Source organism: Diprion similis, chromosome 10 (assembly GCF_021155765.1).
Source record: "Diprion similis isolate iyDipSimi1 chromosome 10, iyDipSimi1.1, whole genome shotgun sequence".
NCBI lineage: Eukaryota > Metazoa > Arthropoda > Insecta > Hymenoptera > Diprionidae > Diprion > Diprion similis.
In genome coordinates, this window is record NC_060114.1 from 5737680 (window position 1) to 5867926 (window position 130247).

The window sequence follows — 130247 nt, forward strand, 5'->3', positions numbered from 1 at the left end:
TAAGGGGTCTACAGAACAGACGAGCAAGAAAAAGGTTTTTTTTTAGGATTTTTAAAATAAGTTTTAACTGTAAATATTGATATAGGCTTTGTTAGGATGAATAAATACACACTCGAAGTACGTCAAAAAATATTTTTTTATTCATTTTATCAATTTTTATACACGAAAATTGTAGTTGAAAATCAGTCTGAAAAAAATCTAGGTCTGCCGTGTTGATGATTTCTCGGAGATCATTACTTGAAACCAAAAAATCAAACGAATTTATATTCAGCGCGTTAATGATCTTGGAATGAATCATACGATTTTTGATATTTGCAAAATTAACTAAATAGCGGTCCTTTTTCGAAAAAGATAAAAAGACCGCTTTTTTACAGTTTCTTGCATAAAAAAAAAAAATACAGTTAATTCGAAATTTCAATAAACGTATGATTCGTTCCAAGGCCATTAAACACGCTGAATTTAAAACCGTTCGATTTTTTGGTTACAAGTTAACCGTCTCCGAGAAATCCTCAACACCGCAGACCCACCTTTTTCAGACTACGATTTTCGTGTAAAAAAAGTGATTAAAATCAATAAAAAGATATTTTATTATGTAATTCGAGAGTGAATTTATTAAGCCCAACAAAACCTATATCAATATTTCCAGTTAAAAATTATCAAAAAAATTCTTGAAATAACCCTTTTTTCTTTCCCCTTAATTGTAATACTTTTGAAGTTTCTTCACATCGAGTCGTCTGTGGCTCGAACAGCGAATCGTTATTCTAAGCAATTACTTACTCTGATCCTTCGGGAAGCGGAGTCCCGGGAAGCATTCGGCAGCGCTGCATGAACTCCTGGTAATATTGCCCGGAATTTTCGGGATGGTGGAAAATTTTGGTGCTACGCCACCCGGCGAAATCACCTCCGTCCGTTATCGAGCCCCCTGATTAGTCGGGTGGCGATGTCTGGGTTTAGTCTCCCTGGGGATGCGACCCACGCGTGGGTAAAATCTGAAGAGCGTGAAATTCAACATGGCGTTTTGGATCCGTCGAGCTTTGAATATTTTTTGGCAATTTTCCGTGCCACGATACGGCCGAGAAAACTTGCCACCAATTTTTTTCTTTTCTTCTTTTTATTAATAGAACGGGAAAAAAACTATGATAAAAAAAAAATTCGTCGTCCATCGTAATTTTCTTTTGTGTGTAATTTTAATTGTGAATTTATTTATAATGCCAGGCACAAAAAATGTCAAATTTGAATTTTTCAGTACGTTTGGGTTATGCGATTTTTTCTGTGGATTTGGTTGAATTTTGGAAGAAATCCGAAGATCTTGACGAGTTGTAATTCTGATACTTTTAAAAACACTGCGTGAAATTTGTGTAATTTTTTTTTTTTTGCATAGAGCGAAAAAAAAATAAAATGACTAGGAAAAGCTCATTGGAAAACCCGTTTTAAACAACGTTGTAAAATCAGTTATTATTACACCAATAAAATGCAACAACTCTTGAATCGTTATGAAAATTATGTCGAAAAAGAGACTCGGCATATTTTTCTTTAGCAAGATTCTCAAAAAATAAGAATTTTCTCGGAAACGCAGTGATATGGTTGAATAGGAAGAAGGATTCTACAGGCGGAAGAATGTCTTATGACATCTCATATTCCACTGCGCGTAGAAATGACAGTAAGTTGTGTATACGTAATACACATATATTACATATAGTATATATGTATATGTATGTGTATATATGTGTGTATATCATGAATTGCGACGAGATTGTACGAAATTAATTTCAAAGCTAAATGAAATTTCTGGAAAAATATCTCCACGTTCACCATCAATCATAACCATGCTTAAGAACTTCGACGTGAGTAAGAATTTTTATTTACGCTTCTTTAGAGATTTTTTTTTTTTTTTTCTAACAAAATTCCGAAATGACAGAACAAAACAACACTTTTCTTCACCAAAGGCAAATGTCAAGTAATTCTAACGGTAGAATTAGAATAACAGTTGGAAATTCCGAGATAATTAAGTCTATAGTTGACACATCGAAAATAAAATCGATAGTAAATTTGTGAAATATTGAATAATAATTTCACATCATTCTGACAAAATATGATCACTTTAAAACAGAATTTAGTACAAAATGTCAAAGGTTAAGACTGACAATAAAGGTTCTGCGATATAATGAGAAGTTCTGACGAAAAGAGTAGTGAAAAAATTTGATACTGTTTAACAAATTAATCACGTGCATCGAGAAAATTTCTACGAGATGGAAAAAATATCTGCACCCAGATTACTTACCGGTTTTTTTTTTTTTTTTTTTTTTTTTTTTTTTTTTTTTTTTTTTCATTGACCATAGAAAAAAATTCGGCGCAAAAAAGGGCACAAAGATTCATAATCTCTTCAGTGATCTGATCTGAGAAGATGAATTATCCTCGAAAAACTAAAAATTGAAGAAAAAACGGTATTTCCAAATTCCAAATTTGAGAAAAGCGTTACCACTCAATCCGCAGTGACACAGCCATTCAGAGGTACTTCGTGTAAACAAGGCAAGGCTCCTAAAGTTCGATCTGAAGAGAGTCTAAAATAGAAAAGAGAGGACTAACTAAAAAGTTAAGTGATTGGGGTTCTTTTCTCGGCGCAATCGAATTCCACGTCATTGGTTTCCAGTCAGAGTGGACCAGGTTCAATTGAAGTGCCGACGAAGTAATGCATGCGCGTGGAGTCTGCGGACCACTTTATACTCACGTTTTCAGAGTGGGTATCGGATCCTCTGAGAATCGGAATGATGAAGCGTATGGAGGAATATAGAACGTGAGGTGATGATTAGAGTAGAAATTCGCCAGAGGGCTCTGGAAAACTCTGATAGGTTGGAGGATTTCGTAATATTGAGTGGGTATGTACACATAGGGAGATGGATTCTGACCGATTCAAGGCCACCAGTTTCGTCTGCTACCATCGATTCAACCTGCGTAGCAGACGACAACAGTGGCCTTGAATCGGTCAGAATCAACCTCGGAAGGTGTACGTGTAGACCACTGGAAGACTGCGTCAATATTGGGAATTAATATCTCGACAAGCAATTATTCAATTCAGTGTTTCTTTTTTTTTACTTCATGTTGAAACATGAACTATGTTATGTAGGAATCCATGTTGTTGTTTGTTTGATATAAAGTTAGCCAGTAAAGTTAGACTTGGGATGTAGTTTGGATAATCTCTGCTCGAGTATATCCGGCCGAGTACTAGAATCCATTCCTTTTTCAGTTTTCTTTCGTTGTACACACGCTTTTTTCTGTTCTTATAATAGAAGTGATTAGCATCCACAATCGTACGACATTTTCATCGAAATTACCTCCAAGCGACTTAATTTTAACACTTCTCATCATCTTTGGTGATATCGGAAAAGTATTGGCTTCTGTCACTTGTTGTTTTTGAAAATCACTTTTTCTGGTTTGATCAAATTTTTACGTTTCGAATATCTAGGATCCGGAAAATAGGTTTTTAGAGAAACGTTAGTCTGTCCGACAAACTCTCGCGATGATCTCGGAAACGACTCAATGAAAAACTCTGAAATTCACAAGAATTTATATCCAAATAATGGGCATTAAAAAATTCCATGTCCCGTTCAATTTGAACTTCCGGTTCTCTCGGAAATTAATCGATTTTTAATATTTTACCGACCTACCGATACTTTTTCCCCTTTATTACTTTTTCTAAATAAGCGATTATGTGTTTCACAGTTTATATATTTGTCTTGCAAAAATTTTCTTAATTTTTTTTTCTTCTTTTAATACTTTTTCATTTTGCTTCCAAGTCCTTTCAGGTTCAGATTTTTCATTTGAACGTTTTCGAGATCATCGCGGAAGTTTGTCGGACAGACCGGCAGATTGTTTCCTTTTCATGGTGATGAAAAGTGTCGCGAAAAACTGTTTTTCCGGCTTATTTTAATGAGTATGAGGGAGGATCCAGCTTCATTTGAGTTTGTTTTATTGGCAATAACGTTAACCATATCGCCTGGTTACATGTTTTGCGGTGCTCACGATATCTCTAGAACTGCTTATCCGATTCTCTTCAAATTTGGAGAAAATATTTTTGAACAGCTTATCCCTTTTATCATGACCCAAATTTTTCCTTTATTCGTCATATTTATTTGATATTTGATTAGAAAAGTTATAAATTTTTGGCGAAACATCGACTGTCAACCTCAGATAATCGCCATTTTGTGAAAAAATTGAAAGAATAAAATTTCGGATCGCGGAAGAGAGAATCAAACATCCAAGAATACCGTCTTCAAATTTGAAGTGAATCATTTGAGCCGTTTCAGAGATATCGTAACCACCAAAAAACACATCATCGAGTGAAATGATTCATGTTGTAGACAATAATAATGCTTCCTATTAGTTTTCTACAATAAAAAAAAATATCAAATGGAAATTTCTGAAACGAAGACGAAGCTCAACGAAATGTTTGATGAGAAGCAGACAAATATTTCGAGGACATTGCAATTGCCAGTTTTCTAACCATATTTTTCACACATCTCGGAGTGAAGGTTCGAATTTCATACCCAACGATAAAACAATATATGCAAAGAACGAAGTTCTCAGAAAAACGCACAGCGTTCCATAATTGCTGTTCAAATCACGTTCGAAACATCTTCAAGATTACTCAGAACTGTCGAAGTCTGTTTGCTATGAAATTTCATGACGTGGCTTCTCGGAATAATTACGTAGATTCACAAACCTGGAGATCGACTTGATGAGAAATATATTACGAGCATGTCATGGTACAAAACTATAGTCTAACAATGAGTAATCAGGACAATTCTCCTTGAGAATGGAAAGAATGCCATTGTTGATTTGTGATTATTGTTTCTCTTACACTTTGGTTCTTTTTGTTCAACTTTGAATATGAGTGTTGCTTTCACCAATTTTGAATACCAGGTTAGGTAAGTTCTATGTTCCGTTATTTCTTTGTATTTCGGACTAAACAATCATTCAAAGAATATGTGAAGAAATTCCTACTGGAATCCTCAAATTCAGCGAACGTCACCTCGTGACAGTATGGTACTTTGTGCTACTAGTGCAAGAAAGCGGACTTTTGATGAAGGTTACAAAGCCAAGTGCTGCCAACTTCACAACTTTCGTCAAGAGTCCGCTTCTTGGCACGAGTGTCACATACTATTTTTTGTAAAGAGTGTCGAAAAAGTCTCTCTCGTGGTGTCTGTGAAGCGTACAAAAAAGTAACTAGTGGGTATAAAAGAGACTACAGTCGATCTACGCATGCGCAGTTCATACCCTTGTGAAAACGCTTTACTAATACCGAAAGAGGGACTTTTGATGCACCTGTCACAATAGTTATTTTCGTGGCAAGTGCGCATACAACAGGAATTTCTTGACATGCGTAAAGTGTGAACCTCACACGAGTCAAGAAGTGTCTATATACGCCCATGCTACAAATTCTATTTTCGGTGCTACCTTTTGTCAAAAACTACAAAGTAGTCGAGTTGTTGACGGAGGTAACGCGGAAAAAATATATTTTACTAACACTTCCGACGCCATACTGCCACAACCACGCCCACATCAAGGATCTCAATTATCTTTTCCAAACCATCGACATTACGCACGCATTATCGATCGCATTTCATCAGAAATTTGCACTGAAAATTCTTTTCGAAGTAAATCTTAGTGCATGTAGACATGGAGGAAGCCTGGGATACCCTTCGTGTGAGTAGAAAACGGCATAGACAGGGAAGTAGTAAGACTAGTTCCTTCCTTTGTCCAACACACTCGTAGAAAAATAGTAAAAAGAGAGGGCATCTAGTCTTACTACGTCCCTCTCTCTCGCCGGATGGAAGACTTCTTCGGCATGGATGCTTCCTCCATGTTTATATGATCTAAGAAGTAGACAATATACAAGTTAGGTTAGGTTACGTCAGAGCTCCTTTTTGCGGGAAAGCAATAAAACGTCACCAGCTACTCCGGTGACTATCGATGTGCCCGACGCCACGGGCTATCAATAATTATGTACATATTTTGCTCATCAGTTATATTTAATTGCGGATATAAGCGTATACGATTCATGTATATTTATGGGTGACGAGCACACATTGAAATTCCGATTCCAAGAATCGTAATCGTAGCTGTGAGAGATCGCGCCTTGATCGCTGCCTTTCTCCCTTACCCCTCTCTTTCTTTTTCTCTTTTTCACCATGCTACGCCTCTCGTCGAAAGCCGGTTGGCCGAAGCTTGAGGCCCATAGCCGACTAGAATGACGTAGCGAGGTCGCACAAGGCGAGCAACCTGGCCAACTCACACTATCCGGCATTAATTACTGAGCGAGAGAGGTATAGGCGTGCGTAACACGAGTCCAGGCATATCCTACTGCCTGCAACGCGTATTTATTTAGTTACAAAACCGGTATGAGATGGCGCTCGAGGCACTGCTGCGCCCGATTCACGCCCCGCAAACGGTTACGGATTTTCACATTATTATTCATCAGCTTCGAGTTGTTCTCGCGTGATCCACGTGGTGGCGTCTCTGGGAAACACCTTACGTACACATATCGCCGTACCTGCAAGGACTCTAGCGGAAGAGGACAAAGGGCGGGGTGAGGGGGAGGGGAGGGGGGAGGGGCTACGGCTATGCGTGACCGGTATTAATCCCGGCTCTGCGAGAATTGGAATCGAGAAAAGCTGACTCTCCGTAGGCCTGCATGAGACGGAGTTTAGAAAGGTGTTTAGGCGGCTGCTCCCAGACTCTCGGAACCAGCTGCTCGTTAATCGTAATCAACACCGACGTGGAACTGTGAATATGCTGTGTATGCCGAAAACCCCTAACCACCTAATTTAGCCAAACTTCAGAGGCAACTTCGATCAACTTCGAGTTCTATGTGGATAATAAGCTGGGATCCCGGATTCGAGACTTACTAATCTTGAGGGATTTAGTTGTTCAGAGGAAATTCGGACGAATTTCGAGTTGAATTTTTTGAGTGCCTTGAAAGAAACATTTACGGCTTTGAGATCCCAAATTCAATTAATACTTGTTTCACGTCATTATAACAGACAAGAATTGACACCTGCACTTAAGAACCTTGAATGTTATTCCGCAATGCAAGGTGTCCGGTGTACATACTACCGCACATATACATACATGGAAGCCAATCAGTGGAGAAAGCAGAAATATTGATTGTGGTACTTACAGCTTGGAGAACACTCACAGCTTTTCAATATAGAAACGGGAGAAATTTCGGGCTGGTTACACTGATGTGAGAGGACTTTTATCCTCTTGAGTAATTCCACACCGCCAAGATTCCTGGAATCAAAAAGTGTCAACGTTTTATATATATTCCGTTTGCAAACCATTGCAACCGTCTACGTAGCAAAATATTGTGCCCCAATCTGAATATATAAGGTATATGTAATAGTCTTGAACGAGGTGAATGAATGCAACTTTCTATATGCATGCATGTGAAGAGATAAAGCGTAGAGAAATATAAGAGTTGACGTCTGATTGTGATTTATGCGACATCGACCACCTGTAGGGCAGACTGCACAATGAGAACGGCACGCGAGGAATTGGATTAGATTATTTCTATGCATTACTTATCCCCTGTGTGTATTGCACATGCAATATTGTGTTAGCAGCTAAACAACTCTGTATATGATTATGCAAAACTATGCCATTTATTAGTGGAAAAATCTTTCTACATGGTTTTTTAAATGATTGGGAGAATTCGAATTCCAGAAAGACTTAAGATTAATTTTTTTACACGTGTACAGATAGAATTTTCTTATATTTTTTATGACTTTACGAAACTGTGCCAAAGTCCTGTAATATAATTCGCTAAAATTTTTACGACCAACAGTAAGGCTGCCAAAACTTTTCAATTGACGGGTTTTCCAAAAACGTTTCTGAAATGTTCTGAAAACCTTTCTGTGATTCTGTGAAAATTTCTTCGAAGGGTTTCGAAAGAGATCAGATTTAATGAGTTTTCCAATTTGATAAGAGATTTGCAGGGAATTTCAGAAGAGTGTCTATTACGAACCCAAATGCAATCTCTTATATCATAAATGTCGAGAATCAGGCGAATTATATGTTACATAAATTTGTATTAATGGATCAAGGAGTAATTTAAACGATGTATCATGTTATGATACCTTGATGCTTAGCGTTCCATTATGGTGTTATGGACGTTGGCACTTCCCAAAGTGAATAAATCGACTAATAACATTGTCAACAGTGACTGAGCACCGCTGCCTTGCGCGCATGCGGGCAGAAACGAGTTGCTCGTGCGCAAGCGCCGAACATTAATAAGCATCTCAGCAAGCAATTCTGCGCACTCGTGTCAGATCGAGTAGACAAAAGCCTGCAGCTATGTCTAGAGCCGTGCGATAGTTCATGGAATTGTCTACAGCGAACTTACGTGACAAACAGCACGCTGTATGTGTCGGAAGAAATTCAATACCAAGCATATTGACAAACAATGGGAAATTTGTTTTCTTTATTTCGCTTTACCCTTTGTCCTAGCTTCTCGCTCACGTTGAAACAGTTTCAGCTGAATTTTTTTTACCCTTCACTGGCAGGACTTTCAACTCTCGCGTACATTATCCTGTGACGTGTAAAGATCGGTTAAAAATATCATAATTGAATTTAAAAAAAACGTACTGAATGTCTTTTGTAATTGTATTGTATTGCTTCGACGAAGATATTCGGCAGGAGGAATTCCCAGCATGTTGTCGACCTCCTCAATAAGATCGCTCTCGATAAGAGCGCTTTCCCCAATTCGTGACCGAGCACTGCCCCCACTACCGTAATAGTTTCGAATGCGACTGGATTCATTTCCAACTCTCTCAATGAGAGGTTACGTTGAAATTGAAGCGCTCTTATTCAAAGAGCTGCGTTATTTGCCAGCGCGCAAGCGTTTCGGTAGAGAGTGGGGGTAGTTGGCTTCTCGAAAATTCCTTCCCCAGCAGCCCCGAAGCGCTCTTATTGAGAAGATCGACTGTACTTGTTCTTGGTGTCTATAAAAGAATTTGGAGCAAATTTTAACGTCTCAATTTCTGGAAAATTCAGTCACAATAATTTTTGCGGCAATAGCGTGAGTGTTGAAATACTCGTTTCGAGTAGAGGTTATAAACTAGAAGTATGATTGAAATGCAACATATAGGTAAAACTGAACAACATGATCCCACGGATCGGAATGAGCTGATTATCGTTTGAAATAAAGTGTACAAATATCAAGGCGTACGAAAATTCACGCAAGCTACAAAGCAATTTATTTGTTATCTTGAGTTGATGCAGAATGATAAATACGATTAGAAATTCTCTGTCTAATTAAACACGAGACTTCCGGAACGAAGTATTGCTTTTTCTGCCAACAGCTGATATATTTGTCTACAAAATTTGTTCAAAGATCCATTTTCAGTGGGATATAAAATTAATAATATTCAAAAATGTGAATGCTTATTGCTTTCACATTATCATCGATAACTTAACATTTTTTACAACTCAAAATTACATGTAGCATACAAGTGTGCAACTTTTAACCACTGGTTCGCAATAATCATGAAGTATGAAAAAAAACAAAAAAAAAAAAAAACACAGTTTGTTCATTCTTACGAAATCGTTTACGCACGAGGTTATCGCTAGGGTCAAGACATTCTATTCGAGGCGACACTATAGGCGCCAGGTTTCGCTCGCATTGGCAAACTACTTAACAGAGACGCAAAAATACACGTTACATCGAATACACACATGTAGATCAGTGTGTGTAGATTTAACGTTTTATTTTTCGGCGAATAGGAAACTCCTCGGGCAAAATACCGAGGCGATGACTGGGCGCGAACTCGAATCCCGACCGCGTTCCACCACGCACCACTTAATAACATACAAATATATACATATAACTATAGATACGAGTTGAATACATGCGAGTAATCGGAAAGAGAGAGATAGCTGGACGAGGAAAGGCGAGGAGGGGGAAGGAAAATGGCGGTGGGCGAAGAGACGGGGGTGGGGGGGGTCTAAGATAGAGAGGCGTTACTTGGAATGCCACTCTGTAGGACGCGGCTGAAATAGACCGTCAACCCACTCATTCCTACAGGTATGGATATGTATATATATATATATATGCACATACCAATGTATAATATTTATGTATGTACGAGGCAGTGAGGCGAGGCGATGCGAATCTAATGCCTTTTTGTGTATTGTTGATGCGTGTATGTAGAGGTTTGCATCGTGGATGATGAACGGATAGTTAAGTTAACTATAACTGTGCGGTCATTATTTATAGTGTTTACGTGCTTAAAGCTCTACTGTACTCGATGACTTCGATGACAATACGGTTTTAAGTTCATTAGTTAATGTAATTCCGTTGCGGTGGTGAAATGAACAGGAGAGGAGAAAGAGGGAAAACAGTACATAGCAATTGCAGAGCGGAAATAGTTATTGGGGAATTCAACAGTTACTATTTTTACTTGGGTTTTGTACTGGTTATAACTGTATTAAAAAGAGTATTTATAGTTAACGGTTTTTCTGAAAGTGTTTTTTGAAAAAACTACAATTACAACTATTTCCAACATAGAGAGGAGACTGTGTCGTGCTTAATACCGCAGAAGAAGAAAGTAAAAGCCACTTTTTTTTTTAGAGAGAAATTTGCAAAGCGCAGGTCAAACTTGATTTTTTTATTACTACTTTCGGAAATTTCCAAAAAGTTTCCGTGAATTTCACTGTTTTTTATATCTTGATAGCAAACTGCCGGTGATATTCTTAAATCAGTAAATTTATTGGCGCGAATGGATATTTATTTTCCTCGACAAACAGTAAAATAATTCTGAATATTTGGGGTAATATCTAACCGGTCTCGTATTGCTTTATCTAGTATTGTGGTAGAAAATTATATAGAGTAGGCTTTATAGAAATAACCAATACCTTATGAGTATAGTTGTAACTATTTCCGCTGTAACGGGAAAGAACTCTAGTACTCGTGTATTTAATACGGTGAAAGGGAATTAGCTGAGGCTTTTTTTAAAAAACAACTAAAGTCTGAACTTTCTGTCTCAAGATAGTTGCAATTATATTTACAAATAACTCAACTATTCAGTGTACAGTATATCATAAAAAATATTCGCAAGATTCGACTATTTTTCTCTTTGAGCAATAGTTATCCAATAGTACCAGGATTGTTCTGAATGTAAGCACGTAGAAAATTGATTCAAGCTTGTAATTGCAAAGAAGAACTTTTTCGAAATACAGAAATCAACCTCCGAAAGATCATGAAGTAGTTATTCGGATCGTTCTCAGTTAATTTTATATTCGTGTGTTTCTGAAAATGTCTTTGGGGTAAAAAAAAAAGTCATTCTAAATCTTGACCTTCATTTTTGATTTACAGAATTAGTATATTCGTATCGGAATCGTGCTCTGATTTATAAATCATCCACCTGTTGCCGGCTAAAACGGTTTCATAAAATTTTTTATATTGTAAACAGCAAATAGATCGGTATCTGTACATACAATATGAGTATGTCTTGAGCGGGGTTTTAAACATATATACGTAATACTCGATTTCAAAATATGTAGAGATTACAGACTGCGCGTTTTATGTCCGATCTACGTGACTCACTGTATAATTGGTCGTCGGAGTCTGCACCGTGTATAGTGACTCATAATTAATACATACGATACGGCACGCGAAAGTCTCGATCGACCAATAATTGTTATCGTCCATAACTACATAAAATCGGCAAGATACGAGGCCGCGATGGAAAGATAAGTTAAGAAAGTTCCGATTTTATTGGCCACAGGTACTTATGTATATGCATATATGGAACGACTCGCGATGTAGAGTGAAAATAAGGAAAAAACATTTTGGTACATCGAAAAAGTAGGTAGAATTTTTCAGTCGAATAACTGATTTACAAAAATGATTAAATTACTGAATAAGTTTCCACTAAATAAGAACATTTTTCGGCTACATAACTATTTTCCAATCCGAGAATTTTTTAAGAAATCATTTGTCTTCATTACCAGCACAAAAAATGATGCAAAGTTTAAAAGTCTAAAGAGCAGCAGAGAAAAAAGTAAACATCAAAATCTAACGAACACAACTAAAATCTCGCACTATTTTATTATTGGTTCAAGTTAGTCGAGGGAAAAATTATTCAGAAACTAAATATCATAACGTGATTTGATTTTTTCTTACATTTAGGACAACTTGAAGATAATAAAAAAAAAAAAAAACAGTTCAAGAGTACAGCAACGTTCACTAAACATTTAGTCAGTTTTTCTAATAAATTTTTCCAATTGAAGTAAGTGTTATTGTTTTCGGTTGCTAGTTACCGATTGTTTGGTTGATTTTATCAAGCACTGAGTAGCTGATTGTTTTTCAGATACCGATCAACGTTGCCTCAGACTTCGAAGAATAGCCTTACGTAATACATACGTAGAGGACTCTTGAATCCTGTATCGAGAAGGTTCGTGTCGTTTCCCAAGATCATTTTGCTCTTTAACCTAAACGATATTGACAGGCATGTATAGGATAGTTCGTAACTAGGGTCCCCTTCCAAGAACCAAGGATTGAGAGTCCCTTGTTCTGTGTAGACTCACTTGAACCACGAAAGAATTATTCATATTGCAGGTCCCTCGACCCTCGAGGTCCTCGAGGTGGTGTTAAATCATAAAACAAACGAACCTCGGGAACTTGATCGACTGTCCTGGTCTCGAGGATACCTTATACTTTTACCGACCAAACCTGCTGGCCAACTTAAACCGAGATAATCTGACCCAACTTAAATCCAAAAGTGCTGCTCTTTCAGGGAGCAAAAATCTGTTGCTCGAATTTCAAATACCCCGCCTTTTCGTGTAAATTGAAAGCACTTCGTGTACACAAAACTATTTTCCATAGTCAACAGAAATTGAAATCTATAGTATTTTTTAATCTAATTAAAGTGAAAGTGAAATGATGTTTAAAAAATTATTTTTGTAATTTCAACTAATGGTATCGTTCGTTCTACCTAACGTGTAGATTTCCACAATTATCCAACTAATCCTTGCCAAATAGTAAAATGCTGAATAATCAATAACCCGTCATTAAAAAACTCAATACCGATAAAACAAATCAATTAGTGGGCTCATTTATTGAAATTTGTTAGTATGTATTCCTCTAGAACAATCGATCAGTCGTTTATACTGAAAGTAATGAATTGTGAACTAGACCGAAAACTCACTCTAATTCAAATAATACTTTAGTGTCTTGGAACAACTAAATAATTATTAACTGGTAACTAAGCCCACGAGTAAAAGTCATGGAAATAAGTGGACATTTTTTGTTTATATTTGAAATTTGTTTCGAAGTTATTTTTATTTATTACAGTTATCTTGAATGATTACAGTCTTGGTTGAATGTGCTTCAGCTAGTTACGTCAACTAAAAACTTTGTCTTCTTTATTTATCATCTGTTCCCTAAAAGGCTCATTCATTCGTCAATACATCTACTGATTTATTTCTTTTCTCTAGTATTTTCTAGTTCTCTTGTATGCCTGTTTTCCTCTTTTACTATCCGGCACCCAATTTTTTCGTATCACAGATATGTAATACGTGGACGTGTGTTATAGGTGTTATTGATATGCTGTCGTTGACATGACTAATTACATCACGTTTACAACTGTTTAAATCGTAACAGATGTGGCTGTCTATAATATCTTATACGTATACGTATAAATATTGAATATGTATATACCAGACGCAAATGCCTATCGCCGATCAAAGATATTGTGTATCTCGTGAGATTTCACACGCATGTATTCTACTTATAAATTCACATACAAGCTTAAATACGCGAGTGGCACTTGACCGTCTGTATTTCAAAGCGACTGCAGGTATTCTGAAAAACCGTCCTACTATTCCCAAAAATTGGGGATTCCTATGGGCGACATAAATATATAAAGCAACCCGACTTGTGCGCCCTGAAGCGCAGAAGATTTCGGTTGCCCAAACTCGAGGCTGTGATATACCTGAAAAGAAAAGGTAATTTTACCTGCGGGCGTCGAACGGAGAGACGTCCCTGGGTGCTGAATTATCCCGGGTATCCCCGTAGGATTTTACTGAGGTCGCTAAATCGTCTCGTAAATAATGTACGATATTGTACAAGGTTATTCAGGCATGCTGGAATTATTCCAGGCGGACACATTTTTCCGCGAAATATATAAGAACGAGATATTCTTGTACAAAAAAAGTGAATTTTCGGGATCAAGAATTTGATAACTTGACTATTAGTGACACCAAAACGATATTCTATATGTTGATAATCATTAAATTCGCCCAAAATGATCAGCTGATTATCCTTTTCGACGCCATATTGCCTGAATCGCATCGCATAGCCAATTAGCTCGACCTAACCTACAACATGCTTCAAACTGTCTGAATCGCTCTGTATATTCATACGCAGGTGTATAAGCGCTGTGTTTTTCCGGGTCTTTGGTTTGGGGGCTGCCACGGTGAATCCTGATCACCAAACCAGACGCACCGTGTTTACGAACTGTTCTAGGAAGGTTAGGGGCTCCAGGGTATATGTATAGTATTAACGTCTACTACGATGACTCAGGGGTGCGTCCATTTAAGTTGAAGTGTACAGGCATGCCTCTAAGTGTGCAGTTAATAGACTGGTGATTCTTTTAAAGTCGGCCGACATCTTCCTGGACTCCTCACTGTTATTGTGTTTTTCTCAGTTAGTATAATTTCTAATTTCTTTCATATGATGGATTTTTTAAATTTGTAAGTAATTTGAATAGATTCTCATATGACATACTCAAGTCATTAAAAAACGACTTATACTGACATTCAGGAAAGTATAATAAAACCGTTGACTTTTTAAAAAACTGTCTTTTAAGGCAATTTTGAAGTAGACATTTCTAGGATCGTGTTCGGCGACGTATTTTACCTCAAGTACAATACCGTTATACTAATGTGATCGGTGGTAGAACAGAAAACAAGAAATGGGACTGAGAATACTAATATGTATTAAGATAAATAATAGCATCCAGTATTAATGGTAGTGAAGTGAATAAGGAATAATATGAACGGTAGTAATGAATACGCTGAAGCGATAGTAACGCCTCACACTTTTACTGGATCTGCGTTCCCATAAGTTTGACTCTTTCCGACCCAGGTAGACATGGTCCTGGGAATGATGAGTCGAGAATCCCAATCCCTGAGGATCGGCTATTTAAACTTCCCACAAATGGGATGGTCACTATTCTTCGGTAGCCACTCCTCGACTCCTTTGCCATCCCCATACGCATTGATTAAAGTAAAGTAAGTAAAAAAAAAGTATAAGGCGATGCTGAAGAAGAAGCGTGCAATAAGAAAAATGAAAAATAAAATCCTACCACTGAATGCTTCATTTCAGTATTTGAAACTATTAAAATCTATTCAGGTATAAATAATCTTCCAATATTTACCAATTTCATTCTGACGTAATTGATAATTTTTCTAATTAAGAAGAAACGGAAAGCTGAAATAGTAATAAAGGGGAAATACGGATGAAAAACAGAAACCATATCTACTATTATATCTACTATACACAATAATTGCTTCATGTATGTAGGTATGTACATACATTACTGCTGTTATCTTATATATAGAGAGACATTATACGTATGAATAGGCGATGAAAAATTTGCGCAGTTCTCTCATACATAATAATCTCAACGCGTTATCACAATTTGCGAGGTCGAGGTAGTATTAGTATTTATAATGATTGGTCGAAAATCAACCACTTATCGCTGACGAAGGTCGAGAAGCATTACAAAAGTATCATTGCTTATCCGAAGTAAAATTTGCAAACAAGTGTTTGGGTCAATATGAAGAGCTTGACATCAAACTGAACAATGAGTCAAATGTTTGATGGACGTAAAATAATTTTGTGTTCACATTCACAGTGAGTTCGGAAAACGAGTGATGTAAATAATAAAGATTCAGGTCTAATAATACATCACTTTTCGAGCATTCTGTTTTCAGCAACTTACATACCGATTATGAGATGCAGAGTAGAGACGTGGCTAAATCAACGTTCCGTCGTAACTCGATAACAGCCAACCGTTTTAGCTAAATTGCACAAATTCAAAGAGACAGAAAACTTCGTGCAACTGATTCCTCTGTAGTGTAGTTACGCTGAGTTAATGAGACGTACGTTGAAAAACAACTCTAATAATCAGATACGACGAGATTTGCGTAGTGTATTTCCTACCACCAGATGGCGTCCTTCTATATTTGGATCAGAATGAACAGCCCCGAAATGAGATTCGACAAAAAAAAAGAGCTAATCATACGTTTCTTCCATTTTTGGTGGAGATCAAAACTTGGAAGGGTTAATATCGCGAATGGCTGATACATCGAAATTTCAAACATGTGAAAATAAAATAACGAAAGTCGGATTATTCGAAATCTTGAGTTACTGGTTAGTAGTCATTCTAATCAGCGGCATTTTTAAAAATCAAAATTCATCTTTCGTTACGTTATTTTTACATATTTGAAATTTCGATGTATCAACCATTCGCAATATTGACCCTCCCAAGTCTTAACCCTCACACCCGATTTTCGATAATTTTGCAACATTCTCCGAGCTTAAAGTGTCGCGAGCTTTTCCTAAACTACCAACTATAAGGCTATAGGCAGAAGGGAACAAGTCAAGGCATAAAACAGTGTTATGAGAATGCCGAGCGGTGGCTGAGCAGGGTGTTTGTGCCGCAGGCGTAAGAAGAGGTGCGGGGGGGGGGGGGAGGAGCCGGCCGTGAGGTTATCGTTATTTTACTGCATATTGAGGCTGTAACTCGCGTTACGATGCCCTTTTAGTGTGTATACAGAATACACGAGCAGAGTTCGCGAGCTCTACGCCCGATAGCCGCGAAGGGAGCCGTAACGAGCCGAAGCGCCATAGAAAAAGAGAGAAGTAAGATGGGGGATCGGGAAGAAGAAGATGAGAAGCTGCGCCGCGCGCCCCTCGCGTCCCGCTTGCGAACTAGACTCTGGAGATATTTTAACGCGAGGGTCGCCGAGCGTCCGCAACCGTGCAGTTTAATTAGCCACCAGTAATACCGGTAATACTAAACTTTATGCCGTAGCATCTCCCGCCTTGCTGATTTTCAACTCTCTTAGTTACATAACCTACAACGATATTACCGTGTACCTTTGCGTATCGTACTTATGTATGTATGTACGTGCGGGAGAGTCGAATACTCGGAAGCAGCTAGAATGTTCAGGCATTACTCTGCGTGGCACGTACTGCATTCTTGCTGTTTTACCATTATTTTTTAGGAAAAGATTGTCAAACGGTAGGAAAATTTATTTTCGCTTTGAAATTTTTTCTTCATAATCATGCTAACTCAGGTACATCCATGATTTAGCTATTTTACGATCATGCGATGATGAAATGTTTGAAAATTATTTTTATACTCAATAATTATGTGAAAATTTACAATCTGCTATTTTTTTTTTTTTCAAAACAATTATCCAAAGCAATTACACGGAAAGTTTTTATAGCGTACAAAAAATATAACTTTTACGATTTATTTTAATTCAAAATTACACGCTTTACCCTAAACTGCATTTCTGAATGCAATTTAATGGAATACTAGAAACATTACAAAATAAATCCCCCTAAAATACACATCCCAGTGATCATTTTGACCAAATACTTCATTCATTATTCGTTATAAAGTATTCCTTAATTTTTTCCTTCTCTTTAAATTCCGATTAAGGAATTATTATGGTCGCACGGTCTAACCGCATGGAAGGAAATATGATTCATTCAATTGAATTCCAGTGAAAATTTTATTCGTTTCCTAATGCTCTTTATGTCCGCTCACTCACATCTATTATACAAATTGCGCACGTGTAGTCAGTTATTTCATCAAGACTTGACAATCATCTATGACGCATTATACATTTTGCTGCGATGCGTTTACTACGTGCAGGTAAAAGAATATCTCAATTTCTGCATTTTTACAACTACACAGAGGAAGTAAATTAATTCCGAACATAAACTTTTTGATAAACTGTGCTCATTTCAGAACGCAGACTGAAATCGACAGATCAAAATGCAAAATTCGGAGTATGATTACAATATTTGCATTTTGCAAGAACCAGACCAGTTTTTCGAATTTTCATCATTTCGTTCTCGCTAGAGGAAAAAAAAAAAAAAAAAATACGATAGAACAAGTACAATTTTTACTAAAAATATCTTATCTTTTTTAAATATAGTTTTATAAGTATAAGGCATGAAAATGTTCCATCAAAAGGAAATTCTTTTATAAAGTAAATCAAAAAAAAAAAAATGCTGCACAATTTACAATGTTATGTTCATATTTTCGTGGGGTAAGGACGGACAAAATTTGAAGTCATTACAGGGTTGTAGTTGTTTTTTTTTTCTTGTTTTGTTTTCCTACTTCAGTCAGATATAACTTTTCCGCTTTGAATTGCGAGATCCATTGATAAGGCAACATTGAATGGCGAAGCCATAGAATGAAAATTTATTCACTGTCAGTTTCATCGGTTGTTCGGAATACTAGCGTTTTCATCGTTTATATATTAGTAGAATTCCATCCGTCGTACGATCATCGTCGCCGTATATTCTGGGGTCAAATAAGAGAGCTTGGAGCCAAGGAACTTCACGCGGTTCTTCTTAATACATACATACAACTCACCGTGCGAGGAAATAAATCGATGAATAAGACTTTGAATGAATGAATAAATGAATGAATGGAATGGGAACGAACTAGTGAACTGGCGAGCATTAGCTGTACGTTTCCGTCTTGAATTGGTCGAGGTTGTGCAGCAGTAAACGTTCTCCGCTTTCATTCATGCGGAACCCCTCGTTTATTTCTCTTATTTCATAAACGACCGCTGAACTGAGGCTAAAAGAACCTCAGAAGTACCGGAAGTTGCGTAAAGTTATATTCGCATGTAATGTTATAGGTAGGAAAACAAAAGATAAATTTGCGGTAGTGAATCGGATGTAAAATAAACGTTCGAAAATATCAGATATTTTGAAGTAAATGTTTTTAGTTAACGTTGAATACTGATCACTTTTAAGTGTATTGAACAATTCATTTTATTCCACTTTAGTCTCTTACTCGTTGCAGTTTATTCGATCATTACGTGGAGATAAAAAAATTATTGATTTTCAAAAGCACAAGTCAACTTTCAACGTCTACAATGAATATTGCTTATCTTTCTTTCTGCTATTTTTATTCATAAATCGGATACCCACACGCATGTTGCAAGTAAAAGAGAGAAACAGACAAAAAGAAATGGACAAGGATCGTAGTGAAAGCGATTCTAAGTATGTATTAAATGCCACACATTCAGTGTCAGGACTTAATATCGTTGAATTTTCAGTATCGATAAAACGTTTAGGAAAAACGGTCAACTTAATTGCAATGCGATTGATTTTACCTACAGAGATATATGTTTTCAATTATTGTTACTATTTCCTCGAAATTTCGATGATTCACTCATCTAATGTTAAGTTACGTCGCAATGGCTGCGTTAAAGTCAATAATTTATTTTGTTCGCTCATCGTTTATTTCAGTTTATTTAGGATTTTTTTTTTCAATTATACTGGAAAATCAAGTCATTCCTCAGATTTGGGTTCGGTAAAGTTGAATACGTTAACCATTATTTATTATTATTGCTGTGCAGATCTGGCCGGGGACCAGAAAAAGGGCAAACCGAGGAATTTCCGGCACTAGCTTATATGTATAGGTATAGAAGCTCCGGATTTACATTCGCACACGTATAAGAATACGTTAGGCGTGAAACAGCCGAAGAGAATGTCAGAGGACTGCGGCTTATTCTGGAGTTTTGCCAAATTTCATGTCGAAATACACTTATTTCACGGTAAGAATCGACCGCGTGACATTCCGTCGTCGCATTTCCGACTTTTTCTTTTTTTTTTCTCTCTCCGTCTCACGTAATTAAATTCGATTGTAAATTTGGAGTGACTAAATAATGATAATTATAGTTTGAATCGTCTACAAAATAACCGAATTAAAATGTTTAGAATGATTTTCACTGTCCTTTCTTCATTGTTTAAAGATTATTTTCCATTTCTTATCTAATTGTGAATTATTCTTATACCTGGAATAGTTTGATTTTTTTTTTGTTCAAAATACTGTTCAAGTTTTCAAAAGTTGAAAATATTGCACCGACAGAAATGTGGAATAGTTGGCGTTGCTATGAGTATCAACTATTTTTGTATCACTGCTGCTGACAAAAAACTGATTTCTGTTCCGATTCCAGATTAAATAAATGATTGACCGAATGAAAAAATGATCATTGTCACATTTATCGAATAAATACAATATTTCTCACGCGATTGCGTAACAGTCCAAATTTTTTCGATTAATCCGAAAAAAAATATTTCCATTCGAATACGCATATTTAAATATTAATGCTGAATGATAGTCTCAAGAATATAATTTATTACCGGAATATCAGTATAAGTGAATTATTGTTTGGTGAATAGTTGATGACCATCCGGACGCATTATTAGTAAAGCATTACGTCGCCAACATGTGATCATCATCGGCAGAAAATCAATGCAAAAAATTTTTATTGTTTAGTTTTATTGACATTTCGTCTACTTCGAATTGATTAAAATTTATACTACTGTGTCTATATGCTCAACGGAAACCGCCACTCTAAACCTGTCTGACCCAAAGCAAATACCCAACGACTGGGTCTTGGCTTTTTTTAAAAGGGTACTGAAATTGGAGTGCCAGGTTACGGCGCAAAAGATTCCAGGTATTCCATGTAGAATTCACGATAATGGAGTTACTCCAATAGTGACGTTCGACGTGCGGTAATTGAGTTGATAATTCCTCTTCTAGGATTGATTGTATTAATGATAAAATTTACTGGTGATCCGATAGTGCGAGTAAATAGTGTTTAGCCTTAATATCGTAGCCCAATATTTGTGTTTTGCTCTATTCTAATACATCAGAACTGTGGACTAGCAAGGCATAGTTCGTATGACTATTCATATAAATTAATCTAACCACTCATATAGTTGATTTTATAATTTTTATGCATGGTGCAGTTGCAAATACTGCGCATTTTGCATAAAAACAATGAAAATTACCATAGAATAGTTGATTCATCAACGTTGATTGAATAGACTTCACCAAATCGCACTATAGTGTTCAGTTAAAATTCAAGTATTTGCACGAAGAATATTTTTCCTAGCGTGTAATTATAGAACATGTCAACAGTCCTCTTTACAATTATCAAAGTCACTAATCTTGTTTGTTATAATCTAAACACTACTATTGAAGTTTAAAAAAGAATTCGTTGTTTTTCGCATGAACTTCTAAATTCACTGATTCTCCGACAAGTTAGGTAAGGTTAGTCTAGATTCCAATAGCGCTATAATCGATGGTTATCGACTTTACTATTAGTTCTCAGATAATACTACCGAATTCTATTAAAGTAAATCTGTACTATCTTTGGGTGGATTGTTTTTATCTATTACGATGTACCTCTACGAAAACAATAAACTAAAGAGAGGATAAAGTGACATTTGGAATCAATTGGAAACTATTGTAAAACTAATCAAATTTCCATAGTTCCAATGAGTTCCAAATATAGTATTTCCACCTGTTAATTCTTCTTTTTCTGTAAGAGTCGAACCACCATTTTAAAACCCGGCTAGAGAGGACAAAGTAACATTTGGGAACAGTTGGCAACTATTGTGAAACTAATCAAACTTCCATAGTTCCAATGAGTTCCAAATATAGTATTTCCACGTGTTGATTACTCTTTTTCTGTAAGAGTCGAACCACCATTTTAAAACCCGCCTAGAGAGGATGAAGTGACATTTGGGAACAGTTGGCAACTATTGTGAAACTAATCAAACTTCCATAGTTCTAAAGAGTTCCAAATATAGTATTTCCACGTGTTAATTCTTCTTTTTCTATAAGGATCGTACAACCACTTTAAAACCCGGCTATGATTCACGAATAAATACTAATCGATTACGTGCATACATGGTATAATAACATACATGTATAAAATACGTATAACACATATCAAGTGTGCCGCCCTCTCCGCAGTTCGATATCCTTGCATGCTTTCATCTGCTGACTTGTACAACTCCCGAGCAGCAACAATCTTTCACCATCATCCATGCATCCACCTCCGTTCATTTCTGCGTATAACGAACGTAAATATTTCCTGGAGAAGTGATATATACATACAGTATATATATATATACTAACTAACACGGAGAGGCATAGACGTAACCTGTTACACAGATGTACGTACATACATGCGCAGGATCTATAGATACACACCGATACAAACGTTAGATCGGAGGACAGAGAAGCTTATATACGTCAAGTACGTCCTGCACAGAGATACCAGGAACCCTGAGGCTTCCTGGAAGCTAAACTTTACCTCTGAATACCCTTTTCCTCCCTGCTCATCTCCCCGCGTCCTTTATCCCTCTGTGCACCACTCCTCGCCAACTCTTCCCTTCTCTCCGTTCAATCCCTCCCCCCCCCCTCCCCCTCTCGATCCCGCCGCGTCCTCCTCCTCCTCCTCCATCTTCCCCTTCTCCTGCAGGCACCCCGCGCGTTTCTCTCATCTAATTGCGAGAGGCTGCCTATGTTATGTGTGCAGGAGTGGAGTGGAGTGAGAGGAATGATCAATACGGGATCCCCCCCCCCCCCCCCCCCCCAATCCCCCTACCAACCTCTGACAACATTTCCCCTCGAGAAATGAACCTATATATGGGGTCACATAGTAGTTATGTTATGTACATCTGTACCTGACCGTGTATAATGTAGATTGTGGAGCTTAAGGTGTACCTAATACATTTATCCATTCTTTTTATGTATGTACGTCTTGAATGACGATGGATTTAGTTCGATTAGGCATGAACTGTATGAGATGGTGAATATTTTCTTATAATTAGTTATTCATTATTCACTCATCCTTTTTAAGTAGCATGCCAACAAATTTTTTTTACGGTTATGGTTATTGTGATTCACGGCTGTTTAACTGGAGGTATGACAGGAAGATATTTAATTAGTGGAACTAGTTTTTTTTTCATTAGTTGGTAATTGTTATGTTCCTGATTTGTAATAGTGAATAGATGAATCTGGTTATAATGGATATATTTTTCATGGTCGTCGGTGGATAGTTTAAGATTTTAATTGAAATCACTGTATGTTTAGTATTTATGCATGATTAGTTAGGTAGAATTAACAACTTTCAAGTAAATAGGAAAGATCGAAAATTAAACGTTTAATACTGCGATCTTGAAGAATTATTAAGTATGCAAAATATAGTTGAAGGAAGAAAAAGATTCTCAAATTATTTTACCATCAGTTTTGCTGTACTAATCGTTTTTCTTTCAACTAAACGTTATATCATTTCGGAAAATGACGTACAAAAATTGATCGCAATCACTAAATATTCACTTTATGCGTTAGCCGTAATTTATTGGTAATTAGTATTTATATATTAGTAGCTATTTACGTGGCAAATAGTATCGTTGCCTCTAAATTATAGTTAATTATTGTCAGTATATGGGATTTCTTTCTTTGATTTCGATTATTATTTTAGAAAAATAGACGAAATTTTTTGTTCGGGGATTATTTACATATTTTGACGTATTCGTTGTACTTTCTTTAAAAAAAAAAAAATCAAACTTCAGATGACTGGAGATGAAAAAAAAAATTTTAATCTTGGATTGAAACGTGAAAAAATATTTTTCCAAATAACCAAGCCTGCTGAAAACATCAAAATTATATTTTCTAAAATTCGTATCGAAGATAGGACGATTCTCATGTTTCTGAGAAACGCGAAGATTATATGTAATTACGCTGGACAGTGTCGCCTTTATTATTTTCTCGGGAACTCTGTAATACATTTCTGACTAATCCCTAGTTTCGTTAGCAGCCGTTAAGCGTCGTGTTCTTCTCAGAAATAAAAACATGTCATTCCGGGATATGGGTCGAGTCAGACAAATGGCAGCCAGTGATTCTGAGGTCTTTGGGCAGACAATGAGATTAGCTTTATATCTAGTTCGATATTCATCGAAGATTGCTCATAATACGTCGAAACGATTTCAGGCAATGGACAAAAATCGTGTTCACGAGTGTCAACTTTCACCGCGTTACAAGGAGGCTTCCAAGAAATCAACCGGAAGTTTATCAACCCGAAATCAATACCTAGAAATCCCAGCAATATTTTCTCTTGAAGAAATATCGGTGTAATTATCAGAAAACAATAGAACTAGCGTAATTATACATTTAAGAATCTACCACATCGTTTTCAAATCCATTTTCATAAACTTACTAACTATTGATTGATCGTCAATCAATCGATTAAATATACTGGAAAAAATTTCGTTGTATTGTCTCAAATTCATATATTACTTAGAAGACACCTGTTTTTCAAATAATCAAATTAAAAGTTTTTCAAAAGCAATGCTTCTGAACAATAACGTTTTTTTAAATATTGACTGCTAAATAAATGCATCTCCAGACGAAATAAAAAAAGGTTCTGAACGTTGTTATTGATTGATAAGACCGTTTTAATTTACTACTTATTATTCGTCACGAGAATTTTATTCATTGTTTTAAAATTTCATTTCGAAAACACATTCAGAAAAAAATATTTCAATCTGCATCAAAGACAGAGCATAAAATCGTGACTATGGCAAGAAATCACTTTTTGCAGTATGGAAAATTAATTCACGTCTATTCCATCATGCAACAAAATTAAATGTGTCTGCGTGAATGATATACGCGTACAAAACTAACGGAACAGGTTTTGTGGAACATTCATAAGCACGAGTTAATTTAATGGGCAACAATTGAACGATAGTAAGTAGGTAAGTGTATGCTTATGGGGATGAGGGGATATAAATCAATGACAATATTTCGACTTGTCCAATCAATGCGTCTATACGTACCTGCGTATAAACATAAATTTCAATCCTTCTACAGGGTGTCTCGTTTTAAACAAGCCGTTAGAATATATCGAGAACAAAAAAATAATTCTTCCTGCAAGTTAAATGGTTTTCATACCAGTAAAATGTAACGCTGTTGAATTTACTGTTTGAAGTGCGATTTTTTGATTATTCGAAATGTGGGGATTTTTTAAAAAGATCACCAATTTTTCAATTTATACAGTGTTTGAGTAACCTCAAGAGGAATCCAACGATTCCAAGCTTGCCGATTTCGGACGAACGAGTCGCGAGATATTTCATTTTGAAGTTCGGGATTAGCGCTGAGCTCGCTTCGCTTGCTGAAGTAGCGCGGTTAGTCGCGCGCGAATCTTGCTTTCAAATTCAATATCTTTCGAACGGACGGACCAAAATCGACGATCTTGGAGTCGTTGAATTCGTCTCGAGGCTAGCTACAAGAATAATATGCAGACGCACGCTTACTGTTTAAAAAAAATCACCGATATCGTAACTCGTGGAAAAAAAATCATCTTAAAACAAGGTAATTTCTCTCCTTTCGTAACCACAATTTTTTTAATTCAGATCTCTTCATCGCCGGAATATTCTCCGGTACGATTTTCCAAGGATTATTTATTTCGTACCGAACCTCTGCGCAGACTTGCGCCATGACACATACCGAATATTATACGTGCGTATAAACATCTGTAGGATAATACGCATAGCTGTATATATGGCGACATTCCTAGCCGTCATATGTCACTGATGAAGCGAGTCCGCATACATAATGTATCGCCTGTTCAAAGTTCTCTGTCAACGCGCGCTGCACGTGGCATCCGGATACTTGCCACTAATGCCAGGCACCTATAGTCTCGTCGGACGTTGATCGCAGTTTTTGCACTATATAGTAACAAATCATGATCGATATTTATAGACCGATCGGTGACCCGCGTTATTATTTCAATGCGCTTCTTACTCGACAGGTATTTCCTCGCACTCCTCGGTTCCAGTTTCCCAAAATTTTCTCTCTGCCTCTACTTGATCCAAAAAAATTGTACCTAAAACAAAAGACACGGCAAAATGAAGAGAATCAAAATAAGTCTTCATTTGTTGAGACAGTATTAATTACAGATTCACATTCTGTAGTTGCAGGTTATATTGAGAATGTACATATAATTTGTGTAAACAAAGTGTCCTGAGTGTCTATCATGTGACTACTACACACTAAATGTGTAGTCAATATTCTGATTGCATAATTGGCGGGAATTAAATCACCGTCAGTGAAATACTTGGAAACGGTAGAAATATTTTTCTTTGACATACATATATAATATCCATCATGAATATACTTTGTAGATGAAGAGAATGAATGCATAAAGCGGGGTTTGTATAATAATTGTTGACCACAGGGTTACAACAAATATACGGTGTACGGTAATCGTCATTTTTTGACGCGTTAAAAGTGCATTTTCTATTCCTAGAGCAGCGTAATCTCGCTTTCAGTATTTGCTTTTCAAGTTCTTCGTAAGTGTATTATGTACGTGTTGTGTCCAGGCTTGGACAACACATTACGAAACCAATTCAATCCACCTGACTTAGTCCTTGGCTCTTCGTATTTGCATTATGTATGCATGTATGTGTATATATACAGAAGAATATTACTCACGATTCAGAAAAACACTGAGCGCTGTGCATACCTAACTATATTGTATAGTTTAAACATACATGTATGTAGATTCTCTTTCGTCGAACAACGTTCCATTATACGCTTATCAGAACTCGAGAACAACAAACACGAAGGAAAATAATCACAGTGATGTTGAGTGAAAAAATTACGCACATGAGAAATTCTTAACAATTCATTTGCAAACGTTTGACATAGGGAAGAACTGCGAAAAAGTAGAATGAAAAATTTTGAAATTTTTAGGGTTCTTTGCTACGACATTTTTTGCTTTTATAGAGTATTTTATATCATTTCAACAGTCTCGCAATATGGACGTAGCGAAGCAATATGGAGTCGAACAAAGTAATCAGCTGATTTTTTGCGCAAATTACAGAAATATCAAAGCGCATGTAACCTTTGTAGCCTATCATATTTTCATTTGTAAAAAATAGTTGAACGAAATGACTTTTGACACGAATGAATAATTTTTTACTGAAACAGTTGTTAATAAAAATCACTTTACGTTACCAGAAATGAACTGAACTCTAACTTATTCTATGCACACAAATAATAATTGAATTATATTTCTAGTTTCATATTATCAGATTTGTTAAAGAATTGAATAAATAAAGAAAAGTAAGAAAATAACTGCGGGGTAGCAGGAGTATGAAAAATTGAGAAACTGGGTGCTTAAAGTAAACCGGACGAGCCGAGGGGGCAAAAAATATTGGTATTTTGAATTAGCCAATTTGATTAACGGTGCTAATTTTGTTTCGACGTGGTCGTGTGTGTGTATCACTGATTTTATGGGTCATTCAGCTTACTTCAGTGTGCCAGAGATCCTCATGCTCTTCGATGTGGTTGAAGCTTTTTTCACGTGATAATACTTGTACTGTTGAATTTTGATTTAAAGGAATTTTGTCAGATCTTCGTTACGAAGCTTTTGTAAAATAAATAGTTTCAAATTATGTTTTTTCCGAAAATAATGAGTGGAAATTTTGTAAAGGATTCAGTTTCCCAAAATTTTTCTTTTCCTTTTTAATAATAGTTGTTTAGTCTCGTGTCAGTCCAAGAATGTTTGAAAATTTACAATGCGTTTATCAAGAAAAATAAATATTTGTCAGTTTGTTGGTAGAAACTCCAGTTTCCAGATTCGGAATCGAGTCGTTGTCTATTTGACTATGAAATTCAATTTAGTGACAGCAAAAGTTAAAACAATTTATTTAAAAAAATGGGTGGACCTGAAGATCAGGATGTGGCTTAAAATGAACTCAGTGCCCCACATTCAATTGAACAGATACATGAATTTTCGCCAAAAGTAATGTACAGTATATTTTTACGTCTACGTGCGAATTATTTTTAATTTAATAGTTCCGGGTAGACCACGTGATCGTTCGCTGCAGCCTCCAATTCTTCACTACTGACGGAAATCGCGATGATGAAGCCATTTGTGACATCAGTCACTTGAGTCATTCTCGGTTCCCTGGTTCCAGGTTACGCTTTTTACTCTTCGTAATTCGTTCATTCACTCATGCGGTCAATCAGCCACTTACATAAGCACTATTTTTAGCTTCGTTATCGCGATTGTTCGGTTTCACCCTCGTTCTTGCATTTTCAGGACAAGAAAAGCGATGCGATTCGGATCTGTGAGACCTAGAATTTGTAATCATCAAATTAAAAGACAATCTTAGGCTCTAAATTCTCTCCGAAATCAGGAAATTTCCTACCCAAAAATCTAGAGCGAGTAAGATAGTCGAAACTGTCTTTCGGATATTCTTCTTTCCATTTAACTGTCTCACGTTCTTTAAATAACCAGGTGATCATAATTGCATCACACTTAATGATTATTTCCACGTTTCATATAATGCATCAATTTGACGCTTGATATAGTTTCGATTCCCTGAAAGAACTCGAAATTCCTCTGACAATTTGGATAGAGTTTAGGAAATCCAAATTTCTGAATCTACTAATAACCTAATAACATCCGGTGTTACACGTGTGTTCTTTTCCATTCGCTCGGTGAAATTCTGTACCACATTTTTCTATATCGAGATGGGTAACACCAATCTTAATACTCACTGATCGGATATCTGTCAGTCAACTTAACGAATCTAGGTTGCGAGATTCATGTATATTTATAGCAATATGCCAATGCTTCGTACCGTGTATAAAATAGAAGTGACAGTGATTTTAAGTATCTATGAATAAGCTATCGTGGTTTAAAATTACAAATATATTCTCTATATCTTTGAAAGTGAATATGAACCGTTGAAAATTCACTCAAAAACAAAGGAAAAGAGAGTAAAAAGCGTTTGCTGTTATCGATTCGTTTTCGTCTCGCAGTTGCGAAACACGGTTTTGCCATTTTTTTATTTCCAATTTTTTCTCTCGTCACAAACCGTCTGGAAACTTAATCGACTAACTTTTCGTCGTTCAATACCGCAATGCGGTTGATCAAAATCATTTGATCATGCTAAGAACTTGTAATTTTTCTGAAGTATCGAAAGGAAAGAGGCTGCAGTGCAAATCTTTGGCCGTGGTCATGTGGAGCACTGCAGCAGGTTCCTTCAGCGTCAGGCCTTTTAAGTCCTGGAACACAAAACGGCAAAACGTCATGTCGCCATGCGTGCAGGTATACACAGGGTGTCCATTTCCACCTCCATTTCTAACAGACCAGAAGAATACTCCGCAAACTAATAAAACGCGAGGTGCGGGTACATTCAATCATAAATAATGTCACTTTTAATCAATTGAATTCATGAGGATAGTTTTCCAACCGATTTTGCCCACTTTCGTAGTTTTTATCTAACTAAACATTTTCTAACCATTATCTACAATGGTAACGAATCTTATTGCGATCATGACTGTATTGGTTTAGAAATATAAACTGTGTTTTTTGATTGCTAACAATACCCTGAACCATCACGAGAACGAAGGAATTTAAAATTATAGAACTCTCTATACTCAATCAGGGCATTGATAATGTGGTGCTCGTGAATTGATATTTTACTACATATCAGTTCAGATGTAGGATCATCACAAAGTAATTCAGCCAGTTTATTTCACAGTTAAAGCTTTAGTTTATAATACGAAGAAGCGGGAACTATGGAATCATACTTTGATCATTGACGACAATCATACGTTCATGAGCAGGATTAAAAAGCTCGTTGATTTTTTTCTTCGGGGTTAATTTCGCATATTCATGTTTACCGGTTTTCAGGTATGAAATATGGATGTTGAGTTTAAAAAACTGCTTCATTTTACTGTTTACTATTTACATTTTACATTTTACATGACATTCGTAAGCTAGGTTAAGTTGCGGGAAAGTTGGAGTGGATTTATCGAAACGGAACACCCTGTAAGCAGAAACACACCCACACAGGAATGGATCGGGAATGAACGGACTGGAAGTGGACATCGCGTCGGATCCTCGGTCGACAGGTTACACGGCGTTGGAATATCAATCAACCTGCCATCAATCCAGCGATCCAGTGTCGCCTGGCGTATAAACGGCGTTGCAGCTCAATGCTTGTCTCGTCGTCCGTTCTGAGGATCGGAACTATAACGAGCCGATCTTGAATGGAAGCTCGGCGTCCAAAGTGTCTCACATTTTGCTCGTGCGTTTTATTTTAACTTTTTGTCTTCCATCATCTGCCGAGTAGTCGATTATCCTGTAAAATACCGAGAATCGAAAGAACGAAACAATCTTTTTACCGCAAGCAAATTGCGTCCAGATAGAGAGCTTCTCAGAGACTCGTGACATGGTTATTTTGAAGCATGGCTTTATTGCAACAGCTAGGCCCCTTCGGATTTTGGAAGATGTACTTTTACAACATATTCCTCAGGGAATTATATCATCGTCTTCCATTAGAAACTTTTAGAAGCGAGTTTTGTAGTTATATAATACTGAATATTCAATAATGAGAATGTATTTACTACAGATGAAAACATTTGGCGCGAAATAATGGTGCGACGATGATACAGCCTTTGGTGTATAAATTGAGAGAAAAGATTGTTGCCGCAAATTTTGACAGTCGCACTTAACCTTCGACGCAAAATAAATATGGTGGACGATCGTACACACTTGGAATTTAAGTTTGACTCTAGAATCGTTACCGACTCTCATTAGCGAAGGAGTGCCATTTCGGGCGAATCTGAATAACAGCAAGAAGAACTGAAGTATGATTTCACCTTCAAAGAGTCCTAAAGACTGAGAATTCCGTCCGTCAAATGCACCCGTTGAAATAGCCACGTGTTTACAACGTATGTGGTAAAAAAACATCGAATCGCCTGAGGCATGCTTTTGAAAGAATATTAAATCGTCCAAACGGACGTTAAGTCATTCCTCCCCTCTTAAGGACGAACCGGGCAGACCATTTAAATCAACAGGTAGGAGAAACAGAAGAAAATCGGGTAAAAAATATTAAACAGTCTTGTTTGTGTAATAGAAATAAATCTGAGCTACTTCAAACATAGTCAGTCTTTACTGACTAACTGAAATGTCTCTCATTTTGGCTATAAGTATAGTCTGCATCGTTGAGCTGAAAAAGTTGCGGATAGCGCGATTCTACATGCAATCGCGGAGCACAAGTATTCAAAAAATGTTCGTTCCTCAGCAAAATTAATACCAAGAAATGTATTTTCGTAATCGGATTAGCACTTGTTGTAGGAATACATTTTATAACGTTATTCTCCCATGACGAAAAAAAAAAAAACTTTGGACATTTTTTTTCATTTGTGCCATCCGTAACATTTTCACGTCAGTGACGCAAAAGCGCTGACAATGGTAAAAATAAGTAACATTTCACTGTTTTGGCGAAAATTGAGCACAATTTCACTTAACCGATTTACGAAAATCGGTTTTACTTTTTCTCAAAACTTGGCATTAATTTGGAATTTTTTATAAAGCGATAGTGCTATTGTCAGAAAGTGCGCTCTAGTCAACTAGAGATGAAGCAATATCTTACAAATTTTCAATCTATTTATATAGTCACGAGACGGGTATTAAGGTTATGTTTTCCAAACTACTCGATTATTAACTCATACGACAATTTATCGATCTTAGCTGACCAGCGTATACTTCCTAATATCCGAGCGATCATACGATAAAAAAATTCCAATGAAAGCGATGTCTTACGAAAAAATGGGATCGAATCTCGTGGAAACTTTTAAATCGGCCACGTGACCACGCACTCAAAACACCTAGTCATGTCCAACATAACCTATACATGAATCGCGATTCTCGAGTCCTACCTACCGTATTCCGCATGTTTCACAGCACGCAGTGCAGTGGCGGGAAGAACGAAAGGGGGGGGAGGAAATCGCTGCGATCCTTAACTGGTCCGGTGCAGCAGCTTACGGCTCATTGTCAGATAAGGCCGGGCGACGGCATCGAGTCCTGGAGGCAGCACAGCTCGGCAGCGGCTCTCTCCTAACGAGTAAAAAGCATGAATGGGACGCCAGAGCGGCGCCGCGCATTTATCCGCGTCCTTGTCTCGCGCTGTCATTATTCTCGGCCCCTGGCCCCCTGGAGGCGGCGTCCTTGTCGCCGCGGTTCTCGCGTCTCGCCGCTCGGAACTCCGGGCGAAATCGACGCCGCGGCGTCGCCGATCCTCCGACCCGCTGCAGGGACTTCATGCCGTCACAAACCTGTTGAGCCGAGCACCGAGCTCGCCGCACCGGTTTTCGTCGAAAACTCTCATATTCTCATGCCGAGACAGCTCGGGGAATGTCTGACGCGCCATCGCCGTCCAGAGCATATTACGACTCGTTGACTCGTACAACGGACTTGCGTCTAACTATCGTTCAGGGTGTTTTCAGCATTGGGTAACGTGATCGATTTAAGAGTATTTAAATATGAGGATCCATCCCATTATTTCGCGGTTCTCTAGTTGAACACTTTCCTCGGTCAAGAACGTTAATGGTTGCGTTAGCCTAAAAAGGAACCCCGTTGGGGTTGGACAAAGGAAACATAAACAACCGGGAATTGGAAGACTGATATTATCAGCACGAGTATACTGTCGACGTAATCGTAGCCGTAGAGAGGTTAGAAAGAAAATGTAAAAAACCGTCACAACAATTCATTCCACTAATAAGTGATTTTGGAAAATCGCGTCTAGAGTCTGTTTACCGATATGAAATTTCCGAGAAAAAACCCTCCAATTTTAATCCACCTACGGATTTCATACCTAATTCATTCTAAGTTTTTCAATCCAGAAAAAAAACCTGCAATCCAAACGAATGACAAAGTGTTTCGAAGTTATACAAATACTCCGGAACAGAACAATAACGTCAGACGTTAGATTCGTAATCAGTAATTTCAGTTGACGGTGGACCGGCCACGAACAGAATATTACGTCAGAAAAGTTCTAACTAAAAGCAGGAAAGAGAGGAGATGAAGGAGACCGAGGAGTCAGAAACAGGATACCGTAAATGGCACCATGACGAGTCAACGTCGATAAAAGGTAAAAACACCAATAGTAGATGATCACGGGTAAATAACGCGACTTGATCTCCTTTATCGCTGTATAATCTTCACGTAAGTAGATTTTTACGCAACTAAATGGTATTTCTGAAATTTGGAATACTTAAAATCGGATTACGCCACCTTGTCGTAGTAAATGTACGAGGCTAACTGACTCGTATTTAATTGTAAAAGTATATTTCCACACTACATTTTACTCTACATAATTGCTCTACTTAATTTTATAAAATGAAAATCCAACAGCTTACAGGATATTTTTTGTGCTCGATATTCGTTGAATTTACAGAAAACGATCAGCTGATTACCCATCACAACGCTATATTTCCCTGATCACGCCCACATTAAGGATCCTAAGTCGATCATTACACGGCAAGCAGGCTTCAATTTGACAATGAACCCAGACAGAAATAAAAATATCAAGTAAGACCATATCGTCATTAAGTAAATGATGAAAATTCCGTTATTTCGAATAATGTTGCAAAGAAAGGACCAGAGAGTGCAGAACAGAACCTTGTGGCGCCTAAATTCGAGAGAGAAAGAAACCTGCGGTGCTGTTTTCGAGCAGCTGCTCGATTGATTTACGATTAGTTAAGCTTCGGGTCCAGGTATGGTACACAAACTTATGCTCCACAATATATTGCCACACGGTGAAGAGCCGCATAGAATCCAGTCCACAATTAACAGTCATAAGCTCAGGAAGTCGGCCTCCACTTCTAAAGAATTCCAGCATCCCTCGCCTGCAGCATATGTCCGAAAAAGTGTATCCTGTTTTATTTTTGCACCCTGAATTTAAAGGGTCCATCAGTTTCTTTCTTTTTGGATTTTTCATTTCATGTAGATGGAAAAGTATAAGGTACAGACTTATAATTAGATTTAGTCGTTGTAATTCCGTATGTTGTACAGTAGATACGGATACAGATAATATCGGCGAAAAAATATTGTAAGAAAGATATGATAAATTAGCGGGTAGATCTATAACAGTATGTATTATTCGTTTTTATAGATAAATTTTGTATATTGCCTCTACGGACGCGTTTTCAAACCATTGAAATTTGCTGTATTAGTATGTGCCGCGAAAAATGAGGACAAAAGAAGAAAAAGTACGAAATGTAGTCTCGTGCAGGAAACAAAAAGATAGGTAACATTATGGTCGATAAAATAATCAAAGTAAGATAAAATACGAACTCTACCTAAAGAACCGAAACAAATACGTTCAGATACCTAATATGGATGTGGTTAGGACAATATGGCAGCAAAAGTGGGTATCAGCTGATCGTTGTAGATTAATTTCATAAACATCAACGCACAGAACAGGTCGTGCAATCTATTGGATTCTCATTTTGTAACATCGAGGCAACTGACAGTGAAATAGGCGATAAAAATCACTATTAAAGTGAAATACGAGACAGTTAAGGTTAGAAATTTGTTACCACAAGATGGTGTTTCCTGAATTTGAGAATCCGGAACAACATATATGGCAAATCGGAAAAATCTACGTGAAGCCTACATGCCACCTAACCAAACCTATAAATCTAACTTAACGATGTCAATAAATTCGTGAAAATGGTAGAGAAATGGGTATCGATGATGTATGGAAAGAAAAGGCAACGCTGAGGATAACAGACAAGGAGCCGAGTTCCTCGAGTCGAAAGATACAAGACGAAGAGCAGCGGAAGGCCAGGGGCACTGCGACATTACATGATCAAAGTGGTGTGAAGCAGGAATAATACAAGCCCTGCGCTCATCTTAGTTTTCCTTCTTCCCGATCTTTCGCATCAGATCTAGGTATAAGCCTCTGAGATGCTATACAGCGAAAATGATTCAATCCATACATGCCATAAGATGCATTTCAAATCAAGTTCTCGACATCATTTGTCGCAAAAGCCAATTCAAGCAACGAGGCGATGAAAAAAAATCACCAAAAAAGATATTGATTAAATTTTTGTACAAAATGTTCAGGTTTCTTGTTTTGTTTCTTTTTTTTACAATTTTGGCATCATCTCCGGTTAACCTGTGCCACCTTTTCAAAAACCTTGCATACTGCACAAATATACACGTACGCACGGACGACGCAATCCAAAATCATCCAAAAACAAAGCAATAAAAAAAAATAAACAAAATAATGTCATAAAACACTAGCTGTACAGCTTGCGGCGGCAGACGGAACCCCGCCGCTGACGCCAGTGCCGATGGGTGACGCACGCGGTACCGCCAAGAGAGCGAGAGAGATGAAGAAACAGCGACCGGGCAGAGAGATGGATCCCCATTTGATTGTGAGACGGAGACGGAGACGGAGAGTGCGCACAAAATCGTTTCGTCGTGTGTTTCTCCGACGCACACCGAGAGGGGCACCCAAACCTGATACGATCCACAGCCGTTACGCGTTTGTGTGCGTGAAACGCGTCACCGTCGGGTCCCCGGCCCCCGTAGCCCGTAGATACGGTCTTGGTCCTCCTGGCTGCCGTGCATCCGCTTCTAGGAAATCCCTCGGCAGCTTCACCCCCCCACTCCTGACGCTCTGCTCAGCGACCCGAGGACGCCGGGAATCCGTCGAGCGCTGGGAGGGGCAGGGGGGGGGAGCAGGAGGGATCCTCCGACGGTCATGGAAACAGAAATAAACAGAGAGAGGCAGTCGGATTGAGCGAGACGGACGCAACGGAGAATCTCCTAATCTCCCGTACTCATGCCCGTACTCTATAGCAACGCGCGGTGGAGTTTATTCACGCGCCATACTGTCTTCTTTCTTCGCTTCTTGGTGCATTGTATCCTCTAAGTTCTCAGTTTCTTTTATCTAAACCTATAAATATTTACTATTCATGTCAGTATAAGGATGGGATATTATGTCGATTTAATATTGGATAGATCGATCTGATGGGCATAAAAAAATTGATCTTCTTTGTCAATTCTTTGCGAGTCGGTGGTAACAGGTTTTGAGCGATTTTTGGTTCTGTGGTTCTGATTATGTTTATGTGTTCACGTTATCAATGATCAGTTTTGATGCTGATGCTGAAAAATATCGCGTTTGATACGTATTGGTTGTGGTATTTACGTAATTCACCCAATACGTATAACAAAGAATCCGTATTACAAGATAAAATTATCGAAAAATCGGTAAAAAAGATTGTTTTTATAATGAAGTTCAATGGCATGGCAAATAATCTAATATTTTTAACACAATTCTGCCATATTTCCTACAAAAAAAAGATATCGATGCACAATATAATTGTTATACAATGAAGACTTCTTCATTCATTCTATTTATCCAAAAAAAAAAAAAATTATACGGATGAGGGTCAACACTTGGAAGGGTCAATATTTCGAGTAGTCGATATATCGAAATATTGACCCTTCCAAGTTTTAGAAACCAACTCTGTTTCAAAAATCGAATATCCCGGCAACGATTGTTGTGCAAAAAATGGAATGCGCTTGTTGCTTCCCTGCCTGCATGTACGTGGAATTGACGCCTCTCCGTCGGCCATTGGTAATAACACGCATTGCGTAAATCGGTAGGTATTTGTACTATTATATTCAGACGTGTGTGCACCGTGAAGATGAAGACGCTACGCAATGGTCCTTGAATTATTATCTCGAACCTATAGGCCTCTGGCTTGCGATGCTTGTATATCTGTAACGACGCTCGGGATCAAAAGGTTATTCTACCTTCGTGTGTGGCTATTTATGTATACGTACTGTATGCACACGACGTTCTAGCTGCTTTTTTATTTTACTATATTTTGGCGCTTGCAGTATGCGTCGCGACTCAAAACTCTCTAAATACATTCCGCGAAGAAATAAACATTTGCTGCGATTTATTATACTTGTATCTATCATGTTGCGCCTGATTCATGCGAAGTTCTAATTCCCCAATTTTTTCTAGAGCGAACTTTGCGTTCTTTCAGATGGGAATCAAGGATTCGAAATCACGGATTCCCATCATTCAGCAACTAAAAGAAAAAAGTAACAAAAAAAAAAAAAAAACAACAATTTTGAATGAGAGTTGAGAGAATTTTTCGGTACGAAACAAAATTCAGACCATGGTAAAATTAACTTTTACAAGCACCGAACTAAAAATTCCTTTGCTATTTATATCTGTCGGTTATATAAAGCACTCGGACTTTCTCAATTTTACTTATTACACACATATTTATTTCTGCGGAAATTTTATATCTCATTGGGTGCCTGTTTTTTCTTGTTTCTTTATACGGAAATTTCTTACGAAATTTTTAGACTTTTCCTGATGAAGATAAATCAACCTCAAGCATCGAGAGTTGGAAATTGAAGAATAACGATTGTTTGTAGAAAAGAAAAAACAAACTATAATTCAATTAACAAACACTGAAGAGAAGATATTTTTGTGAATTAAATTGATTATAACCCGGAACAGCCATCTTTAAAAAATGTTCAAATACAAAGAGTCGTGAAATTTTCACTTGTCAAGTTATTCAAAAAAGATGGTCGGTACCTTGTAATACGATAATCGTATAACACAATCCTACGTTTGAAATAACATAATACATTGCAGAATACGTGTGTACATGACGTGTGGACGTTAGGCAGGTTTGTGCGTATTTAATACGTGTGCTGCAGAGTTGAGATTAGCGAGTATATTACATGTTATCTCGATCTGTGGCGCCGTGACGCCTACGAATCCGAGATAAACGGGATTGGTGTTGGTAAGATTGATAAAAACCGCGAACGGTCGAATTATTATATATGTAGCAACGAATCATCGCACGTATCGCACATTCCTTTTTTAGCAGTGCGAAGTTAACAGATCAAGAAGCTATTTCGACTGGATTATCAATAAGGCTTGCTCGAAGTTTCTTTTTCGAAACGCCGTAGAAATGATTTTCAAAGTGTTGAATGACTAGATAATAATTTTTTACAGTGTATCTCATCGGAAATGAGATGGTTATTGTAGTAACTTTATTAAGAATCTTACATTAGATTGCCTGGTTTTTTCGTCCACATAAAGATGAAATGAGAAATTGTTGAGCAGAGAATCTTTCATCTTATCTTTATAATCGGCAAATAACACTGAATAATGTAAACATAAAAGGCGCAGTTAATTCGTTCAGATGAGGGTAATAAAGTATATAAACTTAACTGCGACACGATGACCCATGTAAAGTCAAATGTAGGGCTGTTCTATCTGAGATAATCATGCCTATAAGATACAGATAGTAACAGGGCTCGTGATTGATTTTCAGTGTTCGTTATATTGAAGGATAATTCAGCGTCAGTCGTTTTTGCGGGGTGGACACCAGCGAAGTTATTTCTGATTCACCGCTTTTAACCTGAAAACAAAGTCTTTTCATTCTGTGCGACTCACGGAGAAGCCTGCGTCGAGAGGAAGCCATGGCAACGAACCCAGTTGGTCCGTACTAATCTTGAATCAATCGATCGAGCGAGATATACGGTGGACTCGGAATTAAAATATTCCCTTGTACATCAAGGTAAGGAATGTTGAAGTCATTTCCTCCGTAACTTTCAACGTGCTACACATCATTTTCTTGATTTTCTTCTGTGTAACATTGCGGGATCCAAACGGTACTATTATAAGTGCGCAGCTTCCATGCGTGAATTATAATCATAATAATCCCCGCGTAGCGGTGATGCGAAATTAAGTATATATAACGCAATTAACGAGGCCAGAGGTCGGTGTGATAACTTTTCTTTGTGTGATGGATTTTGACTTCATAGTGTCATGAATCCACGAACCTATCTGCAGTCACTTTCACATGTACATGAGCTAACAAGCGTTCGCTTATCGAAATAATTTTCGCACGGATATCTAAGAAGAAAAGGTTCTTTACTTTTTTTTTCTCATTTATGTTGCTATCGAAGCTTCAGAGGGTGCCGTGATCAATTTTGACATCGACGTACCTATATATCTCCAAGCATCATAGTCCACGTATCTCAAATACGAAAAGGGGCATAACAAATCCTATTTTATATACAATTCTGAACAAAAACACGAGAGAATAAATTTTCATTTGATGCAAAAATAAAGAAATGGCATGAATTCTACGAATTTACTATTGCGATTTCGTAGAATCCGTGTCAGTTCTTCATTTCTTCGTCAAATGAAAATGTGTTGGAGTGTTTTTGTTCAGAATTGCATATAGAATGGGGATTTTAATAACCCCTTTGTCGGGGTTGAGATTCATGGACTTTGATGTTGGAAATACTCGTATATACATCAACGTTGAAACCGACCAGGGCACCACCTAAACGTTCCATATTTTCAACGAGCAATAATTGGTAACAGGAAAAAACTGTGTAAACTGTCAAAACATGAAAAAGTTCGTTCAATCTTTCGTGAACAGTTCGATGACAAAAAGATGAAACCCGTCATAAAACCAACCAAGTAAAATGAAAACAAAAGGAAATCGGTTAGAGTAGTAAAGTCAGTTTGGTAGTAATTAAGACCCATGTGGCATCCGGGGAGCTGGGACAGCGCAGCAATAGACGATGAGGATGAGAAGGCGGGGTGTGTAGGTTCGAACAGCGATTCTCACGGGTAATAATATCGGAGCCCAACAGGTACCCCGCGCCATGAGATACTTGCTTGGAGGGCAGAGGGTGGTGGCAAGCAGAAAAGAGAAGAAGGTGTATATATTCGTAGCCTACCGCGTGCGTGGCGTGCTGCAGACGCGACGGCGCGCCTCAGCGGCGTTCGGTAAAATTCGAGGTTGGCTGTGTGGATGCGGGACGCATGTAGCCACACGCCCGTGAATAGAATCGAGGCATGCCTACACGCACACGCTCACGCGCACGGCGCGCCGTTGGCCGTTGGCGCGGTGCACGCGTGGCGACTGACTGGTGCCAAAGCGGCCGAGAAGCCGCACGGAGATCTCGTTCGCGGGACAAGCTGGGACGGGAAAAAGCCTCGGTATGGCACTCGGCTGTTGATCGCCGGCTAGCGCGAGGAGACCCGAAGAGCCTCAGGCGGCAGCAGGACTTCGGGCAAGGCTAGTGGGAGTTCCTGGGTAGTCGAGAGCGGTGTTGTTCGCCCGACCCGACGGGACATTCCACGAAACCCCCCACCGCACGCGACGAACTCCCTTTGCCGCTCCGCTCCGTAGCCGTGCTCCACGCTCGTCGACAAACTCGTCGGGAACCCCGCAGCACGCTGAACCTGCACTCCCAGCGCACGCGCGCTCTGCCTGTGTTGCATACACACATCGTCGGTTCGGCTCTTTGTGTGCGGGCACCGCTGCGCTAGGTTAGGTTGTACGCAGGCCTCACACGCTCGCTCATTTGCCCGCTTACTACAGGGAGTTTGACCGTCTCGCAGGGACGACTAAACTTCACAACCGTACCACGGGTTTTTGTTTCGGTTTTTTTTTTCGTTTTTTTTACTGTCTATGTTTTGTAAACAGTTTCTTTACTCTTCTTATTCTTCTTCTTTGATACGCGATTAAGATGGCGAGTGATGAGTATCCCTTTGCTTACTATATATTTCATCTGTTTTCGCTGATCGGTATACGTGGCGTTTGACGTCGATGTGGTTGATTATACCTGTGCGTGTATTTATGTTTTGATGTACTCGATGTTACCGATGTTGGGTAAAAATCACAATGTTGATAAAAATTTTCTATATTGCCGAAAACCGTTCAAGTGTACAATCGTCTCTATAATAACAATGAAACATGTCCAACTGCAGTTTATTTCAACAATAAAATCGAGGTAACTTTGGGTAAAACTGAAGCTGAATGGTAAATCTCTAAGTCAGAGGTTTATATAAATATTTAATCGGAGAACTTCCCACATACTGGATTGTAAAAAAGGAAAAGTAGAATAAAACTTCAACGAACACTCATCGGTCGGATTAGCGCTTTGTTCCAATTTTAAATATGCACTAACACTCAATAACGACTCACGCTTCATTCCTCCCACACCAACCAACGTGACCTTGAGGCTTAAATTTGTTAACTGGAAATTCAAACGGAAGTTTAAAATTGGTGCGAGGAACACGTTTCCGTTCTGATATCTTTGGAATAGTTTTTTTTTCTTCGAGTTAAACGATGGCGCCTGCATTATAGCTCACACCTAAATTTAGGTCTATTATACACGTTCATCGGAGTTTTTTTTGTAAGATTTCCGCACAAAAAAAGGAAGCATGAAGACACAAAAGATTAATAAATAGATATAAATTTTGGTCAATTATTCTCACCGTAATTTACCTGATTGTTCTCTTCCGTTGCGAAGTCTCTGCTGCGAATGATAAAACATAAATACGATCAAGAGCATAAAACGTTACTAATATTGTCGACAGGTTGTTCTTTTAATTTATTCAAGTTTCGTTCAAACCCAAAAAAGATCGGGAAGAAGAAAATAAGGGCAGAGCATATCCGAGTCGTTGTCGTTCGTCGCAGGAAGGGTGAAATGGTGAAATAAAACCAGCAAAAGTATGGATTCAATTTGTTATATTTAATTTTTCTTTCTCTTTCACTTGGATACATCATGAACATGGAAAATAAATATTCAAAATCGGGTTAAAGGATAACTTATTATCAGATAACCTTGTAACATAGGTATTAAATCCTAAGCCTAGCCAACGGCATCTCGATCCCTCGTTCACGGGAAGGGGTGGCGCGGTCGCGCAGGGCGAAAGGTGCCCGCGCTTTTGCGCCCGTGCATATTACGCCCCTGCGGAGTCAACGCGGTGGTTACGAGGCGGCATCGGAGCCGCGGGGTAGGCTGGTAGTGTCGGTGCGGCGAGTCAGTGAGTCGAGCCTACACAGCGGCCGGAGTTCTCTGTTATCTCAGCCCCCGCCCGCGCGCTTCGGCAGCCACCAACGGGCGTAGCTCGATACACGGAATCGCCTCGTGGTTCTCGGAACGAAACAGACTGTCGCCAGCCAACCCAGACGGCGCATACTCGAGTCAGAGATCACCGGCGGCCGTGTCGTAGCCTTCCAGACCCCGCTAAGCCGCCGGAGTTGGAGGGGCGGCGGAACCGAGGAGAGCGTCGTCGTCGTCGTCGTCGTCGTCGTCGTCGCCGCCGCCACCGCTGCTGCGATCAGGATACCCGCGGAGGGACGGGGCTGCGAGGTCGAATCCGTAGCCAGCGAGCCGATGATCAGTTGCGTAATACCTACAGCCAGTAGGGGAAGAATAATAACACATAAGGCGGGGAGTGGAGAGGGAGAACCGCGTGGCGACGTCGAACGAGCACGAGAGGATCCGGGCACCCCCGCTGCGTGTTTTGAACCTGTGACAAAGCCAGAATAGGGAGACAATTTAACCGCGACGACCTGACACGTTACGCGCAGAGCATTTCCTCCGCGTATGACGTGCGTAAAAGGAGACCGTGGCACACGGTGCAGCGCCTTTAACCCGGTCCCCCCTCTGCCGCTTTCCGCGTTCTCATCAGCCGCCGTCAAGCGTCTAGTTTACCCTGTTGCCCCACCACAAACCACGCACGCACACAACGTAGAAGCGACACAATCAGCAACAGCAGCGGCCCGAAGGAACTCCTGGAGGCGTCGTAGTTTCTAATTCCCGTTTCGCCAGTGAAATGGGTCTATACCTTGTGAAATTGATGTTTGATCACACCGAGCCTTTGCTGCCGCGTGCGCGTAAATCGCGGACGATCGTTTGGTCATCCGGTTAGTTCTGTCTTCGAGGGTGAAACGCGATTCATCTTTTTCAAATCAACACAATCGGGAGAGGGCGAGAGAGAGAGATAGAGAGACAGAGTGAGGCTTCAGCTTGATGGAAGGGCGGCCTTTCCCCCTCCCATTGCTGGCTTAGTTCGTCTCTTCCCCCCCCCCCCCTTCTAACCCGTGGCACCGACCGGCGTACGAACGTAAACAGTGCGTGAATCGGGGAACCGTGATGTGCTGCCTGCCGCCCGAGTGACGTCAGAGTCGGGAGTTCCGAACTTCCCGAAAGTACAAACAGAGAGAGAAGAGAGAACCTCCGACTGCCCCGCCACCGCACCGCACCGCACCACGCCGCACCACCCGCATCACGCTTCTAAGCGACCAGTAACCAGTGACACGTACGATCGTGACGGAGGAGTAACCGTAGGAACTTAGCCTCTGCGACGCCGTCTTGCGAGGGGCTCGCATTCGCTAATAACAAGTGAATTAAACATCCTTTTATCTCTTCTTTTTAAACACCATTAATCAATAATAATGATAAAAAGACATCAAACAAGATGCGGTAACACAGGTGTAAACGAGATATACTTTTACGTTTAGTTTTATCCGGTTTCTTCTTATTGTTAGTTTAGTACTTTATTCAAGCGATTTAACACTGTTTTTGTTTACTCTAAATTCGCATACAGTTTCGTAACTCGTGGAAATGGTTGTATGTTTTAATCGCACGTGATGACAGATGTTGTTCGACGATGTTGTGGAAACGGTTGCGTTTTCGTTCATCACATGTTCTCGTTACTAAACGTCGTTGAGTAATCAATTTCGATAACAAGAAACACAAAAATTTAAAAAGCGAAGTTGTGAATATAACGATTAAATACATTGCTAGTAAATAAAAAAAGAAGGAAGATCACAATAATAATTCTGTCAAACACGCATAACCAAAAGTTGAAAAGGACAGGATTTATGTGCGCGTGTGTGTTTTGTAATACGTGTGTGCATACGTGTGCCTCGGTGGCGGCGTTTGAATAAGTGGTGTGCAATTAGGCGGGCGCAAATGACGTCAGTCAGTCGGTAGGCATTACTTTATACCTATACATACCTATATACTATTACTATTACTATTACTATTCCCACTAACACTACCTCTGTATACACCCACTTAAGTCTATCACCTATCTAATATCCATCCATCCATCTATATATCCGCGATTGGCAATATCGTATCCAAGAAGAAGAGGAAGAATTCACACAATATTGCGTATACCTGTGTGCGTGTGACTTGCGGATCTGGTGGGGGCGTAGAGGAAGAGAACTATCGGAGAAACCACTCGCGAGAGAGAGAGAGAGAGAGAGAGAGAGAGAGAGCTCGGCTGTTTTATTCATCGAGCACAGTAGCTACATGCGCAATAATAATCGTGTGCATGCAAGCAGCTGGGATTGTATCGCCTCGTTGTGCGGCGGGCAATGACTAATAACGCACAGCGGTGTTTCACGACGCCACCATCAGCAGCAGCAACAGCAACAGCATGGTAGCAGCATACCTCTTATGCGTTGTTGCGTCGTCGTCGGTGGGGAGGAGATAATATCGTGAATCGTCGTTGTGTCGCGACTCTGGCGGTGTTACTGCGGTCTCAACGTCACCGCCAACAGCAGCATCAGCATCAGCATCAGCAACAGCAGCAGCGGGAGGCATTACTTCGGACTCGTCCCGGATTTGCATAGCAAACAGATTGACGTCGGACGACGTTGGCAAGTGGATAACAAGAGAAGTTGGTCGGTCGTTTAGTCCGCCGGTTACTCCTGCGAGTGACTCGTCGAAGGGACGGGTGGGAGGGAGGGAGGGACACTCATCTGACCATGCTCTTCTGTCCTCAAATCGCAGCGCACCTACCTATTCTCTCCTCTGCTCTGCGTGCCAACCGAGTCTGAAGATTCAGTCCGGTGGCGACAAGAAAGAGGAAGAGAAGAAGAGCGAAGAGAAGAGAAGAGAAGAGTGGGTCGAGGAGGGGCGGCGGTGCAGGAGGCAAAGAAGTGTGTGTGTGTGTGTTTTCGTGTGAGTGGCGGCGGGTCGGCTCCGTCAACTCCTCCAAGACCGAAGAACGTCGTCGTTTCACAGTAGTCGAGTACGACGGCCGCGCGCGCGATATGCTCGGCTCTTTCGAATTGAAGAAAATCCACTGTAAAGGAACGTGACGTGACGCTCTTTTCGCTCCTCTGATATTTATTGGGAATAGAGACGTTGAAGAGGGTTGGAAGGAAGAAGAAAAACTCCGCGTCAAGTGCACCACCGTTTTTCGTCTCGACTACTGATGTTGTTAAAATTATTATGTACCTTCGACGAGATAGATGAGGGGATATTTGTCACCTCAAACCTTGATGTTGTGATTAATGATGTGGTGCGCCGGTCGTAATTATCATCCGTCAACTTCAACTAACGTGGAATAAATTATTCTTATGTGAAGGAAAACATCGAGTTGCACATGTATAGTCTGATTGATATAATAATAAGTTTTTGTAAATTGATGTTATATATCTATAAACCTATGGTGAATAACACGTGAATGCGAAAGTGATTGAAACGTATAATTTATACAACAACAAGAAGAATAATAATAATAATTATAATACCAGCGCCTAAACATTTGTCATATTATAACGAATGCGTGTTTTTCTGTGATCGTAATATTAACAAGTTATAATATTGTTGAATTTTATTTACAACAATTGTGAACGAAAGGAAATAAGAATCGAAGTGGAAGAAAGCTGGAGAGTGTAACACAAGTTTAACAACAAAAAAAAAAAAGAAAAACGGAATATCGAGTTCAGTGACGACACGACTAGCCTTTTTCACGGACGTCCGTGAAAGGATAATATTAATACACGGTGCAACAAGAATAAGGCGAACACGTTGCGGGAGAAGAAAGAAAGACGAAGGAAAAGAGAGAGTAAAAAAAAACAGTGTACACGCGCGCGCGCGTGCGTGTGTGTGTCTCTTAGTGTGTGTGCAATGAATTATTGCGATTCGTATTCTTACGGAGGCTGCGAGACGAGCCAGGACCGAGCTATGCCGATGGAGTAACAAGTGAGCGGCGGCGAGGCGGCGTTGCCATGACGACAGGTGAACTAATATTCCCTTTTCACTCTGCCCCGTTGGCGGACGAAATGGCTCTCTCTTTCTCTCCCTCTCTTTCTCTTTCCTGGAGTGTGTAAGTCCGTTGCAGGTTTGTGTGTGTGAAATGCGCGTGTGGGCTGCTGGCTTTGCTCATTGCTTGCCTCTTGCCTCCCACTCTGCGTATTTTCTCCTCTCTCTCTCTCTCCCTCCCTCCTTCTATCCTCCTATCTATCTCTCCTTCAACTACGTCGCTATCGGTGGTGATACACCGTTGTTTAGCACGCTTTAAACCGCGCGAGCCGGACGAAGCAGTGACTCCTCCGCCTTCTCGCTCTTTGAAACCCGCTCCTTTCCCTCCGCATCCGCCTCCGCCAAGCACGAGTAATATTCCAAGTACTCAAGGCAAATTTCACACTAGTAGCTCCGCTAAATGCGCAAGCAACGAGAAGCCTCCGTTGCTGAATCAGACGACGGAGTACCTCAAGCTTACTCCCCGCCACCCTGTCTCATCCCCCCCTTCCCCTCGCTATAAATAAGTCATAAGTGAATTCCAAGCATTGATTGAGGCGTTGGACTTGGTGAGTTAGCGTCGTATTTGCAACTCTCGATCAGACCTCTGAACGAAAGACCGACTAATCGGGTTTTATGGTTACTGGAATATTTGGAATTCGAACGCCCGATCATTGGTCACTACAAACTCTCATGTCAATGTGATAAGGATTCTAATTCACGTGGAGCGAAGTTATTCTTCGTAGTAAAAGAATCTCGCTTACACGAATGGTGGCAAACACGAGGCCATTGTATTTTATTATGGAACCCTCCCTCTCTCTCTCTCTCTCTTTCACACACTCTGTTCTCTCGACGGGCTGACATCTGGTTGGCAAAGCCGGGTCTGCTTGTGACGGTTGGCTGGCTGGCGGACCGAACGACCTCGTAGCATCATCTATAGGCGTTTTAGTGGGATCCAAAATTACTTTTACGGTCCCTCCACTTCTTCTACTACTTCTTCTCATCATCGAGGAGGGATTCCCGTTGTGATTTCATCACAGTGCTTTAACCCGATCACCTCTAATCACTGATCGTATGGACCGTATGCTTACGTGTGTACGTGTGTGTATTCATACATGCGTTTGGAAAGAACGTATTACCGATGTTTGGAATTTGTAACCGCGCATTGATATATTATTTATTATGTGTTTATGAACAGCAGAGCGACTCTGTGCACACTTGTTTCCCCAACTCTGCAGCAACGGAAAGCGTTGCTGGTTCGGAAAAGAAAGGCAAGAAAAAATCGTTATCGTCACATGACTGATAACTTGAGATATGTAATGCGGATATTATACTATACTATATACCAGTATAATGTTCGATCCGTTAACCGTAAGCCACCAATAATAATCGACCGCTGTTGTAATTAGTGTTTAAAAACAGTTCCCCGAAAAATGTGAATTTCTCATCAGCTATACTACTTTGTTTATTCTTTTTCCTTTCAATCATTTTATCACGTCCGCCGACGATGATTAACAGTCAATGGTAATAACGCTCTGACGAGGTAATTCAATTATCGCTTGAAAATTATCAGTTATTTCTTGGAACAATATAGCGTGTTTCGAAAAATTTACCTTCTAGAAGATCAATAAGTCGTTCAGGAAATTTTGTCTTTCCAAACAGTTTCCCGGTTGAAAATATATCTGAAAGGCGTATTATCTAAAAAAAAAATGGGTTTTAGAACACCTTGGGTTTGATACGCATTTTTTTTTAATCGGACTTGAAGACGTTTTCACCCATTTTGGAGACGAAATATGGATAATTTACGTAATAAATACATAAACAAGCACCTAATGCGCTCAATGACCTTCTTTCCGAATACGTCAATAGTATTGAAGTTGAGAGACGTTAGTTGTAACGATGAGTTCATAAAATGGAACTGGACTTTAAAGTGCTTCTGCGAGAGACGTCACAGAATAATATTCCTCGCTGATAAATTTAAACACGGAATGCATTAGAACAACGTAAGAGATCTGAGAAACGATGAGTTGAATACCAATTCAATACAGATTCGAAAGTCTTGAGTCTGGGGAGACAGAATGATGGGTTCAGCAATAATGGCACAGGGTTTTCACTACACATTCCTAAAAAAATGGAGTAAATCTTGAGGGTTTAATCGTGCAAAAAGGAGACACGTGACTCCTTGATTGCATGTGAAACGCGATATTAAGTCGTTACAAAATTTTTCGTACGGACTAAATGCGTCTCATGAACGTTCCGAATGCGATATGCATTCAGAAAACGTATAAAATGTGGTGAGCGTGTTAAGTATTTCTGAATTAACAAAGGTATTCGAAATACAGTCTCGAGAGATCTTGAAAGCAAGAGGAAGTACTGTCGAAATCTGAAAACCGAAAGCTGTCTTCAAAACACCATGGAACGTATCCTACCTAAAGAATCCAACAGTCATTTTGAATACTGAAAAGTGTATCCAAAAGATGTGTTTATAAAATTTGACACGCGTCTAAAATAAAGTTCGAAACAGCATTGACAGCTTTACTTGTTGCGTAAGACGTTTGCCAAACGCTTCCTGTAGTTATTCAGACGGTTATTTCCACACGTCAGAACGATCGATGACACTGAAATATTTTTTAGTTCTTGGCAAAAGAGCGAGGAGAGACTTCAACTCATCAATCACCCGGATTCCATCAAATTGCCACATGCGGTAGTGCGTAAAATTTTTTGAACTTTGCACTTTTATAGAGGAACAAAGTATAGTCTCCTATTTCCGTAGGTTGCGAAGCAATAAAATATAAAAAGAAACCTTCGCTCTTCGAATACAATTTTCTTTCGATGACATTTAGATCCCATAAAGTATTAAAAGTTATCATTGGATTTTTTGTAGCTCTTCACCTGTAATGACAATCCCGACTTGCGAATATTTTCTTGAACATGGTTCAACGGCACTAGGATATTATAAAATTCTGAGAATACACCTGCAAATTGGTGGTCACTTGCCGTAGAGCTACCTGCGTCGACGTCCCTTGCGCGAACATTTTATGCTGGGCTTTAAGAGGGATCATCCTAGTGTAACGGGTCGAAAGATAGCTGATTGTCGATGGTTTTTTTACGATTTTTAGAATAGGCTGATCAGTCTGATTTTTTTTTTTATGTCAAATCAAAGCACTCGTGATGAACAGAAAGCAAATTTCTAAACGCTTATTAGTTTTTTTCTTTGAATTTATTTTATGAGGTTGAAAATGACTTCATAAAAAAGGAAGATCCACTTCCTTTGAGAGTGTCCACCGTTTTGAAGAACCACGTTTCGAGAAAATCGTTAAAATAATGTAACAAAAATAAAATAAACTATTAAAAACTTGTTTTCTGTTCTTCATGAATGCTTTAATTTGACATAAAGAAGATCAGACAGTATTTTAACCATAAAAGAACTGTGTGCTGTCGAATTGCCAAACTTGCTGAAAAATGCTCAAGTTTTTTTTTGCCTTCCTTTTGATTTTCTTACCCGCAACTAAGTATTTCGATGAACCGTGCTTCGAACAGTGCGGTACATAACAATCGTATCTTTACAAATGGCGCGTGTTTGGTGCTACAATACATTCAGGATGGAAAATCACGTTCCATGCTCTTAGAATGTACGAATAAATTAGCGATGCATAACCTGAACGATTGGCTGATAAATATATCGGAAAAAATATTTATGGAGTGTGATTCTTGTCGAAGAAAATTCGTGAAGTGGAATCCAATAACTGAAAATAAAATCAAAGGAGGACCTGGTCCAGGTTCGTTGAAAATTTCAGTAACACTTACGATTATTTAATGACTTCCACGAAGTAAAACTGCTGCGCTATTATATATCTGAACTGCGCACTACTAAATGTTGGAATACCTACATCAATTTATGAAACACTGCAATGGAAATTCAACAAGTGTTTCCGAACGTAACCTTGATACAAATATTTCTTCCCTCGTGAAGAAACTTTTTAATCCGAATTACTGTCAATTCCATTCAAAGTAGCAACATTCATCGGATTTCCACGAATTATTCGACATTGAGTTCATGGGCTTACATATAATGAGAAGTAGCTGACCTACCTTTCAAGGAAAGAAACTAAACAAACCAACGAATGCGCGATAAAGAATATCAATGACCGATTTTTGTATAATCTGCCGAATTTAGCGACCAGCAAAACTTTTAGCAAGTTATTTCGTAGTAAATATGCACAGATTCTGATCCTAACCCAGCCATATTCCTAACGTGTCAACTGAGGTTACATCCACGAACGGTGCCGAGGTGTTTTGACCTAATTGTAATCAAACAATAATTTTCTAATAATAAAGTGTACCAAGTATTAAAAAAACTTGTCCAAAATCGAATTCCAGTCGTGAATTGATTAATCAAAGAGGTTACAAATCAAATCGATGGACACAGAATTTTTCCAAGGTCCCTACAATTCGTACAATGACCACAAATAACGAATCTACTGTATCTTCATCAGGGTTCGTCCAACTGCATCTGGTTGTTCTGTGTCTCGGCCTTTTGCGGTCGGTGTGAGTTACTTCGGCACGAAGAGAGTCTCACTCAGAGTCGGGAACCGCCGCTGAGTGTTCGTGACTCATTCGTCATAGTCCGGGATTCTCTAGCAGCGGATATAATACGTGTGTCTGTACACAATGTGCACAAACACCGAGTGCTGCTACACATCTGTGCCGACTGTGCAACGCACTCTCAACTTGCAACGCGATCCGTTCTTCTCCTCCTTCTCCTTCTCCTTCGCCCCGTCGTCATACGAGAACAGAACGTCGAGTCAATTCACTTCGTGATGTTTATTGTACATGTATATATCACATTCGTACGTTCTTTTCACGGTATAGATGAATGGACACAGAAATCATCAAATAGAGTTGAACGTAGGTGTAACTTTGAAATTACTGTACGTGAATAGTTTGCAAATTGCGATTCATCATGTATTGTAGGTCGGGTCAGAATGTGGAGCGCGTTAATTGATCCCTCATTGCATTCCATTTTTATCTCGCATCTCTCAATCCGAATATCGTACAATTCTTTTCTCTGTTCTCCCTATTTTATCAACGCAGAATATTCCGACATTTAATAATCTGCGTTTATCTGCTGCAATTTTTTCCTTTGTCATCAAACTAAGACCTTTGGTACGATTGTTTTGAACAGCTTTTTGAATCAGAATTTTTGTTCAAAACTCTTCTGTATTACGGAAGAGATTTTTCTCATAAATATTTTAAACTACCGATAGAAGAACAAATTGAAGTAAACGAGACGAGTAGAAACTATATAATAAGATGAAAAATTGAACCCGACCGATGGTGAACAATGACCATAAAAATAATGGAACGATTACGATGTAAAAAGCTATACATCGATATATTGAAAAAAAAAGATTAAAAAACAATCACAATGATGAAACAAATACAATTACTACTATAACAACGAAAACACTGCGTGCACTTTTTACGATAAAAAAACAAATTCTGCGATAAACGAAGGAGAAAAATATACGGGAAAAATCAGCATACAGTTCAAACACTACGATACACCGGTCAAGGCTCACACGTGTCGTTACGATTAAATGATTAGAATTATCATCGTTCGATGAAATCCCATACATTTTCATGCAAATAACAAACACACAAGAAGACAGCAGACATGATTGATCAGTGTGAACAGATGATGCGATCTGACATACATATAACAACTGTCATAATTGCATGCGTGATTCATATCATACGCACATAATCTGCATACACACAGTGAGCAGAATGGAAAAAGGAAAAAGGAAAAAAAAAAAAAAACAACACCAGACATCCTCATATCACGATTTCAGACCATTTGACAAAAAGAGGGTGTATGCATATCCGTTCGGTCTTTCGGTCGGGTGGTAATGCGCATGTGTGTCGTAGCTTTACGCACTATGTAAGCCCATAACGATCCCTCCTCCCCCCTCTCGTGAGCTTGCCACCGCCAGAACGGCGCGGCAGATTCAACGAATGCACTGAGAAATAGAGACGCGATATTATGGATTATGGACCTTTTATAGGTATATAACTTACGTATTTCTGCAGTATTTATATATATATACTTTCATAGATATTACGATGGATACAGATTCTTCTATTTCGGAGATTGGGAATATAGTATTATGGGATACTTTGGGAGTAGTTTGAAGACCGGAAACATGAGGTTTAATATTGTTACAGATATATAGTTGTTAATTAGGCACAAACTGGTTCCTGACAATCAATTTACGTTTTAAGAAGCAACGAAACGTTGTTACTAACTTAGAATTTGAAAAGGAACTGTAAGGAACTGACAAATATCACCATTTCTATCCTACAAAGAATCTTCTCTTTTTTTTTTAACATTTCGAATAAGCTTCGTACTGGATTTTGTTATATCTCACCGACCTTATTTCGAGAGCTGTTGACATCAAGTATTTTAGATCCCAATGTGCCGGTATTTGCACGTAAAGACATATTTAGAACGCTTGGGAAAACTTGAAGTGGTTTCGTAACTTGAAGTGAAAAATTCAAATGACACTTCGGGATTTCATCAAATTAATTCAAATGACTTCACTGTAAGACCTTCGGTAAATGTAAATGATTTTGACGACATGGCATGACGGGGAGAACGGACTGTATAACTGAGAGAAAAGAATTATGACGGTAATAGGGTACAAAGATAATAAAACTTGTGAATTCGGTATAAAAATTGTGTGCCTGTGTGTCTAACAAAATGACTTGCGGAGGAGGTGTGGAGGACAAGGAGGGAGAGAACAGATGCCTTAATGAACGGCGTATGTGATGCTGGATGACGCACAATTATAAATATAATAGGATTATTACACCCGCATGAATTCGAGGACCGCCTTCGTAATCTTTGTAACTCCCGTTATTGCGATATTATATATATATATATATATATATAGACTGACGTTGTTGTAAGATTCAGGAAAAGTGGGTGGATCGGAGGAGGGTGTCAGAGAAGAAGAAAAAGGAATAATGAAAAAGAGAAAGAAGGTATAATGTCAAAAGAAGATGGGAGAGTCTCTTTGTTATGCTCACGCCGTATAGGTGACAGCAGGGAAATTTATTATCGTGTCTTCTATAGTATCCGTATACCTACACCTACACTTCGTGAAGTTGGCGCCGTTTCATATTCCCAACCTTGACGAGCGACGAACTTTTTCTTGTTTGTCTGCAGAATGCAGTAACCAATAGTTTCACATGCTAGGATTTTTTGGCTAAAAATTAAATAAGAACATGGTTGAAAAAAAATTAAGCTTACAATACAGGATTCGCTTTATTAAAAGTTGATAACAGAATAAACAATGAATAGAAAAAAGACAGACTTGAAACAGGAATTATATTTATTTTTAAGTTAGTCAAAGATTTTTGTAAACCTGAATTTATCTCGTTTGAGAAAATAAATTATAGTAATTACTCCTTGCTTTGAATTGGGGTCTTATTTTGAAGAAACATGTCAAAAAAAACTTGCTGAGATAAAGTTGAGCATTATCATAATCATTCGACTAGTTTTCTGATTATAATTTCGAAAAGATATTCGTCGATTAGTTCTCGAACATACAAAAGTTTAATTTCGCGAATTCCACTCAGCTTTAGTTACTTAAAATAATGGGCGCTGATCCATGACCTTCTCAACCATCGACAAAATGGAAACAAAGACGTGCATATCTGCCGTATAGTTAGGCAATTTTTATTTTTCACTGTCATTATTTATAAAAGAATACACCTGCAATGCTATATATCATATAACACAAGTGTAAATACCCAATAGGTATTGTATAATAGGTAATACGTATGACTCGGTTTATATGCATATAAAGATATAAGGTACAGATAGATGGGATGAAGTATTTGCGTGTCGTCACTGAGCCTTTGCTGTTAAAGAGCACCGTATAATAATTTATGTTCATTGTTGCTCGCCTCCACCTCTATTTCCTCCTTCACCTCCACCTCCACCTCCTCCTACTCCTACTCCTACTCATGTTGCTGTAGTTTGTGTATATTCTGTGTCGATAAGGCGACGGCAATTACAACTGTAATGTCCCCTGCCCTTCTTCATCAACTTTAACATGCAAACGAGTTTATACGTACCAACTTAGTTGCTTACCGTGAAGTACAAAAGTGCACAAGTCGTTTGCATAACACCGATTCATATTGTGCATGTTCAGTTTCAAGGAAATTACCCCCTCTGCGTTCATGACGAAGCACATTAAACGATGCAAATTCAAAAATATCACTTTCAGCGTGGATTAGTAATGAATCCATTTCACTTTCTATCGTATTCGTTTGAACATTTCAATTCCTTGAAATCCTTCATCGATATTTGCTATACTCTATGGTTGTCAATAACAACAACAGAAGAATAAATACTGCATATTTGCTCGGAGTTGAACTTTGTAAACTTTGTAATGATACTTCAAAGTGGAATGTTGGAGTAACCGCGGTAGAAACGATTGGAAAATACAGGGAAAAACTCAACTATTTATAGCGAAGAGCACGTAAATCGGTGCTAACCAAGCAGTGTAAACTTACAGAGGAATACGAATTCTCGCGGTTCGGATCGACAAATTATACTAACAATGGGACTTTCTACGAATGTCCGCGACACCGAGACCCTGATGCACGTTTTCAACGGTGAGCCCCAACGATGATCAGATATGGATAGAGAAAAGTAAAAAAAAAAGGAGTAAACTAATAACAATCGTCATCCTCATGCGGTGCTACGCGTGTTGATTCAGAACATAAATAATTGACTGAATTCTGGTCCGCGTGCCGGGTGAGTAGAAACAAAGAAAACTGTATTAACGTTACGCTTATGTGTCTCTATTTTATCGCAGCGAAGAATGTTGCAAAACTCGAAACAGCATAGAGAGGGAAAATGGATCGGATCAAGTATAATCCTGTCCGTTGTAAAAGAATTCGAATTATTCAAAGTCGGAATAAATTAGTTTACTTGTCTTTTCTCGACGCCGGGATCGTAAACAGCCACGGTATATCATGACGTAGATATGCGACGTCGGCTCTCATTTCTCACTTCGTGGCTGCCCGTGCCTCCTCCTCCTCCTCCTCCTCCTCCTCCTCCTCCATCCGCTTCTTCTCCCCCTTCTTCTCGCCTCCTCCCAGGCATCCGCAGGTCGAGAAAACCGCGCGTCTTGCGATGAAAACGGCGACGAAGCGACGACGTTGGGCTTCTAGGCGCTAGGCTCACCCATGCCTTGGGCCCCTGGCGACTGTCGCCAGTCGCGGCGCCGCCAAAACGCTACTACCCGCTATTTTTAGGACTAGCTATTTATAAGAATTGGCAAAATTGCCCAACGAGACCGCGCACGCTGGTGAATCCTGCCTGCCTGCCTGCCTGCCTGTCTCCCCGCCTCCATCTTCTGGCTGAAGGCCTTTCGGATTCAAAATCCCGCGTCGTTACTACACGTTGAATAACTTCTCCAAAGACGAGTAGCAGGTACCATATAATAGACAAATTACTTCGTTGTATACTCAACATTTTATTTATAACGGACACAGTTTCAACCGGTTACCGTGAAACATTCGTAAGCGAAGGGAATATCTAGCGCAGAATATTTTACACTTCGTCTTTTAACGTTTTATCATTCTGTTTGATTGGTATCCTCTGTGATCGTCAATATTGGTTTTAGCACAGTCGGTAAAACGGGTCGCGTAATTATCCGTATTTTTCGCCTCAGAGGGTCCAGCGATAGGAAAATCTTCGGAGTTCTAAACTGTACAAATCACAGTTCTCGGTTCAAATCCCAGCCAATCAACGCTTACCTTTAGCCAAGTGAATAAAATTCTGCTGTTTTTCTTAAAAAAATAATTCGGAAAAAGAACCGTTGGTTATCGGTGATGATTGTCAGGCGTTATAATTTTTGAATACCTATATACCTGTGTTAATTTGTAAAAAAATCTCGGAGATGTTTCGGCACCGCTGAACGGGCTTGCATGGTGACCATCGGTAGCTTCGCATTCGTGTTTACCGAGCGTAGCGTGCGTCGGTAGAACAGATTTCTCTTCCGACAGGACACATGCCGTATTATCCTGTATATTGAGGTAATCGTGGAATTTTATTCGAAGGCTATCATTATTTTAGGAAGCGAATTTGTTATCGTTCGATATTTAAAAATAAACACCCACCGTTTACGTTTATAACTGTAATAAAACGCATATATACCAATCTCTGGGAAACGTATGTTATCTGATTTTATGCACGTATTTTATATATACCCTGTCATGACATACAAATCAGGTTTCGTTTGGATTACCACCGTTGCTTTTGGTTTCTCGTAGTTGCAATCAGAGTTGCAGTTTTCATTGAAATCCATTACCATGGATATCATGAATATACAACAATCGCTGTAACAAAAGCTTCATACAACGAATATACAATAATTTCCATTTTCTTCAAAACCATCATAAAAATATTGCAATTTCTCAGAATGCGATTGACATCAGACATTAGTGTGCTTGGATAGAACAGGAATCTACTTCCTGTACGATAAATCATTCCTACTATCATGAATTGTTAACTATTCTATCTTGCTTCCTCATAGCGAAGACAGAGTTTAATACTCTCTCTGATCTGTCACACATGCAAAATGAACACTACCATAAGTATCCTTCGTAGATGGTAACAGCTTCTTACCTAATAACTTGAAACCATTCCAAAGTTACGATCCTCAGTCCCCTTATCCTAGTAGTCTGTACTCTGCTATACCTACCGGGTTGTGTTAGTCATTTTGAGGTCACCGACGATATCATGCATATACTCAAGTCTTGTTTGAATTACATTTACTCTTTCTACACAATGTTTTCATGACTGAAAAAGAAAGTAAATAAACATTGTCGCCCGGTGAATTGTCGTTTTAGTCGACCATAACTGTTAGAAGTTCCCAGACCTCGCAAAACTACACCATGTCTTACTGTATTCCTTTCCTGCAGCGAGCCTTCCTTTCCTTAATGGTCCCAGTGATTTTCTTTTCAAGGTGTGAACGATGAATGCTTTTACGTAAGAAGAGAAAAATGATCGTAATGTCTGTCGCTAATCGTTGATATTTGTAATAGTATGTACTAACAGTCATTCTAATGGAGCTGTTTTTTCTATATTTTGTTGTTGCAGAGACCCATACTGTGGCAATGACAGACTCGCAGTTGAATAACAACAATAACAACAACAACAATAATAACAACAACAACGATGGCGAACCTAAATACTTGCACAAGAAATTCAAGAAGATGGCGACGACAGAGGCGGTGCCGATGGAATCCAAGCGAGAAACAGCCTCGGATAGCCGGATCCCTGGTAATCGTAAGGAGAAAGATGGTGGAGAGGATTCGGCGAAGGAACCAGCAGCGAAGACTGAGGCTGTCCCCGAGCCTGAGGGGGAAGCCAACGAGGGCAGGAAGAGTGGATACGTATGCCCGTACTGCAAATTGTCCTGTGCCAAACCCAGCGTACTACAGAAACACATCAGGGCTCATACTAATGAGAGACCCTATCCATGCGTTCCTTGCGGGTTCGCCTTTAAGACCAAATCGAACCTCTATAAACACTGCAGATCTCGAGCTCATGCTCTTAAAATGGAAGGAGGCGACTCTAGCAAGGTTAGTGTGGTCAAACTCAAATATCAAATTCATATATACTCTTATAGCAGGTATCTTCGTCGAGAGTTGTTGTCAAAACTTGATAAATTTAAGTGACCTTAAAAGACTTCGTCTCTCTTTAAGTAAATCGAAGTCATTTTTATTACAAGTCTACAATTCTTGGCTAAAAATTTTTGGAATATGATGTCTCGCTGTTGACGTGAAACTGACAGTTATGAGAAAAGTGAAATTCTGGTGAGGTTCTAACAATTCAGTTGAAGTAATTTCAAACCTTTTAACTTCCTACATGGTATGTTCAGTTATTTTTCGCCTGAGGCGATACGAAGTCATTAAAAATCTTAAAACCGTATAAAGACACAGAGTCGGTGAATCCATGTCAAGTCTTGTTGAATAATTTCTCTGAAGTCAGTTAAAACTGTTCTATATAATCGTTTCGAATTCTGTAAAATAACATCAGTGATCAGTAAGCCGTTCACAAAATTTCCTTACTGTTGATAACGGTGATACAATTAGCGAGAAACTTCCGTTGACTAGTTATTGAATGAGTCAATGTTCAATTTACATGATTTTTTTGCACGAGCAAACCTACATTTCGTGAGAGTTGAAATTTTTGGAGTCTGCGAATGGAAAAGTTTTCATATCGTATATGTCAGTAATTTTTAATGAGGTAGTCACTCACTATATCGTTTAAAGTTATATGAAATTACTTATGGTTGTTCGATATCACTTCAAATCACAATAACTCTTTGATTTATTGTGGAAATATTTATGTCTCTTGATTATTGTATACAGAAACATGACAGTCTAAAATATTGTTACCCATCACTTTGAACTTTGTGTAAAGGAAAATCGGTATTGTCGGCATTATGATACGACCTTTGTACTTATATTGTAGTATAATTTTGTGTTATAGTGTTTTTATATACATCAAATGTGCATATTGTACACAGTAAACGTCGCAGTTGACTATATTGTAAACAGAGTCAATTTCGAAGTGTTATCTCAACTATATCGTTATAGTATGTGTGATAACACATTATACATTACACTTTAATCACATTCATTATATCACGTTGACGGCGACGTTGGATTTGATTACACTCATTTTTCTTGTTGAGCGGAAACTATTACAAGAAACCACAGGAAAGTCCTTGAAACACATCACACAGTTTCTGGAATTCGACATCTGAACGGTTTTCAGTTGAAACTATATGTTAAAATTCGAATGAAGCTGTTGTCTTTCTGTGAAAAATGCAAGCAGACTTCCGGAAGCTAAATTTTTACTAGTGACGTGTGACTTGCGAATAAGATAGGGATCGCTTCAATCTGCGACGGTGATTTGCTAAACACTTATCCTTTACGGTCACTCGTCAACTACATGTGCTCGATTGGTGTGTATACCGATACTGGTATCAATCGCGCCTCTGTAAATGCTAGCAGAGTGTCTTGATCTCCCGAAGCCGCTGTGCCATGATTGAAGCTATCCGTGGGTACAACTACTGATGTGAGATTACAATCATAGTCCTGTCACGATAGTTAAAAATGGCCCTACGGCACGATAAAAGAGAAAAACAGTCTGTATGATGGTTCAACTTGGCCACACTCATTGCTAGAAAAATTTCCAGACTCCTGAAAGTAGCTGATCCCAAAAGCAAGCGTCTATTACGCTCTCCATTTCAACCATCATCATTTCCTGTGTACATTAATACTCAAATGTACAGTTTCCAATCTCTCCTGCGTAGAGATTTATAACTTCGATTAGGTTTCATGGAACAAAAATATCTGACAAGTAGTATCGGCGTTTACTGATATCCAATTGATAGTGTTGTATCCATCGATATAAACACTAATTGAGCACAGGTGTTTAGCGAGTGTTAGTCAAGATATAGAATCCTCTATTGAGCCTACAAAGTCTGAACTTCACTGATCACTGATACCCATTTCCATTCTGGGAATATACTCTATCTTTGCTATTTGAAAATGGATTATGCCAACGAAATTACTGAACGAATAACAACTTGTAGCAACATTGACTCATTCTCGGAAATGAGGTAGCGATAATGTACCTACAGATTAGAATCTAAAGAATGAATTATACGAGAAATTGCGGTTTCCACATAGGCTTCGCAATATTCAGCGAACACGTATGTGTTCTCTGAATTCCAGTCTATCATCACTCAAAACTAGAGTCATGAATCTTCAAGTAGAGTATTTATCCAAAAGAACTATAGTAGGGTAGACTATTCTGGTAGAAATGTCAAATTCTTTTGATCAAACAATTCCCATTTCACAGGTTTCAGAAGATTCTGACATAAGCTTGTCGGACAGCGCGAGTAACGGAACTGGAACACCACCTCCTCCACCGTCGTCGACTCCAAGTTCAGTGTTGAGCGTGAAGACAGTGAAAACAGGTAAAATTTACAAGCCGAAATTTCACACGGCCTTGAACAGTGTGAGCCACGATGCAGAAGCGTCATCGGTTTCGTCAAACTCCTCGACGAATTCGTCGTCGAACTCGAAGCCGAACGCTGAACAGCTGCAGGAGCACATAGACAAAATAATAACAGCCAATCAGGCAATCGTCGAGGCGGTTGACCCGCTACTTCACAAGCTGATGCAGAGGCAGCAGAGTTTGGTGGAACCAAAGTACACTGAGCAACCGTTGAACCTCTCATCGGCGGAAGAAAACTTGGCGAGGAAGCGGTGCTACAGCGAAAGTTTCGCTCACGAGAAGGATAGTAACCAGCCGCAGAATCATCATCATCACCACCACCACCATCAGCAGCAGCAGCAGCAAGAAGCGTCGATAATTAAAGAGCTTCTCTTGAAGTCTAAGGCGCATCAAAACTGCGATGGTATCGATGGCGAAAACTTTGTCTGCCCGTCGTGTAAGATCCCTTACACTAGCGCTGACAACCTTGACGCCCACAGGCGGTACTACTGCAAAGGATCGCCGAGTCCCAGGCGACCCGAGTTTCAGCTTGACCTCGACAGAAAGGACCAGGAGTTCGAGATGAAACCCGACTACTACAACACCCTCCAGCCGCTCCCATCGCCGGGTCCGCTACTTGGTAACACGAGACTGGTCGACTCCTACGTACCGCCAACGAAACAGAGATCTGAATCCGCGCCAACGACGCTGAGGTCGCTGGAGGAACTGTCCAAGTATCCGAGACCAAACTCGCTCCAGATGTTCGGCGGCGAAGTAAGGATACTCAACGACACCGGAGAGACCAAAACCATGAGGATAGAACCCCGTCAGACAAATTCCCCTGGGGAACAGCACTCGGTTAACAGCAAGTGCGCCACCTCGGAGACTTCCTCTATAGTGGTTAGGTCTGGACTTCACTCCGGCGGAACGATGGTCCACAAACCGCCTGGCACTCCGGCCAGCACACCGAGCGGTTCCATATCCCTGCCAAATACACCGAAGATATTGGCACCTATCATACCCAACATATCAACTCCTAACATAGCGCCGACGATATCCGGTTATAGTTATTTAGAGCAGAACCTCAACCCTCTGACAAACATCACTGCCTACAATCCGCTCACCTTGCCACAGGCTGGTATAGCCAGCATTTTACACGGCGGTAAGATCATACCTTACGTACCTGGTATGCCTGGTCCTCACACTTTGTCCGGAACACCGTCGGTCGACATATCCGTCAACGTACCCAGTGCTGAGGCCGAGTACAAGGTGATTCCCGGTATTCCCGGACTCCACGTCGTTACTCAGCCTCTGGATCTCGCTAGTCCCGTCAAAATTCATACACCCAACATTCCGGGTATACCTGGACCGCATTCCAACATGCAAATCCCGTCACCCGCCCAGCCTTTGGACCTCGTCAGTCCGGCCAAGGAGCTTAAACTCTGCTTCAAGGCTCCGAGTAGTGATAATTTGCGGCCTGGTTTGATGAGTCCGAAAGTTCCTAATCTCAAGGTTGAATCTACCACGGATAAGTTCAGGTCCAGAGTGCTCAGTGGCGATACGCATAGGTCGGAGCATGATCGTTATAACGCGAAATCTGGGATCAAGTACAATAAGAGTAGTATTGAGAGCCCAAGGGAGAGGAAGGAATTTTCGTTTGACAAAAGCCCGTGCAATACGGAAAGGACTTTCACATATCCAAACGGCGTTGATAGTATGCAAAAGCTTAGATACTCGCCGAAAAATTTTACCGAAAGTAGAAAGAGGCCGAGTAGCTGGGCCAGTGCGGAATTTGAACAGGGCCGATCGCCTTCCACCGAGTCTGTGAGACAGAGTCCCGTGCTTTTCAAGTACGAAACTATGCCCCATGAAAACGGCCGTACGAAATTAGCGGCGTTACAATTGCCGGGAAATGTTCAACAGGATGTTAAGACAAGGACGATGCAAATGGAAAATTGTGGAGCGATGAACGGAATAAAGTCAAAACACGAGTCTCAAATTGCTCCGGTTATAACTGTCAATCTAGATTCTTCCAATACAGAAGTGCCAAGTAAACCTTCACATAATGATTTATTAGATAATAGTCGTGAAAGTAAACCAGTGGACAGTCTTCACTCACCAAGTGTCAGCAACGAAGAGGCGGGCGGAATTGAGGAGGAGAGTAACACCAACAATAAATTCCTGAGGCCGACTTCGCTGCCGCTTAAGCCTGGTACCTTTACTCCAAAACGGCACCACGGTATAACGCCAACGGCTAACACGTTGCCTCTGATCAGCCCGGAAACACCGAGGCCGAGGAAATCCTACGGTCAATTGTATTTGAACGGACATGCATACACCTACCTTGGGCTGAAATGTTCCACTCGGGTATTTTACTGCACGTTAAACAGGCCTCAGCCGATGTACGTCACTCAACAACACACTCTGTCCATGTACTCAAACTGGAAAATATGCAAGGAAGCTCCGCCCGACCTCGACATGGCCCATTATGACTCGAGGCGCCGGCCCACGAGCTACACCACGGCCTCGAAGAAACACGAAGACATTTTAACGCATTCCTCGCAAAGGCCTACGACCCCTGCAAGCTCGGACAATAACTCCGAAAATGATACTCAGGAAAAAGCTAAACGCATCAAGATATTCGATGGCGGTTTCGAGAGTAACGAAGATTACATTTACGTCAGAGGAAGAGGTGAGTACAGTAGGCATATTCTCTTATCCATAGACGGTAGTTTTTCGTTATCAGTTCAGTGATTTGATGAAATTTGATGAAGTAACATTTCGTTTCTTTATCGGGAGTATGTTGTGTGCTTCTTATCTAAAAGTAGACATATGTACGTTTCGGCCTCATGGTCATTGGGAGTTTTCTATCTCCAGGATGCATAATTGTTACTTGAAATAGGAGTCCAGTCATTTTTTCAGATTTCTATTTTTTATTTTCCTGTAAGTTTATTATCCATTTTACACCGTCAACGTGAAAAATGGTACAACCAATTTTCGGAACTAGTTTAACATTCGTATAATTCACGAAGGTTTTGATTATTGTTAGGTTTGAGTGGCGATTATGCAAACATTTCGTGTTTCTGTAAAAAATTCTTTAACCCCTATAATTTTTTCTTGAATCTGGTTAAAGGTCGAGGAAGGTACGTCTGTGAAGAATGTGGCATCAGATGCAAGAAACCATCGATGCTGAAGAAACATATCAGAACGCATACAGATGTCAGACCATATACCTGCAAGCACTGCACTTTTAGGTAAATGAAACATCTCCTCATAGTCGATCATCATACTTGATTCTTGATCATAGTTTAGAGTGAGTTGTAGTCTTGTGAAAAAAAAAATTTTTACAAATTCATAAAATCCTGGGTTCAAGAAATTCACTCCAATAGTCAACGTCTCGTATGGAACAAATTCTAACAAAAAAATTAACTATTCGGTTTTTCAGTTTTAAAACAAAGGGAAACCTGACAAAGCACATGAAGTCTAAAGCGCACTACAAAAAGTGCGTTGAACTCGGTGTAGTTCCAGTTCCAACGTTGGTGTGCGATGAGAACATCGACAAGGAGGCGGTTGCCCGATTGGCGGCGGGTGGAGGAAACGGTGAAGAATCCTCGGAAGAGGAGGACGAGACTGACGGTGAGGAGAGCGAGGAATCCGGAAGTGAAGAGCATGACGCTGTTCAGGGATTGCTGAGCTTGTCTCAGCCCAGCACACACAGACTGCCGGGGCTGCTTCCAACAGGCAGGCCAACGACATATCCGTACACCCTGACCTTTTCCCAGAGTACAATTTGCACGGCGGTCGTAACGACGACGTGCAGTTCAGCACCACTGAGTAGCCAAGCCGCGGCTGTGATACAGAGTGATTTGTCCCACCGCTATTACTTCCCTTCGAGTCGTTCGGTACTCGAGAAATCAAGGACCAGTGTGATAATACAGTCTTCCAAAAAGTCCGGCAACGATACGGCGGAGGTAGAGGATGATTCATCGATTCACACTACCGATTCACAGACCAATTTTCACCAGCCCATGGACCTCACGACCAAACAAACACTCGGCCCGATCAGCTCTCCAATTTCTCAACGAGTCAAGCCTGCCGATATCCTGACTCCGGTCTCCGAGCAGCTTTTGATGCAGACGATATTCCAGACCATGGAAAGACTTCCGGTGCAAGGTAGGGAGTGGAAATCCGAGGCCAAAGGACACATGTTGCAGGCGTATCTTACCGAGAGACACGTGATGGACAGTAAAATGAAGCTGCAGTATCGAGTCGGCTGTTCAAAGCCGGAGAACAACGGCACGGAGAAGGATAATGTACAATACTTGAAACAGCAGGACACAATTAGATCGAAGAATTTAGATCTGAACGGGGTGTCCACTGTGACTTACACGAACCCCAGCAAGATGCAGCAGGCCATACTAGAGTCGAGAATTAAGAGTATCTATAAGCAGACGCAGCCGGAGGGTATGAAAATTCCTTACAATGACGAGCTCTACCAAAACAGCGTTTGCCTTGAGAGGCGGTCTTTCGACGCGGTCGATTCGGCCTATAAGGATAAGGAGAATGCGGGCCGGATGGCGGGCGAAACTGACGGTTTTGACCACCGAGTCGGAAGAGGCGGAAGCCCCATTCCGACCATTTACAAAGGCAGCTTGCCGGGGCGAAGCACACCAACCCTGGACCGTCAATCGCCTCGAAACTTGAACGCGGAGATGATGAACCGAAACTCGTCGTCAATTCACGGTCAGGTAAAGAGCGAGATAGACAGAAGCTCGATGTTCAACGCCATGAAAATGATGAGTGAGGTGGAGAGGCCTAGAGACAGCTTTACTCCTAGCCAGGACTCAATGCTCCCGAGTCGAGAATCCAGGGTTCAGAGTAGCCAGAGCCCAAGATCTCATCATCAGGAATTGCGGCCGCCGAGTCGAGAGCTTCGCGTCACTTCTTCGCCTAGTCAAGAGTTTAAGCTGCCAAATCAAGAGCTTAGACTACCTAGTCAAGAGTACAAGCCGGCTAATCACGAGCCGAGGATTTCCAACAGCCAGGAAATTTTCGTGGCGTCTAATGCGAACGCGGAGGTCAGACCACCGAGCAGAGAAATGAGGGTACCTCAGACCCAAGACCAACAGTCCAGGCCGAATTTCGAGGCGAAATCTTCTTCGGTGCACGATATTTCCAGGGCTAATTCGCAGGAGGTGCAAAACAAGTTGCAAACAGCTGTTGAGCCGAGGAATTCTGAGCGTACAGAGATTAAGCAGAACGTTGATATGGCCAAGCAGAATATGGCCGAAGGTATCAAGCACTCTGTAGCCCGGAAAATGGTCGTTGGTGGACCTGGATTTAGATCTCCGTCTCCGCCAGGTGGAAGTGGGAAACCTCAGGCTGAATTTTTGCAGCCATCAAATGGACCTGCCCCAAATTACGTGAGGTGAGTTCGTCGTTTGATTGAGTAGAATAGTTTTTTACTCTCTTCGTTTCGTTTATTCCGTCACCTCTCAGACTGTACCGGTGCTTGCTCGCAACCGATTTTAGAACTGAGTCTATGAAATTAGTTACAGCGTGACTGAAGATGGTAGAAGCGTGTGTGGAATCTGCAACAAAGTGTTCAGCAAACCGAGTCAGCTCAGGCTACATATCAATATTCACTATTTTGAGCGGCCCTTCAGATGCGAGAGCTGCGCTGTATCGTTCAGGACCAAAGGCCACCTCACAAAGCACGAACGCTCGGTTGCTCACCATAATAAAGTGAGTACCATCGCTGTTTTTATTCACAGTGTCACAGTGGAGGAGATTTTAAGAGTTGATGAAAATCCTGTTGTCGAATTGGTGGTTGAAAATATTTAATCTGTACTTTTTCGCAACCAGGTAAGCATGACGTCCACTTTTGGCGCTGCTACAACGAGCAATCCTCGACCCTTCAAGTGTACCGACTGCAAGATCGCTTTCAGGATACACGGACACCTTGCTAAGCATTTGCGAAGTAAAATGCACATCATGAAGTTAGAGTGCCTGGGAAAATTGCCGTTCGGTACTTACGCGGAAATGGAAAGATCCGGCATTAATCTAAACGATATTGATACTAGTGACTGTGATAATAGTTTAACTAGTCTGCAGGTAAATGATATGAGATTATACGATATTGAGATATTAAACAATCGTCAATACAATCAGTTACGATCTTTTGACAACTGTGAAACTTTGAAGACTTATAATTTTCGTTAAAATCATGTGATGTCATTTGAACTTACTTCAAATTATGTATATTCACTTAGTCTATTGAAAAATACGCAGCTTGCAACTTTTCTAAATTTTCTTTCCATTGCATGAAGATATTTGTGATGATTTATGGTTACGATTTTGTGCAAAATCTTCTTAAGTTTCTTGAAGTGTTTTAAAATAATTCAAAACCTTCGAAGTCATCTCTCGTAACTTAAAGTCACCTGATCCTACTTTTTGTTCATACGTGATCTTTTTCGTTTTTTATGAACTTGCACTAAATTTCGGCACTTTTAATTGATTTCAGAGCTTGGCGCAGAAGCTCTATGAGAAGGATCCGAGTAAAATGGGTCAGTGGGACGCGGATTTGATTCCAAACCAAGGTGCAAGTGGAGGAGACACCTCATCCGACGAGGGTGAACCGATCCCCATGCATTCGATGCACCAATATCCATCTCCAATAGGTATGTCGGAGAGCGAAGTATCGCGGGGATATCACATGCCGATACTAGTTAGTGAGGAGTTGAAGCCGGTTGGCGAAATTCGGCACGCAAATCCACAGTTCAATCAGCAGCGGCAGGCTGACTTCGGGATTAACGAGAGGCAGCATCGACCATCGCGAATTCCAGCTCCAGCTCCCGGCGACGACTCCAGGACCGAAGAATCTGGGCAAATGTATAAGTGCAACATTTGCTCGGTGTCAATTCGGTCCGTCGCCGAATTGCAGGTTCACTGCTTTAGCGAGCACAATATCGAACCGGAATCATCTGCTAGTGGTGATCGGAATGGCAGCGAGGGCAGGGATGTCAGTGATAATCGTAACAAAAGAGGAATCACCGGAGATGGGCTGATGGGTGTTATTAGGGACGATCATAAGAAACAGAAGATTGTTGATGATACATAGTGCCAAAATTATTATCCAATTGTGCTACTACACGTATAAGTTATATCATTCTTTTTATTTTCAATGGAGAAAAAATTTCTTACAACTTTCAAGGAACAATCATTGAAAGATAGAGGGAAAGAGGTGATACGAAAAAAAGAATTCTATTACAGAATCTAATTAATTACTGTTGTTCTCAAACGTGCGAGTTTTGCATTCAGATAAAATATAAAAGACGAGGTGACGCTCTGGTGAAAAAGGCAAGAAGACTTTAAATCATTCTTATCAGAATCCAAAACCCACTGTGTTATAAAACTCGCACAGAACTTCCTTGTGCTGGAGAGAATGGAGAAACCACGGAGAGAAATCGCAAGAAAAACATGGAGTACGTTTCTAGAAAAGTTATGAAAAATTTATTCGTTTTTTTTTCGCAACATTTTGAAAGGGACGAATTTTTCTTGGCTTGTACAAGCTAGGAATCAAAAAGACAAGAAGCTAGCGAAGAATACAGTATTTTTATGATATCTTGGAGGTAGAAACTTTTCTTCCTCAGGGTTGTATCGAAGGGAAAGAGAAAAAAATGAAATAATTAAACCTGATAACTGTACGAGCAAAATTTGTATTGCAGTTAAAATTTTACCGAATTTATGAAAGGATGAGTAACTTCACGGTGGATAAAATAACTTGAGATAAAGTAACCTTAGTCAAAAGTTGTGCGTGTGTTCACGAAAAGTATAAAATACACGTGTAGATACATATATACAAGCATACTATCATCACATTAAGAAAATTCGTGATTGATTATAACCTTATATCTTTTTAAACGTTTTTGGAAGAAAAAAAAAGAAAACGGAAAAAATATCAACACATACACACATGTAACATATTTTGACTCTATATTCTTTTAATATAAATACAACGTAATGTCGAGTAAGGAGAACATATACATATAAATATACATTGCAAGTATACATATAGGTTTGCTATACATGCGATACAGGTAAATCAACTTGTTACCCAGTAACGAAAATATGATATTTATATAACGTAATAAATACAACAACACAAGAAAATGTATAAATTGATAGTTTTTAAGGTGCAATGGACTGGAATGTGATCCTGTATTTAAAGTGCAAATGTTGTGTGCAACCTTAGAGTATTCTATTATTATTATTATTATTATTATTATTATTGAACGATTCACTAATCGACAGTTATTATTGTCTCCATGTTCTACATACATATATTATTGGCTGTACAGAATTTATTTTTACGATATTACAAATATTACATACGAGAGATTCGAGGTACGTTTTAATAACAGTTATATATGTCTACAGACACGTCATATAAAAATATCAATCATTGCGTTAAAAATATTATTGTTAATGTACGAAGGAAGGACTAAAAATTCGTTTGTAAGTATACATATATTTATATACATACGTACAATGCATTAAAATACGGAATCACTTATTATAGTGTTATGTGCTGGTAGATTTATAACAAGACGAAAAAAAAAAAAGAAACTCCAGATTAAAACAACCAATCGTTTATGAATGTTGGGATCAGTTATTCAATAAATCTACTCTCTTTGTGTTATATATTGTTTTGGATTAAACAGGGCGTCGCGAAAAAAGAAAAACTGCAAAAGAAAAAATGAAGAAAGAGTATGATAGCTTGGAAAAAAAAAACGACTTCAATATCGCAGGGAAAACCAAGTATCGTAAACTTTATTTTCATTTTTCGAACTTATTCCAACAATTTTTTGCATTAGTAAATGTTGGGAGAAAAAAACATCTCCAGTGGTGTGGCTTGTGGAAATTGCAGAGCGTAAAATTAACTTTGAGGACTCAAGATAATAACAATAACAATAACGAAATTTGCGAATTTCTCTCTGAGGGAAAAAGAGTGATAAAAAATGAAATAAATAAATGAATAACTGATCGCCAATCATATTCATGAATAACTTATAAATACAACAATGATGTTATATGAATAAAATTTCATAAACGACATGTTACAGAGCGTTTTTCACAGCAATGAACTACCGACTTTCCGATAAAGAATTATTTTCCAAATCGCGAGTCAGCCACTAATTACTAACATCTCTTAAATACAGCATAATCATACAATTTATATACAAATACATATACCTATACAATACAGATGTAATAACATACTATAATCGGTAATCGTCGACACAACTTGTACCTAATACAGAGACGTGCAGTGATTATTCAAAGAAAGATTATTGTTATAAGAATTAAGACAGATTATTATTACTATAATACTATATCGGATAAATTATATCCAACTGTCGAAGCACAATTCTATCATCACACATACATGTTAATATCATTATTAATACTATCATCATGCGTACAACGAGATAGATCGAATGCCTGACTTGCAGTTACTAGACGACATTTTATTATGTTATTTTATTTTTTTGTTAATTTTTTTTCATTCCTTACGCTGCCAGACTAACAATCAAGTCCGCAGTCTTGAAAAGTGAACCTGGAAATATCATAAATGAGTTGAATTTTTACCGATTGCACTTGGAAAAATATTTAACACACGGCAGCTTAATTTTTAGGACGTAGTTTAATTTTTTCAAAAAGTCAATTTAACGATATTCGCAAAATAATAAGGATCACTCTTAGAGTTGAGGTAACTTACTATAATACGAGCTTCCATAACTTTTATGTAGTTATTGCATTCGTACAAATATTGCCAAGCCCATTAATAACTCTTCTATTGATTCTTCCACTGCAGAAACGGACTGGATTCTATCATAATCTTCCTGTTTTGTAATGATTTTCAATTTTCTGAGAGAGATACGATAAAATTTGAAAGAACGAAATCGTCGAAAAACAAATCTATCCATCCACAATCATGAACTTACTTTCACAATTAAACTAACGTTTGGTTTCAGATGTTTATTGGTAAATTTTCAAAAAATATCGGCTAATTTTTTTTCTTTAGATTCACTATTCATTAAAAGTACACGTTTTCTTTCAATTTACAAGCAACACACATACTTAGTGATTCTTAGCGATTTCTGGACAATTTTTCACGTACTTTATCATCGTCGTAATTACGGTACTGAATACATAAGGAAAGATAAAATAGTTTAAATAGTAATAGGAGTTGGATAGTTTTTCCTTTCCCCCCTCTATTTTTATGGAACTATCTATTATTTAAAATTTTATACATCGCGCGCGCGCGGGAGAAACGGGGCTTGCGAATTGTTGGCGTGATAAATAAATATTATACATGATATATATATATATATATATCAATAGTATTTTATATGTTAATATAAATTAGATGGGTATGCAAAATTGAATATCGATAATGATTACTACTTTTACTATTAAACTGAGGTATAGAATTTTACGTATACTTTATTCAAAGTAAACGAACTAACTAAACAATTTATGCCATATATTACAGGTTAATCTGTCCTGTGTACCTACATGTAAAACACATTATAGTAGTGATATAATTAAAGCTAACGAATGATCGATCCCATTATTGTACAATACACAGTTGAGATGTTTCGAAAATATTATTATTATATATCGCCTGAAGGAAGAGAGAAAAAAAGAAAATCATCGAATTGTTTTAGGGAATTTATTCTGTAGATACGCATATATATTTACATACATTAAGAATGTAGATGAGAAAGAGGAAAGAAGGAAACTAAATAATAATGTTGGAAACTATTTGTAATTATAATAATTATTACAGTCTACATCAAACCATTGGAACCAAAAGATGGCTTTTGCCTGTTGATATCAGATCGTGGGACCGGAGTGTAGGGTTTTATAAACATTGGGTATACATACATAGTATTAGGTATATGTATAAAATAATGCGTAGTTAAAATAGGTGACTATTAATAGGTAGAATCCAACTTTTATCAATTATTAAAATTATACATGTATTTGCATAGGCTCCCGATTGTTCACAAGCTCCGCTGCTCTTCCACCTTTACCTTCTTCCCTGTACCTAATCTCTTCCGTAATTCAGCGTTTATTAAATAAAAAATCTGTTAACGAACTCTTATATACTATATTGATGCAAAAAAAAAAAAAAAAAAAAAAAAAAAGATGAAAAAAAGTGTAATTTATTTATTGTAAATGAAGAAAGTATATTGCCTAAAAAATGAAAATAATGAAATTATAAGAAATAAAAAGAAAAAAAGACAAATGAGCTTTCAATTTATTTACTACCGGGATAAAAACTTGTACAATTGTGTTGCTTAGAAGTAAGGAAACTTAATGCACTAAATATCTAACATATGCTTTTCGGATGCGCTTATCTGGTATTTAACATCGAAGAAAAAGATGAGCAAATTTCCGGAAATCAATTCATCGCAGTGCAATTATATGTAATAAATTGAATCACAATGATCATCTTTGCCGAATATAAGTATTGTTAAGGATTTCTGCAGGGTTTTGTCATGTAGTGATGTGGTCGGTCACGACACATCTATCGGGCATCGAAGACAACGACTGTTTATTATTATTGTGTTAAGGAATGTAAATGAAATGTATTTTCGAAATTGCTGTAGTCAGTTTGCTTTTGATTGTACAACGTCAGTGGTGAGATCGTTGTCTGGCAAAATATAGCACAATTACGTCGAAGTTCAGGCATTTCTCTATCGTAACAATGATTCGGAGACATGTGAACAGTCTCTGAACTCATCAATGAAAAGATAGTATTGAATTTTAGCATAAAGCAACCCAGAGTTGTGGATTGTGTTCGAACATTATGGTGGATGAAGTTTTAAACCAAGAAAATCAGAAAATTGCTGCTATCAGTGCTGGTCCCAATTTTTAATCGAAGTGGTGTCAAATTTGACTTATAGTAAACTACTCATTTTCATTCTGATATAAGAAGACTAAAGTTCAATGAGTTAGTTAAAGAATTGGTGTGGCAGACAACAATAAAAAAGGATACGTCGCTTGGTGCGTTTCTTGTACATTATCCTGTACCCACATTCTCGACACCGTATCGGATCTCTAGGACGGATTTCGTTGTCATGGTGACATTCTGAAAGCGAGATGTAAAGCGATAATGAAAAGATGAATTAGCCAGGAAAACGAAGATAGAGAAAATTAGTGAAAAACCAAACGGACAGGATGCTTGATCTTCGTGCGATGTTTAATAATGTGTAAAGTGAGTCTAAGGCTGTGATTGTATTAAGTACATGTAGAGTTGAAACACGATGCTACGAGTTTTTGCCCTTGAAGAAAAAAAAAAAAAAAAACTTATTCAGAGCCACGTGTAGCCGTATCGGTAAACAAAGCTGTGCATAACATAACCCCGATGATCCAAATTTGAGGCAAAATATAGCTCACCTCCGCAGATGTAAACCATCGCTTGCTTAGGTGCAGATTCCGATTTACTGCTGGTGTCCATCCCACAAGTTATTTAAGATAATTACGCAAATATTTATCCGCTTCTTACGAATTTGTCTGGTCGACTCCGAAAATTAAAACGCTGTTTTTAAAACGTTTCAAAGTGTTGAAATAACCTAACTTAAACTAACCTCGTGGCATTGTTACACCTGGTTAGTTCCAGGACAATCCACGATGCACAAGTAGTGCTAAGATCGCAGCGCACAAGTGCATTGGATGGTACGAAACAATGGATAATACACGTCCCAGACTTACCGACTAAAGGGTTTTTGCATCAAACATGATTTTGGGCAATAATAATACCCTCATTAGCATCAAGATCTTTCTCACAATCTGGAACTATCAATAAGAATTAAATGAATGTGGGTAGTTCAGAACTATTTTTTCATACACTATCCACGATATTACCATAAACCCGGCGATATGTCTTCCCTAGATTCCAAACTTACCGACAGTAAATTGGAGTAAAATTTTCAATCACTTATCCTCAAAGTTTGGCGATACAGTTTGATTAATCGGTCAAATCGCACCCTTCGCAAAGGTTTTTAGGTAATTTGATATTCTCGTCTCTCAACATCACGTTGAAGCTATAATTATGATATAATTCAGTGTGACCATTGAAACACTAAGAAATAAATCCGAAATATTTCTAGACGAGAATCCATTTTCTATCACTTTCTGTAATCTGAAACGAACCTTATTAAGTTCGTAATGAAAATTCTACTCCGTAGAACGATTCGCCGCGAAGACGGACATGTCGAATTTGCAGGGTTGGCAAGCATGCGATGCGTTCCCGCCTTTCCCGCCTGGTATGCCATGGCTTTCGCTGGCAGGCGTCCCTGCATGTCGTCCCACCACCTTGTCGGGATCTCGCGCGGTTTAGAGAAAGAGAAAGAGTCGTCGTCGAATCGCGGAGCAGCGAGGAAGTGTGCCATCGTATCGTCACAGCTTGCGTGTTGGCGGAACACGGTGTTGTGCTCAGCCCTGCGATAGCGAGAATATAAGCGTAGGCGTGCAAACGAGAGGAGAAGAAGAAGAAGAAGAAGAAGAAGAAGAAGACGCGTTACGCCAGAAAAAGAAAAAGCATCCAATAACAGAAAACAAATCTTTCGCCGCCAATGGGATTCGGTTCGGCTGAACCGGCGGGAGAGCAGCTGCACCGCCAGACGGCGTCCTCGCATCCGATTGGCTAAGGCCCGGCAACCGGCCCTCGGTAGGGCAACGGATAAACAGTTTTGAAAGGACTCAACTAGTCGAGTGTCTCTACAGTCTCAGAGCAGGACCGGCTGCCCACGGAGCAGCAGCCAGCAACAGTAGCGTGTCGAGCGGTCGGCGTGCGCGTTACGTTGAATCCCCGGTGTTTTGTCGTGTCGTGTGGTCCTGTGACTTTTATCATTTCTCTGTATTATTGAAAAGTTTGGTTAAGTCGTTACGTACGCGCTGTGAAGATATAGGATATTATTCGCGCTTCTTTGGTCGTTCGCTCGTCTCGTCGTGCATCCGATCCGATCAAGTGGTTTTTCTGTGTCTAATGTTGTGTGATGATGCAGGTTATTGTTATATCCAATGAATGTGATTAAATAAAGTGTGTGTGTGTGTGTGTGTGTGTGAAAATTTTGTCGCCCCAAATATATATATATATATACACCCACTTAAATCAAAATATTGTAAAACCCACGTGCGTTTGTTGTTACGATTTATTTCCGCGTACCGTGACACTGTTTGTCTCTTTTATTCGTATAGTTTCATAGTTTCATTGCTGCGGGTCATCAGTGCGAGTTATTTACCCGATTGTGTCTCGTGTTGAGAGAATAAGACTATTCGATACAGAAGCTGCGGCTGGCAGGCCTTCGATTGAGAAGGACGAACCGGCGTGTTTGTTTACCGTTAACGGTTATCCTTGTCCTTGAGATTACCAAACAACCTCGGCTCTCATTCGGCTCGATGCATCGCCGGGAAAAAGAGAACGGGAAGAAGAGTGCACTCCGCTCGGCTCGTCGAATCGGAGGGTAATGAAGTTGGTCGAAAACTAACTCGAATTAGTTGTCGTCGCAGAAACGCGGTGTTCAAAAAACTACAAAAATCTTCCTTGTCTCTTCGAATTATCGACCCCACTTTGAAGATCAGATCCGAGAGCTCGTTCTGGAAGAAGTTGAAACCCTTTTTTCTGATCAGTTCGGAAAATCTTTTGAGAACTGAAAAAAAAAAAAAACCTGACAAATAACGATCTAAAATCTGATTCCTTCCCATGATAGATTCAAGTTCGTTTCGAAAACTGCGGTAAACACAAGAAGAACAAGAAATACTTAATTTTTCTCGCCTTTCCCGCGCAAATTTGAAAAACTCAGACCAACCAAGATGGAGAAAACTGACTCGCAGCAGAGTTCGGATCTCGGCGATACTCCGCATTTGTCCTCGCTGAAGAAGCAGCATCGTTCTTCGATGCTGTCGTCGAGTCGCATGAGCACGCGATCGTCCTACGACAACGCTGACAGCGGATATATAACCCTGAGCTCTCCTCCGTCTGTGAGTTTTGACACTCCGGCAATGACGTCAGCAACCAGAACGACCGCCGGAAACCGTTTGCGATCGAACCCTCGTCGTAGATACTTGCAGACCCGGAGCTCTGATCCGTGGCCATCGGATCGCGCGTCGCGTTTCCGGTGTAAACTAAACACCACGGAATTGGGTCTGGAGGGCGGCTCGTCGTCGGTACAAGAAGCGCGGGAAATTCAAATTCAAAATCGTCGAACGGCGGCGGACGGTCTAAGCTTGACCTCGGAACTTGAAGACCTTCTACGGCGGCAACACCGCGGTAAAAACGGAAAGGATGATAGACTCCTGACCTCTGTTCCGACAACCCCGGCCTCCACCCTGCAGCTTCTTTCGCCACCCCCGTCGCCCGCTGTTCCTTCGCTGTCCTTCATGGCTTCGGAGCCTGCGGAGGACGAGGCGGACGTCGAAATGAGCCTAGTCACTGTTCCCCAAAGCACGCCGCACCTCAATCCGACGACAACGGAGGCTGTTGGTTCACCGACGACGAGCAGGGAGACTCTTACGTTTGCATCGTCGGTCGAGAACCACAAGAAAATGAGCAGGCTCATGATCACCGATCCCTCGCTCGCCGAGATCAGACCCAAGAGGCTAGACTTTAGCCAGAGACCAAAGTTCACCGGATTAAGAAAGTCTAGGGCGATTCCCTGCTACGTCGGCAAGAGCAGCGTAGATTTTATGAGCGTTCTAGGCGAGGAAAGCGACCACTGGAGGGTCGTCTCAAAGATACTCGCCTTTCTTGACGCCAAGGATCTATGCGCTGTTAGTATGGTGTCGAAAAGCTGGCGCAGGATATGTGAGCGCGATTCTAGAGCCAGAATGCGCAGGTATCACTACGTCATTCTCAGGCAGAATATCAAAGAGAATCTCAAACTCATTCAGGCCAAGGCTAAGTCTGAGAGCGACGTTCTTGCCAGTCCAAAGAGCCGCTACGCAAGGAAAGGACTTCTCGTCGAGGTCCAGAATCTTCTTCAGGTTCCTAATAGTCATCACACTCCGTCCAGCCCTCCTGTTTCACCGAGTAAAGTCAAGTTTCACTCGTTTCTAAAGGTGAGTTCAACCGTTTTTTCTTATATAATCGTTCGTTGTAAAGATTGAGAGAATTTTTTCTCCGTCGAGTCAGGCAGATTAAAAGGGTAATCGTTCCCTAAAATGATTGATCGTCACCCTCCCTTGAAATCATTGAACATATCTAACAAGACACTTGAATTCGAATCGCATAGCGATTTCAAATTATATTTACTTTCAGAAGACTTGAAACACTTTTTCAATTCTGTGGTAATACCTTCTATGAATTAACAATATAAAAGCTACTTCTTCGACCAATTATTTACTTCATGACAAAAATTGTATAAGAGCAAAAGAAGAAATTCACACTGTGCCTGCTGTATCGCAGGTTCCTTGAAAATTGTGAATGAAAACTTTTTATGGAGAAATTAATAGAAGTAAACGAAATCTGAGGCTCTCTGCTTTTACTCTTTCAACCGTTTTATTTCGTTTACGTCGACTAAAATGGACCGAATTTTATTCCCGGGGACATAAAATATATATAGTAATGTAAGAGCGCAAATTTCATCGCCTAAAACGTGTTTTAAAAGTAATATATTGAATGCTTTTAATGTACCGTGAAACTAAAAAAAAAAAAACAAAAAAAAAACAGTTATTATAGTAGCGTGCTTGAATATTAGTAGGTGTAGACACAATAATCTTTCGGTTGTTTATATTTATTTCGAATTAGCTGATTGTACCGTGAGAGGTATCTTTTTATCTCCATTTTTTTTTTTTTTTTCTTTTAATTTCTTTTGCATTTTTTCGATTTCTTTACTCTTTCTTAAGTTTTTCTTTTCGCGTTGTTATTCCCAAGTTTAGTTTGGCGAATCGCGTGCGGCGCGAATATTAGATTTTACATAATTGGATAATGATTAGCTGTTCGGTTGGCTCGTGAACGAGCGCGGAAAGTATATTTTATACAGCAGCTATACCATACGCAGCTGCTAATCGTTGTAGCAGAGAGCTATTGTACAGGTATTGTACCTGCACAAGTTTTTTTTGTGTTATATCGAACATCCCAAACCAGGAGAAGAAGAAGAAATAGAAGAAGAAGAAGAAGAAGAAGAAGAAGAAAAAGAATGAAATCACAAATTCTTTCCGAGGCTACTTCCACTCTTTCTTATTCTTTTCCTTTATCTAATTTCCGATGTGTATCCATATTACTGTAGAAATTTAAAAAAAAGCCGTTCATGCATCAGGGATCGACTCAATCTAAAAACTACAAATTTACTAAACTAGTTAGATACACGTTATACGTCTATTTGGATGATGAAGAACGACGAATAGATCGAACGGACCAGATACTATCATCGGGTCTTGTATTTAAATTGTAACACGATACTTGGTGTGTATTTCTCAACTAAACCTACGTAGATGTATTCACGTTGTGGGTGTATTTTTTTTTTTTTTATGTATATACGTATATACTTTAATCTATCATAGTCGAAAAATTATATATTTAATTAAATTAAAATCCTAGCTAAAAAATAAATATTTTGAAAAAAGATTACCGCGTCAAGTTTTCTGCATCACGGGATGCAAGAGTAATATTACATATATATTCATTTAATATACTCACATACACGTATACATACCGTTTTGCAAATTGTGTAAAATTATATACCCCGCAGAGTAATTATTAATTTAGGATTCAAAAGAAAAAGTAACCAAAAACAGATATTCGGTTCTTTTTTTTTCTCCAAATGGTTCAATTGCTTTATCGTCGGTGTATTTTGGGAAAGTACTGGATACAGTCGACGCCGTTGTTTCTCTTTTATTTTTCTTTTGTTCTCGCGTTTCGTTCCGATTAAGTTTGGATTCAGTTTTTTTTTTTTTTTTTTTTTTTTTTTTTTTTTTTTTTTTTTTTTTTTTTTTTGCCCGATTCAAGTATCTCAACTTTTCAAATTCTGAATATAACAACTTTTCTTGAAGCTCATTAATTGTAAATTCGAATCATCACGCGATACTGAATTTTAGTCAATTTAAAATCATCATGGAAAATGACAAAAATATTAATTCACTCGATTTGTTACTCTTGGAATATATAATATATATATTTTTCCTCGTTTTCTACTATACTCTGTTGATCCCCGTTCATTTCCTACCAAATAACGTTACAATTGTAAATTCTCAGGCTCGTTATTGTTATGCTTATTATTAATATAAATTTCGACGTTCAGAGGTCAGGTTTCCGCTAAACCGTCATATTATTTTTGTGTGTCTCTGTATAGTGTATGTGTGTCGGCTTTTATGAAACACGGGGGAAATACCAATCTAACTGCCATTCTGATTTCTGGCGATATTATTAGGCGGCATGACCTCTCTCTCTCTCTCTCTTCTCTTTTCTTTTCTCTCTCTCGCTCCTCCCTCTTCTACTGCGAACGGTCGGTACCTAAGCATTTCCTAGGAACGCGCGAAATTTAATTGCCTTGTCAGAAACACGACGATCTCGAGCACTTCAGAAATTGGGCAATGAACAGAAAAAAGAGAAATTTTGCCGCCGCTGATTCAAAAATTACGGGTTGTCTTCTGGTTACATATATATATATACCTATGTAACCTACTATAACGTATATGTCGTGTTATTTCTACAGACGTATTACCGCGATCCACTTGGCAAGGTTTTTTCAACCGTGTAAATCGAAAATAACGATTTTTCGTATCGTCTGCTCATGATCAAAATTGAATTTTTCGTAAGTTGGATAGTTTTGATTTGCTGTTATCAAATTTAAAACATTTTTCTTATAGTATATACAAATTTTAACCGATTTATTACGGCGCCGAACATCAAATCAACGAACCGCAGCGATTTGAGTATAACAAAATCATATTTTACGTTCATTGGACAAAAGAAAGTTTTTGAAAAATATCAAAAACTGAAAGAATTGGATAATTGTTATAACGATCGTTCGAATGACAATTTCAACGTCTCGCGAGCATATTTTTTTGGGTGAATATTAAATACGCGAGGACTGCAAAAGAGGAAAGGAAACGAGATAATGTCGGTTAAGCATTGTTGCGGGAAGATCGTCTTACTTGTGGTTAAAACGTAAGCTGCTGGGGGCTGCCGGACGCAAAGTAATTAACCACCTGACGTCACCCGCGCTGCTGCTGCTGCTGCTGCTGCTGTCTCATCGCCTCGTTGATCATCTCGACACCGCTGCTGCCAGACGCGGTGGGCGTCGTTCGTTTAGTTCAAGGAAGATGAACTGCGACGCGACTTCTTGCTGGGTGGGGGTAAACACGTTACAGGGTGGCCAGACGCGTGGAAAATATGGAAAACATGGAAAACATGAAAATCTATCAGGGAATTTAAAAGGGGTCATGAAAAACCTGGAATCGTCAGGGGACTTTTTGATTTAGTCATGGAAAAAAGCTGACATTAGTATTCTAACATGGGAATTAGAAATGATTTTTTGATGTAAAAAGTTTACCTTTTTTCTTCGAGCAAAAAAAAAAAAAAAAGATTGGCTTGAATTAACTTTTTCTTTTCAATTCAAATTGAATTTCAATCGAATATAGAGTTAATGATTTGAAAGATTTAGGTTTTGGTAACTTACTAGAAGTGGGAAAATGTCAGGGAAAACTAAGTTTTGGGTCCTGGAAAGTCTGGAACAGTCATGGAATTTTTTTTTTTTTTTTTTTTTCCAAAAATTTGTGGCCACCCTGATTTAGACACGTTGGAAAATGAATGGGCGTCAGGTGTTATCGAATTTTCGATCATTTGAAAATCAATTTTACAAGAATTTTGAAGCGTGTCAACAAGTTCCTAAATTGTATATGGAAAATTGAAATATGGAAAACCAAAATATAAAAAATCGTTAGTCTTTTAACAAAGCGACGTGATTAAACAATTTTTTCGAATATTCCGCCTCTGCGGTGACAATGTTTAAATGACAATCTTAAAAAGACGTTTTCGTAACCGTTTGTATAACCTTTTTTTTCTTGTTCTTTTCTCAAGTCGGTTTCGTGTGTTTTTTCTTTCACTTTGGTTGTTCGTACAGTTTGCGCCACTTATACTCATTATTATACTCGGTTCAAAGAGAGAATCATCACCGGAAGTTGCGAAAATACTGGTATCCGTATTGAATCGTCTGATCGACAGCTGCAAGCATTTAATTGCACGGGAAGTTGACTACGCGATGTGTGTGTTTGTGGTTGAATAATAAAAAGTATCAAAGTTTAATGTGCCAAATCCAAAAACATCTTCCACAATAATTTCCTTGTTTTGTTTTGCTTCGAGTATGAATAAAACAAATTTTCGAAAATTCCTTTTCAACCGAATAATCGCCCACTAACTCAATACACACACACACACGAACCGAAGTAATTTCAGACAAAATCTTCGACGATGCATACAATTATCGAATCAATCTCGGTTCAAAATTGGAAAAAAAAAAAAGAAAAGAAAAGTTTATTCTTTATTTATACCCTGAAACATTTTCGTTTACTTTGAAGAATATTCTTTTTCAACACAGTATGAACCGAAAGAATGAAAATCTTATTATAATATACGAAATTGGCATCAGAAAAGAAAAATTTCTACGAAGAAATCGTTACGCAATTTGATCTCCTTGATATTATACGTGCCGAATCGCGTTTTAAGCGTCGGTAACTGTGTCGGTCAGATAAGTAATTAAGTGGAAATGCGTATGGGTTACATTGTATGGCATGTGACACTACACGTGGAATACAACCGCACACTGTTCAGAGGTTTCGTTTTCATGCCTCCCACATCGGTTTACAGGGTATAAAGAATGCTACACGGAGTTCTCTTGCCGCGATTCCGACTCTTGAAGCATTTACCCACGTTACCTTATCATTTCTGAGATAATTGTTACGCGGAAACAAGAGATTCGAGCGACAAACCCTTCGTGTGGGTACTTGATAATGGCAAATTAAAAATGGCGAAGAACGTTTATGCGAAACATTAACACTGACGATTTTACACGGCGAAACTTGTCCAAGGAATTCTAATGGTTTAAGAAAAGTTTTGAAATGTTAAGCGAATCATTTTTATTTTCAAGTCAAAAGTTGAAGGATTTTGGTTGTTCGTTTGTAGAAAAATTTTGCCTTGTATCGCAGGATTTTGTTAACTTGCGGTGAAGAGAAGGGAAAAAATAGCTATCTATGTGGCATGCCCGTAAACTGCCCGTTTTTTTGGCAAGGATGAAGATTTCAGGACGAGTTGTAGGCGAGCCGGAAGCGAGTACTGAAATTATCCGAGCCAAAAAACTGTTTACGGGCATGCCATATACAATATTTTTTACGGTATGGGCATTGAAAAGCAAAACGAAGAGTGAGGTTATGTCGCGATCTGTTCGACGAAGCTACTTTATTCGGCAGTTTGGGATGCGCACTTCGAACTGCGCATCAAAACTACGGAATAAAGACTTTATTCCGCAACTTTGTTTGCTGTCGTATAAAGCGTCACTTTACGGAACGAAAACTGCCACAAAAAGTGGAATTTTCAATGCCCATGCCGTAAAAAAATATTTCAATTCCTGCATCCGCAACTTGGGTAAATATTGATTTATAATTAATTGACTCGTCGATACGTGTGTACCGACCCATTTCTCGAGGTGCGCGCATGCATACGTTTATAAATGTAAGAAACAAAAATAATGAGAGAAAAAATCCTACCCCGAAAACCAACGTCAGAATGCGGTTGGGCCACTTTTATGGATCCCGAAGCGAGAACCTGCACGGACGTTACAGACTATACTTATGGCGCGTCAAAGCAGCGCCGGACCTGATACTGATACTGTTGCTGATGCTGCATCACCACGCTTGAGCTACAGGTGCAGAGCGTTCATTGCTTCCTTCGTTTAGCGCGAGGTTGCATGCAGAAACCAATAATACGGCACATTAGCTTCATCACTTGATGTACTTGGAATCACTGAGCCTCTGAAGTGCAATGATGTTCCAGTCGTACCAAGAGTTTTGTTCAAAAGTCAGTTATTTTTCCCACGGTAAAGCAAGAGAGTTAGATGTACGAGTAAACTGTACAAGCACAATTGAACCATGAATAATTGGCAAACCGAGATGAAACGTGAATGATTTGAACCAAAGAAAACGACAGTTTATGAGCGATTCATTATGATCCATGAGGATATCTAGTCTGTGAAAAGCCAAAAGAGAATGTGTTCAAATTGGCCGGTTTTGACTACCGTAGAACAATGTTTGTGATTGATTTGGAGATTTAGGATCGGATGAAGTGTAGAATTCTATACTGAAGTGTTTCACCACTGATACCGCAGAGTCCATGATAGATCGTAAGTGAAGGTTTTAATGTATACATTTGGATTACATGATGCATGTATGGGTTTAACTTAGTACGAGGCGTTATTAGTTTACCGTGGAAGGATAAGAGGGAAGGTGAGAGATTAAGGAGAGTGAGGTAGACCACGAACTTGACACCTGGATACCCGACACCTTTATATTCCCGTTTGACGCGCCAGTTTTGCTTGGTTCGAGGAACAATTTAGATAAGATAATAGCGGTCGTTTGTGTACTTTTTCTTCTCTTTGCCACCTAGCATTGTACATACATACCTGACGGTTGCTTGTGGGCACGGCGAACAATCAGATCCACCAACACCGCTGGTCTAAGTCATTATCGTAATTGAAGGTAGAGCTCAGCTCTGCAAGTGCAGGTTACGACATGGATTCGTTTCAACGCAACGATAAACGTTGGTGACTAATAGTAATTAGCTATTATGCACACGGATACCTATGACGTGATGCTTTATCTGATGAATTAAACTCGTGTCACATGTGACGTTGGGCTGAAACAACATCTCAATTTAGTTAGAGAGATCGATGGATTATGATCATTATTTGAACTGTTTCCAATCGAAACGACGTTGATCGGTTCAATTTGATCCCAGTATGTGGACAGCTCTAGACAACTTTGGTTATAACCTGAGCTTTACAAGTTGCAAGATCAATTATTCGATAAGGACTTGGGTGCGAAAGGTTCGAATCACACTGGTCTAATGATCTTTTAACGTGCAAATGGTAGTAAGGTGAAGAAGAAGCCGTGAACAGGTCACAGCGATAAGAATCTATGACATGCTTGGAAACGCGTGAATGAAAAGACTTCTAGAAAAAGGAAGAAGGTGGAATCTGCCTTATACCTGCATAGCGACTGAAGAAGGAAGGAAGGAAGGAAGGAAGGAAGGAAGGAAAGACAGGCAGACGGCAGGTGTGCGATCATCATTTCTTCCCTGCCCCTCGAGGCGTAACGTCCTTAAGTGGTGGCCTACAGGTCGAAGAGGCGAAGGAGAAGGAGGACGATGAAGTGAAGGCGAATGAGAAACGGTCCGCGACTTCCTCTTCGACGGTGACTAACCGTAATAAATGGGAAAGGGGATCTTCCGGTGCATGTTCTGTGTGTACGTCGTCAGTGACGACGAGGAGGAAGTCAAGACAACCAGTCTGCATTCTTTTCCACTTTCTTCTTCCTACCACGGCACCAGTTTTTATCGTGTTTAGTGCCGATCATGTCAAAGGACAAAAGGAAGATCGAAACGGTCGAAATTTCACTCATTTTCCACCCTTTGTTTACTTTTTCTGGGAGACTAACGAGCAACGGTCACCGGCAGGTGCAGAGCTGCTTTCAGAGTTCCTCCTGGTCACCTCACGTCACCGCTGTTTGTTGCTCGTTGATGATCACGGAACCGTGGCTTTCACTTCAGCAACTGTCACAGGAAGTGGCGAAACCGGCAGCCAACCCAACCCCTGCGATACTCATTTTGGTATCCGTTAACGAACCGTCTGCCTGAACTCGGGAAAAATGTTCTTTTTGAATGACGTGAATAACAGCTTCAAAACAACTGAGCATTTTTTTGACGTTGGGAATCGAGAAAATTGTTGAGTCTATTTTTGAATCGACAAACGATTTGGTTCCACTTCAGTCGAAACTCAATGACCAAACACTTTCGTCAGATCCAAGGAATGGTTGGAGGACTATATTGAAAGAACTTGAAATTAGTGGTGTTATTATAACCATGCACGTTTAGGAAACTCGTTATTTTTTAATTTTGGAGTAACCTAAATTCAGTTTACGGTAATCAAACGAAATGTATTTACATTTTGGAAATTAAACTCTTTAGAAGTCATTCTGAAATTTCAAAATAAAAATTTTTCCTCAAATGTTTTGCGAAGTTAATATTGCGATCTTTAAACTCGTGATGATTTGAGTTGATTGGAACGAAAAATTTTTTACAATGTATAAAACGTAAGAAAATCCCGTCCAAATTTCTCTTGATAAAAATACAGGATAAAGGAATATCCGGCGCTTCGTATTATTATAGGTTCCATTGATCGTGCACAGCATTTTAATTGATGAATCGTTTCTCCTTTCTCTCTTCATTCTTTCACCATTCCTCCCGAATGGCTGACGTATTTTTTCGTGTCAGTCGTCCAACGGCTATATAGGTAAGATATTTACATACAACGTTCCCGCATTTAGGATAGAGTGAGTAGGCGGCGTCCGGAAGGAGGAAGAGGAAGAGAAGGATGAGGTGGGAGAGAGAGAGAGAGAGAGAGAGCATCGTTGTGTGAATAGCGAAGAAACGAGTTGAGTGAGAGAAGAGCGAGATCTCTGACAAAGCTTAGAAGGATAAAAAAGAACGAGAGAATAAAGGAAAGCAAAGAAACCTCTGCACATCCTTTTTCCTAGAAAAAACGTAGATCGTTTATTCGTCGACGTCGTCTCGCTTCGCTCCTCTGCTTCCTTTTCTTTCTCCTCCTTATCCTTATATGCGCGATATGTACGAAAGACAGTCAAACCGATGTTAACAACGATTGTTTGACAACGTGTTTGAATTTTTAAAACTCTCTCCTTCTCCCTTTTTCTCATTTCCTCTACCTTTGTCAGTCTCTTTTCCTCGCTATCTCTGTGCCATCACGCATCGTCAGTGCACACACACTCTGTATTCAACGCGTTTGTTTCTCTCCCCATTTACGATCTATACGCACAGTTATGCTTAGGTATATGTAAAAGATCTACGTTACGTACACATTAGAAATGTTGAAAAACAATTTAGGATATGATAAAAAAAAAAAAAAATCATTAATTTAAACTTTTAATCGTCACTTATTTATTGATAAAATTACAAAAATAGGAAATTTTATCTAACTATTTATGATCCTTTAGTCATAAACTAAGCGAAATATGATTGGTACATCGGTATAAAAAAAAATAAAGGATCGAATAGAAGTTCTTTAATGCTTCTCAAAATTCTAAGGTATTTTTTCTCATCTTAGGAACATAATTTTTTTAATACGTTGTTTATTGTAACGTTAAACCGTCATCGAGTTATTTAGAATAGAAACGTTACAATTCGTAACACAAGTGCAGCATAAACTGAGTGAACAAACTCAATTAAGAACATCTGTAAAGAAAATTTGAGATAATTGAGAGCCGTATAAAACTGTAATAAAAACATAATAAATAAATAAAAGTTGGGTTAGATTCGGGGTAATTATTACGCCGCTATATATAAAGCATTGATTGAAAAAAAAGTTATGAAGATTTCCTGGTAAATTTACGAGAGCATTGCTATCCACATACGCGCGGTGACAAGGAATATGTAGTAAAAAAAAAAAAATACTAAAATTATATACATATGTGTGGATATTTATCTCGATGCGCGGAGGACCGGCAGTGTCTGTCTGTCTGACTGACTGACTGACTGACTGACGGTCAGTTGCTATGCCACCATCGTCAGTTATCCCTGATTTGTTGCCCATGTGAGCTGCCGTTTGTACATAACCGTCATACATTTACTCAGCCATGTACGTACATACTTTGGACGGTAAAAATGCGCTTGTAGATTAGGGGCTGCTCCGCGCGGCTCAGCTGCTATCACAATCTACTTGCTGCGCCGGAAGTCATCCTTTTCCCCTCCTTCCTTCTTCTTTGGTATATATGCTTTACTCGGTTATCTATCCAGCGTCTCGACACTTCGTCGTCTTCGGCTTAGAGGCTTAGTAGCGCCCTTTTTAATAGAGTACTTCAGACTGCCAGGTCGTTGGGTAGATCATCTGATCGCGTCTATGCGCGAAGACCGCGAGCAGCGACACCTTGCGGCTCGATCGTGTCAACTTTTGCGGCCTTCATAGCCGTATGGAGTTGATTGAAAGGCTTTGTTTTTTGGGATTAATTGGATTTAATTCACACCAAATTAATGTTCTGATAGAAATTTTCTGTTTTCTCGATTATGCAACATTGGAACGTATTTTCATGTCTGTTTTCGGCGGGTTTTTTTTCTGGTTTTCCTTATACATATACAAATCTGAGAAACTGAATAGAAAAATTGGCCAAATCCAATTAGTCGAAGAATTTGTTTTTCTCCTAGAATTGCGAAAAAACGTTTCGGTTGAAATAGAAATTTGATTCGGAACACCGATAACGATCAACCATAGTAGATATTTTATCATGCTAATAAATAGAGACACCCATGCATACTTTCAAATTTAAAAAACAACACCACGTATTATTGTTTGTATTTTTAAATTACTCCAACTCAGCCCCTCATAAAATCATATATTTCTTTCAAGTCTGCAGATCTGCTCCAAATATCTTTACCAACCCACCATAAAACTCATCTTCCTCATCCCCGTCTTAAGTCCGTAGTTTAGCGAAATTTTTTTAACTGAACGTTACTGAGCCTGAAGCAGACAACGAGCCATTAGACCCTTCTTCAAAGAACCGAACCTAACCTAACCTAAAAAAAAATTGAACTTGCGAGGCGGGCAAAGTAATTCTTTTCGCAATTGAAATTCATCGGCAATGAAATAAACGCGTAGCTCGAGAATATGGCGCCTAAAACTGAACTTACAGTTTTAAAATGGTACAAAGATAAAAAGATTTACCGCCAGATGTCAGAGCATCACATTATTTTCTTTCGTAATTTTGAGAGAATTAATAGCTATTTATGTGGCATGCCCGTAAACCGCCTGTTTTTTTGGCAAGGATAAAGATTTCAGGACGAGCTGTAGGCGAGCCGGAAGCGAGTACTGAAATTATCCGATCCAAAAAACGGTTTACGGGCATGCCACATACAATATTTTTTACGGTATGGGCATTGAAAAGCAAAACGAAGAGTGAGGTTATGTCGCGATCTGTTCGACGAAGCTACTTTATTCGGCAGTTTGGGATGCGCACTTCGAACTGCACATCAAAACTGCGGAATAAAGACTTTATTCCGCAACTTTGTTCGCTGCCGTATAAATCGTCACTTTACGGAACGAAAACTGACACAAAAAGTGGACTTTTCAATGCCCATGCCGTAAAAAGATATTTTCAAGCTTGTTAGCAATTTGAAAGCATAGTTGAAACGACCGCTAAAAATACCGTTGGCTAATTTCGGAATGCCGAAAATATCATTACGGTGTCAAACAGGCGCTTTGGGCGCCACCCGTTCAAAGTTAGGTTAGGTTGGCACGCAACGCGTTACGCTGACCGAGATGGGCGTCTTCTCGTTCGGTGGGTCGCCGTATATCAGACGGCGACTTTGAGACTTAGTTACAATGTGACGTTAATATGCCCACTAAAATTATAACGTCCGGCAACGATTCAACGATCGCCGATATTTACCTATTACTGAGTTTCGTTGGGTACTATTTAGGTATAATTCAAGGAAAGGAAATTGATACACACTGCAAAAATGATAGTTATAAAACTGGCTAGAGAAGAGGTTTGTACTGTCAAGCCATAAACATTAACACCAATAATAGCGCCGTAATAACACACAAGCTCGACGTCGTTAAATGTCGAAGAAATTTTTATTTATTCAAAATTTTTTTTTTTTTTCATATCCGACGTTTCTACGAATCTTACGGCGAGCAGGATTCCAGATTTCTAACCCGACCTCGAAAACAGGACAACGCTTATATTTCTTTACTTCTATTCTAATAGACTTACCGGTTAGCTAGAATCTATGGATGGATATAAGGCTTTTGTAGAATATAAATTATTCCAAACGTTCATCTTATTAACAATCTTTTTTTTACGACGTTTAAGTTCGCAAAAATGTTAGCCCGACTGAACATCTAAGAATAGGAAGATTATAATTTATTGGGCTCTAATTTACGTTGCCGATCAAATTCCATACATATATATGTATAAAAAACGGGTGACGAGTTAAAATGCTTAATAAAATGTTGGATGTATTCTTGTTTACAAAAGTTTCTCGGAAAATGCAATTACTGTACATATTAAAAAAAAAAAAAACGAAATCCGCAAATTAAATACCAAAACAATATAAAGATACGTAAGTTTTCTGTTCCTGTATTCAAGGGTGCATTATCTCTGCTCGTTGCTGCCATAACCTCGAAATTCATCGACATTCACGGCTGTAATTATATTAATGTTTACTCTTCACGCTGTGTTACTGATTGCTAATATTATGCAATAGTAAAAACTGGTCAAACGAAGAGTAAAATTCCGCTCGTTGTTCCATATTCATTTCATAAAGACGTTCCACCCTCGGGGCCAAAAATTGGTTAAAACATTGGTTTAAGTTTTACATTGAATCTAGGTATGAAGGAATGATTGAAAACGATGACAATTTTCAAAATGCGACAGAAAAACGTCCGAGGTCCATAACTAATATCGAGTGTGGGTAAAAAACTAGAATTATCGATTGATAGAAGGACCGGAATATCGGATTTTCATAGGCGCGAAAATCTTATTCATAAAATTGAAAAATGTGGAAAGTCCAAGTATAGAAAATCGTGAATATATATATACAGAAAATTGAAGTACAGAATCTGTACACGATTCTGTAATTCGGTATTCAATGTTCCGACCTTTTTATTCTTTTACTTTACAACACCTCTACTTTCAACAACATTAAGTTCTATAAATCAAGTTTTCGCTTCTTTAAACATTCGATATTTTGTCCCTTCAATTTTTTCATCTAACTATATTTTCACACCTACTCCAGTCTCGGATATAGTATAACCCAAAATAGAATACATTTCACGCGCTCGTTAAGGACTGACTATATAACAACCCCCGAAGGGTTCATGATAACTCAGTACTAAAAGTCTGCGCACTTTGCGCACCGAGGGTCTAAAAAGGAGTTGGAGGGCGATCCTTGGAAAACGACGCCAAAAAAATAAGGAACAAGCGGCAACCTGCGCCTGTAGAAGAAGGGGCCGTCAGTCCTCGTCCCCCAGAAAGCAGGCGGACAGGCAGGATACATGTGAATAAGGCGTCCTCGTGGCGTGCCGAGGGAACGAACTACCTTCTTACCTCTCGATGGTTTGTCCCTAACTCTGCTGCCCCGCAGGTTGGGCCTGAGGCCCTCTTAGTCCCCCACCCCCCTCCCCCTGCCCGACCATTCTTTTTTCTCTCCGCCTGCAACGGGCAGAGAGAGAGAGAGAGAGAGTGAGGGCGGGAGCCGCGGGGGGGGGGGGGGGGGACGGTTCGGGGATGGAAGAATGCCTTTAGAACAGCTGCCTCCCCCGTTTTTCCAGTCCTAGAGGTTTGCTCAAGAATCCCTCAGCCGAGATAGTAACCTGAGACTGGAGCTTGGACGTTCCCTTCTTCACGTCGCTTCATCGTCGTCCTCATCGTCAACCCGCATCCTGTACCCCGCGTTTATATATACTCGTACGTACGTGTGTTTAATGTTTTACGTATGTATGTAGTGTATACAGAGGAGAGATAGAGAGAGAGAGAGATTGGACTATCGGAGAATTGGAGAGACGGAGACGCAGTGGAAAAAGAAAAGATGAAGAGGGGGGGGGGGGGGGGGGGGGGGTGGAAGTGGTGGCTATATACTAATGAAACGACTGGAAACCGAAGTCCTTCAGCGGTCCAGCAACTTTTTTTCTAATATGGGCGCGGAAAACACGCAACAGTAGAATCTCGAAATCTTTTCGCCGACTGGGTTGTGCCGGTTTTTTTTTTTTTTTTTTTTGATTCGTTTTCTCTTCACCGCTGTGGGAAAAGTGGTTTGAAAAACAATTCGAGCTATCGAATGAAATAATTTTATTTATTATTTTTTTTTTTTTTTTAAATTATTTCCTAATTTCAAAACTAATTATACGTTGATAGTTTGAGCAATAATTAATTTAGTATTTTTATTTTACAAATTATTATTGTAATTTTACAATTTTTTACTACCACATTACGGAATGACAAGCCTGACGGCCGAATTGCTTATTTATTCATTTTTGAAGGATTTTTGAAACTTCATTCTACGCTGCTTGTGTATGATTTACTTCGTTTTTGGGCTCGAATTAAGGAGGTTCTACTGTATCTCTACTGCAGCGCAAAGCAGCAGATAAAGAAAGAGGACTGCCATTGCTATGCTGTCGTGTAGGAATCGTTGCAGCTGCTGTTGCGCTCTCATCGACGACTATATACACGGTGATGCGTGTGTCATTTTTATGAAAGTTTTCGTCCATCGTTGTTTATCTTTTATTCGTAAGCCTTGTGCGATGTCAACGTTTCCCCCATGCTGAGTTGCATATCATGTGTCACGCTAATCCAGACTCATTGCGCTCGCATAATTTAAAAATTAGAAACAACGAAATTGGCGATTTAAAAAATACTTACTCCCGAACATTATTATTATTATTATTTTTAATTTATTTATTCATTTTTTTTTTTTTCGCAGTAACGTATCAATTGGGATATACAAGTCAGTGAGAAGAAATCATAACGAAAATATTTCTGATATGACAAAAGTTATCGCTTTGATGCATTCATTATCGAATATAATAGGTTTTCGACAAAATTATTTTAACGCTTGAAAAATTCAGGTTTAGAAAAAAGGCGGCTTGCTTGTATTGTCAAATATATATTTACATGTGATGAGATGAACAAAGTTTTGACGAGGAAAAAGTTACGAGAGATTTTTAACGTATTTTTATACACACATAGGTGGAATTTTTTTTCCATAAGGAAACACTCTGAGCAGTGTTTTGTAACACGTGTGTATAACTATGGATAATTTTTTTTTTTTTCCATTTGTCGTCACGTGACGATACGTGTTCTCGTACAATTTTTAAGATCGGTTGTATATATATATATATTCCTTTTATCGAATACAGATACAATTGTCAATAATCTTTGAACCTACCGGTAGCTGAAAAGAGAACACATAAAATTATAACATTTTATGTATCCATATAACCAGATGTGTTAGTAAATATTGTTAAAAAAAAAAAAAAAAGAAAGAAAGAAAGAAAGAAAGAAGAAGAAAAAAGAAATTGCTAAATTGATGAATGATAAAAAACGGGTTATCGTAACGACGCCGAAGTTAATAATGTTACCCTATAACGAAACATCTGGGGAAAAATTCATCGTTATTCAATTTTTCAACGACTTTCAATGAGTTGGATTTTTAAAAAAAATACGAATGATTGTCTTTTGTTTATTGTTCTTTACTTAATTTCAGACAATACTGAAGGTTTGAAGCCTGTAACGATTTTTTCTAAACACGCATCGTTACAATAACGTTGCTAAATCGAACCTCAATTATCGTAATCTAGTCACACGTCGATTTGCTGGTAATATATATTATATAAATATATATTTTTTTTTATATGTTCCTACTATGAAACAACGTGAAGATACACCTCATGTAAATACAGCATGTGGAACAAAACGTGGGCGGAAATACTGGTTTCATAAATTTTAATCGTCTATTAGCGAGTTCGTTCTCTGCGGTAAATTCCTTTTTATTTTTATTTTTCTTATTCTTTTTTTTTTTTTTTTTTTTTCGTTTTTCTGTTTCTTCAGCTTCGATCGGTCGTGAAAAATGATCGCTCGCTCGTAGGTGCAGGTCACAAAGATCGATAAAATTCACAAATCTTGTGTAAGATTTGTACTATTTGACGTTGGGCACATTACGCCGCGTGATAGAAGAAAAAAAAAAAAAAAAAAAAGCAAAGCAAAGAAAAGAAAAAACAAAATGAAAGAAAGACAAAAATACGAATAAATTATCGTAACTGAAGATGATTTGTAAAATAAAAAAAAAAAAAAAGTTAACACCATCGTCTCCTCGACGTTCGATCTCATAATAATTTCATATGTGTATTGAATATATTTACATACTTGATACATATATATGATGTTGTATGTCATGTATATATATATATATATATATATATATATAACGGTATTTATATAATCATCAATCAATCAAAATTATATGCCACATCGTACACATGTTTGTAGATGGAAATTCAGCGAGGAAGATTAGTCTTTTAAAAATTTTTTCTCTCTTCTTTTTCTTCCGAATTGAAATGCAAGATTCCCCCCCCCCCCCCCCCCCCCCCTCTCGGTGTCTCTCTTTCTCTTTCTCTTCTCTCTACTTTTCACCGAGCTTCAAGGCTATACTCGTGTAAAGACAATCATGACCTTCCTTACGAGCGCCACTTGAACATGCAGTCATCGCGTATGTTTACAAATGATCATTATCATTATTAGAAACATCCTATATCTACTGTATATGCTTATATTACATAATACCCAGCACGTTTCTTTCGTTTTTATGAATATTGTATACGTACGAGTTTGATTTGTCATTCGTACAAACGTAGTGTAAGGAGTGTCTTCATCAACGTCTGCAACAACAAGGTGTAATTATGATTTGGAAAAAAAAAAAAAAAAAAAAAAAAATGATGAATGTAATGCATATATACAAGAGACTCCCCACACTAGATTTTATCGTTAAAAATTTATCCACTCGACAATTAACAACGTTTTATATGAAATTGTATGAAAAAAGGAGAGAAAAAAAAAATTCTGCATGACGTTATTTGCATGAGTTAAGTAATATTCTTACGTTTCTCTGGGGCCCCTCATATTAGTAAAATAAATATTTACGAAGTCAAGGAATATCGAGTCGACGATATAAGTGAGAGTATATATTATTAACATACAACAATGTATATTATACAGTTTATGAAATGAATAAAAAATTAAAATAGTGCATAAATTTTCGCTTTTGGGTATTAGGAGGATAGCAAGACTTGATGATGCATGAACATGCTTATTTATGACGAGGAGTAAAAGAAAATGTGCATTACTCTTACGGGTCCAACAGTTGGACCAACAGTTCTCACAGATTTTCGAGTTGAATCTCTTATTTATTCGCATTCTTATAAATTCAAGTAAAATCATCGATATTGTAACAATTGTTTCACAGAATATTTTTTTTATAAAGTTGCGAAAGATTGATGGTTTGGCACTTTTTACTGTCCATTGACTTATCAATGTTTTCAAAAAAATCGCATAATCGATACTTTTTGGATTCAAAAGGGTTTTAGATTAATTTATTACTCGGAAATTTCAATGAATTAGTATCGATAACCGGATTCATCAGTTTTTCGAATAAATCTGTACTTACGATCATACAATCTGCTATTCGATTTGGGGGGGGGGGGGGGGGGGGGCTAGAGCTTGGACGGTCTAAAATTATACGAATTTTTAGGAGTTTCTTTTTTGGAGTAAATGAAGGATACTTGGAGCAATTTGAGTTACAGTGTGTTTTTATTTATAGTTTTAAGAGTAATCAAATAACCGTAGAGCTTTTTTACAAGTATTTTTCTAGATTCGGATTTTTCGATGAAAGAAACTCTGTGAAAATATTTGAAACTACAAAAATGTTAACATTACGTTACAATTTTTCATAACTATTAAATTCTCCGATGTTTTATATATATATATTATATATGTGTTACGGTTCAAAAGTTTATCAAAAAACTATCAATTATATACCAATTATTTTTCATCGCTTTACTTACGACGTTCAACAATACGTAAGTCCGTATTAATCATAACTTGAAAAAAAAAATTTCTAACAGTATACATGTATGATAAGTTCAAAAAACGTACGAGCAACTTTTGATCCGGCGGAATGAATTATGTAGCCGAGAATCACGATGTACCTACGAGATATAGGCATGCATGGCATACTTCAGCAGCTGTAGGTTGTTGGAGAGGACAGAGAGAAGGGAGAAAGAGAGAGAGAGAGAGAGAAAGAGGTGAACTAGTGAACAGCTGACACCGATAGACCAGCTGATTGCTGCTTCAGCCGATGTTAGCCAAGGCCGCCGCGAACGCGGTTGGCGTTCGAATATTGAAACGAGTTTATATTTTTATCGTTTGCTGTTCCCTCGACGAGATCGCTTGCCGCCTGTTCCATGCGCGGGAATTGAGAATTTGGGCGGGAAAATCGTTGAACCATCGTTTTTTTTCTTTGTTTTTACAATATTCAGAAACGATTGTTATAATATAAAGTGGAAATATTTTTTGATGATAATAATACCTGAGTTGGTATTTTTTATGTTACATTATACAACAGATAAATAAGCCAAGCTATTATTCAATTTTTGCGAAACTGTGGTCTCTTTTCTAACCTCAAATATTTACGAGGCTGAAGTTAGTTACGTTAATATATCGAAACGTTGAAACAGAAATCACTATTTTGCAACTTTGGAATACCGGAAGAAGTTGAATTTACAAAATTTGAATTTCTTGATGCTGTATTAACAGTTTACTAAATTTTAAATAATCCTAAAGTTGCAAAATAACGACTTTTTTTTTTTCAAATATGCATTATCACGATAACCTTACAAACTTCAGCCTGATATAAATATTTAACCTTAAAACTTGTATTAAATCGTATGTACGTCTTGTTTTTTTAACTTGTCTTTGAACAAAAATTGTTTAAAAAGAATATTTTCATCACATTTTTCGAGTCAATGTTAAAATGAATATATCTACAGAAAAATGCTGTTAGAAAATGTAGATATGATTTTGAATTTCGAATTTGCGATCAATCCCCGATTAATCGAAACTCGAAACTATGATATCATTGATATCATTTTTTATTTAAACTTGGAAAACGATAATTTTGAATCGACTTTCGAATCGCTTCGCATCTGGCACTCGTTTCCTGGTGTATATATATATATATATATATGCACGTAACCATAAGCCAGATACCAATCTACGTATCTTGAAACCACTTCGTTCCAGGCATCCATCACCTGCTTTACCATGAATAATTGAGCTCTGGCGACCTCACCTGCTCTCGGTAATCGGACAGCCCAGAACCAGAACCAGAACCATAACCAGAACCAGAAAAGAATAGAACCAGGTGTATACCGAGTAGATTGCAGTGCTTAACCTAACCTACCCTGACCTATAACCATAATCCGCGAAAACTGGTATTCTGCCTTCTAATTTCCGAGGACATTTATATTCTTCCAGTAAAACTGGCGACGGCTAACACAAAAGCTATAAAAACCAGACTGTGGTGTTACAGATTATTATTTTGTTTTATTTTTATTTTTTTTTTTTTATGTTTTTTTTTTCTTTCTCTCTTTTTTCTTTTGCACCTGTTATTATTTTTTAGGGTCAACCGAGGTGGTAATTACGGGATAGTTTCGCCAACTTTTGCTAACTTTAAAATGTTGCGAACATACATTTTTCTCCTTCAAATCCTTGAATATTATAATAAAGGACATGTTAGTATTAATAAGAGTAAAATAAAAAATAAAAATTCATACAAGTATTGCGGAAAGAAGAAGGGTGGTGGAAAAAAAATATAAATTTCAATACAAATTTTTTTTATATCGTCTTACAAATTATTGTAAATAAATTTAGGGCTACGTTTTCAAATTGCATACAGAAATTGGACTTCAATTAGTTATACGGTTGTTACTAAAGTACTTGTGTATTTTCACTTGGTATTAGTATACTTATTTTTATTTATTGTTAGTAGCTTTTTTTTTTTAATTCCACTGAACACTCCTCAAAACGTGACTAAACTTCTTTTTGCCTTTGTTTTCATACGCAAAACATAAAAAAATTATACAATTCGATATCGTCATTGTCATCATTATTATTATCGTAATTTTATTTACTCCGAGATTGTTTAAGCACACTGTTTGTATTTCAGAAGATTCTGAGAAACCCAGAATACTGTATAAAAATGTTGTACCGTAAGATCGTTGTTATTTTCCGTTATTATGACTCGACGAATATTATATTACACATGCAGACTCAACCGAGGCTTCTCGCTTCAAATATATTTTAAACATACAGTGTTTTGAATACGTTGAAATTTTTTCGCGTTACATTTTTGAGTTTGGTCATTTTTTTTTTTTTTATTCGCATACCATTTTACAATAAAAAGTCTCACGGTTTATTAAAGGAACTAACAAAATTTTGTTCATTTCGAATGTTGGAGCGTTAATGAATAAATTGAGTCCACTTTTGGTATCCTTTTTTTTTTTTTTTTTTTCTACTCTAATGCAAAATTGAATCCATTTTACAAAACTTGTGCGACATTTTTTTTCCAAAGTTTTAATATTTTGACATATTTTTTTAAATTATACATTGTATAGAATATTTTCCTATAGAATTTATTCAAACCGCTGTCTTTATCACGAACGGATAAATAAATTATTTATGTATGAAATTCGTATTTTTCGCCGGTTCATCGTCACGCGAATAAGAGAAGGTGAAGAGAAGAGACAGAAGTTGCGTTATTTTCGCACGCAATCATTCGCGGTTTTATTTTATCGACCATCATCTCGTTTCCGGAAGCTTACCGGTTTCTTATACATACATATATATGTATATAATGTTTGTCGGCTCGCATAGCAACGCTATTAAATCGCCAGTTCAACCCGCGCGACCACAATGATGATGATGATGATGATGATCTGCATATGATGCCGAGACTTTCTACACGTCACTGTTATACGTGCGTGTGTGTGTGTGTGTGCGAATATAAATCTGCGGCCTGCAAAAAGAAAGACAAAGAAATAAATCGAGCAAAAAATAGGATGTCGAAACGCACAGACAACGACTTTCCAGAATAAGTAAAACAAAGTAGAGAAGAGTCAAAAAAAATTTCATATTTGTCGGACTATAATCTGTGATCAATGAAATCGTAAGAGATCGAATCTTTTTTTTACGTTTCTTTGAATACTGCAGCAGGAAAACTGTCGGGAAATAATTCAAGGCAAAAAAAATACAAATTTGTCGAGTCTGTGTTTTTTGTTTTCAATTCCTTTTTGCATTTGAGTGTAATTTTTTACAGATAATTTTCATTTCAAATCGGCAATGTTTTTTCTTCCTTGCTTCTCATGGGATCTGAAAAAATCGACATTGAAGTTAATCGGAACTCCTATAACCCGGCACGCCACTTACTTGTGAAAATAAAAATCTCACAAAGAAATGTTAATTTTTGCAAATAACTCGGGACTATCTTTATCGATTTTGCTCAAAACTCTACAACTTCTAAAGCAAGAAGAACCGCGTCGATCGCGTCCTAGATCATAAAAATCCGTTGATTCGTTCTTGAGACATTGTCGGACACAAAATTAACGGCATACACAAACACAAGATAAAAAAAAAAGAAGCTATCCGGTCAAACGTCACTTCGATCTACTCATAAAAATAAAGAAATAAAGAGAGAGAAAAAAAAAAGAAAAAAACGAAACCATTCCTACAGCAAACGGTTGATCACTGTTCGCGGTCCAACGACGATTCGTCATCGTAGTTATTCAAACGCTCACGTAGTATTAGAGATACTTACTTATAACTTACAATTAGTACGTTGGACCAACGGTCTCTCTGTACTGTTGCATACATTCATTGTGATGTTTACTTTCGTTGACGGACCACTATGGCCAACCACTCGTGACGGCGCGGGCGTTACGCCGCGATTCCTTACTCAGTGTACCGCTCCTCATCGCATCGCGTTCTTGTATTGGCCAAGAGAAGCGCCTCTTCAGCTTTCGCCGTGTTTACATCACGTGACGACGCGCGCAAAACAACCGCGCAGCGTTTGGCGTTAGATGACGCTGTTTGTTGTCCGCGTCTCGATTGTTTTATTTGAATTCTTTCGTTTTGTCGGGTTTCTTTTTTTTTTTTTTCTTTTTTTTTTTTTTTTTATTTATTTATTTTGCATCAACGTCAAATTTACTCGTCCATGTTTTTTTTTTTTTTTTTTGTTTTTTTTTTTTTACCTCTCTTTACTCAGCGGTCACGAGTCTGGCGCGCGAAACGAAACCGCCTGCAATAGCAATGAATTTCGAAACTATGCGAAATTGTGCTTACTTATTTAGGTGGGAAAAAATTATGGGATAGTACTACGCTTGTTGTTTTTGTTTTTCTTTTTCCTTTTTTTTTTTTCACAAACATTCAAATTTCGAATTCTTTTCTAAAATCACGGACCCAGTAAGGACTCGAGAAACGAAAGATTTTAATCAACTTATAATAGAGTGAAAATCGGTTGTTTAGGTACGATCTTCGTATGTTATTTTTAATCTTGTAAGTATTTCACAGGAACAAGTATTTTAAACAGAATTCATATCTCTCTTGATTTCGAATTACAACAACCAGTCATATTTTGGGTAATATTCAAGCATTGAGAATGCGAGTATTATGCATAACCGTCATCGACTTCCGCCGCGCTTCATTCATATTCCGCGATTTAACATGAGATTTTAAAATTCGGAGAAGAACAAAACATATTCAAATATTAAATATTTCGATGTCCGTTGTATTCGTCGTATAATGATCTAACTGCGGAGAAATAGTTGGAAGTCTGATTGTGGCCTTTAGCAAGAAAATTGTATATTTTTTTCAACCTCGACATTTTTTCGCAGGGTCCAATTTAAAAAAAAATTATAATGCTCCGATATTTGCACTTATGTAAACAAATAAAACCTTCCCCGTAAATTTTTGGTCTTGGAAACTTTCGCCGACTCGTCCGAAAACTTTTTTCCCACATCTTTGAAATCGATGAACGTATAATTTGAGAGAAAATAAATCTCCGCAAATTTTCCACCGCAGGTAAACATATAAATAACGTCCAAAATGCTGTTCTGTACACATTTCGTCCAGATATGACGATATTTTATTCTACCATACATTTAAAATTTACACAAATCGTATCGATCGTATTGCCAAAACATTTATTTGTCAGCACCATCCTGAAAGGTTAACGAACGTCGCTGAATTTCCCTCCACAAGTATTACAACACATACAACCCAACATATTACGCATTATCCTGCGCATGCTGCAGCGACTCTATTCTCTCCGCTCAAATCATCTCGAAGCCGTTGCGTTGCGTTGGTCGTCGTTCGAAGCTATGAGCAAAGGGTTGGGTTGAGGGAGGGAGGGAGCGAGGAGGGGCGGGGGGGGGGGGGGGGGGGGTAAAAGACCGTAAAGAGGTACCCGAATGTGTGATGATGGCCAGCGGCAGCGTCTTTCTCTCCTGCCTCTCTCGGTAATCCCGCTCGCCGTTTCGCCGTTAGCGAGGCTGGCGAGCAGCGTCACTCCTGTGAGAAGGACGTGGAGGAGAGAATCGAGGGAGGGGAGGACGCACGACGCGCTCCTCTGTTGCTATGCGCAGCACACCATCCGGCCTCTCAAGAGGTCGTTCGCGATCCTTGTTACACACGAGAAGACTCTGTGCCATGCGTGTGTGCGCGTGGGTTTGTATGTGTGTTCCTGTGTGTTGTGCGCCATGTGATTATTATTCGCGAGCCGAAAGCGCATGGTCCGAAATTTTGATACACGCAAAACACAACGAGTTTTTTTTTCTTCACAACGTCGTTGTAGTAGCTGTATGATCAAATTTTTCATTCAAATTTTCTTCTTCCTTAATTCCATCTTTCATTGTTTTCTGCCAAAATCTCTCTCCTCTACTCTCTCGATTTATCTCGTAAGTTGTTTTTTTTTTTTTTTTTTTTTTTTTTATTCTTTCGGATGTACACATCGTTCTCACATCGACCTGGATTACACCGCGAGCGAATCACTTTTATCCCTCCCCCCTTAGCCTCTCGTTCCCTTTTAGATTGTTCACACACCCCCTCTCTTCCCTTCTACTTTTCCCGCTCGCAGTTTGTCTAGACGCAATCGTGATAAATTCCATTTACTTAGGTCGACGGGGCCCCAAAAGCAGCAGCAGCAGTAACAACGGCAGCCCCACCAACGTCGACGACGACGATGGCACAGACCCACACACACACACGCACACATATATACACACGCACGTAAACTCTTTACACGCTTTTTCCCGCCGTTCTCTGTCCGCTTAGCAACAAGAAGCGATTCGGTGCCTATTTTTATTTATTTTTTATTTTTTTTTTTTACCTCAATTATATCTTTCAAATTCACTCCTTATCTCTTAATATGTATCATGATGATTTTTTCAAATCTATATTCTCTACGATTTCTCATTTTTTACTTCGGGTTCTCGTTTGGGTGAATCCTATGCGATCTTCTTTCTGTTTACTACGTTGCGCTGTTTTATTTTTATTCTTTACGTCATTCTGGTTTTAAAGAGTTCCTCCGAACCATACGTACCACCGTTATTTTTTTTTATCGTTGTTGCGTAGTTATTTCAAGGTGTACGGTTTCTATTCTTCGATTTTTTTTTCTTTTTTCTTCTACATTCTCAATGGAAAAAAAAAAAAAAAAAACAACAACCGTAAACAAAAAAAATCAAACAACAAATCCGTTACTCGTCCATATTACATGAACGTTAAATTAGATGCCAAACTGATTTCTACCAATAAGAGGTAAAAAAAAAAGAGAAAGAATCAAGAGAGAGGGGAAAAAGAGAAAAGTTAGCGAATAAAAATTCCTCAAGAAACCAAGGCAATCGAATATCGTCGTGCTGGCTCAATTTCAATAATATAAACACGTGCGCGCGAAAGGGTGCGCTCGCATGTATTTCCTTTTTTCAATTCTCTCCCCACCTCTGAATACGTCTAACCTTGCCGCCAATTTCATACCTCTATACTATAGTTATTATTTTACCAGTACGCTGAATATTTTATACGTCTTCAATTTACTCACTAGTTTCTGTTTGTGTTTCTTTAATTTTTTTTCATTATTTTTGTGTTCAATAGTGCCTACTTGTCCAACTTTTTCGTAAAAGAAAAACAAAGCATTTAACCTGGAGAAGAATATTGTCGGAAAAAGTAAATATTCGAACCTTCGGTCTGCAACTGTAATTATCATAATGCTGTACATGCATACTTCAAGAATGTGGCTAATTAATAGAATATATTTTTCGCCTTAGCAAATGCCTACTTGTAAAGTGTTATCACAATCGCGGTAACGGAAGAAAACTGTTAGAAATGAGATCTTGAGTAGCAGGAAAAAGAATCTTCTATTATAATTTTATTCAAATCGTGACAATTTGAGAGCTTAACCGAATTTATTCAAATTTTGAGTTTCGCAATATTTGAAGTCAAAATCTCACGTGTGACATTTTTGCACGTAACGGATTTTAAAGGCGGGAATTCGAAATTATGATTTATCCTTAATGACGTAATCGCAACGTCACTAATCGTACTGCACATGTATTTACTTTCGTAATTTTTATTACAGTTGTCGGATTCTATTCATATCCGAAATAAACTTCCCGCTATCGTAAGAATGAAAATAAGACCTGAAATAAATCTAGTTCCACAAAATACGAAAATTTGACTGTCATTTTTTTCCTCGTCTCGTCGTTGAAGCTCAATGATCGCTGAAATGTCGTGGCGAACGAGACGCGCACGCTGAGCTGAGCGCGGGAAAAAGATGGCGGGAACCTCGGTGGCGTGGCTGCTGCATGGCCTCGGTTGCAGCGCTGCGCGCGCACATCTCGCTCTTGGACCGTTCAGCGGCGCACGCCCGCGCCACACTCGATCGCTGTTCGAATTTCGAACGCAGCGACGCACCACGCGGTGCCTCCTATCATGCAGACGAATCTGCGCGCTTCTTACGCCCTTAGCAACTGGCTAGTATCAGGTTCTCTTTCTTTTCCTCCCTCGTTAAAAGCCTCGCCTTGTTATCTTTGCAACTTCAAGAATCATTGCATTCAGGTGTAATATCCATTCGCGTTTCTGCCTATAACAACAATTTAAATATACTATATGAACACATTATCATTGTCAGTATCGTATATGCAATTGTGTGAAAATTATTTATGTATGATCATTAACGCGATTTAGCAGTCCTACCTTTACCGACCGAGCGAACTCATTTGTTTCCTTCTTACATTAAATAAACAAACGAACGAAATGGGTTGAAATTTCGACGGTGCATAGCTCTTTCATAGCGGAATCGAGGAAGGTTACTCATAGGTATTCCGAGAATCGTAAAAAAAAAATGTGTGGTTTTTTGAAACGCGTTGCTATTCCCGCATTTTCAGGGCAAAAGAGTGCATATTTGAGGGACTTTTCTACCCATTCCGTCCGTTTTTTTATTTGATATAGGAACTAAACGGATGAATTTACTCGGTCGGTAAAGGTAGGACTGCTACATCGCGTTAATACACCATATTTATTATTATTATCATCCTTGGTGTTGTTTCTGTTATTGGTGATTATTTCTTTCTTTTGTTAGTCTTTGCGATTTCTTTTATTTCTCTCTTTCCTTTCGAAACTCGCGAAATTAACGAGGACACGCCTCCTTTCGTATAGAATGATTGATAGTAATAATTATCCCGTTGCATGCCGGTTAATTATTATCCCCGGTGTATATAACAGTATAATGTATTATGTACATCGCATATCTATATAAAGATATATACCTAATGCGATACTCGGCAGATAAAGAGAGCAAAAAAAAAAAAAAATGAATGAAACAAATCAGATGTGTAGAATAAATTATGATAGAAAAAGGGAGAGACGGAGAGAAAAAAAAAGAATGTATGTGTGGATGAAATTGGAAAAAAAAAAACTAGACGGCGAGGCCGGAAAGAAAAAAGAATGTGAAATCGAGTGAGAAAAAAGGGAGAAAAAGCATATTGGTGAAGCTCCAAAAATTTTTCTGAAACGATGCTGTGGGAACTAAAAATTTCACCGTACCGCTGCTACTGCACTGCGGTTGAAACAAAACACCTCTGTGATCTTTCTGTCTCCTTTCTCTTGCATCTCGGGTCGCGATACATACGCGCGAAAAATTTTCCCACGTCAGCTTTGAAAAAGGCAGAAGACAGAATGTACGAAAATCTGGTTCCTCGAAATTAACGTTATTCAATTTCTAATGAAAATTAACGCCAGCATTTATCAAACGAGTTAAAGCTGACAGTTTTGGTGTTTGAAAAAAATGTGAGACTTAAAAACTAGCAAGTTTAGTTAGTGAATATTCATTAATGTCTCGTTTCTCGATATTTTTGTTGATCATTGTCTTTCTTTAGCACCGTTATAAGAAACTTCGTACGAATAAATATGCGGATTGATCGAAAATTTCATATTCCTGAAATTCGTTTTTCTTGGACATTTTTGGTCACCCGGTAAATTATGGGTTGTTCTTGCAGCCCGAGGTTCCCTTGGAAGAGAATGAAACGACAACTGTGACCAGAAGGATCGTCCTAATCTCGAAAAAGGTTGGATTAGGCACACCCTCGGGCACACCGAGAGTAAAGATAACATTCATAAACCGACCATCATTTTCACTCGCTCATTATGGTCACCACCGATACCCCGTGGATACGATTAAAATCCTGTCCTCTTTGTCGAAGACAATAATTCATCGTGAAATCAGGGGATTAAGACCTACAGGTTATACCTGTATGATACATATCTATTACAAATGAGTTGACGGTCCGCTTTATTCCTTTAGATAAATCCTTGTACATGAGTTAATTACTACCTCATTCAACTAAGTTTGCTCTAAAAAAAAACAGTTTCAAATTCTATGAAAATTTTTCCCGACACTGCACAGATTTACGTGTGAACGGTTAGTTGAAAATATAGAACATTGCCATTTTCTTGAATGAAATAAAGTGTGAAAAAAAAAAATTACATACAAAATTACATGAGGAGATTTATTTGGTTGAATCTATGTACATTTAAAGGAATAAAATGAAGTTTAACTTTTTATCAATTAGTCTAAAATGAAAACGTTAGAATTCCACTAATGAATAATTTGAAATTTGAAGTAAATCTTTGAAGTAATTTCCTTAAAACATATTTTGGCAGAACGGAACGACTGCAGCGAAGCGTAGAAAAAGATGGACAGGCAGGTATAGATAGGAATATTAAAGCGCATTAAAACCTTCGAGGAAAGGTACGAAAACTGAGATACTAGGGCAATACCTTTACTTTTCCAGAGGCCTCAGGTATAAAGTGGTTGGTAGATTTCCTCAATACCCTGGAAGCTTTCAACAATAAAGCTTCAGCCGTGGGCTTTCGGGGCTGTGGCAGGGAATCCTCACAAAAGGATAATAACGGAACTGTAAATAAGAGTTGGGAAGAGGACTGCCAGGTACCTGCTCGGCTTTATCCTAACTGCTAAGCTAACAGCGTTAGCTTAATTATTTATTAGATACCCTTGTCCTGAACCTCCGAAAGGAAAGCTTCGCGATCACGGTGCTCGGACAATGCAGTGAAAAACTGTCAAGAAGATTGATTTAGGATTTTGCGAATGGTGGAGAATATCTGGGTAAGACGATGAGTGCAAGTTTCACGGATGCTTTAATAGCAACTTCATGAAACACTGGAAAAAGATTGAAAACTCCAAGGTTATTCGTGAAAGTTTGGCGGAGAGTCAGGAAATTTAATGATCACTTCACTGTCAGGATGATTAGAAATCTTTAATATCAAGGGAAAGAAGGAAGTTCAGAGCTTATTCTCGAGGTACTGGAAAATAAAGTGAAAACTCAAGCAATCTGATTCAATAATAGCTATTTATGTGGCATGCCCGTAAACCGCCTGTTTTTTTTTTTTTTTGCAAGGATAAAGATTTCAGGACGAGCTGTAGGCGAGCCGGAAGCGAGTACTGAAATTATCCGAGCCAAAAAACGGTTTACGGGCATGCCACATACAATATTTTTCACGGTATGGGCATTGAAAAGCAAAACGAAGAGTGAGGTTATGTCGCGATCCGTTCGACGAAGCTACTTTATTCGGCAGTTTGGGATGCGCACTTCGAACTGCGCATCAAAACTGCGGAATAAAGACTTTATTCCGCAACTTTGTTCGCTGCCGTATAAAGCGTCACTTTACGGAACGAAAACTGCCACAAAAAGTGGACTTTTCAATGCCCATGCCGTAAAAACACCATTTTAGGATCTAGTGTTAACACTTCAATTAAAAAAATGTTTCAACTGATCGCTAACTTAATCGATAAAATTTAGTGAAACTTCACGGAGAGAATGTATGAGCAGATTCTACAGAAAGTTGCAGGAAAAAGGGACACATCAGGTCTATCGGTAAAATATACTTTATAAAATGCAGAATTTACTCTAAAAACAGTGAAAACCACTGCGTGCAGACTAAAATCTGTTACATTTATAGTAAAAAATAGAGTCGACGTGGACATTTTTTACGAAAAACCTTCACGTGTCCCTCTTTTCCTGCGGATTGGAGTAAAATCTGCTCGTTTCTTCTCTCCGTATTAATTGAATTTCATCCGGAAATTGGAACTTAGGATCTGAGGTTTCTTAATCAAAACACTGTCAAGTGTTTTTTCATCTTTGAATTCAGTGTAATGCAGGATGAATCGTCATACTGCGTGAAGTTGACATGACTTGTAGTCTAGCTGTGGTAGCACTTGGCAGCATTCTCTCTTTCATCCTGCGAAGAGTTGCTTCATTATGTTGGGCTTGAGTACACATGGAACAGACATTCCTAGGTTTCCCCTAAGCGTCTCTTCGTCAGAGGATCTGCTCACGAAGGGTCCTGGGTTATCTCTAAATATCGTAAATCTATGCCTAGGCTCGTGAACTCGTCGTATAATTAAGTCTTTTCCTCACACTAATACACCAATGCCTGCTTAGCAAGCTCAAACTATTTTTCTTAGTGCTTTAGTAAACAAATCTTCACCGCATATGGTGTGTATAGAATAACTTTCTCAAGCTAATGAAACCAATTGTCAGACTGATTCTAAGGTTCCTCTCTCTCATAGTTAGAGTTCTTTGCAATTCGATGTTAGAATTATTTCGATTCGTAGTAAAAGCAAGAAGAAAAAATTTGAAGTCGTCTAAAATTTATTTTGCATTTTGACAGTTATTTTTACAGCGACGAACCGTTACCATGCAACTACAACCGGTCCATGGTATAATTATAACTGTGCCCATTGTCGTAGACCTGTTCGCCGCGTCGTTTTCTCCTGACTCCTGACTAGTGTTTTGCTTTTTTAGATTATTATCTACATGCATATTATCGACCAGTTTTGCTGCGCGATCACCACACGATTTTGCTGCGATTTTTCCATACTCGTATCTCACAATTTCGTTACGACTATAAAAATATTATTCACAACTTTTTTTTTCAATAAAATTTATTTTTACCCTATTACGTATTTTGTTTTTAAGATACTAGATACACTTGAGAAATTTTTGGGTTTCTGATCGCAGCAGATATATTTTTTAACAACTTCGTATAAGAATGAGGATAGAGAAGAAACTCGAAATTGTGTACAATTATATATGGCTAATTTAACCTAACTCAACCTATACCCGAGAGTGATTCACAGAAGTGACTGACAGGATTTTTGGCCCTGGGTTGCATGATGCGGTTGAATACGAATCTGTGTGTATAAAATATGGAACGTACGTAATGTGTATGGTCGGCAATATGCATGACATGCATTGTTAAAATTATAAAGCCACCGCGGCGAAATATCGCGTGCAAGAGATTGGAAACTGGTGAGAAGTAAAAAACGATTTCGTTTTTGCGTTTTGTTCTGTTCCTTCACATTGTGTTTTTTTTTTTTGCTGCTTCGCTTTTCTGCCGATAGCGTGAATATGTATAATGCTACGATATATATATATCTCCTGTAATTTCACGTCCGGCGGTATCGCCATGTGGTTTCGGATTTAGAAAACGCAACGTGTGCAAAACAAAGACATAGACAAAGAAATTGAAACAAATCCGATTTAGTTCCAACTAATTCGCAACGTGTAAATGGTTTCTATAATATGACTTGATTATAACCTCATGTGTTTCAAATAATCAACCATTAATCGTCTGGTTTAAAAACAAATAACCTGTAAACATCAGAATACACCAGCACCCCACACCTCCGTAGGTAATCATGACGCAGGCGTATCTATAAGATAAAACATAAAAATGATCAATGCATTACTATAGCTGGTAACCGCCAGCAGGCATCGGGAAGCAGGATGATAGCTATCATACCGAACCATACAGTGGAGTACAGTCCTGATCAAGGACTTTCGAACGGTTCGCAGTCTCCCCCGTTGCCGCTAGTCCGGACCAGGTCGTGTTGTTTTGACTGGATCGGACTTGAACCCCTCTAACACTGGGATTAATTTCTATAAGCGATTCCGATCGCGACGTCGGCTATATACCGAATTTCGCCTCCCTTCCCCTCTTCTCTCAGTTCTAACCCTTTTCTCCTTCTTTTTCTCGGTCCCCCGATCCTCTCACCAGATGCCATCATAGTGTAAAGTAATACATACTTGGGTATCGACAGAAAAATATGTCTTCCTTGCCTGCCGTGATAAGTCCCAGCTATAGACCCATCCTAACCTATCATATCGCGACGTGGGTAATTCAGCCCAACGAATCATATCGCATCCTAACCTAACGTAATCGTATCGCGACCTACCTTAACATATCATATCGTTGCCTAACCTAACCTAACCTAACTTAGCCTAACCTAACCTCCGAGTAGTTGTAAGCTTAAAAACCTGACGAAAATTTTGATGCGAATTTTGCACTGTTGGCGTCATCGCCAAGGACGTAAATGTCTCGATGTAATTTGTATCTCATCTATCTCTTCTTCCGTGTGCGTATAGGATACTCTTTCGTTTACTCTTTTCCTATCTCTCTTTCTCTCCCGTTCTTTTTACAAGCTATATCAACTCTGCGTATGTGTATTCGTTGGGATTTATATATGTGTTGAATATTGATGCGCTTGTACGGTTACAATATATAAAGCGGACGACGTAAAAATAGCTATACACAGAAATAAAAAGAGATTCGATCCAGTCGAATTTTTTTTTTTTTTTTTTTTTTCTTCTATTTAACGGTAATCTAAACTCATTTTGACAGAGGTAGTCACTTACGAATGATGCTGCATTTTGTGGAGGAAAAAAAAAAAAAAAAAATTTTTTTTTTTATACATCCTTACCGACGAATGAACTGGTTACAAAAAAAAAAAAAAACTGAATCGTCTGATTCGATCGATTAGTTGTGTCAGTGAATACTGTGAGTGTCATGTTTTCAGTTGAGAATGAGTCTTTGCTGATCAATATGGCCGCCACTGATGATCGGGCAATAAATCGTGAAATGGCACACGAGACTTTGGGGGCAGTATTGAATACAATTTAATTTCTATGCAGAATTGAAAATGAGTTTACACAGTTTGTATATTTAGTTACAGTCTAAAGAGTTAGGTGTACCTCTTTTTACATGTCAATATCTAAGTACGTTGTATAGTTTGTGACCCAAGTATACGTACAGTGAATGGATACGTGCAATAATTGAGAGAGAATCGGAGGTGTTGATGCGTCGCGTCGGTATAACACGTATCATAATGTACATACGTAAACTTGTCATGATAAATATTCCGGGAGTGAGCGAGAGGATTACCACTAACCGTCCCCATCCACCGAACTTTTCGCATCCATTATTCAAACCTGCAACCTGTGAAACCGTGAAAATATCTCTTGTTGGTCATTCAGCAAACGACGCGATGCACAAAATAGCTGCGGTCTGGGTAGCAACAAGTGATTGGTACAATTCAGGCGCCTCGTGCCGTTATAATATATAATGCGTTGTATACCAGAGCGCGTGGCGTGAAGTTTGGATATTGGATGAACATGATTGTTCTCTCTTTGGGTTGGTTTTTTTCTTCTCTCTTAATTATTCTCTGGTTTTTTGCTCTCATCATGAAAGTTTCAAGCAAAAATCGCTGCGAAAGAGATAATGATTTAAAAAAAAAAAAAAAAAAAAAAAAAAAATGATAATCAAAATAATAAAATAAGGAATAGAACAGAATTGATATTTGGAGGTTTTGTTTTTTGCTATCAAATCCTTGCTGCTGCAATGCTGCGTTAGCTAGTTCTTGTTGTAATTTTTTATTTTTGTTTGTGGAAGTTTTTTCAAATACTGATGAACAGTGAACAAAAGAAACACAAATAATTGGTTTGATAAATCAAATTTTTATTCCGTTGTTGTTTAAATATGTACATTTGTATTTTAAGATGCTTTATTTTTATTTTGTTGTCTGCAAATCAATATCAAATTTCACGAAAAGTGAAACACGTAGAATAAATCCGAACTAGAATAAGGACTAAATAATAATTATCATTGATGAACTTAGCTATGATTTAGGAAAAAAATATCCTACTACTGTACAAAACTTATCTGACATACTAAATTTTATTAAAAAAAAATTCATTTACAACTAAAGGAGCGGTCATTTATAATAATAGAATAAACCATTTTTACTATTACGACAACTCGCGATCTCAACGCTTTTAAGGTCAAAATAAAAGTCCCCGAATATTTTTCTATATCAAATTTTCCCCTAGACACTTTAAAACCCCGTAAATCTAGGGGAAAAACTATAATCTGGCAACACTGGCCGTTAGCGAATCTGTGTGGCACAGAGTAATCGATATGTAGAAAGCACGCGTGATTTTCTCGCCCGATAACTCTTTTCGAAATTTCGGGATGTTGTCGGTAAAGGGACTCACTCACTGAACGGTTACTTTTGTTTTTTTTTATTACTTGACGACGCGTTGACCACCAGCAGCGCGACACAACGTCAAAAAAAAAAAAACAACACACGCACGAATCAAAGCGGCAACAGTTCGCTTGCGCAAGAAAAGGCGGCCGTCTAGCTAGAGATTAACAGACTCTAAAATAATAATTGCATGGCAACAAGAGAGCAGCAGCAGCAGCAGCAGCAGCAGCCGCATTCGCAGCAGCGGTAAAACAGTGACTTCTCTCATAGGAGGCCCAAATAGTGATATAATACACCTATACCGACACATATCAGCGCTGGGATCGCTTATTATTATTTTAGGTTGTACACAGACGATTCAGCGCAGCGCCTCTGGCCCACATCCAGACCGCCGATCGTCCGTTCGACGGTTCCTAGGCCTTATAGCTGCGCCGCTGTCACGATCTCGGTATAATAATACACACGTATCCACGTCTCGGAAAGTTTATTTACGTGTGTGGTCGCAGGTATAATGAATACGTGTATGGGCAATTCCGTCAATTATTATAGGCGGAATCTCGGTTTTTCTGCAATTTTTATACGTTGTTGCGTCCAACTAAGTTACAAAGAATCGTCTCACCGTTTATCGAATATCCTTTTTATCATCGAATTTTTGCCCTCCGATTTGCATCAATTTTTTTTTATTTTTTTGATCTCAAATAAATTCATTAGCGATGTTTTATTTTTATCTACGTTAAAACGATTGATTTTTCCGAATATGAAATTCATCCCCGACGGACGAGCTTCGGCGATAATCGAAGAAACAATTTTTTTTTTGGCTGTGAAGCGGTTTTTTAAGATTTCGAAACCGAAAGAAAAAGATTGGAATACAAAAAAAAAAAAAAAAAAAAAAAAAAAAAAAAAAAAAAAAAAAAAAAAAAAAATGCAATTTATAAGTCGAGTCATCTGATTTAACGATGCGATATCGAAATCACCGAAACAGACACCTAATCGTTTACCTGTAATTTACGGAATTGCCTATATATATGTATGTCTCGCGTTTTAAATACCTCCTACAAATGACCCGCCAAAAATTCTTCATTACACTCGAAACTCGTTGCTCCAGGATTTCAGGTTAGGTTAGGCTAGGTTAGGTTAACCAGAGATTGCCTTCTACTCAGCAGCTTCGATCCGTGTGTATTCATGTAGCTGTGTTCTGATATTTGTGATACAAATATGCAAGCGTGTATGTGTTTCTATATATCTATATATCTATGTACCGAATTTTGGTTGGTAGCAATAAAGGCCGCCCGGCAACAAGGATCAGACGTGAGTCGACGCAACGCAACGCAATTTGCCGCCGTGACGCTCTATCGAAATATCCTCTACATACATAATATGTATATTTATTCAAGAGGCTGATTTTTAATCCGTGATACGATTTCATCGTAAGATATTATGAATTGTACAAGCAAAGGTTTTCGTAGAGCTTTGTGTAATATAATAGCAATCGAAATTTTAAGGTTGGTACGGAACGTGCTGCAGTTTGGTTTTAGTTAGTTGGCAGGCACTTTAGGATTCTCTATCACAATTATAATAACTTATAATAAACAAACCGATAAACCGTTATTCGATTTATTTTTAACAGAATTGATGATCCTGTGATATTTTGCTGCATCGAAATCTTGAATATAACGGAAAAAATAATGACAGTTTTTGGAGTATGGAGAAATTTAGAAAAAGAGAGAATTTATATTAAGCTATCGTGTGTAGAATGAAATTCGGAAATGAAAGAACGGGAAACCTCCTGAAAATCCAGAAATATACTTCCGTCGAATTTTCCTATGTATATGTAATAGTTACACGAAATATGGTTTTTTTTTCTCAGACTCTAAATCTTGGGTAGTTAGAATTAACTTTAGTCGCGTACCTAGTATTACCTAGTATTAGCCAAACATTACGAAATCCATTGATATTGTTTGAATTCCGAAAAGTATTTATTATTTTACTATCGTAATAAATAAAACCTGAATTTTTCCGAGCAATTGAATAAATTTTACAGAAAATTCGGTGAAATTTATCTAAATATTATTTTTCTCCGCGTAGCTATAAATCGAACTTTGTAGTTCTAAAATTTCAAATAATCCGAAGCTTTGTGATACTTTCCCACGATCTTTAGGTTCGATGCAGAAGCGGGACGGTTTTATGAAAATCGAACAAAATAAGCATGCGGACAATAAGAACAAAAGTAAGAACGCACCCCAAACAAAGAAACAAAGGGCAACCTGCAGCCTGTTGCAAACGGCATGGCGAACTCCGTGGCTTTTTGTCACCCACCTCCCATAACAGCGTTCGTCCCGTTCGTTCGCCGTATGGCCAAAGCGCAATGCATTGTACCAATTACGCGGGTTGCTGCTCCGCAGTGCGGTTCGAGCGATATAATTGCACTCTGAGCGGTGAAACTTTGCTGCGGAATGGGTCATAAGCGCGATTGATATTCACCCGGCGAAATTAATTGAAGCAATAACATGGGACGGAGATGGATACTGATTAATTTTAGGAAAGAGAATAATATCACGAATGCAAGAGACCTTTGCAGAATTCTGGGAATTATACCGGGAGTTCGGAATTTGGTAATGGCAAATACGCGTTGCCGTGGAATCAAGGGAACTCGTTAATCGAATTGAATTCAGTATTGTACGATTTGTAATTCATGTGCTATTAATAGTTGTTCGTATTTGATCACGCTCTGATTACAAAATACAAATTTTATTTGAATTTTATTTATCTTCAGATATCAATTGAATAATGTAATTTCCGTTCTATTTACGTTTTTAATTAAAAATACAAGTTTAATTTGTATTTTGTTGTAATTGATTAATCGCAGTTTTGTCCATCAGTGATTGATTTCAGCGTATATATATATATATAGAAGAATGTTGTAGATAAATTTGAAATTGGTCTAGAAATATGTGGAACTTGATATTAGGTTCGGAAAATTTGGAATATTTCGAAGATTATTTTGAACCGGTTTATCAAAATTAATCGATTATGGACCAAAAGCAATATATAATTTCATCTTGCTCAGTTGAAATCCGAAAATCATCCGGAATTGAGAATTGGTTAAGAAAATTGAACAATATTAAATTATTGCACAGAGGCCGTGAAAATCTTCTAAAAAAAAAAAAAAAAAAAACCCATAAAGAACAGTAAATCTCTAATCGTCGTGAAATCCGAAAGTAAAAATTAGAAAAACATCTTCGGCTTGAAAAAAATTAGAGTTTAGTCTTATGATCCGAAAGTAAAAAAAAATACTAGCAACCGCATTGTACTAAACTTGAATATATATATACAGATTGAATAAATACTGCTTTGATGATCGTTTTTAATTATGTCAGTTAATTTATCAGTCCTGAATCATTTTTGTTAACCAGTATTATTATGATCATTAACATATTACTCTTGTTTTGTTCTCTTTTCGGAGCGGATACCGAGAACATTTCTCGTATCTAGTCGCTCTTTGTGATATTTTAGACGGAATTTCGAACCAGAGTATGAAGGATCGAAACACGCATAGATATCTGAGAAACAGAGGCGAAAATATTTATTATAAAGTCCTTTGCGCACGACGGCGGAAATTCGCTGCTACGATGATCAGCGGAGTTGAAAAACGCCGGCCTGCAGGCAGCCAGCCAACCAACCAGCCGAATAGATCCTCGCGGCGGTCGAAATTAAAAATCGTAACTTGACACCGATTTAAAAGTCTCGGATATCGAATTACGGGAATACTTGACTATATACGTCGCCGTTCTTTCCTTACCTTCATTCGATCTGATGGGTGAAAGGCCGTCTGCATGTGTCTACATACCTATGTATAATATAATAGAGATGGCTAAACAAATTGCCGACATTTTTCAATCCAGCGCAACTTTAATATATATCTCTATCATTATATATACTCAAGTGTTATATAGATATTCAGAAGCGACTTTCAATTCTCAGCCACCGGTTGTCACTTCTTCACGATTATAAAAAAAAATTTATATACACTTTTGCTCGCTAACTATTCATGCCATCTATGATTTACGATAATTTCCGTCTTGTTTAAAGTTTAGTGTACCGATCGATGCGGTAGATTTAGTTTTTGAATAACTAGGTTCAAGAAATTTCAGAGTGGAATTTGCTTAACATATAAATAGAAAATACGTACACGGTATTTTAGGGCTAAAATTCTCGTTGGCAGTATTTTTATCTAAATTTTTTTATTACCTAGATTGCTTAATTAGCGCTAGAAGGTTTCTAGCCATTTGATAAGCGGGGCAAGATCATACATGCGACCGCAAAATCATATATGCAACCGCAGGTTTCCTTCACTACAGGTCTTTCCATTGATAAATATTGAAATGATAAAAGTAGGTATTACATACGTACAATCATCGAGATATTACACTGTACACGTGTGTATATGGACCTCATGATTGCGGAAGTTTGCTTTGATAAAACAGAAAACTCGGTTGCGGAGAAACTGCGACAGCTCCGTTTCAACGTATTTCTTATTGTTCGTTATGATGCGATTTTAAAACCTCATTGCATGCCGCAATTGTCATTCATACTCGGTTGCTCGGATTACTGGGTCACTATACGATTTCGTGTTAATCTATCATCAACATTCCTCGTATCTCACAATCATTTGAGGAAAATATTCATTCGACCAAATTTAACTGCATCCTGTGTTCTTATCATGGCATGTGACGAAGTGATTCTATAAAGTAGTTTTGCGAAATATTAGATTTTCCTGTTTTATAAAGCTGTCTCGATAACCAATTCTAAACAGTAGAAAATCTATTAATTCTTGAATATTTCAACGCCAATCAGTTACATTTAATAATTAAAGTATTAATTACAGTAGACCGAATAACCGAACCTTATTCACAACTATACTTAATTAACATCAACCCAAAAATAACTTTATGCACTATTTGGACCTATTTTCACTATATCAGACGTAAATACGAGTCATTTTTACGACACGATCTTCATAACGAAAAATCTAAATTCCATCAGTTTTTTTTTTTTTTTTTCTTTTGTTAAGAACTGCAGCTTGATTTGCTGTAAGTAGTATATAAATAATTATTACCCAGGAACATAGACGAAATCGTTTCGAGAGAATTTTTATACACTGTGTAACATGCTAATATTAATAATAGTAATAATACGCGTACCTATAACCTTGGATTCCATTAGTAATTGCCTATAAACAATTGTTCTCCACCCCTCGCGACGTGACGGGAGAGTCAAAAGCTGGCGTCAAATGTGCTGTCGCATGTCCTGGAAGTAAATTTTCTCTGTACTGGTTTACCGTAGACATTCTAGTGGATTAGGTGTGCAAATGAAAAATTCTATTAGTATCGTCAGATAGAATGTCGAAAAATAATTGACACGTATTTTTTTCTTTTTTCAATTCAACGTTCCCTAACAACGATATAGCAGTTTGAAACTAACGCGTGACGTCACAATGTGAAAAATTTGTAAGATTATAACGTCACGCGGAATTCGAATTGTTATATCTTTGTTAATAAATATTGATTTGATTAAAGAAAAAATACGTGACAGTTATTTTTCAACATTCTATTTCAACATTCTAATGGAATTTTTCATTTGCACACCTAATTGATTTCGAGATATTGCGGTATTAAAAAAATACAATCGCAAATGTTTTTCTATAAGAGTACAATTTTTATACTGATACTATTATTTACAGACATTACCGGAGTAACTTCAACTATCTATAATTAATTAGTTTCTGATCATTTTAATTTTTACAAATTTTCCGGAGGTCCTTATCACTTGTATAAATATTATAATGTCATTTTTCGTCAAACGAAAATAGTCCGGATTTTTATAACACGCGTTTCAAATGGATTATATAATACGCTTTTGATGTGAGCGGCGAATCAATGAAGTTGGGTTCGATTCAATTGATGTGAGAATAATATCCGTTAATTTGTTATTTACTAGACACGTGGATTCGGCCATATCCTGTATATGTATCCGCTAACGAGTTTCAATCACGCGCTTCTTGTATGATATTAGATCCAACTTTTCGTGTCTTGAGAATTACCATTTGTAGAATATTTATTATGCTTCTATGGTTTATTTTTTATTTTTTTTTCCTTTATTTTTTGTCATTTAATATTTCATTCACGCTGTTGCGTATAGCAGCTACATATTCTTACTCTGAAACACGGAATCTTCTCCCACGGTCGTTACGATTTATAGTTACAGCCGTGGTATCTCCACGTGCATTTATTTAATTGTGTTAATGTGCCAATTCCACGATACATTGATGAGAATTAAACAAAAAAAAAAAAAAAAAAAAAAAACATTTCTGTTACGTATTCCGCGGGTATATACAATTTAGGCACTACTTGACTACCTCTACAAATGTATAAAGAATGTGCTGTTTATTGATGTATGTATATACCGAGTTCGATTACCATAAGTCTGTCTGGTTTTTTTTTCTTACACCTAACGACACTTTCGTTTTTATACTATTCAGCTACGTGTTCCGTTCGCGCTGCTGTCATTCACCTTTAATTTTATCTATAAACAGACGTATAATGCCAAGACAGAAATTTGTCCCAAATCATATGTTGGCCAGGCCGCCATATTGAATTTGAGGAAGATACTCAGAATTCGATTAAAAAAAAAAATACTCGACTTTTTCTGAAATTAAAGGCTGAAGATTCTTCTATCACTCGGTACGCAGGTAACTTGATGTTAAAAACAGAAGTATCTGCTCAAACAAACTTGATAACATGGTCTGAAAATGCGAGGTGGAAACATCATGGCCGGGAATTTTCAAACAGCTGCTTTCGTACCTCACTTCTCACTTTTGAATGATGAATTCTACAGTTTTTTGTTGTTTCACTTGCTTGTTGTCGATAGTAGAGTATAACAAACTAAAAATTAATCAAATATCGTGAGCGAGAAATTAACAGATGTCTTTTTTTTTATGTTTTCAGGCTGCCCGTACCCTGGAGCCTTCGAAGCATCTGGTTCGATGTCCAGGTTGTTCGTTTGCGTGTCCGGTAAATGGTGAAAAGAATACAGCGTCTTGTACGCGACAGGGTTGTTCGATGGAATTCTGTATATTGTGTTCGTCGCAACACAAAGGCCCGTGTAAAACAGCCTTACTGGCGACGCCGACGAAGAGGAACAAGAGGCTGATAGCAGGATCGAGACAGAGCAAAAGGAATCTCCGAAGATTATGAAATTCAGCGAAATGAAAATATTATACGCCAATTGAAACGTCGTCGTCCTAACTTCGTGTCATGATTTTCTACTAGTTATACCTGCATTATTCGCATTCATATATGTGTTGATTTTTTTTTTTTCATTCTCCAACGACGTGCGAGGTGATGAGATTATAAGTAGCACGTTGAATATTACTGTTTACGTTATCATCGATCTAACTCAGGATCGTGGAAATTTCTTTTTTATTACGTTACAGGCAACAGCTCTATCGCAGGAATTCTATTTACTGTGAAAAACGAACCAGTTAGAAACACGAAACAAGAAGATATATTGCATTTTCATTCCATTCCTCGTATCGATCGATTGATCTGCCTACATCAATTGTCGAAAAAGAAATAATTGCATGCAAAATTTTTTTTTTTAAAGAAACGAGAACGCATTCGAAATTTTTTCTTTGAAATTAAACGCAAAAGAGATTATCAAATACAACTTTCAAAAATGTGACGATCGAAAACTTGCTTTTTTTAACAAACCACTACATCGCTTTCGGTATGAATTTTATTTATTGATTTATGCATTTCTTTCTTTGCTTGTTGAATCAAGCTCAGTGAGTAGCTGTTGAATAAATATCATTTCCGATATTTTAATATTCCAATTGATGATTTTTCATCCTTTTTTTTTTTTGTTCAATCTACCAACCTTATAAACATGTGAAAATTGAACACATTTACTGACAAAAATTTCCACGGTGGATCAAAATAATTTTATAAACGACCATCTTACTTTCCGAGCTTGCAAGAAACAAAAATTAAGTAAATATAAATAAACAAATGATGCGCAAATTCACTAACGTGCGATTCAATTTAAAAATAAGAGCTTATATTTCGAATTGTTATCATTTCATTGTTTCTTTCAAGGCAGAATTTGATAATTTCTTTTACCTAAATTAGATCGTATACACCATTGAACGAAGTGTGTAATAAAGAAAAAAAAGCAAAAAACGAACTACAAAAAACAAAGAACAAACAGGAGGAAGAAGAACGCGAGAAACATTTTAATTGATTTAATTCAACCTTTCCATTGACTCACGTAAATTTCGAATCTCATCGATTGATTAACAAATTAATTGCTCGATAAAATGTAAATTTTGTGCCATTAATATCGCGCCATAATAATTGCCATAATAAAGTTTAACAGACGGGTTTTTATATAGACCATATACATATTTATGCATATTACCTACGTAACTATTTGAACGATATATATACGTGCACAAACTTCCGATTTCAAATTCTCATGTCAAGTATTCCTTGTTTTGAAAATCTCAAGTTACGAACTATTCTACAGTAACATTTTAGAATATTTTATATATACATATATTTACACACACATATATACGCGGTCTGAATATGTTTGTTCAAAATGAATATTCTTTTTTCATTAATTCAAAATTCATTTTTTCCGTCTCCGTATATTATTAATTAAGTGATATTATACTATTGCGTAATCAGTATCCACTGTTGTATGTTGTATGCTGATATGATATACTGTGTGGACCCAGTAAGAAGACTGCCTGTAAAATATTCACACATGAACGCGTATTGTTATAGACAATTATTTAACATTATTCTATAATACATTATATTTTACCTCAATATACTAGACTCAAAACCGTGCAGCAACTGACTAATAATCGGCCTTACGGAATCGATTATGATGTAAGTAAACTTTAAAGCAGGATAAAATGTAAGCGAGTTTTACAGCTTTCTGACATTTTTCAGGGCAGCAAAAATTCTCAATAAATCCATAAACAGATTTTAAACTATTACGACACTACTCAGGGTAATGAAAATTTACATCGATTATATTTTCATTAAACTATAACATCGTTCGTCAAATGATTCTTTCAAAATCGATTTCGAATTTAAATCTACCCAAAGCAATTCGTTATCGTTCGCCCCAATCGCGCTACTATGTGCATCTGTCTCTTCGTGTGTGTGTTTGTGTGTGCGTGCGTGCGTGCATGCGTGCGTGGTGAATGAATGTAATACAGTTATTTCGTTCTTTTAATTTTATCGCATACTTATAAATTTCAAACTTCAAGTTTTTAACTTGTCGTGCTCTCTATAAATTTAAGCATAGCTCCAAATATTTATTAAAAGTGCCTGTGTGTAATTACAAAAATGTCCCTAATAATATGATCAAATTATTATTATTATTATTATTACTACTAATACTGCTACTACTACTATTATGGTATTGTAATGTGAGGTAGATATTATAAATATACTTATTTGAATCAAAAATTTTAACGAAAAACCCGAAAAAATAGACGGAGTTTATGTACATCCTTGATAGAAAAAAGAAACAAACGGGAAAAAAAAAAAAAAAAAAATTAGAACAAATATTAAAATGTAATGAAAAGTAATCGAAAGAGACGGAAATTACATTTCTGTGATATGTGCATGTGTATCGATCCGGTGTGCGTATATATTAGTGGTACGTTTTTTTGATGTAATTTTTTATTTGATGAAAATACAATGAGAAATTTTGAAGGCACAGTAATCTCGTTCAAAGACTACTTAATCAAAAGGAAAGTATTGTATTTAAAGTATGCGTGAGTGTATATATAGTACATGATAGTTAATATTAATAGTAACAATAATAATGATAATATAGTATATTAGTATGATAATAAAACGTATATATCTCGGTATATAGGCATACCTAAGCTTAGGCAAATCTTTGATTATAGACATGTGTATCTGGCTAAGAATAAAAATTAATGGTAGTATCTTGATGGTATTAATTAAATAAATAATTTACATCGAATGTATGTATTCTTAGAAATCGTTTCGGTGAAATGGCATTTGCCTGAGATCAGCGTTACACGTTTTTATATTAGTTTAAAATTAAATATAAAAGTTTGGAATTCACCCAGTAGGCAAAGAATGAACGAAAACAGACCGTGGAGAAGTGTGGAAAACTTCTATTTTTCCCATCTTGTGTTATTTTTATTATCGCAAGTTACTTAGTTCGATTTGCTTTGAAATAAAAATCGTATTACTTAATTGTCAAAATTGGTTTTATATGCATGTGTGTGTGTTTACGTGAAAATGAAAATTTTCTGTAAACGTTTTTTTAAATAACTGTTGAGTAATAATGATATTAGTCAGGTCTGTTAAAATGTTTCGTGTCCTGGGTCAGTGCGAATAAAATTTTTGCTCAGCCATTGAAATGACAAGTGCCTATACATATATACGTTTAGTTACGATTAGTTAAGCCTAAGAACAATTAATCTATTCGCGGTTAAATGAAAGAGCTTCTTTTGATCCACAGATTTCTGTATTACCTATTCATACTCATTGAAACTCTAACGCGGCTTATCGGCGGTAATTTGTTGGTTAGTTGATTACCAGTTCATTCATCCGTTTGAAAAATTTCTGTTCTTCTTTTACATTTTGACCTGCGTAGCTCCGTAACTGCCAAAAATACACTAAATTCAACTTTCGTTGACAACAGTCATATAATCATTTGGAAATCGAAAGTCTCGACGCTTTTTTATCCGGCCAATGACGCAAATACCGTGGAAATTCTTGTTTCCCTATATTTTACAACTCGTTGATGAAACGAACCGCTCAAAGTCTCGAAGTGGATACTGTCGACTTTGATCGGCAGCCATTAAGATTCTCGGCGTAACATAACCTTACTTCAAATACAAAGATTGTCCTTCTGTCTTTTATTTCCTGTTCATCCTCGTATCATTTCATTGTTATTATTATTACTACATGTTCCAATTTCACAGAACTTGAAATTCATCTGAAAATCTGACTATCTTGTTTCAACACTTTTGTTTTGAAAATCTCTAAATTCAACCACGACTTTTACTAGCAGATCCACGAGAATTCTATAATACGTATTCAGAACAATACGATGCCGTTTTCTTCTTTTACATTCAAGAGTCTTAGAATCAAATTTTTTATTTCGTATATTTTTTTTCAGGTTGGAATCACTGCACTGATTCTATGATAAATACTCAGGATAATAATAATAATGGTTAATGATAATGATGATAACAATAAAACTGATAGTAATAATAATAGTAATAATAATAATAGTCTGGTAGGAGCTCTGTTTTGTTTTATTTATTTATTATCAATTTTTGTTATTTTTTCTTCTTGTTTCAATGTTTCTAGAGTAAGCTGTAATTGTTAAATTCTTAGTATTGAAAAAAAGGTGATACCAAATAAAAGGCATTGTATAACGAAGAGATGTAAAAAAAAAAAAAAAAAACATGTGAAAAATGATAAAATTATCGAAGTGTTCTCAAGAGAAATGAATAAATTAATAAATTCGTCGTAGGAGTATTTGGCTTTGTATAATCGTAATGCCTATAATTAATGTGCCTATAAAAGAGTAGTCCTGAAGGACGATATGTAATAAAGGTGGTGCTCTAAGCTATAGAAGTATAAAATAAAATAAGAATAAAAAAAAAAGTAGAATGCTCAACACTTTGTATTACGTATTAAGAGGAAGGAATGATAATATATGTATGTTATTCAAATCCTTGGATGCTACACGCGAAGTTCCAGTTGTTCGTTTTTAAGTATTTCTATGTCCCGGGTAATATCCCGTATATAAGTTATGTCCTAATCCTAATCAAACTTTGTTGTGTAAGCCTTTTCCGGGTTCGTTCCTGTATTTTGTCAAATATTTGAAATATGAAAACTTTTACAGAAGACTAATTTATATGGATTTATCTTGCAGTTTTATTCATTCACCCATTTCACCTGTTCAAAATATAATACTATATATACAAGAGCATAACAATACGTCCGAACTCCAGTGTACATTAAAAAACAGTTTTCTTGGAATTACTGACTGTATTGAGAACCGGAATGAGACTATCGTACCTCTGGATGGAACTACACGTTGGAAGGTCCATGTTTTATATTTTAGGCCAAAGAGACGCTAGAAATTTCAGTCGAATTTGTGATCCTGATATCTGATACTCTCCTCGCGGGTATATTACCAAACATCGTAATGTTGCCGATTTTTTTTTACCAGAATGGTATTATCATAAAACTTGTGCAATCTCTGAGTAGTTATTAAAAATTTCCTATAAACGAAAATATTCAAAACTGTGTCAAAATAAGTCTTCAAGCTGGTTTGTTCAAAAATCATTCCGACACGATATGAAATCTGGTTGATTCAAGTGCGCAGAACTTTACCTGATTTTTATAAAGTATTTTTGATTACCAAGAGATGGCGCCACGTCTCAAATAGTCGAGTAAAATTCGGCTGACGATGCGATGGTAGGATTTACCTACCGTCTGAGCTGGGCAATGTTGCCAACATAAAAGACCGTGCATTCGTTATTTAAAATCTCGTATTCAGTATTTGAAGTCTACCTAAAGAAATAATTCATAACGTCAGCTAATGAAATTGATACAAATAGTAGGACGAAAGACCAAAAACAAATTCAATGGAAGTCATTGAACGCCAAGACTGGCTCGGATGAAATACAAGATGCAAACTGCATTAATTTTGTACTCAGTCAACGGTCGTCGTCTGAAGGTATAGACTCAACCTGGGTTATTTTTCATAACAGTTCCGCCGGTCTGGGCGGTTTTAAGGGTATTAGCTCACGTATTATCAACTACGGAACTGACTACGTCGGTAAGAGAAGTTTTTCATAACCAACGACTATCGCGTGCAAAACGTTGGTAACATACCGTCGTCATCGTGAAATTTAAAAGTTGGGAAAATCTTGCACAAGAAATGTAACGCCGAGGTTATGCAATGGAGAAATAAATCGCAATCAAATACATTGAACGTGTATCGTTAATCTTTATTTTTTCAAAGGTTTTTACAAAGTCAACTTTAAGCTGCAAATATTTTGGACAAATTTTAACTACTTCATTTTTAGTTACAATCTGTTCAAGAATTTTCCTATGAAGAATTTTTTTTAATTTGTTGAGCACTTTAAAATTTTGAAATAAAAAAGTTCAATGTCTCAAGTTCTGAGAATATCCAAAAAATTTTAAAACACTTTTCTCATTGACAGAAGTACTTTAAAAATCTGTGGAAGGCCGAGCATATTTTACTGAGATTTCCCCAGAGTTTGGAAGCGGTAATTGGGTTTTAATTGAAGAAACTTACGCAAGTGCTTCAATAAAGAAAAAAATCAATAATTAAAATAAATCTATAATGAGGGTTGTTGCGAATTAACTGTAATGAAGAATAAAAGTCTTGTGAATTTATTTTAAATTTTGATACGACATTAACATTGTCTTTCAGTAACACAACTTTTTGGAAATGTGACGAAAATTAAATTGAAAAAAATTAATTTTACCTTCTGCATGACATTGACCTACTTATCAAACCATATTTTTCTTCTCAATTGTTGAAATGTTAAATATAGATTAGTGAGAAACGTAAAATTATTGAAAAATCAACGGTTGGTTTTCAATAACTGATTTTAAAGGGGAATAATCTATTGGCTTTCAAATCATTAAATCCTGTTTCCAACGCAACGATATCCGTAAAGTCAATTTTTATTCTGTCACTTTTACGTACCTACTACCGTGACAATACATGAAAAGCTGACCTGGTACATCACGTGCACCCAGATGGATAATGCAGTGTTAATTATTATTATGACTCTGGAATGAGCGGCGGTTGAAAAAATTCATTTAATGCAATTTATTTCAACAAAATTCAGCAATGTTAATTCAGGAGGAAATCTTTCACATTTCGGCTGTAATTCTTGATACGTTGCTCGTTTTGCCTTTTAATCGATTCAAATGACTCTATTCAGACCAATTGAACCCTGAGCATAGCAGAAAAGGGGTTTCGAAGATCGTAGCACCAACAGCTCCGAAAATACGTAGAAAATAAGAAAATGCCAATTCGTTTATTGATTTATTTCGATACAGGTGATATCAAATAATAACCATACAATATCATACACATCGTTTCCTGCAGAGAGCCATGCATTGCAGCTACACGCAGGCCGAAGCTTAAACTCTACTCGCACACTACTACATCAACTATCTCATACAATATTTTTCATATTCTGCCTAAGATTATGTGTATTGCACTTCATCATATTATAGTTCGATTTCTAATGTGATAATTAATCACTCTTTTAAGATCTTTTTGACTTCCACCAGAATATTATTTGGGAACTTGATGCAGTATTAAACATTGACAACAAAACACCTGTACAATGATTACGACTTATTGAATAAACTGAAACTGTAACTTTGAACCTATGAGTTTTTGATTTATTTTCCCCTCCTCTTATAAAGATGGTGCAAATTTGATTCTTTTTGGCCGTCGGTTATCATCCGTTAGCACAGAAAGAGATCACCAGCCCTTTCGAGCAAGCAGGCATGCATTCATATATACAGCATCAACATCACAAGCAATCCATCAGTCTGTCCATGTTTTCGATCTAACTAGTACCAGGAGTAGTTTCAGCCTAAAATTTGTTCGCATTGTTTCGTTTTACCTTGGAGTAGCATGTAACCTGAATTATTGACGATACAGGAAATTTTCACCACGATCGAAAGTGGATAACCGGACTTTTTTTTTTGGGGATAATTCTTTTGTCTCAGAATGGATTTGTATAGCGGTTTCTGTACTAATTAAACCCCAAGGAACTCAAAATACACAGGAATAAGAACGTCGGACCGACAGCAGAGAAATTACGACGCAAAGACCAGCAGCAGAAAAATTGAGGAAATACGTCTTTCGTTTTTTGGCCGTAACTTTTAATCCGTTGCTCGTAGCGTATTGAGCCTGCGACCAATCGTTTTCTCTCGCAAAATTACGTCGGAATAGTGCCTGAAAGAATATATTGCAGCACTTTTCAGAATCGTCGAAATTTTCGCAGAAAATCCGAAGGGGTTAGCCTTACTTTTTTGGTCATTTTTGGAGCCGAGAATTTTTCGTCTCGGAATCGATTCGTATGACCCTTTCTAGGTTAATTGGACGCCCAGGAACTCGGAAAACACAAGAAAAAAAGCGTCAGACCAACAGCAGAGAAATTACGACGCAAAGACCAGCAGCAAAAAAATTGAGGAAATACGTCTTTCGTTTTTTGGCTGTAACTTTTGATCCGTTGCTCGTAGCGTATTGAGCCTGCGATCAATCGTTTTCTCTCGCAAAATTACGTCGGAATAGTGCCTGAAAGAATGTATTGCAGCACTTTTCAGAATCGTCGAAATTTTCGCAAAAAATCCAAAGGGGTTAGCCTTACTTTTTTGGTCATTTTTGGAGCCGAGAATTTTTCGTCTCGAAATCGATTCGTATGACCCTTTCTAGGTTAATTGGACGCCCAGGAACTCGGAAAACACAAGAAAAAAAGCGTCAGACCAACAGCAGAGAAATTACGACGCAAAGACCAGCAGCAGAAAAATTGAGGAAATACGTCTTTCGTTTTTTGGCTGTAACTTTTGATCCGTTGCTCGTAGCGTATTGAGCCTGCGATCAATCGTTTTCTCTCGCAAAATTACGTCGGAATAGTGCCTGAAAGAATGTATTGCAGCACTTTTCAGAATCGTCGAAATTTTCGCAAAAAATCCAAAGGGGTTAGCCTTACTTTTTTGGTCATTTTTGGAGCCGAGAATTTTTCGTCTCGGAATCGATTCGTATGACCCTTTCTAGGTTAATTGGACGCCCAGGAACTCGGAAAACACAAGAAAAAAAGCGTCAGACCAACAGCAGAGAAATTACGACGCAAAGACCAGCAGCAGAAAAATTGAGGAAATACGTCTTTCGTTTTTTGGCTGTAACTTTTGATCCGTTGCTCGTAGCGTATTGAGCCTGCGACCAATCGTTTTCTCTCGCAAAATTACGTCGGAATAGTGCCTGAAAGAATATATTGCAGCACTTTTCAGAATCGTCGAAATTTTCGCCAAAAATCCAAAGGGGTTAGCCTTACGTTTTTGGTCATTTTTGGAGCCTAGAATTTTTCGTCTCGGAATCGATTTGTACGAGTTTTCTAGGTCAATTGGACACCCAGGAACTAAAAAAACACAAGAAAAAAAGCGTGGGACCAACAGCAGAGAAATCACGACGCAAAGACCAGCAACAGAAAAATTGAGGAAATACGTCTTTCGTTTTTTGGCTGTAACTTTTGATCCGTTGCTCGTAGCGTATTGAGCCTGCGATCAATCGTTTTCTCTCGCAAAATTACGTCGGAATAGTGCCTGAAAGAATGTATTGCAGCACTTTTCAGAATCGTCGAAATTTTCGCAAAAAATCCAAAGGGGTTAGCCTTACTTTTTTGGTCATTTTTGGAGCCGAGAATTTTTCGTCTCGGAATCGATTCGTATGACCCTTTCTAGGTTAATTGGACGCCCAGGAACTCGGAAAACACAAGAAAAAAAGCGTCAGACCAACAGCAGAGAAATTACGACGCAAAGACCAGCAGCAGAAAAATTGAGGAAATACGTCTTTCGTTTTTTGGCTGTAACTTTTGATCCGTTGCTCGTAGCGTATTGAGCCTGCGATCAATCGTTTTCTCTCGCAAAATTACGTCGGAATAGTGCCTGAAAGAATGTATTGCAGCACTTTTCAGAATCGTCGAAATTTTCGCAAAAAATCCAAAGGGGTTAGCCTTACTTTTTTGGTCATTTTTGGAGCCGAGAATTTTTCGTCTCGGAATCGATTCGTATGACCCTTTCTAGGTTAATTGGACGCCCAGGAACTCGGGAAACACAAGAAAAAAAGCGTCAGACCAACAGCAGAGAAATTACGACGCAAAGACCAGCAGCAGAAAAATTGAGGAAATACGTCTTTCGTTTTTTGGCTGTAACTTTTGATCCGTTGCTCGTAGCGTATTGAGCCTGCGATCAATCGTTTTCTCTCGCAAAATTACGTCGGAATAGTGCCTGAAAGAATGTATTGCAGCACTTTTCAGAATCGTCAAAATTTTCGCAAAAAATCCAAAGGGGTTAGCCTTACTTTTTTGGTCATTTTTGGAGCCGAGAATTTTTCGTCTCGGAATCGATTCGTATGACCCTTTCTAGGTTAATTGGACGCCCAGGAACTCGGAAAACACAAGAAAAAAAGCGTCAGACCAACAGCAGAGAAATTACGACGCAAAGACCAGCAGCAGAAAAATTGAGGAAATACGTCTTTCGTTTTTTGGCTGTAACTTTTGATCCGTTGCTCGTAGCGTATTGAGCCTGCGATCAATCGTTTTCTCTCGCAAAATTACGTCGGAATAGTGCCTGAAAGAATGTATTGCAGCACTGTTCAGAATCGTCGAAATTTTCGCAAAAAATCCAAAGGGGTTAGCCTTACTTTTTTGGTCATTTTTGGAGCCGAGAATTTTTCGTCTCGGAATCGATTCGTATGACCCTTTCTAGGTTAATTGGACGCCCAGGAACTCGGAAAACACAAGAAAAAAAGCGTCAGACCAACAGCAGAGAAATTACGACGCAAAGACCAGCAGCAGAAAAATTGAGGAAATACGTCTTTCGTTTTTTGGCCGTAACTTTTGATCCGTTGCTCGCAGCGTATTGAGCCTGCGATCAATCGTTTTCTCTCGCAAAATTACGTCGGAATAGTGCCTGAAAGAATGTATTGCAGCACTTTTCAGAATCGTCGAAATTTTCGCCAAAAATCCAAAGGGGTTAGCCTTACGTTTTTGGTCATTTTTGGAGCCTAGAATTTTTCGTCTCGGAATCGATTTGTACGAGTTTTCTAGGTCAATTGGACACCCAGGAACTAAAAAAACACAAGAAAAAAAGCGTGGGACCAACAGCAGAGAAATCACGACGCAAAGACCAGCAACAGAAAAATTGAGGAAATACGTCTTTCGTTTTTTGGCTGTAACTTTTGATCCGTTGCTCGTAGCGTATTGAGCCTGCGATCAATCGTTTTCTCTCGCAAAATTACGTCGGAATAGTGCCTGAAAGAATGTATTGCAGCACTTTTCAGAATCGTCGAAATTTTCGCAAAAAATCCAAAGGGGTTAGCCTTACTTTTTTGGTCATTTTTGGAGCCGAGAATTTTTCGTCTCGGAATCGATTCGTATGACCCTTTCTAGGTTAATTGGACGCCCAGGAACTCGGAAAACACAAGAAAAAAAGCGTCAGACCAACAGCAGAGAAATTACGACGCAAAGACCAGCAGCAGAAAAATTGAGGAAATACGTCTTTCGTTTTTTGGCTGTAACTTTTGATCCGTTGCTCGTAGCGTATTGAGCCTGCGATCAATCGTTTTCTCTCGCAAAATTACGTCGGAATAGTGCCTGAAAGAATGTATTGCAGCACTTTTCAGAATCGTCGAAATTTTCGCAAAAAATCCAAAGGGGTTAGCCTTACTTTTTTGGTCATTTTTGGAGCCGAGAATTTTTCGTCTCGGAATCGATTCGTATGACCCTTTCTAGGTTAATTGGACGCCCAGGAACTCGGGAAACACAAGAAAAAAAGCGTCAGACCAACAGCAGAGAAATTACGACGCAAAGACCAGCAGCAGAAAAATTGAGGAAATACGTCTTTCGTTTTTTGGCTGTAACTTTTGATCCGTTGCTCGTAGCGTATTGAGCCTGCGATCAATCGTTTTCTCTCGCAAAATTACGTCGGAATAGTGCCTGAAAGAATGTATTGCAGCACTTTTCAGAATCGTCAAAATTTTCGCAAAAAATCCAAAGGGGTTAGCCTTACTTTTTTGGTCATTTTTGGAGCCGAGAATTTTTCGTCTCGGAATCGATTCGTATGACGCTTTCTAGGTTAATTGGACGCCCAGGAACTCGGAAAACACAAGAAAAAAAGCGTCAGACCAACAGCAGAGAAATTACGACGCAAAGACCAGCAGCAGAAAAATTGAGGAAATACGTCTTTCGTTTTTTGGCTGTAACTTTTGATCCGTTGCTCGTAGCGTATTGAGCCTGCGATCAATCGTTTTCTCTCGCAAAATTACGTCGGAATAGTGCCTGAAAGAATGTATTGCAGCACTGTTCAGAATCGTCGAAATTTTCGCAAAAAATCCAAAGGGGTTAGCCTTACTTTTTTGGTCATTTTTGGAGCCGAGAATTTTTCGTCTCGGAATCGATTCGTATGACCCTTTCTAGGTTAATTGGACGCCCAGGAACTCGGAAAACACAAGAAAAAAAGCGTCAGACCAACAGCAGAGAAATTACGACGCAAAGACCAGCAGCAGAAAAATTGAGGAAATACGTCTTTCGTTTTTTGGCCGTAACTTTTGATCCGTTGCTCGCAGCGTATTGAGCCTGCGATCAATCGTTTTCTCTCGCAAAATTACGTCGGAATAGTGCCTGAAAGAATGTATTGCAGCACTTTTCAGAATCGTCGAAATTTTCGCCAAAAATCCAAAGGGGTTAGCCTTACGTTTTTGGTCATTTTTGGAGCCTAGAATTTTTCGTCTCGGAATCGATTTGTACGAGTTTTCTAGGTCAATTGGACACCCAGGAACTAAAAAAACACAAGAAAAAAAGCGTGGGACCAACAGCAGAGAAATCACGACGCAAAGACCAGCAACAGAAAAATTGAGGAAATACGTCTTTCGTTTTTTGGCTGTAACTTTTGATCCGTTGCTGGTAGCGTATTGAGCCTGCGATCAATCGTTTTCTCTCGCAAAATTACGTCGGAATAGTGCCTGAAAGAATGTATTGCAGCACTTTTCAGAATCGTCGAAATTTTCGCAAAAAATCCAAAGGGGTTAGCCTTACTTTTTTGGTCATTTTTGGAGCCGAGAATTTTTCGTCTCGGAATCGATTCGTATGACCCTTTCTAGGTTAATTGGACGCCCAGGAACTCGGAAAACACAAGAAAAAAAGCGTCAGACCAACAGCAGAGAAATTACGACGCAAAGACCAGCAGCAGAAAAATTGAGGAAATACGTCTTTCGTTTTTTGGCTGTAACTTTTGATCCGTTGCTCGTAGCGTATTGAGCCTGCGATCAATCGTTTTCTCTCGCAAAATTACGTCGGAATAGTGCCTGAAAGAATGTATTGCAGCACTTTTCAGAATCGTCGAAATTTTCGCAAAAAATCCGAAGGGGTTAGCCTTACTTTTTTGGTCATTTTTGGAGCCGAGAATTTTTCGTCTCGGAATCGATTCGTATGACCCTTTCTAGGTTAATTGGACGCCCAGGAACTCGGAAAACACAAGAAAAAAAGCGTCAGACCAACAGCAGAGAAATTACGACGCAAAGACCAGCAGCAGAAAAATTGAGGAAATACGTCTTTCGTTTTTTGGCTGTAACTTTTGATCCGTTGCTCGTAGCGTATTGAGCCTGCAATCAATC

At 38.2% G+C, this 130247-nt stretch overlaps 3 protein-coding genes across 5 annotated transcripts; 2 read left to right on the forward strand and 1 right to left on the reverse strand.

Annotated features, from left to right (window-relative positions):
* Nucleotides 1-32991: 32991 nt before the first annotated feature.
* On the forward strand, nt 32992-71096 carry LOC124411655. Of its 3 annotated transcripts, none has more exons than XM_046890907.1 (8): nt 32992-33076; nt 57014-57498; nt 59792-62621; nt 63063-63183; nt 63375-65357; nt 65482-65674; nt 65795-66043; nt 66453-71096. In XM_046890907.1, exons 1-8 carry the CDS (start codon nt 33007-33009, stop codon nt 67047-67049), a joined length of 6528 nt encoding a protein of 2175 aa, XP_046746863.1. In that variant the 5' UTR covers nt 32992-33006; the 3' UTR covers nt 67050-71096. The 3 variants fall into 3 exon arrangements, with proteins under 3 accessions (XP_046746863.1, XP_046746864.1, XP_046746865.1); XM_046890908.1 differs by having other exon boundaries at nt 65488-65674; XM_046890909.1 differs by lacking the exon at nt 32992-33076 and adding an exon at nt 44105-45828.
* LOC124411657 (DNA-directed RNA polymerases I, II, and III subunit RPABC4) lies at nt 70961-72574 on the reverse strand. Its single transcript, XM_046890911.1, has 3 exons — nt 72401-72574; nt 72000-72092; nt 70961-71551 (listed from the first exon to the last, which is right to left on the reverse strand). The coding sequence occupies exons 1-3, from the start codon at nt 72459-72461 to the stop codon at nt 71529-71531; spliced, it is 177 nt and encodes a 58-aa protein (XP_046746867.1). The 5' UTR covers nt 72462-72574; the 3' UTR covers nt 70961-71528.
* A 700-nt stretch (nt 72575-73274) lies between these two features.
* On the forward strand, nt 73275-117603 carry LOC124411656 (F-box only protein 43-like). Its single transcript, XM_046890910.1, has 2 exons — nt 73275-76063; nt 116729-117603. The coding sequence occupies exons 1-2, from the start codon at nt 74819-74821 to the stop codon at nt 116975-116977; spliced, it is 1494 nt and encodes a 497-aa protein (XP_046746866.1). The 5' UTR covers nt 73275-74818; the 3' UTR covers nt 116978-117603.
* The last annotated feature ends 12644 nt before the right edge of the window (nt 117604-130247 follow it).

Bases quoted from the DNA above. Each gene is read 5' to 3' on its own strand.
- LOC124411657 (XM_046890911.1), bottom strand. From the start codon at position 72,461: ATGGACACCAGCAGTAAATCGGAATCTGCACCTAAGCAAGCGATGGTT. The intron at 72,093-72,400 runs GTGAGCTATATT...TCTCGCTTTCAG, and splicing joins GATGGTTTACATCTGCGGAG to AATGTCACCATGACAACGAA. The intron at 71,552-71,999 runs GTATCCTTTTTT...AATAATAAACAG, and splicing joins CAAGAAACGCACCAAGCGAC to TCGTTGTCTTCGATGCCCGA.
- LOC124411655 (XM_046890907.1), top strand. From the start codon at position 33,007: ATGAAGGAGACCGAGGAGTCAGAAACAGGATACCGTAAATGGCACCAT. The intron at 33,077-57,013 runs GTAAAAACACCA...TTGTTGTTGCAG, and splicing joins CGAGTCAACGTCGATAAAAG to AGACCCATACTGTGGCAATG. The intron at 65,675-65,794 runs GTGAGTACCATC...TTTCGCAACCAG, and splicing joins CGGTTGCTCACCATAATAAA to GTAAGCATGACGTCCACTTT.
- LOC124411656 (XM_046890910.1), top strand. From the start codon at position 74,819: ATGGAGAAAACTGACTCGCAGCAGAGTTCGGATCTCGGCGATACTCCG. The intron at 76,064-116,728 runs GTGAGTTCAACC...TTATGTTTTCAG, and splicing joins AGTTTCACTCGTTTCTAAAG to GCTGCCCGTACCCTGGAGCC.